General features: G+C 41.2%; 10 protein-coding genes across 17 annotated transcripts; 2 read left to right on the forward strand and 8 right to left on the reverse strand.

Moving 5' to 3' along the window:
* Nucleotides 1-2,415: 2,415 nt before the first annotated feature.
* dynll2a (dynein, light chain, LC8-type 2a) lies at nucleotides 2,416-5,513 on the reverse strand. Its single transcript, XM_029517334.1, has 3 exons — nucleotides 5,390-5,513; nucleotides 4,774-4,943; nucleotides 2,416-4,190 (listed from the first exon to the last, which is right to left on the reverse strand). Exons 2-3 carry the CDS (start codon nucleotides 4,903-4,905, stop codon nucleotides 4,053-4,055), a joined length of 270 nt encoding a protein of 89 aa, XP_029373194.1. The 5' UTR covers nucleotides 4,906-4,943; nucleotides 5,390-5,513; the 3' UTR covers nucleotides 2,416-4,052.
* Nucleotides 5,514-5,883: 370 nt separating this feature from the next.
* Nucleotides 5,884-9,477, reverse strand: srsf1a (serine and arginine rich splicing factor 1a). Of its 2 annotated transcripts, XR_003841400.1 has the most exons (5): nucleotides 9,060-9,477; nucleotides 8,341-8,519; nucleotides 7,675-7,847; nucleotides 6,733-7,501; nucleotides 5,884-6,305 (listed from the first exon to the last, which is right to left on the reverse strand). XR_003841400.1 is itself a non-coding variant. In XM_029517251.1 (4 exons), the coding sequence occupies exons 1-4, from the start codon at nucleotides 9,245-9,247 to the stop codon at nucleotides 7,304-7,306; spliced, it is 738 nt and encodes a 245-aa protein (XP_029373111.1). In that variant the 5' UTR covers nucleotides 9,248-9,477; the 3' UTR covers nucleotides 5,884-7,303. The 2 variants fall into 2 exon arrangements, 1 of the variants encoding a protein (XP_029373111.1); XM_029517251.1 differs by having other exon boundaries at nucleotides 5,884-7,501.
* A 2,334-nt stretch (nucleotides 9,478-11,811) lies between these two features.
* On the reverse strand, nucleotides 11,812-14,256 carry LOC115052703 (fructose-bisphosphate aldolase C-like). Its single transcript, XM_029516980.1, has 8 exons — nucleotides 14,145-14,256; nucleotides 13,756-13,967; nucleotides 13,524-13,578; nucleotides 13,258-13,418; nucleotides 13,091-13,174; nucleotides 12,800-12,974; nucleotides 12,500-12,699; nucleotides 11,812-11,904 (listed from the first exon to the last, which is right to left on the reverse strand). The coding sequence occupies exons 1-8, from the start codon at nucleotides 14,254-14,256 to the stop codon at nucleotides 11,812-11,814; spliced, it is 1,092 nt and encodes a 363-aa protein (XP_029372840.1).
* Nucleotides 14,257-16,688: 2,432 nt separating this feature from the next.
* Nucleotides 16,689-22,451, reverse strand: LOC115053445 (ribosomal protein S6 kinase-related protein-like). The gene is made up of 12 exons (XM_029518161.1): nucleotides 22,221-22,451; nucleotides 21,016-21,258; nucleotides 20,826-20,909; nucleotides 20,669-20,737; nucleotides 19,175-19,244; nucleotides 18,575-18,682; nucleotides 18,419-18,459; nucleotides 18,296-18,323; nucleotides 17,997-18,086; nucleotides 17,600-17,688; nucleotides 17,408-17,518; nucleotides 16,689-17,301 (listed from the first exon to the last, which is right to left on the reverse strand). Exons 1-12 carry the CDS (start codon nucleotides 22,401-22,403, stop codon nucleotides 17,029-17,031), a joined length of 1,389 nt encoding a protein of 462 aa, XP_029374021.1. The 5' UTR covers nucleotides 22,404-22,451; the 3' UTR covers nucleotides 16,689-17,028.
* A 135-nt stretch (nucleotides 22,452-22,586) lies between these two features.
* On the reverse strand, nucleotides 22,587-41,528 carry LOC115052972 (protein KIAA0100). Of its 3 annotated transcripts, none has more exons than XM_029517479.1 (40): nucleotides 41,401-41,528; nucleotides 40,697-40,826; nucleotides 40,427-40,553; nucleotides 40,236-40,285; nucleotides 39,980-40,121; nucleotides 39,782-39,900; nucleotides 39,589-39,649; nucleotides 39,317-39,515; nucleotides 37,997-38,120; nucleotides 37,758-37,882; nucleotides 37,572-37,639; nucleotides 37,341-37,477; nucleotides 36,986-37,104; nucleotides 36,367-36,560; nucleotides 35,211-35,508; nucleotides 34,618-34,823; nucleotides 33,479-34,538; nucleotides 33,183-33,374; nucleotides 32,593-32,795; nucleotides 32,277-32,395; nucleotides 31,957-32,180; nucleotides 31,321-31,511; nucleotides 31,043-31,142; nucleotides 30,716-30,915; nucleotides 30,325-30,622; nucleotides 30,092-30,249; nucleotides 29,614-29,820; nucleotides 29,194-29,293; nucleotides 28,759-28,941; nucleotides 28,480-28,601; nucleotides 28,248-28,403; nucleotides 26,922-27,043; nucleotides 26,659-26,839; nucleotides 26,381-26,467; nucleotides 25,488-25,598; nucleotides 25,253-25,388; nucleotides 24,818-24,942; nucleotides 24,508-24,609; nucleotides 24,134-24,268; nucleotides 22,587-23,895 (listed from the first exon to the last, which is right to left on the reverse strand). In XM_029517479.1, exons 2-40 carry the CDS (start codon nucleotides 40,762-40,764, stop codon nucleotides 23,710-23,712), a joined length of 6,735 nt encoding a protein of 2,244 aa, XP_029373339.1. In that variant the 5' UTR covers nucleotides 40,765-40,826; nucleotides 41,401-41,528; the 3' UTR covers nucleotides 22,587-23,709. The 3 variants fall into 3 exon arrangements, with proteins under 3 accessions (XP_029373339.1, XP_029373338.1, XP_029373340.1); XM_029517478.1 differs by having other exon boundaries at nucleotides 40,697-40,939; XM_029517480.1 differs by having other exon boundaries at nucleotides 40,697-40,823; nucleotides 41,401-41,525.
* Nucleotides 41,529-41,783: 255 nt separating this feature from the next.
* On the reverse strand, nucleotides 41,784-44,561 carry glod4 (glyoxalase domain containing 4). The gene is made up of 9 exons (XM_029517871.1): nucleotides 44,423-44,561; nucleotides 44,197-44,246; nucleotides 43,960-44,080; nucleotides 43,717-43,861; nucleotides 43,057-43,193; nucleotides 42,794-42,880; nucleotides 42,580-42,693; nucleotides 42,410-42,496; nucleotides 41,784-42,311 (listed from the first exon to the last, which is right to left on the reverse strand). The coding sequence occupies exons 1-9, from the start codon at nucleotides 44,510-44,512 to the stop codon at nucleotides 42,246-42,248; spliced, it is 897 nt and encodes a 298-aa protein (XP_029373731.1). The 5' UTR covers nucleotides 44,513-44,561; the 3' UTR covers nucleotides 41,784-42,245.
* Nucleotides 44,562-46,288: 1,727 nt separating this feature from the next.
* mrm3a (mitochondrial rRNA methyltransferase 3a) lies at nucleotides 46,289-49,107 on the forward strand. Of its 3 annotated transcripts, none has more exons than XM_029518006.1 (5): nucleotides 46,296-46,659; nucleotides 47,411-47,655; nucleotides 47,738-47,899; nucleotides 47,997-48,134; nucleotides 48,213-49,107. In XM_029518006.1, exons 1-5 carry the CDS (start codon nucleotides 46,301-46,303, stop codon nucleotides 48,575-48,577), a joined length of 1,269 nt encoding a protein of 422 aa, XP_029373866.1. In that variant the 5' UTR covers nucleotides 46,296-46,300; the 3' UTR covers nucleotides 48,578-49,107. The 3 variants fall into 3 exon arrangements, with proteins under 3 accessions (XP_029373864.1, XP_029373866.1, XP_029373865.1); XM_029518005.1 differs by having other exon boundaries at nucleotides 46,296-46,523; nucleotides 46,560-46,659; nucleotides 47,997-49,107; XM_029518004.1 differs by having other exon boundaries at nucleotides 46,289-46,659; nucleotides 47,997-49,107.
* Nucleotides 49,108-49,513: 406 nt separating this feature from the next.
* nxn (nucleoredoxin) lies at nucleotides 49,514-102,216 on the reverse strand. Its single transcript, XM_029518480.1, has 8 exons — nucleotides 101,723-102,216; nucleotides 62,647-62,764; nucleotides 60,114-60,247; nucleotides 57,398-57,498; nucleotides 57,143-57,249; nucleotides 56,178-56,357; nucleotides 55,492-55,616; nucleotides 49,514-50,382 (listed from the first exon to the last, which is right to left on the reverse strand). Exons 1-8 carry the CDS (start codon nucleotides 102,029-102,031, stop codon nucleotides 50,200-50,202), a joined length of 1,257 nt encoding a protein of 418 aa, XP_029374340.1. The 5' UTR covers nucleotides 102,032-102,216; the 3' UTR covers nucleotides 49,514-50,199.
* Nucleotides 102,217-103,583: 1,367 nt separating this feature from the next.
* On the reverse strand, nucleotides 103,584-106,000 carry txndc17 (thioredoxin domain containing 17). The gene is made up of 4 exons (XM_029517865.1): nucleotides 105,744-106,000; nucleotides 105,455-105,536; nucleotides 104,126-104,201; nucleotides 103,584-103,948 (listed from the first exon to the last, which is right to left on the reverse strand). The coding sequence occupies exons 1-4, from the start codon at nucleotides 105,886-105,888 to the stop codon at nucleotides 103,880-103,882; spliced, it is 372 nt and encodes a 123-aa protein (XP_029373725.1). The 5' UTR covers nucleotides 105,889-106,000; the 3' UTR covers nucleotides 103,584-103,879.
* Nucleotides 106,001-106,968: 968 nt separating this feature from the next.
* kiaa0753 (KIAA0753 ortholog) lies at nucleotides 106,969-119,664 on the forward strand. 3 transcript variants are annotated; one of them, XM_029517811.1, is made up of 17 exons: nucleotides 106,969-107,386; nucleotides 108,113-108,406; nucleotides 108,549-108,807; nucleotides 108,895-109,004; nucleotides 109,098-109,160; nucleotides 109,369-109,590; nucleotides 109,800-109,977; nucleotides 110,630-110,820; nucleotides 110,977-111,107; nucleotides 111,507-111,659; nucleotides 112,500-112,589; nucleotides 114,506-114,593; nucleotides 114,704-114,874; nucleotides 115,090-115,168; nucleotides 115,404-115,524; nucleotides 117,624-117,851; nucleotides 119,515-119,664. In XM_029517811.1, the coding sequence occupies exons 1-17, from the start codon at nucleotides 107,276-107,278 to the stop codon at nucleotides 119,645-119,647; spliced, it is 2,622 nt and encodes an 873-aa protein (XP_029373671.1). In that variant the 5' UTR covers nucleotides 106,969-107,275; the 3' UTR covers nucleotides 119,648-119,664. The 3 variants fall into 3 exon arrangements, with proteins under 3 accessions (XP_029373671.1, XP_029373672.1, XP_029373673.1); XM_029517812.1 differs by having other exon boundaries at nucleotides 108,197-108,406; XM_029517813.1 differs by lacking the exon at nucleotides 112,500-112,589.
* Nucleotides 119,665-123,339: the final 3,675 nt, after the last annotated feature.

The following is a 123,339-nucleotide window of genomic DNA, read 5'->3' on the forward strand; positions in this document are numbered from 1 at the left end:
AGCTTACTTAATCTCAAACTGGAATATACTGTATGGCACGATAAGGGAAATCAACCCTGTGTTTCTGATAACTCACAGTAACATCCAATGTATGTGAGGTAACTGTGATAGTGTTATTATGGAAAACAACTTTTTCACTTACAGGAATGAAACCAAACTAAAACTACACCCTAAATGCCACATTAGGCCTACTGGTGGCCTTTGCATTTTAAACAAGCAAGAGACAAGGAGATGTACGATATGCAACCAGGGAGCTATGGCTGCAGTAATGTGTGTGGCAATTATGGAAATTGTTAATCTTAGTGCATGATGTCTAGTCTTACCACTGCTAAGCTCCAGCTATCGTCTTAACATAAGCAAAAGCTGCTGTGTTATGTTGTCTATGGGGTGTCAACATTTAGCAGGAAGACACATGGAATGAGGAGACAGTACAGGCAGATACAGAAGGGACATGTTCATTTATATGGATTGCTAATTTCATACTGAGAGTTATAATGTCACATTAAAATTTACATTTTTGTCTGAAACGTTCTTGGAAAAAACTGATTATGAATCCATTTCATGGGTTTTCGTACAACACTTGTTGTCATTAACATAATAGTATGCTACTTTTTCCTCGCTCTTTTTTTTATTAATTGAAAGAAGTGTTTGAGTCTGACTCATTTGCCTCCTTGTCATGCCAGTGTTGAATCCACCCACTGGTCATCTCACAGTCTATGAGGCATCAGCAGAGCACAAACATTCACCATATCAATGAGAAACATGCTCCAAACAAAGCAGGAGGGTATTTTCAGCCTGAGCCAAAACAACATACTCTTTGGTACAATTCAGCTTATTCAACAAGAGCCTTTTAAGAGTGAATGGACAAAAATACATCTCAATAAAAAGATCTTTTTAAAATCCATCATAGATCAGTATTTGAATGATTCGTGTCTCAATATGATGAAAAGGGAAAAGGCTGAGACAGAGTGGGGTTTGAAACTGCTTTTACCCTCCAGAAAAGAATCTGCTATCAAAGATTTAGGGAAAAAAATATAAGCATCTAGGAGTTTGGAATTTTTAATTCCACAGTTCTGACATGTAAACAGAATTGTTATCGTGCACATGAATACATTTAATGAAAGTATCTTTAATTTCAAAGCAGCATAGACTAGTTTCACCATCCAGTCAATTAACTGTGTAGTCTCTATGTGAATGTGCTGACCATGAATTACAGCTCTGTGTGGGACGATAGATGAAGGCAAGCTAGAGGCGATGAAAGAGAGAGCAGGTATATGGAGGGGACGCTGATGGAAAAATGTTGAGTGGAAAACATCACTGAATATTTTGTGAGAAAGGAAACAAGCCCCTAACAGACAGTGACTCAATTAATATGTAAGATGACTATTGTGGCTTTTCTTGAACATTATTTGTGATTCTTTTTTTATTTCACTTATTCTGGCTTTCTAACTCACTAGGGAGAGCTGCATATGAATCCCAACACATGAAAGGATTCAAATGAATTTTCAACTGTCAAATGTGGTGAGAGGTGAGGGTTGTATTCAAATATTGAGGCAGTGTCCCAGTCAACAGTGTCTTATTTCACGTACTTTGACATCAGTCTGTCTCTAGAAATTATTCATTAATTACTTGTCATTCAATTTGTCTGCTCCAACTTTGCATGCGGTTGTTTCAACAGATTTCAGAAGAAAATTCGGTTAACCTTTAAAAAAAAAAAAAAAACAACACTCAGTAAAATAAAACACTTTTTATGTTTCATGTTAATTTAAATAAAAAACAAAAATTTAAGAATTGAGCTGCACATTCCTTCGATGTAATGAAGAAACCAAGTAGCACACTTAGTAAACTGATACATTTTGAAAAATGATGTATACATGTATGAAAGGCCTGAGGGCGTACCTCAGTGGTAGAGCTGCATGCTTTGCATAGAGAGGCCCCGGGTTCAAACCCCAGCCACAAGGCAAAGCAGTGGTACGCTTCTGTCAGTCCTAACTCTGGAGAAATGCGGAGGGTTACGGCAGGAAGGGCATTGAACGTAAAAACTGTGTCCAAATCAATTTTGCAAGTCACAGAGGTGACTGGCTGGCTGTTACTCCAAATAGGGAAAAGCTGAAAGAGAAAATAAAATGTATACATACGTTATTAGAAACACCAATCCAGTCCTGACAGTGCACCTCTGGGTACTGCAGGAACATCCGACACGGTTGGCAGATTTTAGCTGTGTTTGTTAACGTCACTGTAGAGCACGTTTGAAGCTCCTAACCAACCAGCAAGCCAACTAACTTTTTAGTTGGTTAAATATTTCAAGTCCAAAATGTAAAAAAAACAAAAACAAAAACAAAACAAAGGCCACAGTGTAATAAGTCAACAATTAATGTTTATTTTATCGAGTTTATACGATTTTGGTTCTGTAGCAACCTACTGTGTAATTCTAATGAAGTGCAATTGTACTCAAGCCGGTTACAGTTGAGAGCAATGACAGGCACACGTTTTGTGCAAATTTAACAGCATTGGAACGGTTCCTACATATACACAGCAAAGATACATGCCAGAGGAAAACAATATTAAATCAGGTTACATTAACAATAGTTAGGAAGACATCCCTCAAAAACAATCCAATCTAATGCTCGTGAGAGATACACATTTCGCGCTAAACTGGAATATGGGAACAAACAACCGACTTGGCGCACAGAAAAGAAATGTTTGCTGTCACCTAATTCCTTGGACTAAATCTTCTCTCCCAATATACACATTTCATCAACTTCCAAACATTGTGCATTGCCATTTCAAGCTAAGTATACTGGCACAACAAAACATTAACCCCAAATCAGTGTGCTAGACAAGAGTTACACTAGCATGTAGTTGCTTTAAGCCCCAACAGCAGATTCCCTGTCCTTCCTGGATGTCTGGCAGTACACTGGCAAAGGAAAAACAAAGGCTGGGGATAATGCAACTTGAAAGAATCACAAGCCACATAGGACGACACAACCATCTGAAACGCGCGGGTGTTGGAAGCCTTGATAGTTGACTACAGATGTTTATATCTAAATCACCTTCCTTTTGCTGCTTTATAGCAATTATTGGGACAAGACACACATCAGCTCAGTCCAACAACTACATACTTAAAAGTGAAAGGTAAATAATGCAAATGATTTTAGCCCCAAGATGAGATTTTATTTGTGTCTGACTGTTAAATAAATTACAGTTATTGTCTTCCAAACATGCAGAAACAGAATCAGACTGAAATCTATGCAGATGAGTTGGGGGAGATTTTGGTGACCTGTCTGTATGTTATTACTCCAACAAAAACAAGCTAAGGTCTGCGTATGAGAGCTTCATTTGCTCTGTCGTTCTTCACAGTGAAAGTTTAAGTACTGACAAGCTAAACATCCCTGGAAATGCTTACACTGGCTCGTGTTGGTTCCAAAACAACAAGTGTGTTGGATGTTGTGACATCTTTTCTGAAAGTGGCTGCTAAAATTTCACTTCTGTTGGGGTTTTTCCAATTCAAATTGAAAATGATCATTTCTATACGCATGGCTAGACAACATAATTCTTTTAAACTGGTAATAGAATATTAAGACTTAACTCATGCTGTCAGATTACATTATGTTCTCAGAGGTAACTCATCATGAGAACAGAGCAAGACAACTTCTCTTCATGATCAGATGAATTGTTAAACTGGTGCACACAGTATGACTTCACCCTCTAAACTGATAGACTGAGTCTGGCAGAGCCATTTGTGAAGGAAAGCACCACTACATTCTACAGCTTTCCTTTTTTTGAACAATCAAGGGCCACATTGAACTCTTTTATGACCTATAATTTAACAGCATGAACAAAAACGATTTCAGTTGCATTCAAATGGCAACTATCAAAAAGTAAACTTACTGTAACATACATATTAAATAGTGTATAGTCCATGCAATTGCGCACGGCCGGTTTTGCATCATTATGGTATGTCGTTATTAGTGTATGGGAGACATCAGCCACCGGTGCATTTCCGATTTAGGTTCAGGAGGAAAGACTCCTCAACAACCATCAGAAAGTTTTCAGCCAGACTTGAAGAGCAAGATGGCCACTTGGCCCAAGTAGAAGTAAATGAAATGCTTTGTCTCATGCGTGACGTAACTGCCGAAGTTCCTCCCGACGATGCAGTGCCAGGTTGGGTTGTACTTCTTGTCAAACTCCTACAAAAAAAAATAAAATAAATAAAATAATAATTATAATAATATTAAAACTAAAAAGAATTAATCTATATCGAAGAGAAATTCACTGCCTTAAAAGGTTACTTGAGGTGCTGATAACTAATCTTCATCACCAATAAATCTGCCAATTATTTTCACAATTAATCTATTCATTCATTTATTTTCTGTGAACCTTTCAAAAAAAAAAAAAAGAAGAAAAAAAGCCAACAGTCAAACTGGCAAACTGGGTTCTGATCTAACTAAACTGATCATTTATGTGGTAGCCCATTTTATTCTCAATATGCTCTGAGTTGAGTACAATTAAACATAGAAGATGAATAATTTGAGACTTCCGTTTGTTGTGTCTGGTCTAAATGTTTGTGCATGGTGGTGCTTTGGGGAGGGGGACTTGTGGGCTCATTAACCAACAAAAAAATCCTGGCTACAGCCCTGATACCAGAGCCTCTCTCCACTCTGACCAAAAATAGATGTGAGGATAAAAATTAAATGAAAAAAAAAAAAAAAAAAAGTGCAGATCATGTGCCACTGATGTAAGCTCACAGAGCTCCACTTGGATCCAACTCACCTTTTTGATGTAAGCTGCAATGTCCTTCTCGATGTTGTACTTCTCCATGGCCTGGGTGGCACAGTCCACGGCGTCCTGCTGCATGTCCTCGGACATGTCCGCGTTCTTGATCACAGCTTTCCTGTCAGTCATGGTTAGGGGGGGGTTGATGATGATGATGGTGGTGTCTGCTGAGGGAAGAAGGCGCACGTTCACTGAAAATGAAAACCGCACGTGGGCCGGGGACTGTTTAGGCCACCCGGATCAGCGCGAACATCGGGCACAGGCAGGAGGTTTGGCCCTTCGGCCGACCCGTCTCCATCGCTCGCATTGACACATTTGCAGAGTATTCAGCTGGTGTGTTTTTCTCTTTATGACCAGAGCGAAACTTGATACAGGTGGAGTTAAATTACCCAGCTCAAATCACTTTCCCATAATAAAAAATAAACAGCTCCCGCTTCTGCATCGGAAGCAAAAGTATATCTAGTTTATCACCTCCTCGGGCGAAAACGCCGACAGCCCGAGCTGCACAGATGAATCAAGTCTCAGCCGGAGCTCGGCATCGGGAGGCAAACTCAAATCGGAAATATGTCCGACCATTAAAGTCTCTTTCAGATCATCGAAACGTGTAACTCACCTTGCCTCGGTGAACTCTTCCTCGGAGCAGTGTGTGTGTGTGTGTGTGCAGGTTTGAGATGCTGCTGCGGCTAATTGCTTTTTAAAGAATCACACAATAAGCATGTAGGCAGGTTGTGTGTGCGCGCTGCGCTCTCTCCCAGCTCCCCGCCCCTCTGCCGCGTGCTGCCCGCCGCCATTGGCTGGGCCGCAGCCTCCACGCGCGGTGCGGGCGTTTTTCTCCAGCTTCTCTCTGCCGGCATCTTATTTCATCCCACAATGCATCATTCGCGGTGTACACCAGCAGAGCCTGCGGGCTGCAGGCAGGTATCACTGCTGAGAGCAGCCCTTAGTCGTCGCTGGAGGTCTGAATAATGAATATGTTGGGCTTCATGTCATTTGTATTAATGATTTCATGTATTCTTTTTAGCCAGATCACAGAAAGATACTTGTGCACAGGCACCAAGATCATGGATGAAGTGATGGTTCGCGTTTCAAATAATGACAAAGTAAAAATGTGTTTCTTTTAAAGTGTTTTATTGAAAATGCTAAGAGAAAAAAAGATTAAGCAAAATCAAACCATACAAACTACTCCCACATGAAACCCCTTCCCAACCGCCCCAATTTTTAATTAATTGCTTCATACCAGGCATCTACGATTCCATCCTTTGATCCAACTTCCTGGTCCTCAGTTTCGTTTTCTTGTAAAATAAAGCCATTATCACTGAAAAACTTTAAAGATAGGCAGGGAGAGGGCCTAATAGGAAAAAAAAAAGTTGCTCTGGGACTCCCCGCTTTTTAGTTCTGTAATCAACTCATTTGAATCCTGGAAAACTGATCCCGTTCCGAGCATCCATCCTTGCCTATCCCTTTCCTAATCGATCCACTCATCCAGCTCCAAGGATTGGGATCCACTGAGCCACTCCTCCAATCAAAACCTTGAAATACCAGGAAGAAAATCAGAGGCAGACCGTTAGAATAAAATGTCAAGATTTTTGGGCCTAATTTTTCCATGTTGAGCACTCATGTCAGATCAAGAAAAAAAAATGCCACAAAAACTATCACTCCCTGAAGTCAAAACATTTGAAAACATTTAAGTTAGAAGTGGGACGCTTTTGCAACAAAGTAGTGATTCAGAATTTTACAATTTGACAGCAAAGATGTTACACTTACATCACAACACTTGATCTAGGACTGCCTATCTGTCACAGGTCAGAGTAGCATGTTCAAAATTTTATATATATATATATATATAAATGTGTATATATGTATATATAACAAATTACAGCACATATGGCTTTGTTAAATGACATGCATGATATGGCAACCGATCAAAACGTTCAATTTATGGAATATGAAGCGTACCATTGCCTCGACCTGATTGCTCCTCAATTAGATGTCCTATCCTGACCATACAAATGAAATGTGCTCCACAATGGTTTTATTCCAAATCACTTTAATCCTTCTCTTCAGATGTCTAAAGGAAGACACAAGGGTAAAATACAGTTAAACAACGGGCTACCCAGTCAAATGGCCCACCCCGCATATCCAATAAGAAGCTCATTAACAGAAAAAAAGAAGAAAAATAAAATAGACAAAAAACAAAAACCCCAAAACTCAATTTTCAACACTTGCAAAAACATTGAGTGCAATCTATACCGACTCAACATTTTTGAAGTTCAACACAGCACAATTTCTACTGTTGCAAAAATTGAGGACAGGAAGAAGAGAGGGAGAAAACAAGAGGACGAAGCCGCTGGAGAAGGTGGGGAAGGGGTGAAGGAAAGGGGTACACCTACATACCAAGATCATCCACAAGGACATCGGGACATGAAATGCAAAAATTAAAAATCAATAGCTGACATCTGGAGGAACTCATAAGAGGTAAAAACAAGAGGTATACATCAAAAGGGCAAAGCATCGGTGGTAGAAAGGTTTAAGAACGGGAACGAGAGCGGCTGTGACGAGGTGAGTAGCGGGGCGATCCTCTGCCACGGCCACGGGAATTGCTGCGGCTGCGGCTGGCGCTGCGACTGCGGCTCCTGCTCCGACTGCCACGGCTGCGGGAGCGTGATCTTCCGTAACTTGGGCTGCGGGGACCGTCTAATTTCACACGAATGTAAGCAGTCTCTCCCTGGCAGACACAAGAGAACTTGACATTGAAAAGACAACATTCCTGCCTGTGATGTAAATAGTTGGAAATGACGGCCAGTTGTGCATCAAAACATGTGGCATTGCCTCAAAGTACTCACCTCAACACAGCATAGAAACATTATCCATGACAGTTAATCAAATCAGCAAACATACCTCATGCGAGCGGAATTTGGTGTTGTCCAGCTTTCGAACGGCATAGGTCATGTCCTCTTTGCGCACAAATTCTACAACCCCAGTTCCGTCTCTGAAAACATCAGCGTAACACACATCGCCTGCCTCGCGCATGTGGTCCTTCAGGTCCTGCCAACTGCCACTCTGAGGGAGCCCTGAAAGACGAGACAAAAATTATGTTATATGACACATTGTATCTGCAGAAACAGACACTACAGTAAATTCTATGTTTTTGGGTTGGTCGACCATAATAATTATGACCACCTTTGTACATTTTTTGTAAACTGATACAACTAACTTATTCAGTGGAAGCTGCAAACCTACAATTTTGCATATTCAGTACATAATGAATAAAACAACTTTCTCTTTCCAAAATGTTCAGCTATGCCACCAGGATTTCACAACAGCAATTCCTTACTGCATCACCTCCCAGCTAAACAACACTTAAAAGCTAGCAACTGCATTTAATTCTATTTTCTTGACCCAACCTTTTGTAAATTGGATCCTTTGCTCTAGAAGTTACACTTCAAAGAAGGAGTAGATTATCAAAAAAGTAAAACATTACCTGCACTTCATGGCGCAATCCCCCTACAATAAAAACAACTTTCTTGTGCGATAGCCAAATGGGTGACTGTATGGTGTACCTACCCGACACAATGACCCTGTACTCGGAGCGTCTGGATGGAGGCCCGTATCTGCCTCTTGGAGCACCGCCGATCCCTCCAAATCCGCCCCTGGAGCCCCTGCCGCTCCGAGGAAACTCCACACGCAATCTGTAGCCGTCGTAATCATAACCATCACGTCCGTAGACGGCATCGTCGGCGTCCCTGTTAGTAAAACAATACAGTTTAAACATTAACACACGGGGGGCTGCAGAGTTCAGAAAACACATGCAGAGAAAATGCGGACACGGACCGTGTCAGCCATGTTGGCTGCTAGCTTCATCTAGTCTCCTAAAATCGCCTTTACAGGCGCACAAGAGACTTCACGTATTCGTCTTTAAACCAGTTTATGATAAGCCACCACAAGCATCGGGTCCCTCTGTGGGTGCATACAAGCTCATCGGCCCAGACCAAATGTAGCCAACCAAGCGGTAAATGGAGAGCCTTAAGAGAAACAAAGCGAAACGAGTGTCCGGCTAAACATTTACATGCACGGGGCAGTGTTTAAAAGCAACGGTGTAAACTATGTATTTTTCTTACTCTCCACTTATAAGCCAAATACAGAGATAAACCAGGAAACCCGTGCAGACCCGCGAAAACAAGCTGCAGGATGTCCATGCTATAGTCTGAGCCCGGCTCTAATGTGTTAGCACACGCGTTGGTTAGCCACACAATGGCGTTGCCCCGGCCTAGCTAGCTGCTCACCTCGGGTCCTCGAACTCAATGAAGGCGAACGGCGGCCCCCCTCTCCGGTTCTTCAGGTCGATATCTCGGATCGTCCCGTATTTGTAGAACACGTCCTCCACGTCCTTTGTGCGGATATCAGGTGGGAGGTTTCCCACGTAAATCCGACAGTCGTTGTTCCCGGCTGGGCCTCGCACGACACCCGACATCTCTGCTAACGGACAGCTCGCGTGCTGAGGCTAAAGGTTGGTTTGTTGCTAAGGAGATTTCTCGGCGGCCGTCGGAGCCACAGTGAGGTCGGTGACCGGACGGCTACAAGTGGTCGAGCACGACGGATAAAATCGATAGAAAAACGGCGATCTGCCAGATATTCCCCCCTCTTTCTGCGGACAACCCTCCGGACGCGGAGCCCGCTACTCCTATTTTTCTTCAGGCAGCGCGCTGCTTCGCCAAGGCGCTCATGAACACCGGAAACGCTGCGGCCACAACAGAAACGTCCGCCACAACAAATAGTCCGCCAGTTCACCGGTTGCAATGACAGCAATTAATAATTTTTAGATTTTTTTTTTTTGCTAAAAATATGGAATCAAATGAGAATATTGTTCTACTAATAATTTTAATATTGTGAACAACATTTAAACCCGAGGCTGATCTCCAATTAACCTCCTCGGGTAATTGGAGACAGCAGATTGTGTCAATGTGATATTATCGTAAAAAAGGTGAATTATTATTATATTTACACGAGAATCCAAACGTGGCTCATTTAGTCTTAGACAGCAATGATGTGTCGTTCGTGAACGATTCGTTCATTTTGAAATAATCTTTCGTATAACACTGGAGTAACAAGTCTCAAGCATGATGAACGCTAAAAAAACGACCGTGACCGTAGACTCAGTGTTTTGTTTTGTTTGTTTGTTAGAATGAGCCGATCGTTATGGAGAAATAATCCCAGGTAGGATGATTATTATCGTAGCCATACTCTTACCTGCAACACGCACAGAGAAAAAAAAAAGTAACGAGTAACGAGAGCATCCATATAAATGTAGTGGAGTAAAAAGTACAATATTTGTCCTTCAAATGTAGTAAAGTGAAAGTAAAAGTATGCCCCCAAAATAATACCAAAGTAAAGTGCAGATACACAAAAACTGCACTTAAGTAAAAGTAAATGTACTTCGTTACTGTCCACCCCCGCTGATTGGCTGATGTTAGTTTGCTTGCCGCTGATTGGCTGATGTTAGTTTGCTTGAGAGGGAAAGCTGTTACTCTCATTCTGTTGACAGGCGACATCAACTGACTGCTCCAACCGGACAATATCCGATCAGATCAACAGGTTTGTTTTTTAATGTTGATCTTTTTGTAATCGCAGTCCAACCATGCTCCTGCCTGCAGTGCATCTAGGCTGTCTGATTCAGACAGCAAGCATTAAATCCCGGATGCTGTGTGAAGCCCTGCGCTTGGAGCGACTTTCTCCACTAAGGCCCAGGAGCCATCTACCTCCCTGCAGCACATGCTCTGCAGTAGTACAGCTACACCTCATAGTGTTGACGGATATTACAAGTATGAGACACTTCATCAAGATCATTAATTTTGATTATTTGCAAGAATCAATACTCCTGCCTGTAATCGATGACCATGAATAATTTTGCGATGGCCATCTGCGCAATATTATGACGTGAACACAATATTACGGAAGCTAACACCACCTGCCAGCTCTCCACTGACAGCTCTATCTCTCTCCTCTGACCATTTCCTCTCCCCTTGGTCTCTCCCTGTTCTCTGTGGCGCGTTGTCCAGTGTGTAATGGTACACATTTGACGTTTCTTCTATGCCAAAACTGAGATTGGGGTCCATTGCCCAGGTTCACTGATCGCCCTCTGCCTACGTCACTTCCGCTGTAGCTTTTTGGATGCGGAAGTAAAAATTTCCCACAAATCGACTCTAGAAGCCCAATTAATGTATTTACCGATATATTTAGAAGAAAAAACAGGTCCTACATTATTTTTGTAAACATCGATTCAAAGTGGTCTTTAACCTGCAATATGCAACAAAATACCATATCCACACCAGATTTTACCTGAACACTGTTTTATTGTTTGAAAGCTTACATTTGGACACAGAGAATACTGAGAATGACACACAAAAAATGGCACTGAATTGTATTTAATTACTACGTGAAGTGTGCTTCTTTCAAAAGAGACCACAGATGAAAACTAGCTTGGTGCTTCTCTTGTTCAATATTTCTAACTGCATTGTCATTGCTAAATAAATAGTTAAACTACATTAGACAAATTATCCTGCTCACATACACATAGAAAGGCTCCGCACAAATTGTATACTTCTACTTAATATGTGGGGGAAACTTCTTCAGAAATTCAGCTGTTATTACTATTTAATTAACTTAGCTGTGACATAGACTGATATTATTGTTCTGCGGTCAAAATGAAACTTCCATACAGCATATGGCAATTTAGTATTTGTGATACTTCATAGTTAATGCAAGATTTGAAAGCTTAAGTTGCGGCACTGTCACAGTTAAGGGCATATTGTACCATAACATACCATAACAGACGCAAAGCAAGCATCTTTCATTCAATACATCTATTACAGATATCCAAGGCTGTATTCTGATTGTCCTCATTTGTCAAGACAAGAAAACAATCGTTATGAGTGTCAATACTCTGAAACACTGTCGATATAACAAGTATTTTCTAATACGTCTTGGTATGATGATGGAAGGACACAATACTAATTGAAATATGGTTTCTCCTTCTGTTCAGTATGCATGGTAGGATCCATAAATACGCTGGTTAACCTCACCATGGTTATCTCCACCAGTGTACTTCCCCAGACATGCCAGACTGTTCACCTGTGGACAAAGAAAACAACCTCTTATCAGCCTTGGGGTCAATTTGACCCCTGAGTGAGAGTGAGGAACAAACTCATGAACAAACTCTGCACATCCTGTCTAGAGTAGTGCAGACTAAAAGCTTGACTGTGCCTGTGCCCAAAAAGGAAAATATGATGTTCACAGTTAGATTTCTCTCACACACACGTGCACATTATAAGTAAAAACATTTTCATGTTCTGACCAATGTTCATGTTTTAACTTAACTCCTACTAAGAATTTGAAAATGCGTTTGTTTTACTGGGGCAATTTTGACTCCGGACATGTTAGATAGAGATAAGAGGAAGGGCGAGTGAGACTTTATGGTGACTGACCACAAATATGTTGCTAAAAATTTAGATCAAAACAATAGAAATGAGTAAATGAAAGGTCATGTGGTCACCAAAACCAACAGAGGTCATCCTTTTGTGTTCAAATGGATCCCCAAGGATCAAATGTGCTGTTATATTTGAGGACAATGAGGGTTAAACAAGCAAGAGAATACAAAACAGACAACATACTCCGATTTTGGTGAAAGGTTCAAATCACATAATTAACCAGCGGTAAATGAAAGTACCTCTGCTCTCTTGATGAACTGCTCAGTGGCGACTTTCTCATTTTCTTTATGGCCTCTCCAGGCCCTGAGTGCGGACGCCTGCAGGGCTCGGCCAAAGGAGAATGTCAGGACCCAGGGTTTGGCCAGAGGGCAGTTGTTGATGGCATTGAGGTGGACAGAGGCCTCTTCTTCACTCTGACCGCCTGAGAGAAAAGCCACGCCTGCAGGGAAAAAGAAAATACAATAAATCCTGCTACATTTATGCAGACTTCATATCTTTCTTGAGTTCAGTCGCCTCTAACTTAGATTGTTTTGGTTTACCCGTGACTGCTGGGGGAACAGTACGCCGCAAAACGGTCAGAGTTGCCATAGCAACCTCTTCTGGGCTGTATTTGGTGGGGCAGCTGTGTCCAGGCGTCACCATGTTGGGTTTGAGGAGGGTGCCCTCCAGGTACACATGGTGGTCCGACATGGCTTTGTACACTGCAGCCAGGACCTGCACGCCACACATTGGTCCAATCAGACAGAAGATTTCTTTTGTCCTCACTGTCTGTCTCACGTCTTATTCTTATCGTAAGAACTTCACATACCCATGAGAAAAGAGAAACCCACCTTCTCAGTGACGTACTGGCAGCGTTTCAGGTCATGATCACCGTCAGGCAAAATCTCGGGCTCAATGATGGGCACAATACCGTGCTGTTCAACAACGTAAAGATCAGATAAATGTGGAACCAGAACATCTAAAAGACATGAGAAATAATATAATACTGACTCCTGACCTGCTGGCAGATACTAGAGTAGCGTGCAAGAACATTTGCGTTTTCTGTAATAGCCAGTTTAGAGGGATTGGTGTCACTCATTTTGAGCACGCAGCGCCACTTTGCAAAGGAGGCTCCATCCTTTTTATACTGTGCACAGCGCTCTGACAGTCCATCCAGACCTGTGGAAGAGGTTACAATGATTTCTAAAGTGTCTTGTAATATGAATTTCTGTGTGTTCAAAATACAGTAAGGAGCTCACTAAACCAAAGTTGTTTTTGTCTCACCCTGTGTGGTTGTTTCTCCACAGGTCCCTGCAAGGGGGACGACACCCTTGTCAACCTGAGTGATGAGACAGAGAAATAATAATGTTAAGTTGTTATATACAGAAGCAATTCATAATTAATTCTGAATTTATTAAAAATTATGATTCTGCTAATAAAAAAAAATATATAGTTGTTTTAATAAAAACTGTTCCAGTTTAATTCACCTCTTTTATTTGACTCTGAACTGCCTCACCTTGATCCCAACCAGGATTCCCTTGTCCCTGATCATTTTGACAAAGGGAATGCCGTTATCAGAGTGCTGGTACAGCGTCTCATGGAAGAAGATGACCCCTCCAATGCAGTTGTTGATGCGATCATCTGCACTGAAGAGAATCTGCCGATACTGTCTGCGGTTCTCCTCTGTGTTCTCCACCCCGACCTGGGCCAGCCGCTTAGCCATGCTGCCTGCAGTCACCATATTGGAGGTGATGTGCACATGAAATTAGCATCTGTACTGTCCTCTTCCTTGGGTCAAGATAATCATAATCATTGACAGGAGTGCCTGATGACTATGTCTGTTTTGGTACAGAATTTATGGCATGCACTTGTAAAGCATGAAAGGAAGAAACTGGAGCTACAGACCCACAGACTCATCTGCAGCCAGGATGCCCTTCCCTGGAGAAACTATGCGTAAAGCAGTCTCATGTAGCTCCCTCTTCTGTGATTCAGAGAGCGTGGGGAACTGATGTGTCATCCCGAATATCCGATCCACTCTCCAGGAGCTTTTTGTAAAAGATGGGACCTCATGATTGTAGCATTTACACATTAAAGTAAAAAACATTATGCTAGATATGAAGTTTCCTGAGATAGAAAATGTCATGTTTTTCTCTTTCTTTCTCACTTTTCCCACTTCTTTAACATTAAAGGAGTCTATTCTCACCAGGTTAAGCAACCAGAATTATGCTTAAACTAGTAAAGTATCATCTCCTGCACAACTTTGTAAAATTGTGCAGTCACAATGAAAATAACAAGCCCAACACGTTCAAATATGAAGACATCCTCTCCTCACATTCACAAAAGCAGCTGAAACTGACTGAAGGAGCAGAAAACAGGCAGAGGAGCGGAATAAAGCTAAGTCAAACATTCTCATGCAGTAAAAGTTGACACAATGATTGTTTAAGTGACATAAAATTTGATATTATCTAAAACTGAAGTTGGACTAAATATTTAATATGCTTTAAATACTAAAAACAAAAGGGTTTTTCGTAGTTGTCTCCATCACCTTTTATACAATAAAAGTCGGTTCACAGTCAGTAGCTTGTTGCAGGTGCACTAAGTTCACCCAAAAGTCGGTGAAACAACTCTAAATTTAAAGAAGCCAAACCAGTTAAAGCTACAACAGCAGTGAAAGATCTTACCTGACGGAAAATGAAATCAAATGTGTTCGTCTGCTGATGTGATGAACACTGACAGAGCATCCCAGTCAGCTCTAGTTTGTATCCAGCCCATAAGCCAACACCCCTGGGCGGGGCTTGCACGCCCACTTTCGCCCCATATAAATCAGAAAATGTTGATGATTCATTGTTCTATTTAAATTGAGAATTTTTTTGTGGTGCAGTTGCTTCTTTTTCACCCTGAAATGGCGTTTTGTTTTTTTTTTTTCATTCTTTGAGTCACTTTGCAACAACAATCTCAATCTAAGCATGCATTGTTGGAACCAAATGGAAAATTTGATTTGCGTTTTAACCCCACATAAGTCCACATTCAGGCTGATTGTGAAATGGTGATGATGTATTCTGTCCGAACCCTCCCTATAGCAACCTAATTTAAGCATTTAACCCTCCCCTGTGGCGTACTATTTTTATTTTAATTAGTAAAAATGTGCCCTAAGGAAGGTTTCAAGTCTCCTGATAATTTGGTCTTCACCCTCTGAGACTCCAACAGGGTTGTTGGAGTCTCTGAGCAATTCATGCACTCAGTGGCTTCTTTTGTGAGCTTTAAACTGTAAAGAAAATGATGTAATGTGACAGAAATAGACATAATTTCCAGGTTCCAATCAATGTAAACGTTAAATATTATGGCCCAGATTGGATCAAAGTGAGACCGACTAAAAAGAGAATTTCATGTCCATGTTGCATTAGCTTTTAAGAACACAGGCCACACTAAACAGGAGTTCACCTTCGTGTCAAAATATTCACAGAGTTTATGAGTTTAGTTGTGAGTTTCTGACAAAATTAATGAAGTTGCCCTGCATCATAGCAGCACAAGCTATGTTCAGGAACATGTGTTTGTCCTGTCTGTTTTGTTATGTAATGCCATTATTTGGTTAGACACTGTAGGTTCATTTCTAGGGACTCCTGTCTTCACTTTTGTGTGTCAGTGTGCCTCTCAAACTAGATATGGGTCACTGGACTGCCTGCCAGTATACACCCACAACACAGACATGGTGGACCTGTCTAAGACAGGGGCCTGAGAGGGAATTCAATGTCAGGAGGCAGTGTGAGGAGGAGTTGGTGCATTCCCATTCAAGCAATACAGTTTTAAATAGGTACAATGCTTCAGGAAGCACAGCAGTTATAAATGGCTGCCTCCTGCGGGACTCTGGATTTTTTTCTCTGTTACCTAATTAAAAAGCATTTAATCACGATACTCAATCTGGCCCTCAATTTTCTGTCCTATTAAGGATGTCCTCGATGGGTTTGTGAGTGCTCCTCTAAATAGGTCAACCCAAGGATGAAAGTTGGCCATAATATATCCAGGTGCAATATCTGTACGATAACTGATGTGAATTGACAGTAGGCCTACTCTCCTTAATACTGGTGATTAAACTTTAGCAGATGTGAGAGAGTTGTCAGGGTTTTGACTTTCCATTCATTGCCCACGGTTAATTCGGCCGATTCCTGACCTCCAGCACTGACAGTGAGTGGACCCTACAACCAAACTGTTACCACCACTCATGGATGATGATTCAGTGACTGCATTTAATGAAGATGAACTGGAAATATTTGAGCATTGTTTCACTTGGTAACGGAACAATGAGGTATAAAAGAAAAAGAAAAAATAAATGAAAGCATTTCAATTTCAAATAATGGTAAAAACAATGATTGATATTAACTATAATGATGGGAGTATAACTAAATGAAAACTTCCTTCAGTAAAAAAAAAAAAAAAAACTGCTTTCCTGAATTGTTTTTGACTTACCATCAGTTGTGGACAAATTTTAGTCAGTCATTAGGCAGCACAGCCTGCATGCTGTCTGAGGCTGAGGAAAAAAGGGTTCATGAAGCCTCTGCTCTACCAGCTGCTGCTCCTTCAGCTCATTGTTCTGGTCACAAAGCAATAAGAGAAGCTGACTCATCCATCTATACAGGAGCAGTTGGACTCTGTGAGGTCAGTGTTCAGGGAAAACTTCAGAAAGAAAATCTAATTTTGTACATCATCTGAGTTTCTCATGTCTAGTCAGAGTTTCTGTGTTGAGCCACAGAAACAAAGATCTGACTTAGGCCTTACGATACTACTCTGTTGCTCAGCTCAAGTCCATGTTGGCTAAAAGAGAAGGCAGTTCGGAGGGAGTTGGAGGAGAATTAAGGATTTTTTCCCAGTTGAAGTTATCAAAGTAGTCCAAGGAAAGGCCTCGCATCGCTTTGGCTGTCCAATCTGGATGAGTCCTGAGTTCAAGGATGAATTTAACAGGCGTCTTCTGGAGGATGTGAGAGTCAAATGATGCGCCACGAAAGAAGGCCTGCATCTTGAAACACTCCAAGTTACGGAGGCGGTTCACTGGATTCTTGCACAAAAGCTGCATCAATGAAATGGGAAGCAGGTAAGACTCTACCTAGAAGTACATTTCATTCAAAAAGTGTCTGATTGCATAACTGAGAGTGAGGAGAATCATATGTACAAACCTCTGTGAGCAGCAAGAGCAGAGAGGAGCTGAAGGTGCTGGGCAGGACATAATGAAATGTTCTGACCTTCGACAACATGGTGCTGTGGTCGGGTTCTGCAGGCACTGGAAACTAACCACATACAGAAATGCGTCAGCAAACCAAAGTGACCAATAATTGTCACATCAACAGCTGATAAAAACTGATACTCACCTCTCCGGTCACCAGTGAGAACAGCATAATGCCAAGAGACCACCAGTCGGCTGCATGGTTGTATGGACCCCCACTCAAAACTTCAGGAGCTGCTCACACAAAACAGGGGAAACCAAGATAATAAAAAACCTAAAGAGAGAGGGATGCATAACACAGAAACCCAAAGAAGTTCAATGAAATGAGCAGCTGCATCATATTCACAACTGGGTCAACGGAATCCATCGGGAGCAGAAAACAGGTGGGGCTGCAGCTGTAAACAAGGACTGAACTTTGACAAAGCCCACGCAATAAGACAATTTACACAATACTGGAGCTCAAACTGGCACAAATGTTCATTTCTGTCAAATGAGTATATTCTCCAGAGAAATATAATTAATTTATTAGACCAAAATCTCACCCATGTATTGGATTGTCCCACATATTGTAAATGCCCGTCCTCCTCGTTTCAGGCGACGTGAGAGTCCAAAATCAGATAATCTGAGGTGACCTGGATAATGGGACATAAACACATGTTGAAATGACTGCTATTTAATATTGGGTTCATATTTATGGAATAAAGCAACAAATCTGGAGACTCGTGGCTCCTGGTCTGCATGTGCCAGAGGATGACACAAATTAAAGCGAGTCATGTTAAATTTAAAAGTCTTGCACTGTTCTTTTTTTTTCTTCTTCTATAAACACATAGACACACGTTACCTTGATCACTTAAAAGAATGTTCTCCATCTTAAAAAACAGAAAAATGATCAACATGAAAGGTCATAAATACATGATATAAAGACATTTTATCAGGCAAAATGCACGACATATAAAATCCATACCTTTATATCTCTATGTATGATCCCCAAGTCATGTAGGAAACCTAAAAAAAGGAAACAAAAGACGGTACCACACATGATAAGAAGATACCACACATGTAGCCACAGATTTCAAATCACTATTGACGTCAGTATAACGAACACCTCATTGACACAAACCCAGTGCACTGCCCAGCTCCGCAGCAAAGAGCCGAACCTCATCTTCCTCAAACCGGCCCCTCAGCAACCAGCAAGTATACAAGTCTCCAATGCTGCAATAGTCACACACTGCAGCGGACGACAAACAGATGGCACTGACTGAATGCATGCCTGCTTTGTGTTTAATAAGCTCTCTGAAATTAGAAAATCAAAAAGAAGACAAAGAAAAACAAAACTTCAAAGAATAAAGATTTGCTCATCACACTGTTGCTGGGGGGTTAAGTTATAAATTCACATGCATTTGTCCTACAGAATGACATTTTCTCTGACCACTTTGGCTCTCTGTCAATAATCTTAATCTGAAATAATGATTGGTGGATAGATATGGATTTGTGATTCTGGCAGGTATGGCAGCTGCAGCCACACTCAGTGGAGCATGTGAGCTTTACCCAGCACTTTCATTAGATGGCAGTGCACTTCAGTATCCAGCAGTACTGAACCTGAACTTCAGAATGCACAGTTGTACAACAGAATACTTTATGTGACCACAGGACCAGGGTGGAGGGCACTAAGGGGAGGGGGTTGGACTGTGCCATCAGTTATTATGATCTTTTAACTCACTAATGAAGAGGTTGCGCTGCGTCTGCCAGCAGTCCTGCAGATTGTGGATGAATGGATGTTTGAGCTGCCGCTGCAATGCAACAGTCAACACACACACACAGATATACAGAGTGAGAGTGAATATAATGGTGAAAGATGGACAGGGAACTTTCTCAGATTTCAGATGGCAACATTTAAAAGTATGATGTTCGTGGAGAAAGCTGTCATTTATCTCTGTTTTCATTGTTGGCTACTGATCTCTTTCCCTCACATGTACTGGATATACTGTACACTACTGGTGTGTCATTCGTGAACGACTCGTTCATTTTGAACTAATCTTATGTATGACTCTGGGTTAAGAAGTCATCTCAGTCGGGTCTGAGTCTCTCGTTCACTTGTCTCAGTGCAGAAATGAGTGGTTTGTTCACGACTCATAACTACGGGTCTTCGGTTCTTATCAGTCAGTTCAACTTCAGTAGGCTGTGGCCCAAAAAGGGTGCTCAATAGTTTAACAAATGCAAATTTGTGTATTATATGCCAAGTGACGCAAACCATGTTGCTCTTCAATATTTGAAAGCCGAGCTTTTTCAGTCATTACTCAAATGACAGCTACAGGGCCACGCTGGTTCTGACGAACGAAATGAAAAAAAGATTTGTTCATTTCACTGAATGAGAGTAAAAGACCTGAGTCAGTAAAAAGATCCAAACTTCCCATCACTACTGTGCAGTCATTTCTATCTCACAGGGCTCACAGGGCACTAAATTGAAAACACCATCCTAATGCTGAGTAGTTCCTCCTCAAATTCCCCCAGCTTCAATTCTTTGCAGCTCGGACTTCACACAATGTTGGGATTATTACAATGATTATATTTCTGCAGATATTTCAACTGCACATTCAGACTGCCCATCTCCCATTTCACCTCAACCCAAAGGTGCTCTACCGGATTCCAATTAGGTAACTGGTGAGGCCACTGAAGTTCACCATGCTTACTGTCCTGTTCATGAGTAATTAGAATCTGGTATATAGTGGCAATAAAGGGCCTGGTTAACTGGTATAATTGGCTAAAATGGCTTCATTAGCAGTATGACACTACATCACCAGCATGGACTGTTGACACAAGGCAAGTTAAATCCTTGGATTCATCTTGTATGCTAATAGGATTAATTTTTCCACTCTTCAACTGTCCGGTCTGGTCCTCTGCAGCGTCAGGTTTCTGTCCATCACTGTCAGGAGAACAACATGAAATGGTCTTCTGCTGTCGTAGCTTTCTCATCAATAAAATGTTCCTCTCCAGCTTTTCATTTCACTCTGGGGAATCTGTACATTGCTACGCGTAAAGTCATGTTTCAACATTACAAAACAGAAGTTGATGATCATAATAGTGGATTAATTTGAATTAGGTAATTATTGAAGCTCTTATCAATAAGAATGTACAAGAGCAGTCAAATGATGGCCCCTCTAACTAAAGGTACCTTTTTCCACATTTGAGAATTTTACTCTTTTCGGGGAGATACCTGAATGATGACTTCCTCTTTTGACTGCTCCAGCATTCGATTCTTCAAGATTTCTGATTTAGTCAGAATCTGCACATCAACGAAAATCATGACACAAAACATATTTCACATGTACAGTGTATAATGTTGTAGTAGTGAATATTACAGCTGAACTAACCTTTACAGCGTAGGTCTTCTCACTTAAGACGTTCTTCACCTTAATGATGGGTCCACACGATCCTTTGGCTATGAAGCCCAGGACCTGTGAACACAGATCAACAGTTCAAACAGTTCGCTCCCTGCTAATCCGGAACATCTGCACTACAGATCAGCTCCGTTGAACGATCTCCTGCTGCTGTCCAGAGTACCTGCCAATGATCTTCTCCAGGAAATTTGTGGTGTGGGAACTCAGGCAGAAAGACAGAGATGAAAGGCGGAGGAGTTCTCTCTGTGTCTCCTGGAGGCAGAATTGGCCTGGGGACAGGCAGTCTGTCGTCCACTTCCACGGGCCGAGAAAATACAGCTAAGTGTCCGAGTCTCTGAGCCTTGGAGACCCCCATGTTTGAGAGGAAACCGTGGCTGAGACGACACGGGGCAGGTAAGCCAGCTCTCTAGATGAAGTAGGAAACAAGATAGTAAAGAAATGAAAGCTTATTATCCGGGGTATAATACAAAAATGTAATATGAGCCTTTCAAAGGACTGAGGAGGCCAGTATGGCCCTGAGGGACTGTTTTGACACCACTGACTGAGGACTGCTCTGTGTCTCACACAAGGGTCGTCCTTGTTCTGCAATTTTACTTGCATAAGCTTGTACTTGTTTCATCACCTCCTTAATAAGAGAAAGAATCATTTCATGTGGTGCATCCTTGTTGAGTTGAAGATTATAATTTTTAATTTATCAGTCTTATTATAATATGATGCAATTATCATGAATTGAAATGTTAATAATTCATTAATAAAGGTTCTACACTAGCTCACTAAGCCTGTGGTTGTGAAGTGTAGTGTAGTATTTTTGGACTTGCAGTACTTTTACAGACCAGTTCAGCATAAGACCTACAAAAACACAATTTGTCTGACTGGAAGAGGGTTTTACACAACGTGGAAAATATTATCCACATTCCACAACTTGTCTCTATAAGATTTTTTTTTTTTTTTTTACTACAAATAGCTTCTTGGGAGAGAGCAACCTACACCTTTTCCATTCTTAAACCTAACTCGATAATATTTTTTCAGTCAGTTCTTCGTGGTGCTCCCAGTGCGCTGTATTTATAATTTATAATATATATTTATATTATATTATTTATGATGTTCTGATGACCTGAGTTGACCCCACAAAGGTCAGTTGCTGCCTTTGAAGTGGCTGATGGGAATCCAAATACAAACATACACGTCAATGTTCACACGTGATCGCTGAGCCATGAAAACACACAAGCTTCGTCTTTTGCGTGTGATGAAATGATGTAGGTGCTTTGATAACGGAGGAGCCGTCAAAGCTGCACAAACATCCACTGAGCAACGATCAAACTCCCGGATTCACGAAGCTCCCACGATGAGTCCAGCTGACGGACTCACCTTACTGATGCCGCTGCCCATCTCATCCTCCGCCGTAAACAGACTCCACGCTTCAGTCCGGTGGGTGGAAAAAGTCGCCTTCAGTTTCCTCTCCTGAGCCGAACTGGCGCGGTCCGGTCCGGTCGCATCCACGTGTCGGCGAGTTTGAGTCCCGAGAACTGAGAAATGTTTGCAGAGACTCATCCGGAGCGGGAAGAGCTCGATTCCGCTCTAGTTCAAGCTGTCAGGTCAATGATCGATCAGACTGTGCTGCTCAGTCCTGCCCACCCACCCACCCACCCACCCACACACACACCCACCCACCCACACACACACACACACCCACACACACACACACACACACACACACACACACACACACACAGCTGAGACTCCGACGCTTTTATTGACAGATAAACAGGAAGCCACACACTTTTGTGATATCATCATTTGAATTCAACAACTCAGGGCAGTTCTTCTTGATGCAATTGTGACAGAAATAACAGGCTTCAGCAGCACAGTTATACAAGACATTTAACAGAAAACAATCATAATTACAAAAATATCAAAATACTTTGCATAAAAAGTGCTTTAGTATTAAAGTTACAAAACTCACACTCAGCAAATAGCTGCAACACATTTCTTGTTGCCACAATACTATCAAGCCCATTGCCACATCATACAAGACATGAAATGTTTCTCCTGCTCTGTCCTTGATATTATATATATTTATAGCACTGAGGTGAGGTACAGTAAAACAGCTAGCTTAAAGATGCAGGTAAAATAAAATAACATTTTTAGTGTGAAAGGCCTTCCCGTCATTGACAGTCATACAGCCACAAACAACTTCTATAGGCTTTCATTAATAAAACATACTCATATATTTATTTATGGCATTTGAAAATCTATTTTTTATAACTGACTGTGTTAAAGGTGCTTTGAATCAAGTCCTATTTCTTCCTCTCTTTTTTTTTTTTTCCACATACAGTGTGTTCCTGGGCCAGCAGGACAAGTTGTTCTGAGTCTTGCGTTTCAAGAAGCAGAGGAAAGTTTAACAGTGAAGTGATAGCTACACAGTATGGATCTTCCTTGCTACATTCAATGCAACGTAAGTGGTCACTACTTTCAAAGTTGCAGAGTGTATGAAATGTAGAGCGACATTTTAATAGCAAACAAATAAAGAAGATATGATTTATTTGGTCAATATGGCACCCTGGTAATTCTGGAGTTTTTTTCCCTACAGGTTTCAATCTGACACACCAGGAGTCAAAACATAACCTCCAGAATGTTTTTTTGAGTTCAGCAGGCTAATATATGGTAAACAACCTCCCCCAACTATTTGAAATGCTCCTCCATCTCTCTTTTCATGATGATTCACCTAGCCAGTGGGATATTGTGACCCTCACACAGCCAGCTTTTTCTCTGATTCCAGTACTGAGGGAGTTTCAGTGGATTGTGGTGGATCAACCAGTCAGTCTCAGGTTGGAGTGAAATGTGAGTGTTTGTCGTGTCACTTGCGCCGACTGAAGATGCTCTTCTTGCTCGAACTCTTGTCTGCAGTGCTGAGGCCGATGAGGAGCCGTGCCTTCTCATCTTCCTCCTGCTGCTGCAGGCCGTTGTCTGACTTCCCCTCAGACGTTTTCCCTCGCAGATCTGAGCCTGAAGCCGGCTTTAGACGCAGCTTCTCTTTGATCATCTAAGCAGCAATGAGTAAAAACACCAACTTCATCAGTATAAAACTCAACATTGTAGTGCAAAGTGCCTCTTCCTCCTCCTTGCAAAGTCTGCAATTAAGGACTTTAAATTGCAGAAAAAACCCAACATGTAAGAGAGCAAATAAGGTAAGATGGTGGTGATGTAATCCTGTACAACATACCACGTCGTCACCTCAGATTTTAAACCAACACAGGAATCCAAAATTCAGTTTTGCATACCTGTGCTACAAGTGCTTTCCGACTGTCCCTTTTCACTGCCATGGCAAAGTCGAGCCAGGTCCAGGTGTTGTTGTGGTATTCCAAACAAGGCAGAACCAGGTTCAGGTCCTTCCAGTCAACGCTGCTCTTTTCTCCCTGAGGACAGACATTTCACACGACGAGGAGGATGAGCAGGAGGCAGATAAAAACCTTTGAATCTTGCAACATAATATATGTGAGTTTAAATGCTCATGTAATTGCTGCAGAGCCATAAAGGTCCAAAACTATGACTGCGAAAAAAATCAAGTAAAGTTAAGCCAAATTCTTTGGTTCATTATCCACCACGAGGAAGGGAGACTAAATCATAGAACGAGAGTAAATGCACAGTAACTCACCTTATAACTGACACAGAGGGGCACTTGAGGAATCTTGATGTAGATGAAAGAGTTGTTCATAGCAGCTCTCTCCTTCATTTTATCGATGTCATCGACAGGGTGCTGGTCGGAGGAAAGTGCATGAAATGTTTCAACTTTAAGGAAGTATAAAATAATCAGAAAGTTCTCTTCTTTATTGTTATACATTGTCCCTGGTGACATGGTGTTGTCCCTTTATTTGTTTATTTTGCTACTATAACAATAAGCATTCCATTGGAAAATCCTTTTCTGTTCTTATTCTGGAAACACTCAATCAAAAAAGCATGAATACCTCTGGAGCTTTCCTGAATGACCTCCTGACCCCAGCTGTACGGTTCAGTCCCTGGCTGACACCTTTGCTTGGGCCCATAGCACCCATACTGTCCTCTGATGACTGCCGAGGCTTGACAGGGATACCTGTGACATAGACCAGATTAATCACTTTGGCCTTTGGGTGACTCTGCCACCTACACTTTATACTCCCTCTGAGTCTCTCACACACAATTCAAGGTCATATCCTAAATGACAGAGGCTTTCAATAGCTTAGAGGGATGACATAACACAGTAATGGGTAATTCAACACCACACACGGACGCCTGCAAGGGAACATGGAGACTATTATTGATCCCCCAGTTGGTAGGTTGCACACTTGTGATCACAGAGGGTTTAGGATCTAAGTGCTGCTCAGTTTACTGCTGTTATATGTCTACTGTTGATAAAACCATACCGGTTGTAACCAATCTGAATTTGTCTTCCTCATCGGTGACCTCCTCTTCCTCAACATTTCTTCCTGGGAAAAAAAATCCCATCATTCTTTTGAAGAACTGATACATTAGCTGGATGGTGAGAGGCACCACGTTGACCTGATTAAAATGAAAAAAAAAAAAAAATCATTATTAGAAAGAAAAATCTCTAATAAAAATATAGTTCATGTGTCAGAGAGTGCATGCTAAATATCTCACCTCAAAATGCTCTTTCACAGAGATTCCTCCCACTGGGGGGCGCACTTTACTGAAGATGCGCAAAGCAAACTGGCGTCCTGACTGACAGGTACTCTGAGGACGAAGTACGACCTATAAAACAACAGGGTTCATTTTATTTTAAGAAACATTCACAACTGGTCATACTGTATTCCGACATTACTTTGAAAACATGTTAGACAGTGAAATTAATGACATGAGCACAGAATGTAAAGCACAATGATGATTAAAGTGCAGTAGTAAGTCTTCATTTCCACGCACATTAATGGATTTTTAACTCTGCATGCAACACTGAATGTGAAATTCTGAAGAGCCACTGAGTGAGCCCATCTGGACAAACATGATGGAGTCATCACAGACGTCAATGTCTTGTCTCTGTACCAAAACGTACATACCCTCACACGCTGCACAGAGGAAATCAGGCAGAGTTTCATAAACATGAGTGCAACACTGCATTTTCAGTGACATTTATACACACATTCATCACTTTATAAAAAAAGTGCAACAAAATTGAATGCAATGCAGAACAACACCTCTGACCATTCTGCTTCTGAGTTGACTGAACAGTGTCAGACTGTACATCATTATCTTAAATAAATAAATAATAAATAAAAAAAACTTAATGGCTGTGCTGCTGAATTGGATATTGACAGTTTTCGGATGGTTTTGAAAAAGATGTTTCTGAAAGGTGTTACTGAGTTTGGCTCAGAAGAACAGGTGTCTTATGTTTGTTGAGTGGCGTAGAGCCAATTTCAAGTTTTGTTTACAACTGGGGCTAAATCAAACTACAGTTAAATTAAAAGAATATCACTTTTTGTTTTGTTAACTGAAAAGAATCTCAATAACCACAATAATAATCAGAGTAAGTAATTTACCTTGTATGCTGCATTGGGCAGCAGGTTATTCATTGTAAACCACCCAAGTTCCAAAAGATGCTCTGCAGTATCATCAGACTTGTTCAGCTGTTGAAAAAAAAAAAGATTAGATTGTTTGCATTTAACTCATTAAATCTGATTCAAAATATTACAATACAGATAAAGACTTAAAGTCAAGTAATTTATGAGTACAGATGGAGACGGCACAACTGTTTTCTGAGCTTGGGTGAAGAACCACCAAAAGCCAGCTGGCTAAAACTCAACATAACTGTGCCTACCTTGCTGTACATGAATCTCTGCAGCTCTAGCTCTGCAATACCAAGTTGGCCATCCTCTTCAGTCAAACACCAGCGGGCTTGGGCAAAGTAGATCTCTGTTCTCCTCGCCACGCTCACATCCTCTGGTGGCTTGCGCAGCTCCAGCTTGTTTGCTCGCTGCAGCTTGAAGTCCTTAAAACACCTGGAGGAAAGAGAATATATTTTTATCTGTGTGTCAGGTACGCCTTCACACTAGTGAAGGTGTAGGCCTGTGGATGTCACACCTGATAAGAATGTTGAGCTCTTCACTCTTCATCTGCATGTCATTCTTCTCCTGGTTCAGCTGGTTCTGCAGCCTTGTGTTGATCTCCATCAGTTCATCACCACTCAGTTCCTCAGGTTGTGCCTAGAAGATGAGGAAGAATCCAAAAAGAAAAAGCACGTTTGATGATTTAAGTACAGTACAAGTTAAAGTTGACTAAGTGTAGACTACCTGTACATACACTAGGGGTGGGAATCTTTTACCACCCCCCACCCCCCTAAGACTAGAGACCAGGCCCTGGTCTTTTTTTTTTGGGAATAAAAAGGAACCTATCTGTCGGGAAAATTGTCACAGGGGGTCACTAATAATGCATGCCCCCCCACCAGTCTAGTGGCCGTCTGAGTGCTAGGTCAAATGAGAGTCACTCACTGAGCGTAACACAAAGAGGTTGACTATCATGTACTTCAATGGAGATGTCAGTAATTGGTGGAAAACCAAAGAGCATGGGGATAGAAGCAACTAAAAAGTTCACAGTGGATTTCTACCAAAGTTGTGGAACTCCATGCTTTTGATTAAATGTGTGGAAGTATTGAAATTTTCAGTTATAACTGAAGGAATTGTTTCATTACTTAAAACACTATCAGGGTTGAATTTGTGTACAATGCTAAAAAAGGAAGACTCAAAAATTAAAAACTGGGAATTACGGAAAAAAAAAAAAACTAAAATGGGAAAAATTTAAGCAGAATTTTGGGAAAATATAAAACGGATTTTATAGGGCTCTAGCTAAAAATCTAAATTCATCCAAATCTTTGCCTTCAATGAGGACAGGGCCAGTTGAATCTCTCTTTCCTTCATTATTGTCATCTTTGTTTTGGTGCTTACCGCACATGCATATGTTCCAGAACCGGCTGTGTGTGACGTCAGGATGTCCCACATACAAAATGGAGGCAGACAGCCTGTGGATTTGTTTTAGTTATTTATTTATTTATTTTTATCGATTCTGAATTGTAGTAAATGAGTTTTTTGGCACACTCCGAACTTATACTATTTAAATAATACAAATTATCTGTCAATTTTGTATCTTTTTTTTTTTTTTTTTTTTTTTTTTACAGATTTTGTAGCATTTTGGGATGCTTGTTTGGATTTAAAAGCTTAGTAAATTTAGTTTAGCTTGATGCAACTTATTTGTCAGTTTAACCTGTAAACATCACATTATTTTTTCTTGAATTACTAATGTTATCATATTATGTTTAAACCAATCAGTTGTTCTTCAGCTACACCAAGAGCCTCAAGTTAAGTTTTAGTTTAGGTGGTGAATTACATTCTGGTACAGCAATGAGTGACTCACCCTGATGTTGGAGTATATCTGCTTCTCAAGGCGTCTTATCTGAGCCAGGTGCTGCCTGACTGCCTCTTGGAGATGCAGGATGCTGCTGCGCTGCTCCTCTGGGTTACTGGAAATTTCCAGCTGGAAACGCACTCGTTGCTTTTTCTCACTGTGTTCCTGGACACAAAAAATAAAGTATAAAGAATGTTGGAGAAACAACGAATAACTGAAATCTTCTGACAGTCCAGATTACCTTGCGTCTAGGCTCCACATGTAGCAACAGGTTGTTGACAATGTCAAGGATCATAGCATACTGAACAGGGTTGGTCGATATCTCGAGGTCGTGGTGAATGAGGGTGAAGGTGTCCACAGCCCCTGGAAGATTTTGGTGCATGGCAATACAAGTTAAAGGTCAGACCAAAAATACTTTCATGCTTGAATAATAAATGCAGGTCAGAAACCAGATGCATTCTTCCTAGACAGAGTGCAGATTGAAGGGCTACATTTAAGGTCTGCAGGGGAATGGACGTACCAGCCTGTTTTTTCAACAGGTCTTCTTTCTCATGGCTATTCCTCAGCTCTGGTGGTTTGATCTGTGTTGCCAGCTCTGGATTAATATCATGACTGTAACTGATGTAGTGCATCCGACAGCTACATCGAGAGATGATACGTTGAACTTGCTGAGCCTCGTTCACTTGAGCTGGCTGGTTCCAGTCTACGGTTATTGAAATACAAGTGGGGGGGGGGGGAAAAAGACTCAAAGTGAGAAAAATAAATGCAATTCTGTAAAGCAAAGAGTTTGATAATTTAGCCTTTTTTTTTTCCCCAAAACACAGGTTGCACAACTTCAATCATCTCTGGATTCAGGCCTTTATTTTTTACATCGAAGTATTCTGAAGTGCATATTATTTCAAAAAAAGTATTTGTAAGGAAGACCAGTACTAGATCTTGGTGAGTAATGTTGTACCTGTCGTGGTGCTAACCATTCCTCCCACAGCTTGGCCACTCTCCATCAGCTCCAGCACTGAGTCCAGGTTACGCTGCCTGTGCTCCTCTATGTTTTTCACCTAAACTCACCATCATCATCAGATAAAGATGCAATTCGGAGAACTATGTTAAATTGTTCTGCAAATTGGCTTATTTTCTTTCTATTATATCTAAACTTTAAAATCATTAAGAAACCATTTGTAGTCATTCAGGTAGTGAATTGCCATTCAGTATTTCTTATCATATTGTTTCTATTTAATATAAGTTAGAGGAAAAATGACACAACTCAACTCCACACTAGTGAAAAACTAACTGTAAACATTCCTCTGCTGACTGATCCCTGACAATCATCTTAGACATGTTCTTAAGCAACCTGAAACCAGGTGAGACTTGCACCTACCTCCAGCCACAATTGCTTGTCCTCATGCTCAGATGGGTTGGGCTCCATGGTGGCAAAGTACTGCATGCCATCCAGCAAACAGGTCCAGGTGGTCTTCTGCTTCAAGGTGTCATTGTACCAGGCAGGATGGTGCTCACACTGAAGCAGCTGAGCCTTTGCAGCAGACACCAACACACAGCCTGCTGTCTCTGTGCCTCGCAACATCACCTGGGTAATGAATAATAAAGCAGGATTACAACGCTAGACCTTTCAGATAATTGACCTCAGGGTTTTTTAAAACCAGGCTTGGGAGTGTCAGCTCCCAAAAGGAGAAATTTGTTTTAGAAAAATGTTTTAATTTTATTATTTAGGACAGAGTATCCCACATGCTGTTGCATAGTATGACTTGAACATGAAATTGAAAATTAAAGTATTAAAGTATTACTATGAAATAAAACTACTATTATTAATGTTGTTTATGTTGTATTAATGTTGTTACCTGACAGTTGACCAGCTCAATAAACCAGTTGCGGTTGTACACATCATCAGTTTGACAGGCTGCTATACCACAAAGCTGGTCACTGACGCCCGAGTCCTCCTCAGAAAATACCACAAACTTGTCTGTTTCCTCTATCAGTTTCTGGAGCATTGATGTTCCTACAGAATGATGTGGAAAAAGAACAGTTAGTGGACTTTAAATAACTTGGCTGATGTCTAAGTCAAGTCAGTCACCTTCATTTTGACTCTTTTCTGCTCGAATGACAGTGGGCACAACAGGTGTGGTTGGAGCTGTGGTGGGAGAGTAGTTGGAAGGAGAGCGTTTGAGCTTCTTAGTCTGGAGTTGTGTGTCGATCCTCAGGCCTTTCAAAGCTTCTGTTGAGAGATTTCGCTTTAGAACAGATGCCTTTTTGTAACCATCATACAGCCCGAAGGCTATGTTCCTGTTAGTAGTGGTCCATGAAGCACGCAGGTCCACCAGGCGCAGCTTGTGAGTGTAAGAGGCATTAGTCTCATCCTTTGAGTTCACCTCCTATTAGGGAAAAAAAAAATTTGAAAGATGTTTATTATGAATATAATTTACAGACAAGAACAGTTTTAAACTTACGCTGTCTCTTGGGCTTACCTCTTCCATGGGGTTGCTCTGCCGCTGGTAGCTCAGGGAGGAGAGGCTGAGTAGGTGAGTCTTCTTCACCTGTGCGTTGATCTGGTGGTCGGCTGTCTCATCCCAGGTGGAAGCCATCAGGTGAACTGTCACTTGTGAGAGCTCACTAACCATCTGAGTTACATTCCATTCCGAGATCAGCCTCCTCATCACCGTGCCAGCTAAGATACCGAAACAGACACAAATGCATTTTCAATAATACACAAACCACTTCATGTTCTGCTCAGTGTGCATGAGTCATCTACAAGTCTTAACACATTAATCTTAATGAATCATATCATGCTTTACCCTGAGGGATTAGTCTCTGTGCCCCTCGAGTGAAGACATGGCCCTTGTTGCACTCCACTTGGATACCCCTTTGCTGAGCAAAGGAGGCCCAGTAATGCACCTGAAAAATACATCATATGTAGAACAATATACTAGGGGTAAACAAAGATGAACTAATAGAGAACACCGTTAAAAGGTCAAAGCACATACTGTACTCTGCATGTCATTCATGGTACAATCCAAATTATAGTGAAATGCTGGAGGCAGCTTAAACCCCCCCCCCCCCTAAAGACACTTACTTGTAGTTGTGGGAAGGCAGCTGTGTAGGACATCTGTTTATAGTGCTGACCCAGCTTCTTGCGGATCGGCCTGAGGCTGTGGAAGAGCTTTCCTCTGCAGATTGGTCTAGATACACTTGTCCAAGTGGCCCAGAAGTTTTGCATCCAGCGCAGAGTGCTGCTGTACAGCAGGATTCTGGGCTGACAGGGCTCTACAAAATATAATGTATGCATAATACTCTATAGAGCCATATAATACATTTTATGAGCAGCAAGCTTTACACAGCGTCACTGAATATCTAACCAGTTCCTTATACACTGTTAGTCAAGTTAAATGTAAGGCTTTTAAAGACCCATCAAAACCAGAGAATGGAAGCTAAGCCTTTTTACTTGGTCATACTAGCGGAAAAAAATATGGAAAGCCTGCAACAATGAAAAGGTCTACAGTTGTTTGTGATCTGTTTCTGATTATTGACATTGAGGATCCATAGAGCAGCCATTTGGCACTTGTCTTTGTGTTAACAGGCAAAAATAACCAGAAAATCAAGACTGTTTTGTGACTTTTTCATTTCATCATCTTTATGAATAACCTGAATGAAATGATTTAAAAGACTTTTGATGTCCTGGAAGTACCCTTTCTTACAGAGTTGAATGTACCTGTGGCACAGTGCTGGTTAAGGTCCATGGTGATGGACAGGTTGAGGTTCTCAGAGCGAAAGGCTCTGTAGGAGTCATGAGGTTGTCCTGAGGCCACATCTGCAATGTTCTCTGCACAGCAGAGCATTACAGCGTGGTGGTCATGGGGGTTGCCATGACATAGCCATTGGAGGTCAAGGGTCATACACAGGTTGGGTAGACGCATAAAGCAGATATCATCATACCTAGTATAGAAAAAGTCCCCTTATTAATCAACACTTCTCTTACAGAGTTTAAATTTGCATTTAAAAACTGATTTAACCTTTCATGCTTCCACTTACTTTGAAGCTGTCCTGACATTTACATCCAAGTCTCCTTTGAAAACAAACTGTCCAGGGTTCCAGTCAAATTTCAGCTTATTCCATTCCCAGTGCAGGTTTTCTGTAGTGTTATAAGGGTCCTGGAAAAGTGCAAGTCACCTCAAGATTAATGTTGTGCACTCTGTTGCATAAGTCACTTTGATTATTGCACGCAACAATGGCATTTGTTTCTATTTATTTTTTCATAAACTGCAAAATCATCTGCTGCATATATCTATTTGTGTTAACAAAACAGCTATGATGTAGGTTATGATATGTTAGGTGCAAAGTGTTTTACCTCAGTAGCTAGCTGATGGAGATTGGCCTGATCAATGTCCATAACCCAGTGCCCATGCAGCAGGAGACGACTTTTGTCCCACCAGGCTAGAGGATGTGAGGGATCAACTGTGGGTTTGGTCAGTAGGTCAACTGACTGTCCAATCAAGGTCCACGCAGGGTCCCAACATGGCCCCCACACGATTGTGTATAGAGAGATGTTTGCTGTAAAAAGTTCAAAACATTTACTTTAAATGTTTGAAAGAATGGGTGCAAAGATGGAGAACATCAAATCACTCTTATGATTCTTTACGCATGTTTTCACTGATTCACCAACATATTAATGTGTGTGTAATAATGTTAAACATTATGTTAAAAAAAAAAAAAAAAAAAAAAATCAAAATGCTGATTTTTTGGGAATTATTTTTGTTAAGCAACTACAACAGATACAATCTTTATATGGGCTCCAATATTAGGCAGATACATTTCTCTTCTATTGGTGTTACCACCTTTGTTTTAACATAGAAAGATAGATATATCCCTCTGTACTTAATTCCACCAATCAAGAAGAGATTGTGGATCATGCTGAAAACATTAAAAGTCATTACTCACATTTGAAATCATAGTAGAACTTGAGTGGTGGCATATTTCTTTGAACCGTCACATCTCCCCATGGTGGGCCGAGTGGAACAATCTCTTTGCGATGAGCTCTTGCCTGTCCATCCTGCTCTGTCCCAATCAGGCGCCCTGAAAGCTCCCAATCCCTGATCTCAAACAGGTAGCGAGGGTAGTCGCGAATTCTCACTAGCACAAAGCAATCACAGTAAAAAGATAAATAATTTTGCATGAAATTAAATGCCTAAATAATTGGGGCTATAATTACATTTTTCTCCATGCAGATTTCTTACCCAAAAATGCAGCCAGCTTGAATTTGACAGCACGGCACCACTGGACCACCAGAGGAAGGCCTTCCTTGGGGAAAGGACTGATAGCATCAATGTCTCTCAGTTGCTCTCTCACCATTTCCGGGCCATGAAGGGACTGATCAGCCAGGATTATTAGCTCCAAGTCTGACATAGTCCACGTCAGCAGGGACTTCCTCATGGGTGTGTTTGCATAGAGGCGGCGGGAGCGCTGGATGTAGATTTCTATGTGCTTTTTCTCCAGTGAACTATACAGCTCTTCTATTTTTCTAGCAGGCAAAAGTTCGCCATGCTGTTTGCGCAGATCTGCCACCTTTTTATCCAGCAGCTGCAGGCGCTTTGCACTTTCCTTGCTCTCATCTTTCATCAGCTCATAGTTGTCTCTCAGCTTGATTTCAAAGACATCATCCAGGAAGATGAATGAGAACTGGCTGATTTTGAACACCAAATCAGGGGGCAGGCATTGGACAGAGGGGGCCCAGTTTTGGGAGCGATGGAGAGTCTTCAACCACTTCTGCACGCTAATGGCCTTGTCAAAGGTGTTTGAGAAATTGTATTGGTAGGGGAACTCAACACACAAGGAAGAACAAGTGAGAACCCAGCCACGGTTGTGAGGAGTGATGAGGAAAGGGAAAGTGTCTCTGTCCAGCTGTCTCTCAGTCAGTTCTGCGTGTGTCTCCACATCTAGTCCTTTAAATGAGGCAATGTTGTTGCCATCAAAGTTGAAGATCACTAAAGGGGAGCGTATGTGCATGGAGGAAGCATGTTTGGAGACTGAGAGGGCTTCTGTGTGCAGGAGAATGTAGTTCTGCTCACTAACATGGGCTGTTAAACTAATATAGCCCAGTTCAACACGAATACACAACCCTCTATTCTGGCTTGTTACATCTTCACTCTTTGTAGGTTTGACTGGAGTTGATTGGGTCCTCTTCCCTTCATCTCCACAAAGCATTCGCCAACAAGCCTCAGCTTCAGTCATGTGCTGATATAAGACCATATGTTCAGGGGTTGCCCATTCAACACTGAACTCTTCCTCACTTTGAACCTGATTGGGACATGACAACAAAAAATATGAATATTGAATTCTTTTCAGTCCAAAGGCATAAAGTCAAACATCTGATTACCTGTAAAGTGTTGATGGTGAGGTGGTAGCTGAAGGCAATTGTGGTAAGTTTTAACACAGGGTTAGGGGTTTGGGAGGCTGGGAAACAATTTTCCATGTTCTCTGTGACATTCTTGACAACAGACAAACTCAAACCCTGTAGAGACACCGTGGAGCTCTCTGCAGAGCACAGAACTCCTACAGTGTCCATCCGCAAAGACACAGCTCCTAAAGAAAAATACAAGTTAAGAGAAGAAATGATTAATTGAGGTGATGACAGACTATCAAAACAAAAAATAAAGATAATGAAACCACAGTGGAACATTTTTAAGAAGAAAGGCATATTGCCGTGCATCATTGTTAAAGATGCATGACAACACAGCATAAGTCAAGTGGTGTGAGCCCTAAAGAGGTCGTCAACTTTTTGAAAGGTGGGTAAACCCACTAGAAAAAGGGATAGACTGTTTTTACAATGCCAGCTGAGCTTGCCTGAAAAGATATAGATAGAACATAGAGCACACACATATACACTGATCTAAGAGCATCAAAGTACTGTAATGGTACACCACAGACAAAGAACAAAACACAGAACAACATGAGTAATCAACTTCTTACCTGCCACATTAGAGAGTGTGAAGACATTAACATCCTCTAGGCTGCAGTCAAGTTTAAAAAGCAGGTTTGGTTGTGAGGCGTGGATGGGGTGTCCAATTTTGTCACTAGTGGGAGATAACGCGGCCACATTCATGGGCTGTGCCCTTGGATTGCTAGGAACACAAATGAGAGACAGCAGGCGAGATAGACACAGTGCACAGGTCTCTGAAAGTTCCATTTGAAGCCCTTTGAGACTGGACTCTATGTTCAGACTTGGTAAGCTGCTCCCTGACTCCATGTGAGATCGGTTGAAACTCCCCTGAAAAAAAAAAAAATAAATAAATAAATAAAAGAAATAAAAGAGATTAAATAGTACATGAACATTAGCAATCCATAATGTCCAAAAATATGGTAACTAACTCATTGACTTCAAAACTATTTTCGGTCAGAGCAGATTGTATCTGCTGTGGAGACTCTTTAGGAGTGCAGGGGGCACTCCTGAATACCTTTTTTAACAGTGCGATGGCATGCTGTGGGAACAACACTCAGCAGCTGGCAGGACAGACTGGACAAACTGCTCAGGAAAGCCAGCTCTGTACTGAGATGGCCCCTGGAGTCAGTGGAGGCAGTGGGTGGGAGGAGGATGACGGCTGCACTGTCATGCATTGTGTAAAAAAAAGACCCCCATCCCCTCCAGGTCTGCAGAGCTATTTCAGCACTATGCTACTCTACCCAGTTTGTGAATGAGTGCTACTGTAGATCTTTGCTTCCTGCAGCTGTAAGATTGTGAAACCAGTGCTAAACCTAACCTCTATTACGAATTTATTAAAAATTTTACTAACTTTTTTCCCCCCTTTTATACATTATGTCATATTTTTGTTTTGCTTTTCATATGATGCTGCCGCAACTTTGCAAACTCCAACTATCAGATAAACTCAGGAATTTGAACTAAGCTTGAAATTGTTTTATGCATTATCTTTCATCTAATTTGCAGTCAAAAACGCCATTAAAAAAAATACAAAGAAAGTAAGAGGGGGTTAGAGTAACCTGTTGTGCAGCAGCTGTGTAAATATGTTTGGTTATGTATTAAACAAAAAATGTGTGTAAAAAGTAATATAAAACATCTTTATACATACAATAAAAAGTTCTTAAATGTATGTAAGTATTTGTTTCCTACCTGAAGACTGAGTGAGTCTAAAACAAGTGCTTCTCCCCACACATGTTTACCAGGAGGGTGGGGTGCCTGTTGGATATGAGACCCCTGACCCACTCTCCACCAGAAATTGTCCAGGCACAGTGAGGCACGCTGATGCACATTTTGGGAGTCAAGGCTCTCTTTGCCAACTATAATGTCAAGAAGATGCTGCACTTCTACAGACACAGAGATGATACAGTAATATTACAAAATTATTTTGAGGAAGATTTTTTTTAAGTTTTAAGTTTTTAAATCATTCTGGGTGAAAGCTCTGAAAGGTCAACAGGGAAAAAAGGAGAAAAAGTTAATGTATAACATTTGGGCCTCTAAAGAAAGACCTTGTCCAATCAAGTGTGGTGTGTTGGCCCACAAGTTGTTTTCTGAACAATACCCATAAAGACTTATTGCAGGAAATCCATTGTAATAACAGCAAGGGACTTGCGTATGATATGATAACATTAAGTGTTATTGCTCAAAATTATTTTGAGGTGAAATGTAACAATGACCCAATTAGGCAATGCAGCAATAACATCAAATGGTGTTCACCTGCCTTTCTCCATGTCTATGTATAAGCGTGCAGCGTATGAAAGAGTGACAGCACCTGCAGTGGCTGACAGGAAGCCGAGAGCAAACGGTGTTGTGTCTCCCAGCTGAACAGACACATTAACATTGGACACAGAAGAAGTGATCATCACAGGAGCATCCACGTGAGGGAAACGCCTGAGGAAAAGGAAGTTGGGCAAATAATCTAATGGACTTCACAACACAATGAGGTTATGGAAAAACAAAACAGAAAGAGTGATTCACACACACAGAAAAACACATGGATGACAAAGAGAAATAGCAAAATGTACCAGAATATTATTATCATTGACTTGGTAGACTTAAACAAATTGTTGGCAGAGTACAGGGTCAATAAACTGTCAGCATGTATAACTATTGCTTTCACAACTTGCCTTTTTTTATGTGCTGCTTTCCTGTGGATCAGCTGTTCCCATGGAAACAGATTTAGCCAATGGGAAAATTCTTGGTGACGGTAGTGGATGATGCAGGTGCTGACGATGAATGACCCTGTGATGTCAATTGATGTAACCTTAAGTCACAAAAACATGAAGAAATAAAGTCAAAATTATGAGTCATACAGTTAAGATTTGACCAGAGAATATGACGTCAAGTAACTTCCTTGCCTGCAAGGACATCTTCAGAGTGTTCACGCAAAGGATTCTTTGCCTGCTTTGAGAGAGGAGAAGCCCATCTACAGAAAAAAGAAGAAGAAGAAAAAAAAAAAAAAAGACAAGAACATGTTATTTGCTGCTTTTTTGCCTTCATTCAACCCGCTTTGCATTGTGTCTGGTGCCAAGCTGTCCACTAACCCTCTAGTAGGAGCTCCAGGCTGCTCTGGGGAAAGCTCAGCTCAGGAGTGAAGCTTTTAAGAGGAAGCTGCTCATCATCACGTTTATAGGAGACCTTTAGAGACTTCAGAGTCCAATTCAGGTGTCTGTACAGATGGGCAAAGTGTCAAAAAATACTTTTAGTCAATATCCCATTCAACAGGGAATCAATCCACAGAAAACAATAACTTTGGGCTGGTAAAAGTAAAGCAGTGACTCACCTTTTCTGGCTGTGCATGGACAAGGTTATATTTGTGTTGTCAAACTCCACATCGACTTTGTCAGGAATCAGGTGATGAAAATGTTCCACAGTCTCTGTCTGGATGTATTCTGTGCTTTCACACCCTGAAAGGAAGCAGTATTTATAACATCAAATCACAATGTTATATATTTCACCATGCAATATTGTCTGAATGTGCGTCTTAGGCAACTGATCATTTAAAAAAAAAATCATTTAAATAATTGATATGCAAGTGGATGATCTAGAGACAGTAAACTTAATTTGTTTAGCATAGCAGCTGTCAAACAACAGAATAAATAAGCCAGATTTTGTTTGCTGCAAGTTTGCATATAAATATATAGTATCTTGGTCATTGAGGACAAATTTTCTTCGGAGTAGCAGTGTTTTACAAGTTGGGTTTTCATTATCTTAAAACTACTAACGCCAGGAAATACCTGAGTGACCTTATATGCAATTTCCTTGTGATTTTTAGTCTGTATGGAAAGAACTGCTGACCTTGACTATGTCTGTGTTACTGGTATCCAAACATAAACAAATATAATCATTTAATCTCCTAACTTATGGTTTAGAGGCCCAAAAGACATGCAGGTACATAAAAAATACATTCCTAAAACGTCAACATTTCAATTTTACATTTTTCAAACTCACTGACTGTTTCTTATGGTGTAAATAATTGTATATCTTTTGCTTTATGTGACTGGGGAGGTTAAACTTTATCACTGAGCATGTAGACATTTCAAGAACAAACAAGCAGGTGTGTGATATGACTTTGTCCTAATTTTTTAGTTGGCCAATGGAACAGCTAAAAATATCACAGACATCCAGGCATTTTAGAATAAAGCAAACAATCTGATGTAAAGACAGTAAGAGGGTACGTTGCCATTACTGTCATCATTCAGAATAATTAGCGTGAGTATAATTTAGCAAATCAAAAAAAGAGGGGATTGTAATTGTAATTAAGCTGCGGTAATTAAACGGCCAACAGTCAACTATGATTTATAAATGTTTATACAGACTGACATGGCCCAAATCACACACACCTACAGCCCAGCAACATCTAGATTTTATGTTATGGAATTGTACTACTTGGTAGATGCTTTGGTAGGTAGAAAAGAGCAAAGTATAATATCCTATAGTCTTTACAAGCACTTTATATTCTGTGCGGTGCTTAAATTGTAATATGTCTCACACAAAAAAGATTAATCTACAGTTAAAGGTTTATGGTGGGATTGTGAGAGGTTTAGTACCATCTGAATTTCTTATCTAATTCAAATAATGTTTTTGACATTTCAGAGTGTACCATGCACTTGCTCATCAGCTGTGCCATTTACACTCTTGGCAGGAGACTGGGGTAGCAGGAGTTGGCTTAGGAACAGTCCTTCATGAAGCTCTGCGGTAAGCGTCCTCACTCTCAGGGACAGACAACCCGGCTTCATGTCTGCTAGGCTCACATCTCCAGAAAGCAGGAGGCTCAGGGCCACTTCAGCCAAACATGTATCCTACAATGGAGAGAAGCTTAGTCACACATGTTCAATCACAAGTTTCTATTTCAGTGGTAGGGACAGAACTCACCAACTCACTACTTTTAAGCACTTTACTGGTTAACTGCCCAACAGAAAAGTCCCACGCCAACCTGCATAAAAAAAAAGAAGAAAAAAAGAGAAAATTCCTTTGCAAACAATTCTTTCAAATATGTTTAATTTAAACAAACAGTGCATTCTAATCAGTGGTCAAGAGACACAACAAAAATGAATAACATGTTTACCTTTTACTCTGGTGGTCAAGTAACAAGGTGATGCCTTTTATAGTCATGTGCCATAGAGACTCTGACAGTGCTAGGTTCAGTACCATCACATTGATCGAGCTGACGCGGAGTGACAGCAACTGAGAGCAAAAGACAGGACATGAAATGTTGTCTGCTGATCAGTTTAGAGCAGGACTGGCCTGTATTAGGACTCCATACTTGTGAGAGAAAGCGAAGTGTTGTGGGGCTGACAGAAATCTTCCCTGACTTTTTTCCATGGCTCTTCTTCATCAAAGGTCTCACTGGTGCTTGCAAGTCAAACCTTACTCGAGTTTCACCAACACACAATACCAGGTATCTCCTTAAAAACACATACATGCAGTTAATTATCCTAAACAGTTAAAAGCTCTGAAAAGTGTTTATTCAAAATCACAAGCTGATTTCCAAGATTTTATCCAAAAATCATAAAACTTACGGTAAATCCGGGTTTAGAAGTTTACTTGAAATCCATATTCTGTCAATTTCCTGTCATAAAGAGAGTCACTGTTACAGCCCACTGAATTATTGATGTGTCACGGGAAAGTGCACGAACATGTCACCCTGACAGGGGATTGGTTGCAATGAATTAGCTCAGGGCAGTCATGTCATGTAAACAGTGTGTCTTACCAGAGTATGCTGGGGGTGAAACTGGATACTAACTCCCCAGACTGAAAACAGCCCTACTGACTTGATCTTAAGCTCAGCATTTAGCGCCGTCTGGAAGAATCGCACAGCCAGGGTGCATATGAGCCACCTGCAAGCCCAAGTCAAATGGTCTTAGATCTTGTGCAAACATTTGGATAAAGCCTGCTCACGATGCGAGGTTAACGTGAATCAGCATTGCTTTAAGTATCAGAGGAAATCATAGACACACTATAAGAATTATGAAATCCATACCTGAAAATGACCCATGACACAACCCCAAGCAGCAGGATTATTACGAGGGCGATCAGCAGGAGAGACATTGCGTCCCAAGTTGTTCACACCCAAATCTTGGACATGAGTCTGGCTGCTTCTCTGTCAGCTGCTGTCAGGAGTGAGAGACTCAGCTGGTCCAGCTTTGCACAGTTTCCTCATACAGGGTGCTAACCTCGGCTTTATGGCTGCCAGGTCGCTCATAAACATCAGCCAATAACAGGTCTGTCGTGGTGACGCGGAGAGACAAAACATTTGCCGTGCAAATTCATGAATGTTAGTTATTTTAACTGCATTTTACGGCCGAATGGTAACAGCTAGCCTGTCAGTGCTAACATTGCTATTTAATTACAGTGTAGTTACAGACCGAACATGAAACACCACGTAGCTCAACTTTATGCCCCGACAGCGTCTGAAAACTTCACCTTAACTTACTCCATGTCAGCTGGCCATCAGTGTTAAATCGCGGGCTTGCAGGAAATGCTTTCTTGCCCCAGACCAAAATAACCAAACACGAAATAGTTAAATATATTTGCCGCCGCGTCACTCCAAAAAATCTGTAGCAAATCTGTGTGGCAGCTTCGTAGCATGCTAACGCTACAGCTAGCTTAGCATTTTTTTTCCCCGGGGAAGTGTCGGACACTGTCTACAGCTTCAGCTTTCGGCTAAACGTCAAAATCACTTACCCCGACATGTTGAGAACCGAAAGTCTTCGTTTCACAGGACGGAGCAGTTTCAGCCGCCTGTGAGCTCCGAGCTCCGAGGAAACACTCCGGCTCTGCTCCCGGTCCGTCTGACTCTGAGCCGGAACAGCTCCGCCAAGAGCGGCTGAGCAAACACACATTTAAAGCACATCACTGACAGTCCACACACATCCACAGCAAGTGATCAGCTAACACACCAAACTCAAGTACAAAGCTGATTAATTTAACTGTAAAAAGGAACCAGTGTCAGTGTATTATAGTCAATCTTTTGCACATATAATATGAAGGATGATGACCAAACTTCTTCAAGTCTCAGCTTCACAGCATACAATTTATTTGATTAGCTTCAAATACATTGACTTTGCAAAGATTATAATCTGACCCTTGGGTTGAATAGTTCATATTTCTAGAACAATCTTTTAATCGAATCACAACACACAAACTGGTGCACAAACAATTTAATATCCAGCTGCTATTACTCCAGGTATTTTGAGTTACAAGGGGTGCACACAAAGACCCAGAAGGATTTCACTCCTACATCATTTTGATACTTTTCTTACACAGAAAAGTTGCATGAAATAAATGTCCTATCCCATCACTCATCTTCACTGATAGTCATAATATTTATTGGGAAAATGTCCATCAAGTTGAATAAGTGCTGACAGTGGGGCTCACGCTGTTCCTGGAATGTATCAAGGGGAAAATACATCTCACACTGCCAGCTTGAGTTTACATTATAAATCATTTAGTCTACAAGTGCCTTGTGAACATCGTACAGCATCATCATATAAACTGATGAAGAATGGGAAAGCATGACGTCCTTCATTTCATGCAGCAGCTTTCTGTTTGTTGTGCTTGGCAAACCACTCGTCACTTTTATCTTCAGCCATAGCCTGAAAAGAAGTTTAAAGGCACAAAGAACACAGGCAGAGTGAATATATATCCACATGCTATGTCATAACAAAAGTAAAATGGATGGAGCAACACTGACCTTATCCAGTAAGTCATTTCCTTTGGGATCCACCATAGAAAGCTGCCTAAATGCTTCGTCTCCCACAAAGCAAATCTCATGGCCATCCTAAAACAAACACTGTGCAGTCAACAATTTTACTGACACTCCCTTCACATGATGATAGCATCTTTTTGAAGTTGTACACTTACAGGATCAGCCAAAATAACCACCTCTACTGTGGCTTTCCCAGGGGTGTCCAGGCTGACTAATGGTGTGAGAATTTTCTGATTTTCCTTTTTCATCAAGGCTTCCAGAGCAGGCAGCTGAAGAATGTAAGTAAAATGTAATATGAATGATGATGATTAGTGATTATGTGTCTCAAATACGAACACATACTAGGATTTATCCATGAAGTTAGTTTACCTGCTCCCTTGGGCATGAAAATGCTATCCTCCCAAACGCTGTTCCATGATCTACTGTCCCACCGATATCATGAAGCTCCAGTTTGCACTACACAAATGATATATATGTATGATGAGCACATCGAGTAAAATACATTCTCTAGTTGATAAAATATTCTATACAAAAAATAAAACTTCACTATCTCTAAATTCTGTTGGGTTAAATGTCATAAATCATAAAAAAAATGCAGACATTAATGTTTTTTGCTGTTTCTTTTGACTCACTTGTGTGTCTGTGAATCCCATCAGCACTGTTTTCTTTTCCTCATTCTTCTCCATCACTTTCATTCCCAAAAGTGTAGACCAGTAGTATGTCGATCTTTGTAGGTCTGACACTCCAAGGCAAACCTTCTGCACTGGGTCTGGAGGAAAATTATAAAAAGTTACTGACTGGGTTGACAAAATCTGCTGAATGTTAATACATTTTTGTTCTGCTCTCTCTATCTCTCTCTCTCTCTGTCTTTATATATATATATATATATATATATATATATATACACAATAATATTGTTTTAGAATGATGTTTTTCATTTGAAATTCTATTTGAAATGCACATTTATTTATATAAAAGGATATTTGATTAAACATATTTGCTGCAACAAATTTCAATTACTTTAACAAGAAAATTCTTATAAAAATAATCAATTGCTCATTTATTCCTTTACTGACAAATGCCCATCACGGCTTAATGAAATTAAATGAAGTTGATATACAATAAATACATATATCAAGGTGTGAAAGCAATAAATTTTTTGCAGTAAAGAACTCATGTTTGCGTGATTTTAGTTGATAAATGTAATTGGGCTCTGTTCACCACAGACCAAAATACAATGACAGCCACTTGTCATGCAGTAATGAGTCACAGAGAAGGCCATTGTCACTCACCATTAGGTGGCTGCTCTTTGTCCAGCAGGTAGAAATGATACCCTCCTGGAGCCTGGGTCAGATACAGGCCCTCTCCTACCTCAGTGAGAGGCCATCCCAAGTGTTTAGCATTACTGACAGCTTGGCTTGACTGCAAGGTGAGGCCCTATTGCCAATACATGAACAACGATGGCCTTTTTAGAGCTCTTGTAACATGCATGACCTGGGGACCTCTGTGCAGTGTCGAAATGAACTCTCACCCACCAAGAAGTCATTGCCAAGCTGATATTCTCCAACCCCATAATTATATGTCAGTTCAGCAACAAAGTGGTCATCTTCGGGCCCAAAGCCAACCATTGTCTTGCTCCACTTCCCATCATAGGGCCTGTGTGGAAATATGATCGGCACAGACATATTAGGACATTAATTATTTTTATATAAGACAGTATTACACAGTTCTGTCTGCACAAACTTCCATCAGCTTCAGGCGTTTCATTTTACCCGTTGCAAGTTGCTTTGCATCCTTCAGCAAATTCTTCATGGCGTAAAATCTAAAACGGATAAGGAGATTTAAAAATAAATAAATAAGCATTTAGCGTGAGGGAAACATTTAGAAAACAGCAGTCACATGGCAGCAGGAATTAGCAGCTACATTGTGCAACACTGGGGAAGTTTATCAGTGGCTTCAGTCTTCTCCGTTTATTGAAAGCAGCCCAGAAAAAAGTACCTTCATGCCCAAAACGTCTCGGTAAAATGTGGCTGTTTTATTCCTGTCGCCAACTTTGAAAACAAAATGCAGCGCCCGTCTCAAAGACATGTTTCGATCAGATATTATTATGTCTGCGTTGCTGATCGAGGGTTAGCTGTGCAGTAAGTGATTAAACTTCCTTATTGATCGATTTATCTGTCGCCTGTGGGCGTTAGTAAAAATGACAAGCAGCAGCCATTGACAGCTGCAAATGCAGCTGCTGGATATGATGCCGAGTGATCACAATCAAAGCGACATTGAATATAATTAAGTAAAATATTAACAAAGAGAAACGCAGCCAGTTTAGGAAAAATAAAAGGGCAGTCAAACAAAACTCGCCACCCCTAGCCATTCGGGGTAATGGTATCATCCATTGTACAATTTCACATTCTCTCGCGAGGTTACAGTTCAGCGAAGCTTTCTTAAAGCAGCCAATCTGAAAAATCATGGAATGCCGAAAGGCGCTGTTTGTTAAATTGCTGTCGACATTTCCCACAAAAGTTGATTAGTTTTAGATGTGTCGAGGGTAGTAACAGCTACTGTACAACAGGTGGCGCGCACCAGTGATGGGAAGTTCGGGTCTTTTTACTGACTCAGGTCTTTTAATCTCGTTCAGTAGTAGCAGATGTGGCCAGAAGAGATTTTTTTTTTTGTATTTAGAATCAGAATGAAACAGTTTACTGTTCCACTGTAACTGCTAACAAATTATTTTGTTTAAATTGTCTTTTACTGAAATGGTTGCTAATCGAATAATTGATATAAATGATTATATATCAAAATAGTATAATATTGCACCTGCATGAACTGGGATGTATATGAAAAATACAGATGAAGGTTTCTGATCTACCAGTTTTCTGCCATGTACCCTGAACAGCACGGTGGAATAGTGGTTAGTGCCAAAGCGGACCTCCAGGTCCTAGACCAGACTAGACCAAAACTCTCCAGAGACTGAACCAGACCAGACCAAAGATGGGCCCCCAACCCCAGAGACTAGAGACTAGACCAGAATAGAGCAGAGACACAATAAGATGGTCGCGGTTCGATTCAAGGTCAGAACATGTCTAGGTTAATTGGTTAATTGGTGATGAGCAAGGGACAGCTCCCCACAGACTGAACTCTTCCAGAGACTAGACAGGACTCCCCCCCTCCACAGAGACTGGACTTCCCCACAGACTAAAGACAACATTGGTTATGTTACTGCGTGAACAATGAACGAAAGACTTAAAGACCCATAGTTATGTGAATGAATCACTCATTTCTACACCGAGCCAGCACAGTGGCTATGAGACAAGTGAATGAGACACTCAGGACCTGAACACCCTATTTTATGAGTCGTGAAATAATCAGTCATTCCTATACAGAGAATACGCGGCAGAAAGACCCATTCGTGAATGAATCTGAGCCTGTGGCACGCACAGACCAGGAAAGAAAGCTCGAATCACCCACTGAGATGACTCGTTACTCACGATACATACAAAAGATTAATTCAAAATGAACGAATCGTTCACATCACTAGCGCTCACTCCAACAAGAGAAAAAGTGGGCAAAGCTTTCAAATTGAAAGCTAATTTATGAGATAGACTGGCTGATATTTTGTGTGCATTGCCACTAAAAAAATCCAAAAATGGTGACAATGTTTTTACAGTTTAAGCTTCTTCGGATAAAGTAAAAAAAAAATGCAGGGTTTAATTTCGACCTTTTACGGCGTAGTCTGGATGAAAATAAACGCCAATTGCGTAAATAAAATAAAATAAAACAAAACAAAACCTCTTCACTTAAATGAAATTTCCCTTAACGTTCTCTTAAACCGGTGACAGGAAGGCGAACTTCCGGTAGTGGGAAAACATGGCGGCCTACATGAGCAGCATGATATGTCTCGCTTCCAGAGAGCATCGAGCTTTTTTAATACGGGGAAACGATGTCGTCGTGGCGTCAAAACGGTACGTGCGCGGGCTGAGGAGGAAACCTGTCAATGTGTTGATTCCCGAGGACAAGGCGGAGCAGGTCGTCCGGAAGGAGAGGAAGAAGAAGAAGAAGGGGGAGGATGATGAGGCAGAGGCGGCAGCAGCAGCAGCGGAGCGTCCGAAACACGGTGGCTTCGTCAAGGGGAAGACAGAAGAGCAGCCTACGGCTAAACACGCTCACCTGTCGGCCGGGAGGGATCAGGTGGACGGGCTGCGCTTTGAAAGGGCTTTTCCTGGAGATAAGAGACTGGCGTAAGTGACACGGCATCAGGCTGCAGAGTCTGTCAATACTGTGCCAGCCGAAACACTCTGACTTCAGATTCAGAACTAATTAGTGTTCATGTCAGTCTTATTTAGCCTGTAAAGTTTTGATGTTGTTATTAGAAGTTAAACAACTCGACAGGATACATGCATGAAAATCCTTCTGACACATTCGTGCGCCACTGATAGTTATCCGCTATTATAATATTATGTGTTCATAGATTAGTGAACACTTCACAGCACTAAAAGCTGACGTCCAAGGTATGGCTTTATTTATCATCCTGTTGACTCACATAGTGCTATATTTGTCAGAAGTCAGTTCTTTGAAGATTAATTGTGTCTTAACCTTTGGCATTTTATGCTGAATGTAGAAAAATTGTAATTGTATATTGCTTCCATCAGGCAGATGACCTCTTTGGGATTGTATTTAAAATTTGCAGATAACAGCAACTGCCTGATCCTTAAAATGTTTAATCCAGGGGTTAAACATAGTTTTCAATTCTGGTAATAGTAGTTTCTCTTGTGTAAATGGTCTGAATACTGTTATTATGGGTAGTTACAATTTGTTTTGAGCCATTTTTCTCAGTTGACAGTTGTAAATGGTGTAGGGATTCTTGTAATTGACTATGTTTGGAAAATGGTCATTACAATTTGAATAATTATCCTTATTCACACAGCATTCGGTCCTTCTCACTAATCTTTCTCTCCCTCTCTCTCCCTCCTTCCCTCCTCTATGCTGCAGGAGGTTAGTGAGCATTTCTCGTTCAAGGACATTTCGGGAGCACCAGGGTAAAATCCTCCTGGAGGGCAGGCGTTTGATCTGTGATGCCCTGGTTGCGGGTGCAAACCCACAGATGGTGTTCTTCAGTACTGTGGATCGGCTCAGGGAGCTACCTCTAGACAAGCTGAGAAGGGCAACGCTAGTCAAAGTCAAGTTTGAAGACATCAAGCTCTGGTCTGATGTTGTGGCTCCACAGGGAGTGATTGGTAAGAATCCAATTTTGGTTGTGGTGCATTATTAAACACAGATTCTTGGAGTCATTGCTCACTTCTATCTCCTCTGTTGCAGCTATTTTTTCTCGTCCAGACTCATCGCGGTTAAACTTTGCAAACACAGGTCATTCAGTGCCATTGTCCCTAATATGCGACAATGTCCGAGACCCTGGTAACCTTGGGACTATCCTTCGATGTGCAGCTGCTGCCGGATGCAACAACGTCCTGCTCACTAAAGGTAGGTTAGAACCGGTTCTCGCTATACCTCACCCTTAGAAAATGGCTTTTCTTCTTTGGAGGTCTTTCATCGTGTTTCTGTATTTTTCCATCATCAGGCTGTGTTGATACTTGGGAGCCAAAAGTTCTTCGTGCTGCAATGGGTGCCCATTTCCGCCTTCCCATCTACCCAAACCTGGACTGGGATGTAATCGAAAATCATCTCCCTAAATCTGTGACTGTGCATGTGGCTGACAGCAGCTGTGGTCCTGACAGAAATCGACAAACAGAAGATTTGCAAGTTAACAGGTCCCACACACCCTTCAAAGCAGGAGACTATGGCTGGATCAGTACCAGCCATAGTCAGAGTAATGTGTGTTATGAGGACTATGACTCAGACTCTGACTGTGAGGCTGAAGGACTTTCACTCCCCAGAGTGGACGCAAAGCTGTACCATGAGAGCTGGGCCCAGAGTCCCACTGCTCTTGTGATAGGTGGAGAGACACATGGTCTCAGTATAGAATCGGTCCAGTTGGCTGAGAAAACCGCCGGGCACAGACTTTTTATTCCTGTCGTTCCTGGAGTGGACAGCTTGAATTCAGCAATGGCTGCCAGTATTCTTTTGTTTGAGGGCAGGAAACAGCTGTTGAGATTAAGGCAAAGCAGGAAATGGAACTCTGCTGAGGGGCAGTTTTCATAATTTCTCTCAAACATGAGTTTGACTTACAGCTTGTTCCCCTAATAGTTGCATGTGATTGAGGGAGGAGGGGAAAAAGAGAGACACAGGGCAGGATCACCTCAATCACATGCATTTCACATGCAACAAAACGGTTGTGTATATAACATTAACGGCAGGTATGTGTTAAATATTAAGCCTGAATCCGGCAGGGAATGTCTGACAGTGCAACTTACGGTTTCATTATTTGTTCATCTTACTTTGCTTCTGCTGCAATTTTTGCATTAGTACCTTTACTGTGTAGTGATGCCAAAGGTTGTATGTCTGAGAGAGGCAAGCAGGACTGTGCTGCTTTAATGTATATTTTAGATCTGTTTTTAATAAAGCAACTTGCAAAAGAAAGCTATAAATCCCCTCTACTGTCTGTTCCTAACCCTCCCCTGAACACAGACGTCTTTTCTCCAGAGCCTGAAATGTATTCATGCACTTAGATTTAGTCTTGAAAGGCTCAGACTCAGTGCCAGTCAAATATGCAGAGCTTGCTAAACTTGTGAGATCAGAAGTCTCCCATCCAACTGCAATTTGTACATGAATAAAATCATCATCCATTCTGTCTCAGACCATAAATAATGCAACATTTTTTTCCATTAAGGTTTTGTAATTTCAATACTAAAAAAATGAAGGTGAATCATTTCAGTTTGTGTGTTTTCCATATTCAAGAGCTAACTTTATTGGCAGAACTTATGAGGAACAGATCTTTGTGCTTGCCAGTGAATTTTTAATAGGTGTGAAAAGCCATGACTGATGTAACAGAATATAGGGATTTATACATTCAACACTTTTCAAATGCCATTTTTGTGCCTCCAGGACTAATCCGGCCTTTTCATTAGAGGACCTTCACAGAAAGTCCTCCTAATGACTAAGAGATGAGAACCGCCGCAACAACTGGCTAGAGATGACTTTCACTCACATCATAACACACATCACAAGACAGGGTTTTTTTTTTTGTTTGTTTGTTTTTTTTTAACATCAGTCATTGTCCTGTTACAAGCAAGTATAATGTGACCTTTACTGCATGTGCTCCTTTTGTACTGATTTTGCTTACAGCTACATCCAACTGAGGTTTACCACATTTGCACCAAGTATACATGTGAATCAGAACTGTAAAAATGCATTTTATTCTTCCTCAACATCATTCGGAAACCAAAAAGTAACAAGAATCTTGCAGACAAGACACAAAGAAAGCAAAGAGTCAGCTGAGTAAGTAGCAGGTCCATTGGGTAATTCTCTGGTTTTCTCTAGAATTCAGAAATGCTATTGTGTGTGTGGGAGGGGGGACTAGGCAAAAAAAAAAAAAAACTTGAGGCCAAAAAACCAACAGGATTTCCATATATATTACTGTAGGGACTATAGTCAATGCAAGGCACCACAGGAGAAAGAGAGGAATCCATGAAAAGAGGAACATGTCTAAAAAAATGTTAAAATGTCAGTAAAAAGTGTGATCTCTCTTACAGTCTGACAATGCCAGGAGGAGAGGTGAGAGAGATGGTGGAGACTGAGAAGGATGGAGGTGTAGCAACAGGTCAGGGGTTGATGATGAAATGAGTCCCAATATTGTATATCCGGTTTATATTTGGACGTCCTCTTTAGATGGGCTCTGGTTTGAGCTTTTCAGCCAGGAAGTCGCTGACAAATTGCTCAACTACAGCCGGCGTGATCTCTTCAACGTCACGGACGTACTTGGCGCGGGCCGACATGTCCAGGATTGTGAGCAGAGGTGCTGCTTCTGGGAGGTTGGTGTAATCTCGCAGAGAATCGCTCATGTCATCCTGTGGTGAAACAGAAAATTAGAGGTATTGGAGTGATATAACTTCAAGTTGCATGAGGGAAGTTCCACAAAAAAGTTTGAAAGATATTTCCATCTGCCAACTCTTTACTTCCTCCGTACCAAAGACTGCATCAAAATTAGCAAAGCATGGAAAACATCTTTCAGTTAAACAAGATGATGGATTTCCTTAAATATTAAGCTTTTATATAATACTAAGTATAGTTCCTCAACAAATTAAGTTTCTTAAAAATTTGGTGTTTTCTATGTATTAGTTTCTTTACAAATTTGACCTTTTGAATAAATTCTACATTTTACCTCTTCAAAAGAGGTAAAAGGTCATATGTCACAAGTGTAAATATAAATGATAAGCACTTGAGATAACCTGTTGACAAATGCAACATTAGAAACCTCCAAAAAAAAAAAAAAGGTCAGGAACTGCTCATCAGTGTCAAAGATCTTTAATTGTGAGCAAAACAACTGTGAGGGGAGCGGTTCTCTAAGTGTGAAGGGGTTTCTTGATGAGAGAGGAACGACACTCCTGGGTATTAATAACAGTTAGGCGCAGAATGCTTTTTCACAGCGTCTCCAAGTGACACCTTTTCTGTCGCTCATCAACTCAGACTTCCTTTTGGCAAAGAATACAAGTAGAGCAGCCTTTGCTTGAGTGATCCAAATTTGGATTTACCTCACAAAAATTGAGAAGTAGCTGGCACAGACTTTATTAAGGCAAACTTCTTGAAAGACAATATGAAAACTTCCTTCTGCCCCCTTGCAGGCAGCCTGCCCAGAGAGAGTAGAGTGTCAGAGCTTAGTCACACATCCTGCTGTTTGGATTGACAGGTGGCGGGGCAAGACGTCCCTACCTTGTTTCAAAAGCTCACTATGTTCAGATAAGAGCCTCATCACAGCATTTGAATAGCATGTGGGCAGGAGAGAGAGCAGTGCACAGGACTTGTGATGGAATGTGTTAAATATAGATTGCTGTTGGGCTGATGGGAAGTAATGTTTTATTTCTCAGCAGGCATTTTAAAAAAGGCTTCATCTGTGTTTTGCCTGAGGCTTGATGGCACCTTTCACCCTTTAACAAGTCAGGATTACAACCCCTGTAGCCATAGGTAACAGAAATGAATCACTAGCAGACAGGCAGCAGCTTCCGAACAACCTCGAAAGAGCCATTAATTATTGAGAGTGAATAAGAAATCACACCGTTTCATAACTGGGCTTTACTTCCACTCAGGAGAGCCACTGTTTAACAGAGCTCCATCATTCTTTCACTACAGGTCAAATGGATTTCACGTGTTGCTTTTAGTAGGCTCACAAAATTCACATGTTAAAAACACATACTGCTACTACAATGCGAGGCATTTTCTCTTTCTCTTGACAGCATGGATTACCCCTCAGCTCAGTCTTCTAGCTCAGAGGGAGACTCAACAATACAAGATCATTTTCATATGGAAAAGATAATCATGAAAAGGCAGAAGTAACAAACAACAGCCAGAGGGTGGCACTGCAACAAAGAGCTGAGTTTCTCTGGAGAGGCAGTGACTCTGATGTGAACACCATCAGCTATTGATTTATGTGCCAGTGTGAGTTTTGGCAAAACAAAGTAAAAGATAGCACTGCTTTGGATGGATTTCCAACTACATGTGACGTTCAATCATTTTCTCTTTTTCAGATCTCGCCGGTGCATCTCACAAGTTATCTGAAAACGTGCAGCTATTCTTGATAAATGGATCAAACCACACAATCAGCTCTCAGACTTTTCATTGAATAGCTTGGCTGTACCACTGCCTAAAAAGGATAAGTATGCCAAGATTAAGTCTGTGACCTCTACTTTGCAAAAGTGCTAACAGATGGAACAGATGAGTTGCAGTGTGGTATTTTTATTGCAGGCAGCTAACTTCCTCTGAATGGTACCCATTTTATTATGCTTCAAATCACCATACATTGACTACTTAATGCCCTCAGAAGTAAGCTGTCACTGAGGTCAACATCATTACGATTAGAATACTGCTTTATTCCCCCCACTGCAAGCGAAAGCCTTTGCTTTGCATGGTCGCTTGTAGCGACACTGAGCGTAGATGATAGATCATATTGAGCACACAGTGTAAAGAAACCACAAAGAGACAAATTCCACATCTGTCACCATGAACCATCCAGCCTCTCCGATATGAGAAGATGTAATCTCTGCGTCAGATTTCACCTCAGTAGGAAGTCAGGCGTCTTCTTTTGTGCGACTTCTCTGCTTGTGTAAACTGCTTCTCGGGAGGTGTTGCCATTCCAGAGCCGCCGCCGCTGCCTGCCCTCCATCCCCTCCCACCCTTTGCAGCTGAGCTCAGAACAAAAAAGACAAAGGGCCTATCCGCTGTGTAGCCTGCTCTCACAGCTGTGATAAGGCTCAGTGTGTGTTTACCGTGTGGAACCTGCTGGGCCTCGTCAGCCTTGTGCCTATTATTGATGCACTGTGGCATTTCACAGGAGATGACTATCTGATAAGGCCAAAACTGATGACGATTAACAAACCTCCCCACTAGCCTCTTAGCTGGGGCTGTAGCCCCCTCACTGGCCAATTCTGATGCCTGTAGAACAAGTCACCAGTTTACATTGTTGGCGCTTCAACATTAAATTAGGTCAATGAGATAACGTAGGATTAACAGACATAATTTTTTTTAAAGAAACAGAGGAACACCTACTGAGTCACAGTTTTTTTTTTTTTCAGTTTAAACATGTTTAAAATATAGATACATATCTGTATATTATATAGCTATATATAAGATATATATATAGATTAGAATCTTGTTTCAATGCGTTTATAATAACAATACTACAGCCATTATATTATGTTGTCATCTGAGGCTGTGCTAGAATTTGAGCGAAATGCTTCGATAAACTCATGACATCATCAGTTTTGTAGATATTTCATTCTTAAAGAGGTGAAGAACCTAAAAGCACCTCGCTCAAATGTGAACAGGGCTAAGACTGTATTCATCAATTAAATAATCTATCTATTATTTCCCCACAACATCAGAAAAATTAATTAGTTTGGCCTGTATAACATCCAAATATAATTGGCAAATGTCAGCCTAATAGCCCACATCTCGAGTTGAAATCCAGTGTCTCAGATGAACAACAGTTAAAAACCACAAATAAATTAAATTACACTTGTGTTCGTGGCTCCGGCTCAAAGGGAAAAATATTTCCTGCTTTTTGTGGTCTTACAAAATGCTTCAATTCCAAATGTCCATCAACGTCAAAAGTCATTAGCATTCCTTCTCTGGAAACCTTGAAAGTCTGTACGACTGTACATTCATCAGTGTGAACCAAAGATTTGAGTAAACACACAGAAGAAGGAAGAAACCTGCAATATGCTTTGAGTCATGCTTGAAAGACAGTCCTGGAGTGCCATCCAAAGTCTTGCAATCATTCTGTTGAGGGAAACACACACGCGTGCGCGCACACACAAAAATCGAGAAGGGGAAAACAATGCTTTGAAGACTAACATTGCAGTCAACAGCCACTGCTGCCTGCCACAAAATCAGTTAAATTCTTCTATGAGTGGATAATACCACCAGGGTTCAATTTGCATGTAACAGCCATTACACAATAGAAATGAAAGAACAAAAGATCTTTCATACGGCATTTATAAACTGGTGTACTACTCTGAGCGTGTGGTTTTTCAAGAGGGTAAGAAGATCCTGTGTCACTCTGCTCAGTCTGGCCTCCCCCTGAGAGGCTGCCAACATACTGCTGTCTCATGGACACAGAAAACCCCAGCAGCTGCCCTGGCAAGGAGCGTGCGACTACCAGGGCTTACCCGGGTGAGAGTGCAGCAGTCTGGACCCAGATCCTGAAACGGGAAGTGATATCTGACCGTGAACTCATTCTGGATATGGAAGCTGATGATTTCATAGCCAGTTGAACTCAAGTCAGGAAATTGTACCTGTGCTCCATGGATGTAAAAAAATATCTGGCTTTGCATGTGTGCCCCAAGGGAAACAAAGCAAACACGGGCTGCAGTTTTAACACACAAAGCTTCTGAATCCCTGCAAGCCCCAGTGCAACAACGTTTCTTTGTGTTGGGTCAAACAAATCCTGGCACACTGACAATGAACACACAAAACAGTATCATGTCAACTCTCATCTTTCTGAAAACCATAGCTGTTCTTGGGCTGTATATGTATGTCAGTTACATTTCGAGGCCGGCGTCGAGGTTGGAGCGGCCTTGGACAGATGCACAGGGTCAGAGTAGCACATGTGCATTCCCACAGCTGAAAACTGAGCCTGAGCCTTTGGTGTGTGACACTTTTAATTATGTCTGCTGCTGCTGTTAACTCCACCGGTTTTGGAAAGGTCAAGACTGAACAACATGCGATAACAAGAGTTATGAAAACTCCACGGTCCATTCCACACAGGCAAGATGGGGGAGGAGATAAAGCAAGACATGGGGGGATGAGGCAGAGGGAGTACAGAGAAAAGAAAATCTCCTGCTCTGGTCCTACTGATGACAGAGCCTCACACTGTATGCTGGGTACAGATACAAACCAGGCACTTGGAGTGTTTCATTATTAGGTCAAATAAAGATACGATGGTATAGTACTGCCTAAAGCATCAAGAAACAAGCAGCTACATTTGAAAAAACTAAAAATGGTTTGCAGGACTAAGATTAATCAGAAAGGGGTCACTAGTACTCACACTCCTGCAAATAATGATCACCAAATGTTGCAGTTCCACTGAGCTCATTTTTTAGCTCTCTGGACTGCAACCCACTGTGCCCCACCTGCTCACCACCAAACAGCAACATTAGCAAGCTAATTTCCTCCAGAGGTGGGGAGACCAAAAAGGAATGTTGTGTTTATATCTATGCAGATAAGCTATGCATATTTTAAGAGGAAAACCTTCCTGGAAACACCATGTCATAGTTTTGGGGCCATTTAAAGCCATGTCAATTGTTAATATCAAATATCAGGTCTGCCTGATACTATGTACATTCACAGCAATGGAAAGGAAACAAAAAAGGCTTGCAGATGAGCTGTTGAATATGATGTCCCAATTTCAGCAATGCAAGTTGAAATGGCATTTTACTAGAGTGGCTGAGAGTGGCTTATCTCACCTCTCCAGCCACAAAGAACAGCAGTGGCGTCTCCTCCTCCTTGGCTTTGTACTTTGCCATGAGCTTCTCTGCGATTGGTTGAATGAGCTCCTTGGCCGGCTCCAACTCTCCCTCCTCCTCAGCATCTAAACGAAGGAGGGAAGAGACCCAGAAAGATGTTAAAAGTATGAAAAGCAGCCACCTGGGAGAGGAAAAAATGCGTGGATGAGATGGGAGGCAAGAAAAGGAGAGATGACTGGTGGTCAACTGAGTGATGAAATAAAAGTGACTGTACAGATGGTCTCCATCGAGTTTTGCAATCTGGTTTTGACCTCAGGAGACGCCAGGGTGGTCTCAAATTTTGAGGGCCATCAGTATGCATCCACTTTCCTGATACTGTAGTGCTATTGTCCTGCATTCTAGTGTCCTAACAACTGTGCTCCATTCATGTCTGCTGAATCATTTCCCAAGGGTATTCGCACACTTACTCTGTTCTACCTATTTGATCCTTCTGTACATATAAATAGCAAAATAAATACTAGAAATATTTCCTAAAGACCTCTACACCTCTCAACAGGAAGAATATTCCACACAGTCTGACATTCAATATGTTCAGCATAAATGCCACATCATTTAAGCACAAGGAGCTGAGGGCAGGGCCTCATGCGGAGCTGCGAAAGCTGCATCTTAAATGCCCTTATACTCACCTACAAACAGGACGAGGCAGGGCCCCTCGTGGAGCTGCACAGCGTTTGACTCACTGAGCTCGAGCACAGGCCGAGGATGCCAGGGAAAGAGCCGGCACTCCGGGTCGTTCAGCACCTCTACGCGGCCCTGTCGCGTGATCATGTGACCTTCAGTGTCCAGCAGAATCAGGGTGGGAATACCTAGAGAGGGAGAGAAGAGAGGTGAGGATGGTGTGAGAGGAAGACAAAAGGAGGAGTGGAGGAAATGAGCAACAGTGTGGGAGATAATTTAGGTCATTTCCTTTAATTATGACAGCCTGGTTCCCTCTCCTGCAGCGATTTTCTTTGTTGTGTGGGTCTAGTTGGCCTTTGATATGACCAGTTTTTTCCTCTCTTGTGGCCTACACCTCTTGATGTGAAACTTTTGACCATTTTCACTGGTTCTCATCTCGCCTCTGATTACAGTATCCTCGCCTTTTTTAACAGCCTTATCGGAAAAAGACACCATGAGGCACCAGGAGCAAACCCAGTGCATGAGTCAGTGTGTTCCTTTCTGCGCATGTGGATTCAAGTCAACAGAGGTGGGGGCCATTATGAGCTGCAGGGTTCTGAATGCGAGAAGGGGGCAGTGTTGACTCGTCCTCCGTGCATTCCTCACATTCTTTGCAGGAGTGGCCGAGAGCCAGCTCGGGGAGGGGGGGGGGGCAATCAGGGGAAAAGAGCAGGGCACAGAGGGAGAGGCGTAGCACTTCTGCAGCAAGCAAGACAGTAAACTTGATAACTGGCCCAAGTTCCTCAGGCTGCAGGGCAATCTGTGTTGCTTTTGGCTTGCCCAGCACAGAGGTGTCAGCCATTATGCCAGTTTTTCACTGCATGACATAATAAGCTTGTTTAAAAAATAAATAAATAAATAAATAAAAAGACACTCCTCTTCACTTGAATATCTAAAACAATATTTCTAAAAGCAGGAAGTGACTGTGAAGTACCTTGTATTCCATAAAGTCTGTTGAGTCGTGAGCGCCGAGCCTCATCTGAATATGGCACTGCTAACCATGGCATCTCACTGAAGTACTGCTTAAAGGACTCCTCTGACCTGGAGAAGTTGGAAAGCACCATACAATATCAGTAGATGCTGACTTGGTGATCAACATTAACAACTGAACAGTGTGTCAGTGACAGGCAGAGACAGATGTGCTCCAATAAATATGATATTGCTTATGTTGTGGTGCAGCGACTCTCACCTGTCTGCGCTGACAAACACAATCTCAAACTTCTGACCCATCTCTTTAACAATTCGATACGATTCCACCAAGACCCGGGTCAGACTGCGACATGGCGGACACTAATGGAGAGAGGAAAAGGAAAAGAGAGACTGTAAAAAGGAGGTGAACATACTGGGCTCACCGTTACAAATTACAGGTTGCTGCAGCTGACTCTCTTCCTCTATGTCACCAAATACCTTTCCACAAACTAGTAATTCTGTCTTGTTTTGTATCCAGCTTCTTTCAAATTCAGCCCACAATCTTAAAACACTAATCCTGCTGTAAGCTTGAGAGTGTTAGCTAAGCCCACACGATACCCAGGCAGACGGGTGCGGTGGTAGGGCTGCCCTGAACATGACATCAGGGTGCAATGGTAGCAGAAAAGAAAATAAACCTGACTATCTCATGCTCACTGTGCTCTCTCTCTTTCTCTCAGTATTTAAAATCTTTATTCTTTTATTTTCCTTCGAGGGAATACACTGGAAACACAAATATTCCCCATTTATACCAGATAATAGTCTATTATTGCAACTATGTTTGGGATAATTTTGGTGGTGAAATTTTTTTAAAATTTGCACGAGGTAATTCTCATTCTGTCTGTGATGAGCTTGACTGGAAGAGCTCTTCTTGCTGTGTTAATGGGATATTGCAGGAGTTTATGCCAACATGATGACAACAATTTGCTTCGAAATTGTCATGTTGCAGTCAGGATGGCCACATGATAGTCATTGGATTCAATTTTCAGCTGAATGCTATCATGAACAACACAATTTTGGAAATCATATCTGCATTTTAAATTCTCTAGGTTGCAAAATGATCTCGGTAAGTATTTGGCCAAACATCAGCTCTATTATTATCATGAAGCTCTACAATGATAAATACATGATGCACTTGCCAGTTGGGGGCAGCAGAAATGATCTATGAACACTTGATATGTCCATATTGTGCTTCTGATCACCCCTAAAATGCTTTTCAGGGATTTAGAGCTTTGTTTTGGTCTCTACCAACTCCTGAGGGACCTAACCAGTTCTTTAGGTGTTAGAGGCTTCAGTATGTGCACCAGCTGTTGGCTAACCTCAACTAAATGAGATTCTTCTAAATGAAATAAATCTTAAGTAAATCCTCTCACGATTCTCATTTATCAACTGGATGCAGACAAAATTTCATTAGCATTCAAACTGATGACAGCGGATACAGGATGTCCAGCACGTTTATTGATCTGAGCCACGCACACTCATCATAGTAAGGCAAAAGCACAGTGGGAGTGAGAGCATGAAGCACAAAGCCTTAAATCGATACACTGCTCATTAATTGATATCTTTCCAGGCTGCTCATGGATGTAAACACTACTGCAAATTCATTATAGTCCAGAGAGCAGCTGTAAGCTGTAGCATCATTAAGCTGCTTTACTGTAGCTAAAGTTTTAGTGTAATGAGCTATTTTATAAGAAACATTCATCCTGAAAAAAAACCTATGAAATATAGGTCACATTTCACTGCCACAGGCTCTTTCAGGATCCTTGAATGCAAAATCTATAATTTTCTTTTTCTAAGTGGATGCTAAAGCCAGGTACTGGCATTTAATGCGTGTAAAATGACTTTAATGGTGGATGAATTCACACTGGTGGAATGTGGTGAAAAAAACAAAACAAACAAACAAACAAATAAAAATTAAAAAAACACCGTAAATAGAGTCCTATAATGGCTTTTGTGACTTTGCAGTTTTGAATTCAAGCCAGACTCCAGGCGTTGCCGTTCTGAGGAACTGGTCTCTGAGGCTGCAGATCTGGCAGCAGTGGTGCTGACTGGCCTCAGCAGCCTTCGTCGCAGCTCATCAGAAACAGTCCACAGATAATATACCGCCTTTAATGCATCACAGTCATGGCCTTCGCTGGCTGTGAGCAGGTCCAGCACAGAAACAGGAAGGAAAATAGACCAGACTATCTCACGCTCAATGTGTTCTCTCTCCTTCTCTCAGTGTTTTTAAATCTTTATTCTTTTTTTTTTTATCTGGGAATGCATAGTAGACACAAATATTAACCATTTATACCAAATACGTATAAATGATGGGAGATCATATCTACATTTTTAATTGCAAAATGTCTACCAGAAACACAGTAATCATTTGTAAAATACTGAGAAAACGATCTAGGTAAGTATTTGATTCAAGCCAGACTCCAGGCGTCACTGTTCTGAGGAAATCTGAGGCTGCAGATATAGGTGGCGGTGGTGCTGACTGGCCTCAGCAGCCTGCGTCGCAGCTCACCAGGAAGAGTCCACAGATAACATACCGCCTTTAAGTCATGGCCTTCACCGGCTGTGAGCAGGTCCAGCACAGAAAGAGATAGCAGCAATGATGTCATTGGGGTGTGGTGACCAATGCCAGTTTAAATAAAAAAACAAGAGGAGGTGGCGAAAGAGGTGACAGGGCTATATAAGCGCGGATAATGTAAACACGCAAACACAATGGAGTCACCTCCACCCTCCCTCCTGCCCCTTTCTCTTTTGACTAACCGCTCTACCTCTTCCTGCTCTACTGCTGCTTTCTTTCTACTCTTCGTTGTCAGTGTTTTGACAGAGATATGGGGGCTGCAATGTAAAAGTAGATGAAGAAGAAGGGGGAAAAAAAAAGAAAAAAAAAAGAAAAAAAAAAGTGATGGTTGTTTCTGTCCTTGTTCTCAGTTCGCCACACTCACCCAGTGTGCTGAAAAGTACACTCCCACGTAGTGTCCCTCCAGAGAGTTGCTGTCTGTTGTCTGCCTGTTGTTCCTGAGCAGGGGCCCTGCCACCACCTCTGCAAATGGTTTTGGCCCCCAGGGAAACTCCAGGCCTGGGAGAGGGGGGGGGCAATGAAAAGGGTAAAAAATAAAGGTAAGGAAAACAAAGAAGAAGCTGTAGCTCTAAAGCCGTTCATCAACACAACAGCGCTTTGAGCTGAATGTTAATGTTGGCACACTATCAGGCTGTGTTTACTAAGAATTTGAAGCCCAATTAAAGCTAATAGAAATTTGTTCTGTAATTATTAGCCATCAATAAAAAGTAATAGATGTATGTGTCCAGACTACATTTCATAATCATCCCTGCCAGCTGTGGAGAAAATAAAGGACAAACCTGAGAAATGTACTGTATTGTGTATCAGAGGACGAGTCAGGCTGATTTCATCTCAAAAAGTGATGTGCACTTGTCATGACCACTTTACTCACAGGCTTTTGCAACCACACACCAGATGCAAAATGGGATTTTAATGATGACTGAAAACTGTGCCTCTCAAGCAAATGAAGCCTGCCTCCATCATATTCACACTTTTCTTTCAATTTTCAAGGTGTCTCCATTTTTATAGTCAGGCTCTGCAGAGATGTATTTGGTGGAGCTGAATTAAAAAGGGGTTTCTCATAAAGAAAACCTTGAATGGCTGTTTCCTAATGGCGTCTTTATGCAAGCGTGGTTGTTTAGGGCTTCATTAGGCAGGAGTGACACGTCTGCACTGCGCTGCCATGGCCTTTTATTGTGGAACTGATTGTAAAAGTGCACTCCATCTTTATGCTGCAGGCTAGTCTGCCACCACTCAAGTCAGGCCTTTCATCGGGAGTGAAAGGCGGAGTGTCCTGAATTGTTCACCTGCCCCTCCCAGTTTTGATGTATGTCAAACTTTTACTGCCCTTTCCCTCTTCTAAGCAAAGCTGCTGTAGCTGAATTGATTCATCTTGTCTGCTTCTTTCAGTTTCCCTAAAAAAAAACAAAAAAAAACTGAGGGAGACATACGATACAACAAAAACCAAAAATATGTGCGTCGCTGTTAGAAAGCAGCGTCCTCTCCAGTCACATGTAGTTTGGAAGAAGACTTAACGAATCAGAGATGATACTGCAAGCTTGGGTTGGTTTTCCTTAGGCAGACAGTGAAATCTGTTACTGTCCCTATAGAAAATCCATCTGCTTCATTACTATTCTACAATGGAGCCTCTATACTCCCCGCTCACATGACAAATGGCATCCTTTTTTTTTTTTTTTCTCTTCAAGATGACCAGACAGTCAGCGTGTGATTTTGAAATATTGGGATCTTTTGAACCACAGAGGATGTCCTCTACAGGGAAGGAATGCAACCTCACTCTTGTTAATTCTCTGTTTCCACTTCAAAGTGCAGGAATCAGAGGGTTTACAGATGAGGGAGTGAGACATGTGCATGCTGTAGTATTCATGCAGCACCATAATTAAGGCACCATCAACATAAATTGGGGCGCTATGGCACAATGTTTTATCCAAACATTGAGTGATGTGGCAGTGTGATATTGCCATGGGGAACACAGACCAGGAATTTGGTAAACATCATTACAGAAAGTGTGTGTGTGTGTATTCAGTTGTAACCTTAGTTAAAGCACCCGTTACATTTTGGTTGACTATGTTCTCGATTTCATCTTGCTCATTCGTAGTGCGTCACTAAGCTGCATAGATAATTTTTAGGTAGAATAATGGCACTATATTATCTGCTTGATCTTATTTAATCAAACATTGCACTATAACATTAAGGGTATTTCTGTCCACCTGCTTTATACATGTTTTAAGTTGGCACAACACGAAACCTGCAGAAATGGCAAAAATGTAAAGAAAACTACACTTAGCTGCAAAGGGAATGCGCAATGGTATTAAAAAGAACTACAATTTTGTGGGTGTTTGGGTTCAGTTATGTTACAAATGAATTTGCAACATATGGCCAAAAATGTGGTACATGAATTCTTAAGTTTGACCTTTGACCTTTCACCACTAAATTCGAATCAGTTCATTTTGGATTCCAACTGAATGTTTGTGCCAAATCTTAAATCTCTTAAATCTCAGAAGCTGGACAAAACAAGGCAAGGCCAAAACTGTTTTGTGTTCACGTTCACGTTCAAGTTTGGTGGCACCTGGGACAGTTAGCACCACCAGCTGCACAGTGGAAACACAGAGGGGTATTTTCTTCTACCAGTCATTTCTCTGCACTTCAACGGAAAACTGTGTTTTAAATTGTACAGCTTACCGTGAACTTGCCTCAGGTCCTCAGAGTAATGCAGGAATGTAACGCACCAAGAATGTGGGGTTATTTGTGTGAAAAATTGGTCTATATTATTCTGTCCTTTTGACCTCCAGATGACTTTTAATGACCTCATTAAAAAGTGATGTTTTGGGTTGAATGGATGGCAGTCAGGGTTTACAGCTTGAGGTTAGGGAATAAGAATAAATCAGTGAAGAGCTCACCTTTAGGGTCATCCCTGACCACCAGGAGACCATTTCGACACACGACTTTCCCCGTGACCGCATCCACAAACACCAGTGATGGGATGCTGGTTACCTTGTATTTGTTCCACAGTTTCATCTGTTCAGAGAAAAGAATAAGGGGAAAAAAAAAAAAAACTGAATGAAAAGACTGACTAGCACATCCCAATGCATTGCAATTTCAGTTCTGGGAAAAATCTGAAACAATGGCTTCACTTCACCTGAAATACACAATAAAAAAGAGAAATAGCAGCAGAGCGCCATTTATATTGTACAGACCAAATACCATGTCCGTTGTTTAAAAGAGCCTCGCGAGAGACGAGAAGGTGGAATAAAAATAGGAGTGTGGTCAGCCCTGAGGTGATTTAGCAGAGGGTGAGTAGCACACTGCTGCAGGGCCAATCTAACTTTAAAGAGGCTGTGTTAGAGCACTCTTATGCCATCTTTGCTGTGTCATGAGTAAAACTATAAGCTGGAAAAAAGGAATCTCTTTGGCTCTGCAGTAAAATAATGATATATTAAAAAAAATTTATATATTTTTTGACCCATTTGTAAGTGTTAAGCACTATGACATACTGGAGGTTTTTGGATTTACGATTAATACTTTCACAGGTATTTATGAGCAGCTAGTGGCCTTAAATGTAGTTCTTATAACTCCTATATGATTAGTTGATACTAATACAGCCCCGTAAAGCCATAAAAGACGCTTTACAGCCAGAAATCTCTGCACGGATTGGAGCAATTTATGGAGTTTGGCGACCAGTGTAGTCCGTAACATCAAAGAGCAGATCAGGCATTTCACATATCTGAGACCAATTTTCCATATCAGAGAGGAGAGTCCTAGACTGTGAATAGGAAACAGCTCTTATAAAGAGCAGTGACTGGCACTGTGTAACAGTGTTGCTTTAGCAGCTACAAAAGAAGAGGAGGAAAAAGGCCCCCTGTATGAAATCATGAAACCAGCTCAGACAAGAGAGAAATACCATCTGTAGAAGGTCAGGGCACCATACCATCCTTTATTCAATATTTATCTTTCAGCTTTCAATCATGACTTTGCAGGAAACTGGAAATGGAAGTAGTTAATAAGGAGTAGCGACTTCATATCTGATAAATAAATAAATTTTTTCTACAGCCTTTAACTCTATTTGCTTCTATACAAGGCCAAACAATTCACTAACTGTATATCTAAATGATTTGTGTTGCCTGTGTCCTGCAGAGGCTTTTAGCCAAAAGAAGTTTCTTTACAGCTCAGCGAAGGGAGCCAGGTTGATGAAAGCCTTTTGTTGCTCCTTAGGTAAAATCAGCAACTTTCCTGCAGGAGTGTAGAGACTCTGCAAGCAGTTCTCCCTCTGATTCAGTTTGCACACCACAGAGCCTTTTGCTCATCTTGCATCCGAGTTGCTTTGACACGCATGACAACATGTGTGGCTTCGGCAGAGGCTGACCACAGGCCCTTTCTGACAGCAGAGGTCAGACGCTCTGTCCCATGGACAAGACGACCCGGAGCCTCCAGACTATGTCGGTCTGGAAATCCCTCAAAAGCAAACTTCAGTGTCTGCCACAGTCAACAGTTTTACCACACGCTCCACGCTGCTCTGGAAACTCAATCTCTCTGCACAAATTGACGGGGTTAGGGGCATTAACTGTGACTCTCCAAAAGCAGGATATGCATCCGTGTAAAAACTCTGCAGCCATATTTTTGGCCTGCTGTCATCCAGGCAGATGATGAGATTGAGAGTAGGATTTAGATGAGGAAGTCAGAGCAGGACAAAAAGGAAAAAAACTAAACAAAACAGTATGATAGAGTGATTGGTTTTGTGCTAACAATGAATGTATTCCATGTCAAGGCCCAGATGTCCCCCACGCACACATACACACACATATGTATCACTGTATCACCGGGCCAATATAATTGTGAAAGCAGACAGAGGTTCACAGCAGCCCCCCCTCAAAAAAAAAAAAATAAAAATATTGGCACTGTAAACACATTCCCTATTAAGGATTGGAGGGATTGTGTGCAGTAGTTGCTAAACCCTGTGACGCCAAGTCGTGCTGTTATTTTTAGCCACGTAAATAAAATCAGCTTTAAGTAAGTAGGACTCATCTTCTGTGAGTCATAAATCAATACACAATTTCATTTTGCGATATTTTAGTCTGACCCGACACTTATACAAACCACCATGAGGCCACAAATTAATGTCCACCAGCATGGTTTGACTGGGATCTGGAAAGGAGTGGCCGTGTCCACTTCTCACATGCTGCAGCCACAAGACAGCAGGTGAGAGATTTATGCATCGACCTCAAAGGCAGAACCAATTCCTCCTCTTTGTTTCACCGCTAATTTACTGCATCCTTGAATCATGTCATCACGGTTTGGCTGCAGATCAGAGACGCCCGTGGATGCTGAATCCTTCGAGGGCTTAGATCTGCCTTTAGAATAAAAAGAGCTGTTATGATTTCAGGGAGAATGAATGACCTTGTAACTACAAAAGCTACACGCCCTGATGACAGTCGCAAAACAAAAAATAGACGTCAAATGGATTCAAGCACCTTGAGAAGCAAAAAGAAATTCATCGTGCACAGGTGGGGTAGAGGAGCCTCTCGCAGCTGAGTGTTTAGTTTTTGTTGCTGCGTATTTGTAAATTGCAAATCTTTCTCCCAAAAATACAGAAGACAATAGCTTTAACAATGACAGTGTACCCTCCCTCTGTCCTCCTCATGAATAGAAAACATGAGGATCACATGCCACAGTGATCCATTTCCCCCAAAACACTGCTACACTGTTGAGCGCTGCAGGCCATCTGTTATAGCTGAGAAAATAAACACTTAATGTGACATGATACGGTGTGCTGTACTAAAAAACACACACATAAATCATGCTGCCCTCATGCTTCTGTCTTGTAGAGAGAGCGTTGAATATAGTTTTACCATCTTGCCAGGTTTTATTTATCTGTAACAGAATTCACGAGATTAAAATGTTTCTCATGTGCTGCTGTGTGCGAATGAAATAGTTTGTCAGTTTGGGGAGTGAGCATTGACTTTATTGCAGACAGTTACAGGGGAAGATTGATACCACTCACATGTGTGTATGAGGAGCATAAAGCTTACAGCCAAGAGCAGCACGACCGGTTCTGTCTGACGATAACAAAGCACAGCCGTGAAAATTCAGTCTGCGTGTTCACACATTTACTTTTAATGCTTCTCAATCAAAAACATATTTCTCAGTATTGTTAATGCCATTTAAAACCAACACTGTCACAAACAACATACACTTTATTTAGACGACGATTCATTTGTAGAAATACACAAGTTATTAGTCCAGCAGAAGCAGTGTAGCATAAGCTAATTTGCATGTGAACTTGCTGGCTGTATTCACTGCATCACGATTGTGTGTTGTCCCTCTCTAGCTCCGAGGGGTCTTCTCTTCATTATCAATATCAACAGAGTGTATAACTGCATGGTTAAGCAGGAGGCTTGGCTATTTAGTTATACACGCTGGTTTAGTTTTGCCAGCAGCCCCGGTGGAGAGCCCACCGACTGTTAAGACACTAGAGAAAGATGGAAATCCATACTAACAATCTATTTATTCTCCCAGACATGCAGCCATTAGCCTCACACTACACCCAGTGCTCATCATACTAATTGGTTCACGGATGGCTACGGATCCATATCCAGAAGGAGAGCAAATCAGCCCAGTGTCAGGTCCGCAGAGCATTGTGCATGGACACATCAGGGTAAATGTTACTGTCCCAAAGGTCAAAGAAAATACAGAGTTTCTTTTTTTAAAATGTAAAGCTAAAGCGATTTAGTGGAATCAATGACTAGATTCATTTGCAACTTGTACTCACTTATTGGCTGTGAAAGAGCATGAAGAAGAAGAAGAAGAAGAAAAAAAGACGGGGGGGGGGTGGCTAACCCAATCCCAAGGTATTAACATTCCCATGTTCGATGTCATGCATGGCGATCACTTTCACGCCTCTTTGCACCGTTGAACTTTATGGCAACATTCTGTATTTTAAAGGAGAGCTAGCATAGGTGGAGAACCCCCAACTCCTCGTGCTCTGTAGCGCGATAGTCAACACACATCTGCTTCAATTTTGGCTCAGTCCCTTTTGAAACCCCCACTTTGTAGCCTTGTCCTGCAGTGAAATCCGGCCTCCGTCAGTCACTGACGGGCCTCTAAAGTGGCTGTGTTGGTGTGGGTGTCACCCTGTTGAGAGAACTGGAGTGGAAGAAATTTCATCACTCAACGTGCCCAATTCACCAATGATTGTTCGAGCTCTATCTCCTCCCAAATCTGCTTTCACTGAGCCGGTCAGGCCCGAGGCATCTGCCAGACGCTCCCATTGCTGCTTCATTACAACAGTGCAACTACAAAGGAAAGTCAAGCCTTTACAACAGAGGACATGAGAGGCACCCCACTGTGACGCTGATAGCAGCTCAGTCGTTCATCTCTGCCATCTACAAATGAGAGAAATCGTGATAATCTACTCTTTGCCAAGTCTTTCATTCTATTTCTTCCAGATAAGAGAAGAAACTTACAGATTTCACAATTCACAAGATTCCTTGTATTTAATTTAACCCTCTCAGGAATTCCCATTGGCAGTCATGATTAAAACAAGCTGTCCACATAATCTCGTCATTAATGTCAAGAGGAATTTATTTGCACATTTTATTGCCCAGATGTGAAAAAACAAAGAATGTTTTTTTTACATTATTGAGGGAGGACACAAATAAAATTGTGATAGTTTGATTTCTCAAGAGAGGAGAGTTTTTCCAAAAGTAAAACCATATATCTCAACTCCCATTTGTCTCAGCAGAATGAGCTCTCCTGTGCAGATGAGATAACAGTCAGGTGATCGGTGGCTGAAGCCATAAGTTGGAAAATGAGAGGTTGCCTCATAGACATAATCCCAGCAACAAATGTTTTTGCTGACCGTTTTATTGAAAGTTCCTGCAGGCGGTGTGATCTCTGACCGTAAAGATTTACTGACAGAGAAGGTTGGACTGGCTCTTGGATTTGGCTCTTGGCAGTGACTTCCTCACAAATCAGCTGTGCAATATGAATAACTTTATCTGTAAATGGATTCAAACTAACATGTTGGTGCAGAGCTGCATCAATAGTCCATTCATTATGTGTCAGGAAGCTTTCTGGTTAAAATCAAAAACATTCTACATTATTCCTCTCAGTTCTGAGGCTGAAGACAGATGAGAAGCAAACTTCTCCTGCTCACTCATTACTGGCTCTCTACATCTCCTGACAACACCACTGTAGCTCCCTTTAGGCTGGGCCCCTGCAGCTTTGACTCAAATTCCTCCACTCCGCACCCCGCCTCTGCTCAATCTGCTCCTGAGGCTCTCAGTAACTGCCTGTATCCACTTCAAAACGCTGTTGCTGCTCTTCATGGCTACAAAGGGAGCTCTCCACGCCCCCACAACCTCTCAGCCAGACTTCAGCCCACACTACCTCGGCTAGTGTGCGTTACTCTGCGCTTCCATCTGTGTCGCTTTGACCCAACTATCACTTTACCTCGGTCAAGAGTCTTTGCCGCCACAGCTCCTCCGGTGATGAAATACAAGCCTTGAAGGCTGTGACAGCTGCACAGTCGCCGCCCTTTCTGGGTGATGATGTATCTCTTCATATGATTCAACTTCATTGCCTTTTTCATGTAAGTTTGTCTTACAAAAACTACCACAAGAGCATTGTTTTCCTCTTGGGTTCACAGCCATTTCCATTTTGGATTGGCTCAAGAGCTCCAAACTATCTTAATGTCTTAAAGTGTGATTGTAACAAAGTATGAGCCCATTCAAAGTATTTTTCTTTATACAGCTGGTGCTGATGAATGACAAACACCTTAATAGTTCAGTTCAGGCAATAGTTCATTTGTACGTGATGAGGGATTTAAAAGACTCTGGATTGAAGACTTGATTTAGTTTTTATAAAGCCTCATCAAACCCAAACCTGAATCGCTGTTACCACGATTTAGAACATTTGAATCAAAATTTTCCGTTTTCCACATCATCCCTTTCCTCAAGTGTCAGCTATATTCCTAAAATATAGAAAGCCACTGACTTCATCCTCTTCCACTGTGCTCATTAGAGGCTCCTCCTGCACTACACTGCTACAGGTAAATGCACTCCCTCTAAAATCGCCTGGATGAGAACGCACATTCAACCACAAATTCAATCCAAAAAGGTTGCTCTCCATTTCATGTATTTTATCAATCCAATAACATTCTCCAGCCAAGTAATTTTGGTGGTGGATCCTATAGACGCAGACACTAAACACTGGCCAAAATAGCTTTTTCAGTTGCCATGCCAAACCCCCCACACACACACACATACACACACACCTTCTGCCTGCCCCTCCACAAAGTCAGGACATGTCACTGACTGCCAGACACATTGTGGGCTCTTAGTTAATAATTCAGTGATAAATGAACGGTTTTGTGAGGAAAACAGGTGCCAGAATGTCAGAGGGCTTAGGGGACATAACCCAGAAAAAAAAAAAAAAGAGCGAACGAGGGAGAGAGAAAGAGAGGTGTGGGTGTGTGTGGTTTCCCCCCTCTAGCCTTGTGTTGAGGCACAAAAGCGACCCCCTGAATACAGCCCCTAAATCCAAACTTGGACCCTGCATGGTGAGAAGTTTTTATATTGTAAAAAAAAAAAAGCAGGGGGGATTGTAAAAGAGTAAAAAGCCAGGCCTCAATACGTATCTGCAGCATTGTCTCTCTTCAGACGTGGGCTGCCCCTGAGGCCTACATTCGGCAAGGTCAAAGGTCAGTACAGCAGGGGGTGCATTCTTCACTCCCAGTGGTGTTAAGACTAGTCTGTCCGCCTCCCTGGCCCTCCCTTCCCCTAAACTCCCTGCTCTTTATTCCTCTATGCCCCTCAAGCTCCGTTCTCTTTATGAAACTTACAAAGAGCAAGGTGTAAACCTATTACACACACACACACACACACACACACACACACACACACACCATTTTTTAATTGCATCCTTACTGTATTTGCCTTCCACTTATGCTAAACAGATATGTTCAGCCACTAAACGCTAGCTTTTTGAAGATCCATAGAGAATAACATTAGAATACTACACACTGATGTGCGATTATCATGCAGTTTGAGGCATCTGAGTGTCATGTGATCCATATTTATTACACTGAGTTATTGGGCTTCATTATTGCACACATATCTTTTTCTTTCTTTTCTTTTTTTTTTTAATGAGTTGCTGATGGAAACCAGCCCACAAGTTTACCACGCCTCAGGTATCACTACCAGTCAAGAAAGCTGCTCTGTGTGGAAATCCAAATTACATGGCTTTACGCAAACAGTCGCTCATACTGTGTGTGAGATGTGTGAATTCAATGTGATATTATTATTCAGGTCAGTCTCTGCCGGTCAATCATTACATGTCGCTGCAAGTCCAACTGAAGTGTGCAGTAATGATTTACCCCTGCATGAGATGACAGCAGCTCATTGTGTGAACATTGTGTCAAGACTTCTCAGGTGGTTGTAATTCATGCTTTCTCCATCAGCCAGCATTTCATCAAGTCAAGGCCTGTAGAGTCTTAGATATGATATAAAGCTGGTTTGGCTCTAGACCAGCTCTATCAGTTACCTGAGTGTGACCCTCTAAGAAGGACATTTTACATTAGCTGGGATCGGCCAAATCATGACTTGGAAGGACTTGCGCATTTTTAGAGTTTGATGTGTGCCAAAAAGAAACACAACACACTCCCTCCCTCAGCTGTAATCTGATACAGAGCATGGTGGTTGTGCTGTTCATTTAAAAAAAATAAATAAATAAAAAAATAAAACACAACACAAACTCAAAACATTAGCAAAACATTTTGTCTAGCTTCATTAAGTCAGGCAATTACATATTAATAATCAGACAAAACACACGTTAAAATAAAAGCCTTGATTTTATGCATGTGCTTTTGCTGCTCAATTAGTTACACTCGGCAAACAGACCCACAGCAGCCATGCATTAATTTTACCCATAAGACTCCACATTACTGTCTCTCTGGTACCCCAGTTTCCTGGAGTGCCAGGGGTGTGTGGGGGTTGGGGTGATGTCAGATTTACACAGCTTCCCGCTTGTGACCTCTGTTTGACCCCGCATTTGACTCCCTCCACTCCTTCTCCTCCTCCTCCTCCTCCTCATGTGGGAGCCAAGGGAAGTCTGCTGAAGCTGCAGCCCAGGTCCCTGATCCCATCACAACACATTAATATTCATGGAAATTTGAAAGGAACATTACAGACACATTATCTGTGTCTTATGCATAATCAGGGCAGCTCCAAATTTTATATGCTACAATCTATGTTGCACATCTTCACATTTGGGTGGCCGGTTAGCACATTTAAACCAATCTGCAGTGAGCAAACAAGCAGCATGGAGTCAATTCCAGTATGAAACAGCTTCATAATGATATTCAAATGGGCAGAGTGTCACTGCATCCTGAAGCTGTTTTCACAAAGATTTTGTAGACTGGTCTCTCTGCCTTTATAACCTTAATTTACCCAGAACCCATAGTCTTTTTAAGGCTTAAGATGTTGTGTTATGCAAGAACACAACACTATGCAGTCAATGAATTTATCTACATGCATCTGAAGCCATTCAAAGTTTATCTTTGTGAAACCAACCCCCTGGAATTACTGAACAGGGGCCAGCCAGACCGACGGCATGCAAAACACAGACAACATGTCAAAATAAAAACGCCACCAGACCTTACAATAGGAGTCTTACAAGTTCACTGCACGCCACTCTGCAGAATCTCAACCTCATGTTGTGAATATGTATTGCCAGTGAACAAGCTTTGTCCAAAGCACTGGGCTCTTCAACTCATTGAAAAGCCTCAGACATGAAGGATGGCTGAGACACTGGGATTTAGAGGTTGCGATATGTATATTGGATTTCATGTCATAATTCTGACCGTTCTGTTAGTCAGTCAACACAAGATGTAGCAGCTGTCACATTGTGGGATTTGAAGCCTACATTTCTAACATTGTCAAAAGTTTGGTGTAGACAGTTTTTGGTCACATTGCCAAAAAAAAAAAAAAAAAAAAAAAAAAAAAAAAAAAGGAAAAAGAAAAAAAAAAAGAATAAAGGATAAGGGAAGAAGAAAATATAAAAAAAATAAAAATGCTCTTAACAGATCCAATAAAACTTTATGTTTACAATAAGTGGCATGATGTCATGACACTATGCACTTGGCAGGGTACTGAATATTTTTGGTCCAATAGTGCCCTCACTAACAGTGACGAGCTTCATAAATCACAGTGACACCCTACGTCTGCTCTGGCTCATAAAACAACAGACTTCCAACATAGGGAGCACAGCAAGGCCTCAGTATGTGGATGTACGTACACACACACACACACCTTACAACCACCTTCTGTCTCAGGAAACCTAGTCCATATACTCAAATCGCACAAATCTATCATCCGCTACTATGGGCTATGATGAACAATGACAAGCTGCCACATCAACAATGGTACCAATTTCCAGAGAGAAAAGGTGTTCTCGCTCTTTCTGCCCATGAACTGAGCTCCATTCTGCTCTGCAGGGACATTTGGTTAGAATGGTGACACTTCATGTCCATCCATTAACCTGCTTTCCTCTAGCATTTCGCTCATTAAAGGTCAGATCTGTTTGTTTGCTGCTGCAGACCACCCCCATGCATCTAGACCCCTCTCACATACAGTGTCTGACAAAACAAGATGAAAAACACAGAAAAAGGCGGCGACAAAAAGAAACAGTGACAAAAAGAAAAAAGTAATAATTTCATTAAAAAAAAATGCTTTGGGTTTGAGAAGAGGTTTAAAAGATGCTACTGATCTAGCTTGTCTCAGCCCTGGCATTGTGTTGCCAGACATCAGGAGGCTCGACAGCAAAGACCGGGCCACCTTTTGTTCTGAGCAGACAGAGTCCTTGGAACAACCTGCAGCTCTCTGCCAGAGGACCTCAGGCAGCGCTCCTGCTCGTAAGTAGTTATAAAAAGGTCTGATATGTTGTTCAGAGCCATACCCCTGCTGGTGCTCAAAATAAACATCCATCAATTTGCCAGATACTTAAGAGCAGGACTGTAGTGGCAGCGCAGCAAGCAAGGCATCTTTCCCCCCGTTACTACCTCTCCTGGATCACTCAGTGAAGGCTAGGGGAGATAAAGCCTTCGCTGCACATGGAAGAATCCGCGCCACTCACTGTAACCACAATCTAACGTCATATTTGTCCTGTATCCATTGTGCCCCTTGACAACAGTCAGATCAGCGAAACCCAGAATTTATTTTGCCATTGAAACTGTTGCGTTGTTTGTTTTGTTTGCCCATTAACTACCAAAAGCAGAATCTTGACTAAATTGGAGGGCTGCAACTAATGATTAATGATTAATGACATTTTCTAGAAATCATTCTATGAAATGAAAGAAAACTGTTTTCCTCAGAGCCCAAATCAACATTCTGAAATTGAATTATTACCATAAGACAATATGAAAACCAGCTCGTATTCACATCGGCGCAGCCTGAAACAATGAATTCCTGCCACTTTCCATCAGAAAAGTCCAAATTATTCATCACTTCTCAAGAGTTGACATTAATTTTCCTTTGGTTATACTGTATGATTAATTAACTGACAGTGTCCACTATAATATAATGCAGTCCGCTTTCAGAAGTGGATCATATGTACAGTAGTGCATTTTCAAAAGTTTCTTTCATGGAGACTTCAGTGACTCAGAATTCATCAGCAGGAGCCAAAATGTCAAAGGCAACAAATTCTAAACTCCCAACCAGAGGTCTATTTAGTGGCTGTTCTTGAAATTTACAGCATATCACAGACAGAATTTGCTGAGTTGTATTGGAAATGGTGCATTTTGAGATTTCAACTATCTTATAAATAATGGGCTAAAGGTTCCTTCTTCACCTAAAAAACAAAAAACAAAAAAAAAAAAAAAAGAAAAAACAACAACAGCAAAAACAAAACAAAAAAAACAACAACATACAACCGTACAACCAAAAGGTCAATAGCTTTTTTCAATGTTATCTTAAATGAAGATGGATGTCATGAAAAGAATGACAGGTATCTTATTTCTTACACAACAATATTGCTGTTCAACACTAAAATCTCGGTTGTGGGGCATCCTTGAACATCGTCCAAGACTTTTCAAAACAGTCCATGCCCTCACACAAAATTACAGAAAACAATATAAGCAACAGCAAAAGATAGGGGTATTTAGAGTTTGATCATGATGGAAATCAAGTTTCATGTCTCTGCAAGTGGAGTGTCTGAATTTTTTACCTGCAGATAAGACATCAGTCAGTTAAAATATTTGGGCCAATATATGGGCACAGATCCTTCATGGTCCTTCAGTGAAAGTCAAGGTCTGTTGCTCCTTTTGGGAAATTTATTTGTAGCCAGGTTTCACAAAAAACACATACAAGAATACACACCCTCAGACTGTTCATTATAATGATGAACCTGCACAGGCAAACTGATGGTAACCTCTGAAAGAGGGGGAAGTGGAGTTTTGGACCTCCTGGTATGTAAGCTGGACCCGAGTCCTTTCTGAACTCTTACCAGTAACTTTGATGACGGAAATGACCCATTTTACTCTCAGCTATGGTTCAAATTGCCCTACTAACAATGCAAAAAAACAAATAAACAAAAGAAAAGAGCAGCCTGTAAGAGAAGCCTAAGAAAAAAGGTAGTTTGTTGTCAAAGGTTAAATTGTGAAAGCAGCAATTTGTTACTAAGCATTTTTAATTTTAAACCAGCTCACTGTTAGCAGCTCTGCAACACATTTACTTAAATAAAAAAATAATCAACCACAGGATGCCCCCCCTCCCCAAGGAGACTTAGAAACTGCAGAAGTGGAAGTTTATAGCAGTAATCTCTTTTTAACCCAAGTGCTGAGTGATAATCCAACCCTCTTTCCAGCAGAGTCTGACAGTACAGTTATAGGACAGGAGTCACTTTGCTTTGAAGAGCAGGGACGATAAAAAAAAAAAAAAAAACACTTGTTGTTAGAATAGGTGTGGTCTCATGAGCCAAAAACTAAAAAAAGCTGCTTATTCTAAGACATAACTATTAAAACTACTAATCTCATTTAAGCTCTGTTGAGTCCTTTCCTGTTACCTGCTGCAAAAATGTTGTGTTTAAAAGGTAACACAAAAGGTGGCACAAGAGTTTTAAAACTGTAAACAAACTGACAAGTGAGAGTGTGCGAAGAGCAGAAACAGACAGAGAGACACACGGACAGATGGAAGAGGGTTGGAGACACAAGAGTCAATTTTCAAGGTCATGTCAGCCTGGTTGAAAGGGCAGAGCATAGGTTCAAAGTACAACCCTTTAATAGTTGCGTTGGAAGAGCACAGCCTTCATGTAAGAACCGCCTGTATGCCACCGCCACAGCTTTTCAATAAAACTCCAACAGGGAAAGAGTCTTCTTAAATAAACATTCAGTAATCTCCCCACTCACCACCTTCCCATCTTGTACACCTGAGGGCCTCTTTTAGTGGGATTTGTCTTGTACACACCTATGAAGTCTCTTAGAAGTAAACGTGGCCAAGAATAGAACAATAGCAAAGGGCTTTTTTCTTTTATGTCTTATTTGTTTTTCTGAGGGTTTCCCATTGACAGAGCTAAAGCAAGCTGTCCGGCATCTGTGCGTGAATCCTCCACTGCATCAAAAACATGATCATCAAAGACTAAAAGTGTGTGCTCAGTGGTGTGCTTATAATTCAGCTCCACAACTCTGAAAGCACAGATCTGAGGCCTCCCACGGATGCAGGCAGAGGTCACCGGCCCTCACTAACTCCTGGCTTCCTACAGACTCCTCTGATATCTTATTTCAGCAGGTCAAGGGGCTTTTAGGTGAGATGAAGTAATCCTCAGGTACAAATCCCCCACCCCGACCAACACAGACCCATTACTCACGCACCTTCTTAAAGTTTAAAGGCAATTAAACTGGCAATTAAAATAAAAATACTGCGCCCGTGTCATAATGTGTGGTTGAAAATAGCCTGTTTGCTGCTGAGGCAGGAAATTAGGAACAATGTGGAGAAGATGACTGGACTGAAGTGGATTTAATGCGTCTTTGAAGGAACCTTCATGATGAATCTGATCTTTGGTCTCGAACATACTTCACCATTTAAACTGTAGAGGAGAGGACAATCTGATTCTGTGCTGCGTTTACTTGTTAGAACATGTTTGTTTGTAGCTGTTGACTTTGGAAGACTTCTAGAGATATTTGCAGACATTGCTATGAGTACGGTACATGAGCACATCATCTTCACAGTATCACCATACACAGAAGCAAGCAATAAATTAGAAAACTAATACAGACGGAATAATAGGCAGACTTTACATTAAATAATTAAATAATTAAATACATTAAAAAAAAAAAAAAGAGTATGCGAGTATTGTCTGTTTTTGTAGCTGTATCTTCAGCAGCCAGTATAACTACTAGATGGTTGAATAGCGCCTTTTCAGACCCTGGATTGGGGAAGGAGGCTTCTGATTATTTGTTTAACTGAATCTGACGTTAACAGCCGCTGCACGCTGCAACCAGATGTGCAGAGGTCAGCGAGGAGCCACGGTTTGAACTTCTGCTCTCTCTCTACCTTTCATGTGATCAATAGAGACCAGCACTACAGGAGAGACAGCCTGCAGATGAAAACAACAGCATGTCTTCTGCTCACTCTTTCTGTAGCATTACGTTGCACCTTCCAGTGTGGCCTACCCACTACCTTTGTGATAGAAGCTCTTTTCCATGGCCACCCAGTAAAAACTTACTTCCCACTTTACCTGAATGCTACATTGACTGAGACAACCATTTCAGCAGCAACTTAGCAACTTTTAGGGGACAGTTCACTTGGCTACATTGTTGCCTCAGAACCACAATTAGAAAATGAATTTATTACTGAAAACATGGCAGTTGGTGTAGACATTATACTGATAATCAGGATCAAACTATTCAGCTGGTTTAAACAGAATCCTGGATCTCTCTGGCCACAAATGGAGCTTTGATCTCAGTCCCACAACAATGTGTTGTATAGTCAGGTTCAAGTGAAACAGACTTTTCGGCAGGTCTATAAAATAATGAATTCATTGGTAGAGATGGCAGGTGGTGTCTCTCTGTGTAATTATGGGTTATTTCCAAACATATCAGGCTGCACAGCAGAACAAAGTGGACATTGGTTTGTGAGAACTTCACAGTGATTTGTAATCAGGCTTTACATTTAAAAAGGGGGACAATCCGTTTAAAGCCAGTCAATAATCAGATAGGTAGAGAGAGAGAGAGAGAGAGAGAGAGAGAGGAAGAGAGAAAAACATTAGGTGTTGTGCTTCAAAGATTTCTCAATATGAGCAGTGCAGTGCAGCATCTGCTCTTTATCTGTATGTATGCGGCCAACGTCATCACATGCATCATTTGGAGAGCTAAATGTAATCAAACCAACAAGTCCAGAAGTGAAATTGATGACATCTCTTTTTATATTAAGCATTTGGGACTATTCATGTGACCTTTGTAGTGAGTAGAAAATGAAGCACGGTTCAATGGTTCAAAGGGTGGGGAGGGGTTGTCCTTTAGTTTTTGTACTTTCTCCACAAGCTTGCAGAACTCAGCTACAGCAAACCTGCGCAAAACTACAGCCTGAACAAAATGGAAAAGGAAGAGGAAGAATGGCAAACATCAAATGAAGCAGCTTGTGAATCAAAAAAAAAAAAAAAAAAAAGCGGACTGTATATTCTATATCGTCAGTTAATAAGAATCTAGCAAAGGAAACACGAGTAAACCAAATTTCCTGAGAGAACGTTCCTGCGTCAAAGATAAAGCAAATATGGCGCCTTGCTAATGAGAAAACCCTGAAAGCATTATTGTCCCGAGTCGGTTTCGAAAAGCTGCCCAGGGAAATGTGATTAATGTTTTCCACAAACTCGGAGAAGGAAGCCTCTGGAGATTTGGACAGAAACCGAGCGAGAGAGAGAGAAAGAGAGTTGCACTTCTCAAAGTAGTCAAGTTCAGTAACAGGCGAACATTAAACTGGGGAATCCATTGCCAAGGAAGGAGGCCCTTTCATTAATATGAGTCATGGAAGACCACAAGCAGCGGTTATAAAGACGCAGCAGCATATTAAATGTCAAAACAAGAAAAAAAAGGGAGGGGCTGGAACAGATTTGCTGTCACCTAGTGATTGGGAATAAAACTTAATCACCATCTTTTCCTTTTTTTTTTTTTTTGTCTTCATGAGACCAGATGTGAACAGCACAGAGCAACGTCATCCCCAATCGAGAAACGCAAGGAGACAAAGAGGACACACATGGGCAAGGTGCAGCTCTCCCTCCGTCTGTGGCAGCCTGGAATGTGCCCTGGGTTTACAGGGTTTCTAAATAACCGTCAGAAACAGGCAGACACAAAAGGCACTGCTGTTCTAAAACTGGACCACTCTTGCAGACCAACCTCTCCGCCCTCCTGGTTACTACCAGCGTCTCACCGGAAGAGTTAGCGCCAGCGCCTGACCCACCCAGCCTGTCTGCCTGCGCGTACGCCTGCAGCTCCTGCATCACCAGCCCTTCCAGGTCTGAACAGAGAAAAGAACAGTCAAAGCAACCTTTCGGAGCAGTGTGTGTGTGTGTGTGTAGGTTAAGAAATGATTAGGATATAAACTGAAATCTGTCTGTAGATTTATCAACACTAATTATTAAATAAAAGCAGATATTGCTCCAGTATTTTTCATACAGATGATGCATTTATTGTTTGGGTCAGGTTGGCCTTTTACTACCACCACGTTTGGTGACTGTGGCAACTTTCCTCCTACCAGTACCAGAACTGACTCGATTTACCTCAGCCAGTGAGTGTGCTTGCTTCTGAGCAGCTACTTGTTCAGGGAAAGCTCAAAACAACTGTAAGGGCAGTTATTGCCAGTCCAGCTGGTTGGGGTGCTAGCTTCAGTCGAAGAAAAGGTGCAGCAGAGACACAGTGCTCACTGGAAACAGCTCTTGGCAGGGAATGGAATAGGAAGCTTGATGCCAAAATCGCAACATTTCTTCTAAAATAAAGTAAACGACTTCTGCAGCAATAGCATCACTTACTTGCTTAGCTTTCATGTGCTGTGGAGGTAATAGTACAATGGTTTGAAAGATCATATGCCTATTTGTTTTTCTTTAGGAAGACAGACGACATTAACTAAGTTGGAGGTCAAGATGACCAAATCAGCTTTTTGAGCAGGTCTCTGAGGTCAATTACCTCAGCTTCATGTTGGACTCTCACTTAAAATTTGACATAAATAAATATAAATATATATATATATATATATATATATATATATATATATATATATATATATATATATATACACACACACATATATACATATATACACATATATACATATATATATATATATACACACACACACACACACACACACACACACACAATGACTTTTTTTTCCTCCACTATGATTATTGTGTTACCTCATAGTCACAGGTAGGTATATTGTTTTATTTTTTTTATATTACTGGAGAGATTATACAAACAAACAATAGAAATCTTGAGTAAAAAGCCTATTACATCACATCATTGTCACGCCTTGAGATATCTGAACGTGGTCAGTTTTGACAACTATGTTGCATTTGCCAATCTTATTTGGAAGTGTTTGCACGGAGAGGTTCCTCGCGCTCGCTGTAGTATGGTGCAATACGACAGGCTGGTGGATTGTCCACCAGAAAGATAACTGCAGAATATCGCACAGGACAATCTCTTTTGGCCAGACCTTATTTTCAATGAAGGAAGCAAAGACGTGGAACGAGCTGAACATTATTATCAGCAATTTTAGATCAAACTGAAGAAATTTTTAAAAGATGTTTCAATATGTACATGTTTTTGAAAACCCTTGGAGGGATGGGCATTGAAAATTAGCAATAGTTATTACTGCTGTGATGCATTTGAAAAATGCATGAAAATCTGCCGATTCTTTTCTGTCCCGAACAAATAAATACGGAATTAATGAATATTCACAATTTCAAGATGTGCTTACAGGTGTTATTGCTTGTTTGCTATTCTTTCCAATCAGATTGTCTCACGTGAAATGCCCCCTGGGGTACAGAGAAACACCCAATCTGCCTGGGACCAAACTGCAAGACAACATATCAGCTCCAAAGGAATAAGGCAGTTTTGGAAATAATGAGACAATGTGGCTGCAGGGATCTGGCAGCATAGCAAAATGTCATAAAAAGTGGCAGCCAGTCTCTTCGAAAAGCATGCTCATGTACAAAACTGTGCGCTGCACTAGGGCTGATAGGAGCAGATTTAGATGAGAATCAATCCGTGCTGCTGAGAATCAAGCCGTTACAGCCAACATCCCGTTTCTCCTGGTTGCTGGGGAGCTGGATCCTGCCTGTGCTTGGAACTTGGCTAAGATAGAAATCAGGCTGGTTTTTTATCTTTCAGTCCTCTGGTCACCTTTCCAGTTCTCTTTTCATCCTATCCCTCCCCCTCCTCCCTAAATGAAGGACTCTAATGGTACGCGCTAAGCGTGCTAGAAAGGCAGGGATGAGGGAGGTGGGGTGAAAAGGTGCTGGGCTGCACAATAGCCAGTCACAGGGCATTAAAATGCTTTTCTCCACCACACAGTAAAAATGGAAAGTGAGGAGGACTGGACAATGTGTGCTTATGTATATCCTGTTCTTCACACTGTGGAAAATTGGATTGCAATGCCCATCCTGCTCTCCACTGTGATCAGTGACACAATTTTCTTGCAAAAAAAACCACAAAGAAAATATGCCATCTAAACCCGCCCCATTTCGGTGGCCAAGGTGCAAGGTTCCTCTCCTTTTAGGGCAATAACGCAGAGCAAACACAGGGTTGATGCCACATGGAGTGAAAATGGATGTGTCTGAGGCAAATTTATCATGTCTGTTAACACCTGAAAACCTGCCTCCTTGAACCTAAATATATTCCACAGCGAGGAGCCACCAGCTGATATTTACAATCATTCAGCTCTCAGTAACAAGCCTTTGGTGAACGTTCAACAAAAATTACTGATACAACCCATTACAAGCCCCCTTAAAAGTCAATAATATAACATTAATTCCTGACATGTAGCCATTTTTGTTTTTAGAAGACAGAGCTTTCAGGTTTCTACACTGGCTGGATGAGACAATATTCTTAAGGCAATGTGTGTTTGATGGGAAGCTTTCCAGGCGGAGAATATCCATTTCTTCCTGTGGGTGTGATGTGATTGACAGCGAGCACAGTACAGCTGCGTTGCGCATGCACTGATGTGAAAATAGTCAAACTGGGTAAAATAACAGTACAGTGAGAGAACTATGAACAAACCAAAGACAAACCTCAACGTTTGATGTGATGGATTATCTATCTCTGGCAATCTTTATTTTTGCGGTGGCTTGTTTTTATACAGTCAAGTTGACGGTTTCCTCTGAAGGCAGGAAAATAATATTGCCATCGTATGCTTAAACAAAACTATGCATAATTAAATCTGATGGAACAATAAAAAAAGAAATGTATAAACAGCAATTTTATGAGTCAAATGTTTTTGCGTGGACAAAACAATCGATTATGAGAATTCCTGATTGCATTTTTTTTCCCTATATTTCCCAACAACTCAGACAAATCTATTTCCCCAGGGGGTACAAAATCAGTACACAAAAACTGAAATCAAATGTTTGTCATTTGCTTCAGTCATCGTGTGGCTCCTGTAGCCCTCTTTTTTTCCCCAAACACGTGCTTTCAGAGCGATCAATGTCTTAACCTCAGCATTTAGTGATGTGCAGAATGTTGTTACTTGGCTGAGACAGATGCAGCTGCTCGATGTTGAGCGAATCTAATTAAATGCTGTTCCACATTAACAGGATTGAGCAAACCTACAGATTTCTCCTTGCTCCCTCCGGCCGTGAGTGGCACTCAGTGTAATGCATGGGAGCAGGAAGCGGACAAGAACATACACACGTCCTGTCAGACACAAGCGAAACGGACATCCGCACATGCAGATGACCAGTACGCATTGTGCCTTGGGGTGGTGCAACATGGCGGCGTTGCATGGTAGCGTTACAGTCGCACAATAGGCAAGTGAAGAGATCGTCACAGTGAAGCTGATTTTCAAGGCTTAGGGTGTTTTTGTCGCCCTGGGCGATATCTAGAGGTGGAACCAGTAATGTCAATCTCAGTCTTACTCTAATTACAGGTTCAGCTTGACCTCACTCATCTGGATTGAACGTAATATATTCAGTCTGCCTGCAGTCATTTTGTTGTCACTGGGCTTTAGGGCTTTGGATCAAAACCCATGTAGCTTGTATTCTGCTCTGTGTGCTGCCAAATACCAACCAGGAAACTGTGGTCTGTCAAACACACGGTGTATGTGGTGGCCTGCAGAGCACAGTTTTTGCATCCCCCAACACAAACTACTGGCTAAATCTGAGAGCTGACGGTGGGTTGCTCGTATCGGTGTGAGAACAGACAATGCTAAAGCTACATGCTTTTTAACAAAGACCATGTGTGTGAAATTATTTCTTCTTCACTCAGAACAAACCTTGTAGAGAAGCGTCTAGTTATGGCACTGACTTCATTGTCCACAGAACTAAACAGTTGAAATAGACAAAGCAAAAAGTATGATGATATCCGAGCTGAGAGCCTTGAGATGTAAACAGTCAGCCAGTGTTCTTGCAAATGGGGAGCCTGCAGGAGTACTGGCTCTATTTTCTCTCTGTTTATGAGCTCACTCACATTTGTTGAGACAACAGAACAACTAGTCAAGATCTTGGCAGCCACTGCTCAGCATGAGCGACTGCAGTGACCAGGCAAGAGACGTGTTTTCGCAAATAATATTTACAATTTCTGACAGATAATCAACCACAAGAAGACTGCACAGCCTGCGCTCGAGGCTGCTGCATGTCAATCTCTCTCACCTTTGAGCTTTATGGATCTGAAACATTCCCTGCCATTTCATTTACAACACCACCATAACAGCCCACTTTAAAACAGCTTGAATTCAATCCACCTCCCTGGGGTGACACGAACAAGAAATGGCCCCAAGGTCCTGAGATTAATAGTTTTTACTGTACTGCTGTAATAACTGTAATGTGTGCCACATGGCACACCTGAAGCAAAATCATGAATGCACACAATAAAAAATGTAAAAAAACAAAACCCAAGCAGATTTTTTTTTTTTTTTTTTTTTTTAAACCACCTCCTCTATTAGAGAACTGGATGAAACTAATAATTTAAATTAGCCCAACGGTGGCCCATGGTGTCTCCAATAAACAGATAATAACTAACAATATTCTTTCTAGTAGCACAAAAATACTTAATTTGCTATGTTTACTGTCTCACAAGTAGTAGGTACAAACTATAGGCTAAAGTTATGCCAACCAAACAAATCACAACACATTTCCATCAGCATCTGCACTTTGGGAGGAAAAGCACAACACAAAAAGAGAGATAAAAAAAAAAAAAAAAAAAAAAAAAAAACTTGACATTCCATCATGGCAGTTTTGCATCGACTCTTATGCTGCAAAGCTTTGACTCACATCCTGAAGTGAGGGAACAAATATTGCCTTTGAGATTTCTTGTGTATGCTCATGTCATTTTGGGCTGAAAGACGCTCAACGTCGAAAGCAGGGGAGTCATCGAAAATGAAAAGTTTCACTCTCTGGAGATAAGGAATATAGTAGCCAGGGTTTATCTTCATCTACTCATCAGACTGGTATTGCTTTATGGGGGCAAAATGTTGGGGCAGATAGTGACTGGAGGTCGACAGTATGACATTCATTTGTCTGGGGATCATGAACATAGACAAAAAAAAAAAAAAAAAAAACAAACAAACAAACAAACAAACAAAAAAAAAAACATTTCAAGTGGCTTTAACACCAGGAGAACTACAGCAACACTTTTTTGGGTATTAGGTATCTGGATCCTGTGTTCAGCATTCTGTTGATGAGTCCCTTTGTCTCAGACAAGAAACAAATCTGGAGAGCAGCTCTGCATCATGATCTTTTTTCCCAGAGGAATACAATGTTCACTTGTTTAGCCCACCAGATCAGCCTGGGTGGTCTGGCCAAGTGAGCAGCAAAATGGACCAGCCTGGACTAGTTCAGCCCAGACTGGACTTCTGTATAGGACACTTTCTTTTTCTCTCCAGCTCATTCCTCTGTGGTGACATGACAGACCTGACAATGCCACCATTTTTCCCCCCACCATGTTTAATGAGCCTACAAGCATCCTGAATTGCCTTACTGTTTCCACAAAGGGACTCAGTCAGCAATTTTCATACATCACACAACAAAAACAAACAATCAAATCCCCCCACACCATCCTCCGTGGAATTACCGTTGAATGTGAAGACAAGAGGGACATGATGCAATGCTGATTTTATAATTGATTTTCTTCCACAGTCCATTCCATAATAGTCCGCAGAAATCCAATACCCACTAATTGCTCCTCCAAACATGAGTGCTTGGCTTGTAATGACTCCCTGTCTTTGACACGCTGTCAATTTTTTTTCTTACATCTCTATAACTACAGCTCATCTCATGCTTCAACCATGTAAAGAAGTCACAGAGCAGTGCCCCTCCCGCCTTATGATCTTAATGATTAAGTGAAGTAATTGCCAAAGATTGCCCAGGGTGCACTTGCCCATTAGGAACACGCCAGTCTGGTCCCTTAGCAACACAGATCTACAGCCTGAAGACGATTTCCTGAGTCACTCAAATGGCAACCACAGAGTTTTAGCCGGTTTGAGACCATCCATCCTCTAGAGCAGCAGCACTCCAACACTTTGTCTTGGCAGTATTTCGTCTGTTGAAAATCAGGAGCAGTTTCTGTGATGCTTTACGGACAAAATGCTGCTTACTGATATCTGTACCTTTACCTACAGCACTTTCAGACAAATCTCTCAGCACACCTGCACAGCAGAAAAAAGAAAGGCATTTATCAGATTAAAAGCACTGTCTATTTTCCTAATTGGAAGAACCTAAATGCTCAATAAATGGAAAAACATCCATCTCCTTTCTCCGGTTCCACTGGGAAATCCTAACATCTAAGAAAAAAGGCTTCGGGAGTTTTATTTGATTAATTCCAACCAGCGGCTTAATGTCTGCAGTGCCATCTTCCATTAGGCCATGATGAGCAGCAAAGAGATGGACTTTAGAGGAGTGTAAAATTTAGCAGATATCCTGGTCAAAGATCCCTTTCACTGTCTCTAATGATATCTTACTTTAAAAGTTCCTAGTGGAGGAAACAATGCTTTGACGTGAGTGCAAAAAGAAGATGAACTAGATTTTGTATAAATACCATTATAAATAGCATAGCATAGCATCACATATAAATGTATATATGATGTTATGCTTATCATAATAATAATAATAATCCTGAATGGAAAAATGTCTGCCTGATAACACATGGAGCAAAAACAATGCTATATTCAATTTAAACTTGAATTTATAAAAAAAAAAAAATTGCACGGCAGCATAGCAGTTAGCGCTGTTGCCCCACAATAAGAAGGTTGTAGGTTCGGTACCCGGCCTGGGGTCTTTCTACACAGAGTCTGCATGTTCTCCCCATACCTGCATGGGTTTCCTCCCATCATGTTTGGGTTAACTAGTGGTCTGAGAGTGAGTGGTTGTTGGTCTCTGTCTGTCTCTGTGTGTTGGCCCTGTGATGGACTGGCGACCTGTCCAGGGTGACCCCGCCCTCACCCAGAGTGAGCTGGGATTGGTTCCAGCACCCCCACGACCCGGAAAAGGATAAGTGGTTGAAAATGAATGAATGAATGGTTTACTTTTAGTTTCTGGACACAACAGCCTGAGTGCCATCCACTCTCTATCTGCAGCTGATGCCAGAGCGCTACAAATGCATATCTAATTACGATAAAGATCTTTCTCAGTAAATCTGGCACTTTAGTAATGTCAGTAATGGCCCATATTGCAATAAATCTCTGGAGTAAGAGTGTGTTGTTGATGCTTAACAAGCCCAGTGGAGAAACGGCAGCACTGTGGGAGCTTATGAGGTACCGCTCCAGTACCCTGCAAGAACAGGGTTCCCATACACACACACACACACGTGCACAAGCTTGTAGTCACTCTTACATGCACCGCCGGAAAAGGCAAAATAGCTTTGAGTTGCACCCTTATTATTAATACGCTTTCAACAGTAAGTCTGCTAATAGGTATACTAATAAAACCCCATTAGCACTGTGTATCAGGGTGCTCCAATTGTTTGTTTGAAGTGGATTTCTTCAATGTCACTACCTTTTGCCCCCACCTCCTCTCCAGTGCTGGCGCTTACTCAAGTTGAGTGACAACAGTGCTTACTGCAGCCCAGGCAGAGGGCAGGAATCACTCAGCAAGGGCTGAAATGAAAAGAGCAGCCCTTGTACGGTTGGCACGGGGGGCACGGTGCACAAGCTGCTGCAGGGGGTGACTTCATAAGCAAGTCGTGCTTTAGTTCCCCAGCACATCAGTGGTCCAGAGCAGCCAACCGCCAAAGCCTGAAACGGAGCGCCAGCCAGCCCCCGCCCCCAAGCAGGGCGACTCCCCAGCGCCCAGCCTTGATCTACAATTACCACCCGTCACTTGGCATTCCACTGAAGAAAAAAGGCTGTTTAATACTTAAAAGGGATAAATGGGTGAATAATTACTTTTTTAATCAAGCTGAAAGAATTTCTTCAACAATAAAAAAGGGAGGGCTACATTGGAAGGAGAGATCTGCTTATTTGGGATTGATGAAGAAAAGATCCAAGCCCCACCCCCACTGTGATAAGACGCTTCGACTATATTGAGATGTTTAACCTTAAGTCCTTCTCAGTTGCCAATGAATATCCATGTTAGAGTATCTGTTGAGTCCTGCAAATCCACAGAATGACAGCAGCGAGACAAAGCTTTTCCCATCAACTCAGTACTTTTGCTTCAAGATTGCATGTTAAACAGAGAACGATATCAAAGCACGATGTACGATGAACACACTGCAACCTGGGGTGCAACTCTAGTGTCTCGTGACATCTGAAAGAAGTGGAGCTATAATTCTGATCTTACTCAGCTATTACATTTTATGGCTGTCATCAAAAATAAAATAATATGGACAAAAAAAATTGGCTCAATCTGCACAGTGCAACTGGGGAAAAAAAAGCTTGTATCTATACTTCAGCTTCCTCCGGTTTTAGTCAAATTTATGAAGATTTCAAGGTCAAAACATTTTACTGCCACATCAGGGGTTTTGTAGTATTTCCACAAAGTTAAACTTGCAGGAACTCTCAGCAGGACTGGTTGATGTTGACAACACAGCAGGGTGCCTGGCCTACGGAGGAAAGAAGTTTGGGAGAGGGGGAGGCAGTAAAGAGGATTATGAAGGGGCCTGCGATGAGGGAGGCTATTGTTGGGGCCTGAGAAAGTGTGTGTGAAGAGTGGCACACAGTGTGGAAATGAACCTGAAACTTTGGCCCTTTTCTGATTAAGCGCCTGCACAATAACACACTCCTCAGTCATTAGCGCTGAAATTACATTCATGTACATGCCAATTTCTGCCCACATGAGAATTTATGCCTCGATTGGCAATCTACTGAATATGTGGGACATAAAAAAATAATAAATAAAAATTATACCTACATACAATGCATATCATGGGAGCAATTCAGCATTCGAATGAACGGCCTGTTCAGCATTTGACAAAAGCTGCTGCTGGTTGGAGTGTTTCCATTTTACAGGGGCTGCATTTGGCAGGCTGCATTGACAGAGCGCTGCTCATCTGGGAAATAGCTGGGCAAGAGGATGTTGCTGAGAGGCAAAACCCACCATGTCTGTAAATGCAATTATCAAAATGACTTTGAGTTGGGGCCATGAATGATGAATATGTGCTGCTATTAAGCCACTACAAATTTGTGACAGAACAGAACCCACTGCTATTAATATGCAGCATTTTCAAAACTCCCTGAAAACACATTTTGTCAATCTTGTCACTATGACAGATGGTGCCCTCATGGAAGAACACCCTTTTCTGCCAGAGTTATAAAGCTTTCGGTTAATTCACGTCTTGTTGGTTTTAGGTGGGCGGGGTCAGTTGGGAAAAAAGCGGATGCAACACACTTTTGTGGATCTGAATTTAAATATGATGACAGCAGAGGGGCTGTTGACCATATTACCAGGCCTTTCTTAATTCGAACACACATCTTGAAGCAGCTTAGTGATGGTAACAGTCACTTTCGGGTCATAATGTTAAGGGCCTGGTTTTGGTTTTGATGAATATACTAATAATAATAATATATGTATAAGTAAACTTTACTTTTAAGGTAGCAACTTTGAGTGCCATTGAGCTTTTAATATCAAGTGATGACTGAAGATGTCTCCTCAGAGGTGCAGAAAGACTATTACTACTTAAATGGGAAACAGTATATACAGGGGTCTCTTAAAAGCTGCTCTGGGAGCTGTATCCATTTCTGCACTTCATACAAAAGAAATGTAAAAAAAAAAAAAAAAAAAACAAGACAACTTGTGTTGTGAGTGTATCAAGAGGAGGAAATACAGACATGGCAGAAATGGAAGGAAACTTAGCCCCATTTGTTTTTCCTGCTCTCTTTTGTGTTGGTGGGGGGAGGACACTGCTGCAGGGGTGGTGTTGTAAAAAAAAAAAAAAAAGAAAAGAAAAGAAAACAATGTCGCACAATGGGGTGATTGCACAGTGGATGTCTCCTATGCTTTACTTCAGTGTCTGCTCCCACTATGTCACAGCCTCTGACTATTAAAATATATCCAGGTAGCTTAGGGGGGAAAAAAAAAAAAAAAATCTTGGAGCTCCATTACATCCTCTGAAAGTCTTTCAACAGCAAAGGAAACAGCTGCAGTTGTATGGTGTTGACTAAGCTAACATACTGCAGTAATTATTTCAGTCCTCGTGCTGGCATCCTACAGCTGCTCGCACTTCACCACTGGTAAACACAAAAGCAGGCCCCGCAGTCGTGGTTGAAACCTTGCTCTTGTTTCTTGTCTCTCAATCTGTTAACTTTGTGCCAAGTACACAAATTGTACTAACCGTTGCCTACGCCACTAAACCCCAAAACCACCAGCATATTTTCCTCTGGCATCTTTTTAAACAGGCTGTGACGGGAATGCATTTTCATCATCAAGATAAAGACGTGCTATCTGTGTGTTTGCCTAATGAGAAGCAGCAGTAAATGTTATCGTATGGTAGAAATGCTGCACAAAATCAAGAATTTTGTTTACATTCACAGTAAGGGACTATCAAAGCCGACTGTGAATGAACATGAGAAGCATTACAATCTGAAGAATTTTACCTGGGATATTATGACACTGAATGGCAGCAATTTGAAGATCAAAGATGGTGCAGATCATTGAAAATGCACCGTTTCCTTCCTTCCTTCCTTCTTAAGATTTCTGTCTACTGAGAAACACATGGACAAGAGAAATGGATGCAGGTTTGCCTTCAACTCCTTTGGCCTGTTCTCATGTCCTGTTGGAGGAGGGGGATGGCCTAATTAAAAGATGACTCTCGGTTTGGCTTACAAGGCCAAAATAACACATGGGTCTCAAAGCTGAATGGATAAAATAAGAGTGAATAAAGACCACCCTCAACAGGAGGCTGGAAACAAAACATACTAGAGTTAAAAGCTAGTCAACTGAGACGCAGTGAAACAAGACTAAGCAGCAGAAAGCCCTTGCAAAATCTAGTGTTTTTCCATTTCGAAACAAAAGCACTTGAAATATTTAGCTTATTCCTTCACCAGCATGGATCTGGTTTCATTTTACAATCTCAGATTCATGGCACATCTATGATGCTTGGAGACTCACACTCGAGAAATCCAAATGTATTATTACCTAAAATTCCTGGGCAATGTGCGGTACACCCATTTCTCAAAAGTGGCAACTAACTGCCCACAAACGACATGCAATCTGTTATCTCTATCCACGAACTTATATAAACCTCCCCAATTTCTGGGGAAGCATTTGAAGCTTTGAGGCTATGCCAAATATTTAACTTGGCTCCAATCTTAGTTTCTGAGAATCAAAGTACAAACATGTTAAAAGGAGCCCTAGAAAATTCAAAGGAGAGATACAATTCTTTTCTTACACCTTGTTTAGTACCTCCAGCTGTTAAATGTGGGAAAATCTGAAACAATAAAGATTGCAGGGATTTCCAAAAATAGCCTTCCAGCACAAGGGCAAACGCCACCTTGATAATTTGTGGCTACACCCAGACACCAGGGATTAGAGACAGTAAATATAGTAAACATGATAAACATCTCCACCCCACTGACAAGTCCCTGTGAAAGCGTGTTTCTCTCAGCACAACAAAGAAGATTCTTTGCACTTTGCACCAACTGAGGAAAAGCAGTTTCATAAAGCACCTGAGAGAATTCAGATAGCTTTGCACAGAGGTCTGGCAAAAACATTTCTATAGAAACCCCCTCCCCTGTCTGCCACCGCCAATCTTCTGGATAGGGTTTCTATCTGTAGTCCATCTCCTCTGCTCTGACAGCGAACACCTGGAGCAAAAAAGAAGGTGAGGGAAGCGATGGAGTGATGAAGATGTCTTTGTTTCTCGAGGGGTTCGGCCACACAACGAACTCTGCAGATGGGGGGGGGAATGATTCCACATGTAGGCCTTTCAGATACAATGACCTACTCTTTGCACTCGCAGAGAGAAGCAGACATCAAATTGTGCCTTGTGGTGTGGGTCTCACCTTTTTCTCAGAGGCAGAGAAACCTACAGCCATGTTTTTATTTGCTACAGTAACTCTTACTTTTATTCCGCCATCTTAAGTTTAAAAACATAGCACATACCTCTGGCTCTTGTTATGGACCATAATTATATGATAGATGGAGAGAGAGAATGGGAATAGGTATATGGGACTTGGCAGTTATGTTTACATTCCTTCCTCAAACTGCAGTTCATCAGCTTTGCTACTTTCTATGGGGGATTGTGTGAATACAGTTTGTTAATGATGCAGCTACTCAAAAAGTGCTTAATGATCTCAGTGTAGTCCATTCTTCACTTTTTAGAAGAAGCAGGGTCGCTGACCACATCACAGGTTGAGGGCTGTCACAGCACAACCTGCTACCTCAGGATTTAAAGAGCACACCTGCTGCTTCTAAAACCACCGGTGCTGTCAAATGAGCAGGTGGCGAGTGACACACTGGTGAGCTGTGAAGCGGAGGCAGGGTTAAAGTATTTTCGCTTGTGTTTACACACTCCCTATGCTCGCACAGCCTTCACACTCAATATAACTCCTCACAGGCTGTCAGTCACACCAGTTAACTTCAACTTTGTGCGTTTTCTGCAAAATTCATTCCCTCCAGCGAAAGACATTAAATCCTGTTCACATCTGGGACAGGAAAAACAAACTAGAATAAGTACAATATTGTCATCACTAAATTGTTTTCCCACAGTTCTGAAGTCTATAATTTAGTGTTGCTTCCACTGACATTCGTATGGTCCAGCCATTTCCCTTTGATAAAACAGCGCCAAACAAGTGTCTCAGCACCGAGTGAACAATGTGCAGGACAAGAAAGAAGTCTGCCACTGCTTGGTGTGGCAGTAATCTCTCTTTGAGGCCCCCAGTCTCCCTAATTGCCTGGACACTTGTGTCCGAGGGCCGCTCTCATTCCTCAGTGAAAAGATGAGACCTCTCGTGCTCCTTACAACAGGCTTAAGCTGATAAACCCTTTCATTCAACGTGGCCGTGGGATCGGTGCTCTGCGCAAACAGATTGGGTGAAAAAAAGACTAATCAAAACAGCGATTAGCCCCCAACACAGAGGCAGAGCTAGGCGACAGCACAGCCTCCGCAGGGGGTCCATTTCCTCACCAACTCAAAAATGTCTGATGATTTGTGTGAGTCTTTCCTGACTAACGCATTCCTTGTTGTGAGTACATGGGCGGTAATATGTGAGGAATGCAATGTGGTGGGCTTTTTATTGAACAAAGACGTAGCATGGCTGATTTCAAAATGGGTTGTGACAGCCGAAGAAATGAACACACAGGCGAGCCTCAGAAAATGCTCCAGGACCAACTTGCAGGCCCAATTCAAGGCTGATGCTTCACTTAGAGGGCGAGAGAATCCCCCTCCCTCACAAAAGTGGCACCTCCCATAACACCTTCACTTTCTGTCATGGTTATTGTTCCCCTGCCTTCCTGGCGCTAACTCTAACACCCCTCGACGCCCCCTTGCAGCTAACAGATTTGCCAGTACCTCCATATGGGATGCCATCAGTACATCATCTGGGGTATTGCTGTACATTATACAGAATCCATGTGTTTCCCAGCAGCAAGGTCAAGTTCTCAGCTTGTTTACACACAGCTGAAATGAAGAAACAAAACCTCCCTGCATTCTGTATTGTAAAAAAAACAAAACAAAACAAAACGCAGCTTTAGTCAAGAGTTGGTTGTGATTACACAAGCTCACAGTTATTTTTCGATAAGTGTGTTCTGCTTCAGCTGTTGGTGGAGAAAAAAATTGATTAAAAAAGGGAAATGGATGTTAATGCATTTTTTTTAAACACAGCTAGACACACAAAGTTAACACTGGTATAAATCAGTGTGCCCTGGATGCACAACAGTTTGTCAATAAGTTTTCCTCAGTAAAAATGTGCCAATTCTACACATAGTAGCTTTAATAATTACATACACTGAAATCAGTGGTTACCACATAATGTAACTCACACCAACAAGTAAAATATTGTAGACATACGCAAGCCATTGAAGACACTGATTTTCATCACAAGCTCACAATATTTGGCAGACAGCTGAAGAATCTGGACGACTTCATTCTCTTAATGTAACCGCCAGAATGGATCAATTTATGAGCAACACTGTAGCACTTTAGCTTTTTGTTTCCCGGATTAGCTTTCCTACCGCTGACCTTGACAGACACACACACACACACACACACACACACACACACACTTTGCCCAAGTAAATATGATGTGGCGGGTGTGTTGTTTCAGTGGTGTTAAATAACACAAGTACTGTAACCTCAGTCAATGTGCATGCAGGCGGTTTTAATATTCAGATTAATAATCCAGACAGAAATGCATTAAATTATCCAAATTCAAGGGTGCATGTTTGTGTGCAAGCCTCTGGAGCCGGCTGCACCTGGAAATGATTCCAAGTGACTCTCCAGTTATTACTAAAATAATGAGCAAACTCCAGGCCATGAGATTCAGTGAGGCATCCCTTACATTTTCTTTCACTTTTTCCTTAATGCAACGTGCCAGTTTTGCAAAGACAGTGTTTAAATTAGCTACACTGCTCTAAGAGTTGAGTTGAGTTGCTGAGTTCTGACAAAAAGTATGTTTGAAGTTGCTTACTTTTATTTCTTCGTTCTTTCTGCAACTATTATAACTCTTAACTTGCTAGCATGCTATGCAATGAGTGACTGAAAGAGCTGATTCGTTATTATGGAAAAGATTTTCCTGGGAAGCTGTCTGCAGTGGCATCTGACCTTACTAGACATATGATATATCCTCAGCTGCCTCATTATCCAGGGATTAGCACCTCAGTAAATGTACCATGTGCCTGGCAGTAACGTGAGCATCAACCTTCAGTTAGAGACAACTAATCTGAATTATGTGAGGTCAGCAATGTCAAAAGATTAGTTTTTCATGTACTTGAAGTCACTGACAAGCAGTGAGGGGGGAAAAAAAAAAAGTAAAGTAAGAGAAGATTTGGGCTTCTCCACTGATCCCTGGAAACATGGTGTGGGAGTGCAAGCTTCATTTAGCTGTCGAAAAAAAAAAAAAAAAAACTGTGACAAAGTGCTATTCCAGGATTTCAATATCTTTCCCTTTTCTGTGGTGCTCTGTGAACGTCTTCCATCTGTCTGTTGCTGGCTGACTGAGGGTTGGGGGTGGGTGAGCAGGTACAGATGCAGGCAGCATCTGTACCTGCATATAGGGCGTCACTTTGTGGCACATTGGATGTTTTGTCCCTTACAGCACTGAATCAATATTTCCATTACGTGCGGCATCGACTTATTTGCTTTCTTCTCGAGAGTTAAATTAACAGATGATTATCTATCCAGTTCAGCATGGCAGCATAGTGGTTAGTGCTGTTGCCCCACAACACAAAGGTCGTGCTCGGTTCCCGGCCTGGGGCCTCTCTGTATGGAGTTTGCATGTTCTTCTCGTGCCTGTGTGAGTTTCCTCCCACCGTCCAAAGACATCATGTTTGGGTTAACTGGTGACTCTAAATTGTCCGTAGGTCTGAGTGTGAGTGTGAGTGGTTGTTGGTCTCTGTGTGTTGGCCCTGTGATGGACTGCTGACCTGTCCAGGGTGTATCCCGCCCTCACCCAGAGTGAGCTGGGACTGGCTCCAGTACCCCCCACGGCCCAGAAACGGATAAGCAGAAACAGATTGATAGATGAATGAATATCTATCCGGTTAAAATGTCACATAACGACCTGTGAAAACTACAACCTGTCATTTTTACAGATGACACAAACTAAATAACATGTTGACGGATGAGTTGATATTGTTAGAGTTAACCCTAACCCTTACTGGGGAAGTTTCTTACCCAAGCAGACAAGTTTGTGGCAAACTTTAGCAACTAGGCATATTTATCATACTCTTCAACTCTTCAGCCGCATCCAATAAACAGTTTAAAACTTTATTATTCCATAGCCTTGCTTGTAAAAAAAAAAAAAAAAAAAAAGGCACAAACGATCGTTATCCTTATCCAGGACATTATGATTAAAATGCTTAGCTGTGGGGGGGGGGGGGGGGGGGGGGTCATAAGTGAAATCGATCCACAATATTAAAATCCCACAATTTGATTACACTGACATACAATAAATAAGATACTCTGAACAGGCCAAGTGGCTAATACTATGGCAGACTTTTTAAATCCCTGTCTTGCAGTGTGGAGGCTTACAGGGCTCAGCAGAAGCAGAGCGTTTTTTCCATCTGCACAGTCACACAAAGTGACTCCCATCTCTGCCTCTTGTCTTTACAGAGCACAACCTCACACCACAGCGCAGCTGTTTGCACATATCAGTGTTTCCCAGTTCCCAGTCTTTGTCTCTTGTACTCTGCACATCCCTGTCAAGTTCTCCATCATTCACGCTACCTGTTGTGATCCAAATGTCTTCATTTCAACTGACTTTAGAGTGGATGCTGAGAAACACAGCAGTGAAATGTTAAAACGATTCTGACAATACAACTGCACCTCAAATATTCATTAATTCATGCATTCACACACTGGCTATATGAGCCATGTTTTCTGCCTTCAGTTATTTTTAATTCAGCCGGTTTCAACTGTTTCATCAGTGCAACAATTTGTGATTCTCTTGTTTAATTTAATTTTAAAAGATATGTGAATGTTTTTTCTTTTTCTAAAATTCCCAGCCCTATTTCTTTCTTTATTTGCTGATTCCTTCTGCTTAAAAAGACAGATAGCAGCTTGACACACTGACAAAATGAGAGAACGTCACGTCAGTTGCTAGATTAAAAAAAAAAATAAAATAAAAAAAAAATCCCTTCGCCACATGCAACAACTAGACTGTAAGGAAGACAGCAGGGCTGGTGCCGGTGTGCCATGCTACACACTGAGACAGTGGGTCTCTTTGTATGGCGAGCTTCTTTTCAGACAGGAACAGGAGCAGGAGCTGCAGGAGCACTTACACTTGGATGAAAACACCACAGTGAGGGCTGGAGGTGGGGGGGGTTACAGCTTGCATATACACAACACTGCCTCCGCCCCGTTAGTAGGGTGGTGGTCATATGGAAGGGAAGGGGTTATCGTCCAAGGGGAAACTTGTCACGGGAGAAATTTCATACTATGAATAAATTTACATCAAATCAACACTGCCACTCACTGATGGAGCTGATATCCTGACAGAGATGGGCTGCATCGAGTGCCAGCGGTAAGACGTGAAAATCTGAGAATGCTGCCCATCCGGAGCATGTATCCATCATTGTGTCATTTTCATTTAGCTTAGAAATGTGATCAGTGGTGATGATGAGGGGGGAAACTGAGCAATCACAAAAAGCCAACATTCAATCTAGGGAGGGATAATAAACGGAGGACGAAAGACAGCCCTGGATGGCAGGATGCCCCTGGGGCGGCTATGCTGTTATTATGTTGGAGAGGGCTGCTGAGCTGTGGTGTGGGGCAATTAGAGACCAGAGAATTGACTGGGGGAGGGTCCAGGGACAATAAGCCATGCTTGAAGTGAAAAGGAGGAGTAAACTCAAACACAGCAGCAAGCTATAGCGCCAAAAAAAGAAAGGAGGGGGAGAGAAAAAAAAAAAAAAAAAAGGACAGGCAACGAGGGCGATTTTATGAATTGAAATAACATCCATCTGCTTATTTCCAAGGAAAGAGGCTCAGTCTAAGCTGATTTCCTGTCATCAGTGGACTCCAAATTTAATATCCAGGGATTGCATGTCGAACTTTACGCTCCACTGGTTTGGATGATTTGGCTGGTAACTATGTGAGAACTGGGCAGGTTTGGGATAACCTACACAAGCAAATGAATCGGCTGTTGTTCTCGTTGAGAGCTACTGCAGACGCTGTGGTGAACACATTAGCCGTGTCTATTATCTTTACGTCACTCCGCTTTGGAAAGTCCTGACTAAAAAGAAAACCACAGAGACTCCAGGAGCTGTCCAGCTGGAAAACACAGGGGCAACGAGGAAAAGTCAGTCCCAGAGTATCCTTTCAGTGGTTAGTGAACCACAGACAGGTCACAGCCTCACAGCTATTATGTGTTGTCGTTTAACATGTAGATAACAAAAGTAAAAACAGATCCAGTTGTAGGAGGGAAGTTTTTTTACGAGACACACAGTGCGACTGTTCTAAACTCTCACTTGGGTAACTTAAACCTCTAAGTGTCACCTCGAACAACATCTCCATTGTCACCTCTGATAATATTACAGATCTCCCAGTGAAGAGCACACAATGGGCAGTGAAAGAAAACAGTAACACAAGCCTGGTGGTGTGAGATGTTAGCTGTTGGCATTGCTTACTATTCTCACAAATGCACACTGTTTCCATGCCCTCTGGTCCCGAGCAGCCTCAGTGGAGCAGGTGTCTGCAGACATTTTTTTTTTTTTTTTTAAACATAAGCGCTTGTCAAACATGGCGCACAGCAACAAGGCCTCACAGCTGCAAGACAATGGAGTCACGCTTAACCACAGCAACGGAGCCATGCCTGCCCACTTCCAGTCCGAGTCAGTTTCTACAAGGTCGGCTGAACCAAAACAGACGTGTCAGCAAACACAAAACCAAATGCTGACAGCGGGAATGCAAAAAACGTCATAACAACAAAAGGCTCAGTGCATTTAAATGACTATACTTTATCTATGGGCTTATGCCACACCTCTTTTCATCAGTTTATTAAGAGGACACAATGTGATATACTGTTACTAAAACAAGCCACACTCACAGCTGTAGTGCCAACACTGGTGAGCTGACACAAACCAAAACACTGCAAACATCCAATTAGCTATTCAACAATAATCAACTCGCATAATCATTCCTGAAGCGTAAAATTCAAACACGTTAGTGACTCATCAATATTTCAAGCTAACCCTGTAGTTTCTAAGTGCAATGAAAAAAAAAACAAACAAAAAAAACAGAGAGATAGAGAATATATTAATATACTACAACATTTATTACAACATGCAGCCAACCTCCTCATTATTTTCTTACTGGGCCCTGTTGAGAGAGGCTATGAGCTCCTAGTGTCACAAGCCATGTGTTTTGTACACAAATCTAAAATTCTGTGTTGTTGAGTTTAGAAATAAGAATTTAGAAAAATCTTTATAAACGTCTGTATTTATCTGGATAAAAAGGACACAAATACAAAAAGAGAAAACAATCACGTGAAGTTTAACTGTCATTCTGGGGTTTTACCAGTCAATTAATCTGCCAGGGTCATTCCTTGAAATAGGGATCAGCTCATTTTCTGTTTACTACCACAGCCAACTTTGCGTTAAGCTACTTGCTAAACCCTCTGTACTTTGATCGGAGTCAGGAATCTAAAAGAGAGTGCCGCAATATAAGATTCAAGGCTCTGGAGAAAGCCATGTCAGGCCACGCTTGGAAACATTCTCATATTTGTTCCCTCTGTCATGGAATTTTTCTTTTAGCTTTCTCCTTCACGCATAAACTTTTACTGACGACAAGTCCCCGTCTTCAGCTCTCACATTAATATGAATGTCACACATTTAATATGGCAGATGGCAATCTTAAGTAACTAAGTACGACCCCCTGATACCATACATTAGGTTTGTTCCCATGAGCTGCAGCAGAAGGCAGGCTGAGCTCAAACTGGTGATGAATACATCCTCTGTCAATCCTACAATTAACTCTAAAGCTCTTAATTAGATGTTCCACATCACAAGAAGCCTCAAAAATGTGACCGTCTGTAGACATTATTAGCCCCACTGTGTGAGCTAACACAACAAAAGGAGGAAGCATCCAGCAACAAATTTCCACAAAAACTAAACGTGACCCTGACAGATCAACATCAGAGAATTAGCACCTGCAGATAAAACAGTTCAGGCTCTTTTCAAGCCACTTCTAGTGTCGCAGACCAAGGAGGGTTGGGATGCATGATGGGCTGGTCATATTGATGAAAGGCATCCTTGGCCCCTCTCTGAAGCCCCTTACACCCTTAGACCCTGGCTGTGGGCCAAGTGAGCGGCTGTCCTGCCTCTGGGGTCCGGCTATTGAGCAGAGCAGCACTGAGCAGGAGGACTTGAACAAGAGGCCCTTCTCTCACTGCGATGCGATCCTCCCCCTTTCCCACTCATGAAGGGACAGCTCTGGCAGCATCTTGGCTTGTGCTCTCGCTCTGGTCAGGTTGGCTTTTCGCATCACATTGGCAAAGACTGACTGATTTACATGGAGCTCTCACACTCCTGATACACAAGTCCATGTATGGCACTGCCGGCAAGCTAAGACATCCAGACAGCTGGTTGTCCCTGAACAACAAGCAGATGTCTACTCACTGAGAATGAGCTATTTGAGGGTCCCTGATGACACAATGGTGGGATATATATATAAATAAAAAATGTTCTTAATCTTAAAAGGGAAAGATACAGGCTATTATCAGTAACAGTTTTTTCTGTACCTGGGAAAAGTCAGGCATGCACAAGGAGAAGTAACTTCAGACATAAAGGGTAGTTCCATTTTTTACTCCGTGTTTTGATTACAAAACCACAGGACGACAACATTTTCAAAATTTTCACAGAGAGATTAAATAAATATTGGCTTGGACTTTAAGTTAACAGCAGCAGACTTCCCCCTTCATTCTGTATTTAATCAAGAATATTATCCCTTCTTGATTAAATAACAAACATTTCCTGCAGCGGGAAGGCCTGGATAACCCCTGAGTAAAAAAGAAGAGGGGGAGAAGGGGGGAGGAAGTACGGTCAGAGAACCTCACGGTGGGCGCAAAGCTCTCAAAGACAGCGTGGATGAAAACTGCATTCTTCGCCGTGAGATGAGTTCTACTTTGCTTGCACTTAGTCATAAAGATACTGAGTGGTGGTGTGAGGGTCTCTTCCCAGCACATCAACAGAGCCCTCCAGTGGGTCACCCATCAGGCCTGTCTTTAGCACATGTACTGGAGATCCTCACTACACAGCTACACATCATGAACAGTCTCTCTTCCTCCCTTACTCACAGCCAGTTTTGTCACCATGCAGCTAACGTCACACTTTCTGACCTGCTAAATAGTCTCCCATTTTAATGAAACGCATCTGATTAGAAACCGGGGCTGGGGGGGGAGAAAGAAATCATGGAAAGTGTGCGCATTTTTGTAATCACAAATCCCCATGCAATATGCAACTAATTAAACTAGCAATACACAGGAGGAGAAAAAGGGCAGGAGTTACCTGAATTACAAATTAAAAATGTGTTCCTGAAGGAAATACACATCATATCCAGTCTTCCTGCAATAAGCTCTGACCATTTGGACAGGAGACAGTGTAAATGAAGGAGCAGGTCACAGAACACACAGTTGTACTGCTATAATAAAATTTACATGCCAGCATGCATAAACTATAAATTAATTAGAGGTCGATGAGGGTTGACAACATGCTCTGCATGCTTCTGGAGATACCACTATTATAATCTACAGATCGTAGGCTAAAGCTGCTGACCGAACCAGGAATTTATTTTCATGGCTGTGCTATAATGGTGAGAGAGAATAGGCCAAAGGCTGGAAAAAAGCCCAGGCTGAACCCAAACTGCAGGCCTGTGCAAAACAAAGACGCATGACTGCATTGCTCTTTTCTCATAAAGGCCAAGGTAGCCAACAGACTACCAACGAGAGCGTGCACAGCGCTTGTGTAGACTCCAAATATTTTCCACATGCAGTTAGAACACAATAACACCATGGAGATGGATCTGCTCTGCCCCAGACAACAAGACCCCCACCCCCCCACACCCCTCAACCCTCTGCCTTTATTCACGCCTGGACTTCATTATGGACTGTTACCGAATCATCATTGGCAATCAGACAGAATTTGCAAGACAATAATTCAGTCCAAGTAAAGCCTCACCTAGAAGAGGAAGGACCAGGATTTAACCGGCAACATGAGGAAGACTGGAAAAGGTCCTGTTCGATAAAATATAGACAATGCTTAGCATGTAATCTATGAAACATTATAGGCCACCGTGCGCTTCTGCACACCTTGCATGGCATGATAGACTGAAATGCATCTGTTGTTGTTTATTTTCCAATTCACATCAGGCCTTGTTTTACAGAAAGCAAAGTGTAAACATTCCCTTTATCTAAAAATCTGCCTTCACTGTATTCACATCAGACATGCATGTGAATAAAACTCAGCATAGTATGTGTTTACGCCTCATCAGCACGCAAATTTATAGCTGAGGTCCTTTGTCACACACAATGCATACAACATCATTCTCACAGTTTGAAAAGACTTAGCTTCACGTTTATGAATATAAATATCACCTGAACAGGTAAGCATAATTTTTATTTAGCGTAAACAATAACAATTTAGATGTGAGCTGTTTGAGTATTTTTTCAAATGAATCTGAAAAAATAAAATGAAAATATTTATCTGTGATATTAAAACTTACTCAAGAAAACATCCTAAAATTAATATACATTTCAAAATGTCTGTTCCCATTGACAAGTAAGTGTTTAAACCTAATTTTCCATATATTCCTCACAAAAAAATGAATCCTTACACTTCAGGATTTATAAAAACTGGACTTTTTTATTTGTATTTTTTTTTTTTTTTCTAGAAAAAGGTCTTAAGTGAGATAAACCAAAGCAAGGAACTAGAAATCCTTTTTTTGTGCTGCTTTGTTGACAGCATCAGGAAATCAGATGATGTCAAAATAAAAGGCCTTTACTGGGCGGGCTGCATATGTAGCAGTGTGGATAATATTTGAGGTGTAATATAATAACATACCTGAGTAATGCTCATCTGAGCTGTTATGTTTTAGAAGAATTCCCTGAATTAAAATGATCGGTCTGAGTGTGCGGGAAGTGAAAAGACTAAATGTGGCAGGCCACATCTAGATTATTAGACATCTTGAAGTCAGAGGACAAATAGTTCCCTCGCTGACTGCAAATGTTATTATAGAGTGGCTGAAATATGATTTTAATAGTGAATTTCTCATTAAATTCCAAATCTGTCTCTTTTTCACCCCATCTGACATTTCAGGGTTATATGCATGTTTATTTTAAAGGTTTAATGCCAATTAAATTATTTGGCTGTCTTTCTGAACCACCAAGAAACCTGAATTAATGCATCATCTGTAAATGTGTAGATGCCTTGCCACTGACTGGTTTGTCATTGGGGACAGATGATTATTGATCAGTGTGAGAGAATTTCACTACAGGGAGATTAGAAAACAGAAGGGAACCGATCCCATGACCCAAATTAAGGCAAGTACACCTGTGCACAGACAGAGGAAGCAGAAATGATGGCCTGCGGTGGTTTTCGCTGAGATTTCTTGTCCGCTTTAAGAAAAAAAAAACAAAAAATAAAAGAAGGAAACCCCCCCCTCAGAGACTGAACAGGGATTTGGCAGTCGACCCATCTTACCTTTTTGTGTCTGTCTTTGAAAGGTAAAGCAGGCCACGGCATCTCCTGCAAAAAGTCTTGCCAGTGTTTCTGGTCCTGATCCGACGAGATGAAGACGATTTCCAATTTGTCCTTGTGCTCAGACGTCTTTTTGAACCTGCTGTAAAACTCGCACAGGCTGCCGTTGAACTGCTTGCACGGGGCGTTCAGGCTGCATCCGAAGAAGAGCCCGATCAGGGACAGCTTGGCGCCCAGCGACTGCACGTCCAGCTCGGCTTTCTCGCTGTTGACGAGCCGCTCCCCGAGCAGACCCACCAGAAACTCCGACATCGCGGCGTCCAGTGCTCGAACACACAACGTTGCCCCTCAGCCGAGACTGCTGCACATGTAACCGCCGCTTCGGTGGCGACACCCAGCACTGGTTTTTTCCCCGCGGGTCTGCCGGCTCCTGAGAGGCGGTGTGGGGCTGTGGGCCGTGTCTGTCCGCCGCTCCTCCGCCTCTCTGAGCGCTGTGCAGGAATGCGCTCCGCTTAAATCGCCCTGACTGCAACAGCGGTTGCGCTCTTTTTCCCAGAAAGCGCTTCACTTTGATGGGCACGTCCGCCGCCTTCGGCCGGACAGACGGCACTTTAACTCTGAGTTATGAGGGGATTTGTTAGCCTGTTACGAACAGAAGATGCCGTAAAAATGTTTAATGGCCGAGTTTACACATTTTTATAAGGGCAAACAATCCGCATTTTCAGATTAAAAGCATGCGGGTTTTGGACACCACCTCGATTTTTGCAAAACTCTTAATTATAAGCGTCTGTTTTTGTTACTTTTAATCAGGTTAGTGAGACAACTCAAATTGAAATTGTGCAAAATTCAAAATGATTTAGCCTGAGGTTAGACCACACTCCGTTCTAATGGACATGCTGCCATCTAGTTTTCACAGGTGGGAAATACCTGTTGAAGCAGGGCAGGCATTTCTGGGACAGTCTCGGCTTCAATTTAAGGAGCACACTACTGACATTGCTTCAGTTTTCCATTCATTCATTCATCTTCTGTCACTTATCCGTTTCCAGGCTGGGGGGCTGCTGGAGCCAGTCCCAGCTCACTCTGGGTGAGGGGCGGGGTCACCCTGGACAGGTCACCAGTCCATCACAGGGCCAACACACAGAGACAGACAGAGACCAACAACCACACTCAGACCTACAGACAATTTAAAGTCGCCAATTAACCCAAACATGATGTATTTGGACGGTGGGAGGAAACCGGAGTACCCAGAAGAAACCAAAGCAGGCACAAGGAGAACATGCAAACTCCACAGAGAAAGGCCCCAGGCCTGAGAAACAAACCCGCAACCTTTTAGTTGTGGTGCAACAGCCAACCACTGTGACAGCTTAATTTTTATGCTTCTTTATACTTCTACTTCACTACAGAGGTAAATAAAAAGTGACTGGCTGGAACCACCGTCATAACTCACCACATTGTTAGTGGTTAGACTGATCTGCCCTATAATCTGTAGTTAAATTTAAATAACTGTATTATGCAAAAATAAAACATTAGACTCCCCCACCACCACCACCCTCAAAAAAAAATAAAAAAAAAAATCTGACCTTTCTTTCCCATAAATAATTTCTCAACCCGTCATCTTTATTCTGTGGCCCTGAACTAAACTGGGCTGTTTAGAAAGTAGTTCAAACTTGTATTACCTCAAGATTCTGCAACACTGCATCAGTCTTAATCATACAATAATGTTGCATATATCATGGTGTGTATTAGCACATAACAAGTAGAACTTTAAAATTTCAACTTTTAGCTACCACGATAATCATAACAGCATATTTCACAAGTTCTTTTCTGCCACAAATGTTAAAGGTCAAGAGTTACTTTATTCAAATCCTATTGCAGGACAGACAAAAACACATGAAAATGGTCACAATAAAAAAAAAAAAAAATAATAAAAGATGAGTCATTGCACGTAAAATTACATTTCTGATTTACATCCATACCAGTAATTCCAGTATAGAATTCATTGAACAGATGCGTGTTTCAAACGATGCCGGGGACAGTTGTAAATGTGCATCTTTTGAATGGTTATCGTTATTAAATAAACCAGTAGCGTCGTAAATGAATGTGATCAAACCAAACTGGCTGTTTTACTGGTTTATGTGTGATGTGAGCAGCAGGGATCCCTCAGTCCTCAGTGAACATCATCTTCACCAGATCTGCTTTAAAGCATTCCTCCTCTACCAGCTTCTGAGGCTGAAACAGACATTTCATTGTTAGCTTTTAATATTGTTGTATAATACAAAGTTTTGATTGCCCAAAAGCAATAGTAAAAGGAGTGTACTTTAATATTCAGTCTTATTTTCTAATTAATTTAAAAGGAACTTTCTGTGAAATATTCAAGATTTATCTGTTGTAATACGATAGTCTTACTGTGCCATATCTAAGTAGGGTGGGAACTCCACTCAACTTCAGAGTTTTCTTGAAGTCATTATTTGGATTCTTCCAACTGTCAAATGAAAAACACATTATTAAGCATTTGATGTGACATACCATGAGAGATACAAGCATGAAAAAGAGGCTGCCCCTTGAAGCTGCCCTAAATCTAACTGTATCTGAGAAAGGTAAATGATTTCTCTCTCTCAAAAAAACAAACAAACAAAAATCTCCTCCATTGCTTTGGCTTGCACACATCATTATTCTGTTGAAACCAGGGATGTCGGTCGAAAAATCTCAGTGTTATGACAAAGAAACACATATCACCGCTGGGAAAATAATGTGATTAATAACAAAACTGCTGACATTTACACCACAAAAGTTCAGTATCAACCATGTCAGGTACTCCTCTACTGTTTGCAGCCTGGTCTTGTAAAGGAAAATTGAGCCAAAATCTAGTTACTAAGTATCTAGTGAATATTCTGTTTTAATTCATTACACCCTTTTGCTTTGAAGTGTTTTTTTAAAATGTGACAATTCTTCATGTCTATTGAAAAAAATAATATACAGAAAACATTCAGAGTAATGTCACAATTATTTTTTTTACTATTAATACAGCTGTCTATGTTTTAATACACATCAACTTTCAAGTTTACAGAATGCCACAAAATGTTCATTTCTCCCCGAAGCCCAAGACAACATATTCAATTTTCAGATTTTATCTGACAATCAAATCCCCAAAGATGTTTATGTACTTTCATAATGAAATTGAGAAAAGAAATAAACCCTCATATTTGAGAAGCTGGTAACAATACATTCTAAGAATCACTGCAGCATCAAATTAGTTTACAAAATTTTCAATCAAACAATTATTTAATCTCTATAGTACTGGTTGGCTGCTTAAGAAACCAGTAGAACTTTAATTTAAAGTGGGGTTAATGGAGGCCCAATAACGAATATATATGCCAGAATCCCAAAAGAAGTAAATAATGCCATGTTAGTTATTAATGAAGGTACTATTTAGCGACTTTACCAGTACAAAGAATTATTTGTATTTTTGGTACAATATATTATTTGGATTGTTTTTTGTTGTTGTTGTTTTTTTTTTTCGTTTGTTTGTTTTTATTTGCATTAACAATTTTAATAATGTTTATTACGCAACATTGAGCTCTCATCATTGGGTTTATTTTTGAAATACTTTTCATTGTTTTTCATGATACTATGGTGTGCTCTTCTTGTGAGTCAGCACATGTGTGACTCAAGAATATAAAAAAAAAAAAAAACAGAATCATTAATAATACACCAAAGAAAAAGAGAAGTACTGACTAAGCTCTTTCTCCAACTTGGCAGTAAATGAAGACAGATCCTTCTGGAAGATGAGCCATCTCTCCTCTTACGACTGGCTCAGCTGAAAGGGAAGAAGGCATAAAAAGAGGAAAACATAAAAAGGGAAATGCACTCTATTTATTTAACACCAGTATCAAGCTCTCTACATGCAAAACAGTACCCAACTTAATGTTGCTGCAATGGAAATCACCAAATGTGTCAATCATGTTGACTAAAAATGTAATTCAATACAATCTAACAGAGAGTATAGTAAAGTAGGTTATCTTACCTTTCACGCAGTCTGGACACCAGCTCTTCCCTTGGTCGTCTTTATCACCAGAGAAATAAGCAAAAATATCCTTTCCTTTCCTCTCAGACACAGCCTGGCAGAATTCATCATAACCACGCACACTGACTTCCTCGTACTTTGCCATCGTTAAGGCCGGCTAAGAATAAAAGGCACAAAGTTAAAAACTGAACTACAACAAACTAACAAGTGTTAACCTAAATACTGTTACTCTGCACACACCGGAGCTGGTAGAAATACTGAAGACTTAAGCATAAGCACTTCCGGTCTGTACAAAGGTTGTTAAAGGGACAGTGTATATGGTTAGGGCTGTTCAAAGAGCGTTTAAAATAATCCTTAAAATTATATATTAAATGGCTTGAGTGATGTGATCTCTTAGTTTTTCACATATTCAAAGCTCATTGCAAACAGATTTTAGTTGGGGGGGGGGGGGGGGGGGGGGGGGGGGGGGGTTGAATACGACTTAATTGTAGCTACTTTTACTTGACTGAAACAATTTACTCAACAGGTTAGAGGGAGGTAAAATCAGTGAAAGAAACATCTATTAAAGCGACATGTGACAGAAATATTAATCAAAAGACATCAAATAATCACGCAGGCCGACAGGAAACAGCCATGTACATAATGAACGGTTTAATTCTACCCCACTTGCTGATGAGAAGCATTGAGATGTACTTTCCTGCTTCATTAGACACGTTGGTGATGCGACTGTGTTAACCCTAACCCTAAACCCTAACCCCTTTGGTTGTTGTTGTTTTTTTTTTAGATGGCTTTGAGATCCATATTTTTAAACCCAGAACCCAACCTTTGAGCTGGTTCCAGGGTTGATATTTTAATTGAGAGTACAGAGTGTTTTCACTGGACATTCACTCTAATGCCCCACGAATATTTTCTCCACTGCTATTTAAATCTAATTCAACATGTCATTACAAATTGAGCCCATTTTTGCCTTTTTGGTAGCTTTTTCTTTTATGCATCCAATTTTTGTTACAGTTGATACAGTTTTTTAGATTTGGTTTTGGTGGTGTTTTTTTTTTTTTTACGAATACGGATTTAGTCGGTATCAGAAATTCCAGATATCTCCTATGATGTATTACTAATGGGGATTAGTATGAATTTGCATTTTCCCTACCCGGCTAGTTTAATTTACGCGATTTACTTGAATGCATCTTACAGATTACTTCCGTCTTTTCCGTTCGTTGTTGTCATGGCGGCTGTTCAAATTGTTGTTAAGCTTGAGCTGAAATTTAAAATGTTAATTGTGCGCTATATATTTATCAGTTTGCATTTAGCAGCACTGTGTCTATAGTGAATTTATAATCCCGGAACAAAGTGGAGGTTCTTGTGAGCGAAGTCGAAATGGTGGGATGGAGGATTTTGGGATTAACTTGATGTTAGCAAAATTCTATTCAAAAACCGTTCTAGCTCGCTCATGCTAATTTTCACTGTCTGCTAAAGATTGTTTTGTTCGTCAGTTGTTCATCCGGCGGAACTCCGCAAGTGTTTTTAAAGCAATGAAAGCACAGTTGTTGAGGAATGGACAGCAAAGTCCAGGGAGAGACTGGGTGGTTTTAGATTCAACCCGAAATCGCAGCTATGTACCCACCGGATTGTCCCGAACTAAGGTAAACTGCAAAAGAAAAAGTTTCTACTCCCTGTTAATAGTAAAGTGCATTTTTAATAAAATGTTTCGTGCTAATCGATGAAAATATAAATTATACAGTCATTTTTCACTGTATTTGGTGAATGAATTAGATGCTGAGGCTTCAGCAATAGGTCCCATATCATTGTCATAAAGTGACCTTCATGTTAACTGGGCTGACGTGTGTATTGGTGTGAGTGTATTAGAAACAGCACCCTATACAGCACAGAAGCAGCCTGGCCAAACACTATCGTCCCAAAATGAGCAGACAAAATAAAGTTTAACCAAGGTGGAATCCCTATCCCTGACCCTAATGAAACTGGGATTTATGCTCAAGCTTTTGGCATTAGCTTGCATTGGATGTATCCAACTCTATCACAGGAAACTCAAATGAAGAGAACAACAGTAGAGCTGCTGCTAAAATGTTTATCATTGAACACCAGAAATAATTAGCTATTTTTAAATGGTAGATAGCTAGAACGCTCCCAGTTTTGAGAATATGCTGCTATTCTTGGTCATATTTCTCCGTTACTTTAATTTAAACTAAATATTCTATGTTTTGGGGTGAAACATGAGATTTAAAGGCTTGCCTTAGGATATCCGGCTCTAAATGAGAAAGTGGTCTGAAAAATCATGATTGGATGTCACAGTGGCTGTTGATTGCACATACATGACTGGTAAAGACTGATTATTGTCTTACGTTTCATAGCTGCTATTCAATGATGCCATCCCTGCAAGTGTCAATAACCGTGCCACCCATGTTCTTCCACCGGCCCCCATTGTGATTGAAAAGCTGCTGCCACTGACAGAGGAGTGTGAGAATATGAAGAGCACCAGAAGCTCCATCAGCTTCACTGTGCTCTCCGAAGAAAGGCTTCAGGAGGCTGTAGAGCTCGCCAAGCGGGATCTGAGACGGAGGCGCTTTCAGTCACTTATTAGATCCCCTGTCAAACCTTCTCAGGAAGCCTTCTTTCTCGAAACAAGTGACATAGAATTGCTCCAGGTAATTTATGTAGATCAGTGGTTAATAGATTAGAATAATTAAACTAGCTCTGAGACAATAGTTTGTAAAATTAAAATCTACTCAACAAACCATTGCCTGTTTATTCAATCACAGGCAGAAATGACTCTTACTCTCTCTGTAGGAGCATGCAGTGGCTCCAAATAAAGGCAAATTTAAGGCATCCAGTCCAAAAGAGAATAGGACCCGTCCTGGAGCTAAACAAACATCCCAGAAACATCCCATTCATCCAATGCTTCAGACTGGCCAGTCTCCCCCAACCAGGGGCCCTGGCCCAAGACAGGTGGAAGAAAACAAACAGGGTCCTCTAAGCCAGGAAATCCACAAGCTGCAAAATGAGCTGGAAGTGTATATTCAGAAAGTCGAAGAGCTGGCTAAAAGAGGTAAGCTACAAAAAAAACAAACAAACAACTGAGTACACGTTTCAAATTATTGATAAGTCAGAATTGATGTTGGATTTTAAATAACAGGGGAAAAAATAGAGGAGCCACTGGAGCCTGAAGAGCTAAATAAATTGGAGATACTTAGACAGAAGCAGGCTGCCCGCACAGCTCGTACTATCTATGTTCTCCAACAACAGGCATGTAAAGCTGCAGCAAACATATCTGAACAACAGACTTTATAACTTTCTATGCATCTGTAAACACTGTGTAACTAAACTGTCCATGAATAGGTTAAAGCTATACAAGATGATATAGAGAAACTGCACAGCCAGAAAATGTGGGATACCAAAAAGGTATGTTATTAGTATCTTCCCACATGTACCTTTATTGACTGCTGAGATAATATGAATGAAAGTATAATGTTCCAATATTGTTTTTGGCTAAAATTAGTAAAAACTCATAGCCATAATGTGAAAATTACAGTTAACATTGTGCAAGGAAGACTCAATGCAATATCTGTTTTACTACAGCAAACTGATTTCCTATCTACCCTTCTTTCAGTCCACTGCAATTAACAGGCTTGCAGCTGCCCACCGCGGGGCAGTAAGGGCCTTACAGGTGGTTATCCACCAACTTTCGGATTTAACTCATAGCAAGGTACCTCCTCACTATAAAGAGCTGGTTCAGTTGATTCGTCAGCTCTCTTTGTGCTCAGCTAAGATCAAGCTGGACCAGGGTTCAGCTGTCCCTGAGACGGCACTTCACATCTTGCAGAAACTAGAGGTGAGGATAGTAAAATACAAGTAGTATTGTATTTCTTTAGGTTCTTGCAATAATAATTTGATACAGATGTAAATATAGTTAAAGCTGAGATTATACTTTGACTGCACTACATGGGACTCTTACTTCATTTGTCTACATGTACAAATTATTTCATGTGCAGACACAGTTTTTCTTATGTAAATAAAACAAGTTCACTCTGTTCCTCTTAGACCTTGGATTCTGCACTGAGTAAACAAGTGGCACTGGAAAAAATGCAGGCCCAGGCATGTCCTCCATACAGGAAGTCCCCTTATCGCAGAACATCACCTACTGGTGTTCCCAAGGGCCCCGGCATCTCAACTGTTCGAGAAACTAGCAAACCTGCAAATCCCAAAAGAGGTGTCCATGGTGAGCTCTGAGCAACATTAACTATTAATATAATTAATGATTTCATGAATACAATATAAACTTAGGCTTTTCCTTCAAAATTTCTTGGTTAAGGTGATGGTCTATTTGATGAAATCTGCACAGGTTTGAATGAATGCCCTTTAATGAAGAACAAACCCAAACAGTGTATCTGGAAGTCACCCAACAGCTCTTATGCAGTTCTTAAATGGCTTCACACTGGCTTAAAAACTGATAAGGAGCCACGAGGACGTGATTTAAATAAACAGCAAATGAAGTGCAGAACCTTCCATCCCCCACTGCTAGTATTATGAGCAGAAAACTCTTGCTGGCATCAGACAGAGATGCATCCTGTGGAACAGATGACACAAACACCCACAATGAGCTTTGGTTTCCCTGGAAACAAATGTCTTTGTTGTATTACTTAAGGCCCCCATGCTACGTATCTGGTATCAGTAGGGATATAAGTGGATGTCAGACTTACTCACTAATTGTCTTAATTGGTGTTGTTGTGTTGGTGCATAATTCTCTCTAGTTTCCACACTGGTTTATATAAGGAAGAAAATGTGCATACTTTCTCCCTTCAGCTATTGTCAAACTTCATGATTCAATAAGCCAAGATCATTACATTTAAATATTTTGTTTGTGGCAACAGGTAGAAGAATGATCTCACATAAACCCAAAACTACATCCCACCAGCCTATGACCAGGAGAGTGGTGCTGAGGGCCAGCCTGGAGAGCCTCAACCAGCAGAAGGGGCTGACAGAGCTGCATGGAAAATCTCAGGCAAACACCAGCAGCAGAAAAGGCAGACACTCTGAGAGAAGAAAAGCTGATATAAGGAAGGTCATAAATTGACTTCTATTAAATTCAACACTTCCGTTCATATGTTAAAACACAAAAGAACTGCCTTATATTTAAATTCATTGAAAAGTTGTGTACCATAGGTGAAAACCAAATAACCATGTAAAAAAAAAAAAGTACGTAATTTTATCTTTACAGCATAATCAGAGGGGAAATGCTGGCTTCCAGCAACCTACAGTGTCTTCTCGACTCAGAGTGAGTGAGCTCCCACAAAGAGAGTGCTCTGTGCCCTGGATACCAACATCGCCTCACTCCCCTCCACCACATCAGTGAGTGTTTTGTCTCTCTGTACAGGTGATTAGGTCATCCCTAGTATTGTTCACCAATGCTTTATGTGTAAATTATTAGTGTCATTCTATAATAAAAGTTATATTGTTATATCTAAAACTCAGCTTATCAATTTGAATCCATTGTGAGTTAATTTTTATTCATGTTCTTATTAATATATAGTGAAATAATTTTGATAATTGTAGACACAATTAAATTTAATTAAATGAAAAAGACAGAATACGCTGCAACATGCTGGTTCCTAGTGTAAAAACTGCTCTTTCTCTTTACTTTTCCATGAGTCGTCTTCTCAACATTCCTCCAGTGCGACTCCCCCACCATGTCCTCTGACTCTGAATCAAGTGTGTTTCTGCCTGAGCCTGTGTTTACTATTCTCTCAGATCCCCTCAAAGAGGGAGACCAGAGCCACGCTGTCTCTTTTCTCCAGTGAAGCCGTCACCTAGCTCTCCCAAACTGATGATAGCTGGTGGTGTTGGAGAACAGCCGGTCCTGAGCTCAGAAAAGAAGAAACAAGCTCACAATGAAGCATTAAGGTAAAGCACACCGTATTTTCATTCGTCATATACCGCTTATCAGTTTCCGCTTATGGGGTTGTTGGAGCCAATCCCAGCTCACATTGTGAGAGGGCAAGGTACACCCTGGACAGGTCAAGGTCCATCACAACGCCGACAGACAGAGACGACCAACCAATCACACTCACACTCAGACCTACGGGCAATTTAAAGTCACCAATTAACCTAAGCATGATGTCTTTGGACGGTGGGAGGAAACCCACACAAACACGGGGAAAACATGCAAACTCAGCACAGAAATACCCCAGGCTGGGAACCAAGCCTGCGACATTCTTATTGTGGGGCAACAGCACTAACCACGATGCTGCCATGCTGCCCCACCCTAGATTTTAATCTTTTCTATTTATATATTTCAGAATCACACACAGAGAATGACAGTTTCTCATAGTAGCTGTAGTTGGACTTGTATTTGTATTGCTATACCCTTAGATAATCTGTTTTAGAAAATATGAAATGTTAGCAAAAAGGTTATTCCGAACCTCTATGCCAGACCCCACTCACTAAAGCCAAGGTTTATAATTTCATTCCAATGAAAATTGTATCACTTTCAGTAAACTCATCTAGGTACTTCTAGATTGAGGCCTCTTGTGAGTGATACTGTTTTCAGTGATTGTAAGCACCACATGGATTGAGTATTCCATGTATGTCTCTGTTTAATCAAATCTTAATTACTACTGTTTTGCTTTCCAATTAATCAGTGACAAACAACACAGCTTTAAAGATGATGATAGAAATTATTTAAGTAAAATGCTTAATAGAGTTTACATTTTGCTTCATTTAATGACTACTGGTTTGGTACAGACAAGCCTGGCTGGATAAGATGACAATGCAGAGGCTCAAAGAGCTCAACCAGCTAAGTAAAGAAGAGGCTGAACGCATTCAGAGACTGAGGTACAGTAATAATACCAGAGACTTAAAGCAAATAGGCATTTAGTTTTCTAAAATCTGAGAAGACTGAAAAGAAGTCATGCATGATATATCTGCTTCCTGAAGAAGCCAAATCTAATGATTGCTTTGGACACGATAGAAATGTTGGCATAAGGGCACAGAATTTTCTTTGCAGACATATAATCACTTAATTCTAAATTTTAACATTGATCACAACAATAAATACACACACATGCATTTATATGAACAATTATTTACTTTTAAGGTTACATACGCAGGAGGAAACTTTCATAATACTGTTGCCATAAAAAAAAACAAAAAACAAAAAAAACTGCACACATTGATCGTGTTGCCAAGTCTCAGTGATAATCCCTATAGTAATCTACTGTATAGCTCAATGTGGCTGTGCTCACAAAACAGCTTCAATGGGAATGACATCAATGTAATTGGCTACAAACACTAGAACAAAAAATAATGCAGGCTGTAATTGCAGCAATGTCCCCCCAGCAACAAAAAGACCACATTATATTGATCGCCACACATTTCATAATTAGTTGTTGGATAGTTCAGTTCTGCACGGCTAGCAGCAAACTGCTGCTTGAGCAGAGCATAGATTCCAGTTAACATGTAACTTATAACATTGTAAATGCAGCAGCGGTTTGTGCTCCTGGTTCCATGCACTTACGTACAACCTATGAACTGGACTTGTGTTTTGCTTATTTTACTCACCTGGAGAACTGTTCAACATGTAGCTTTGCAAGTTTGATTGGCCTGATATCGCTGAGCACCATTAGTGAGACCCTTTGTGTTTAATTATTCCAGTGTCCCAGTACCCCAGTTTTTTTTACTTGAACTGGGTGTTTCTTGTTGCTTCACAAGGTGAAACGTGCCATTAAAAAGCTCTGCTCTACCTGTATGTTTTTCTTTCTGCCCCATTTGCCAAAGACAAATTGACTCCATTAACAATGATTTCAAGATCCTAAGATACCAATCCATCATCATAAAATATCAAAGCCATTAAAAGAAATACCAGGAGAGATGCTTGTCATTTTTGTAGGCTTTTAAATTGTACATATTTTTTTGTATATTTGCTATATCTGAGCTTTCTTAAGGAATGAAAAAAATGCACAAAACGTTTTTAGGTAAAGCTGAAACAGAGTTATTAATGTATTTGGAGGCATGTGGCCTGTTGTTCGACCTGCTTCCCCTGCTAACAAGTGTTACTGTATGAAGTGCTCAAGTCACATTCATCAAGTAAATGTCTTTGGAGTTAGGTCTTAATGTCATTTAAGGAGTTTTTGTTAGTAACTTCAGGCTTTACACTGTAGCTCATTATAGGCCTGAATGAAATGAAATGCGCGTCCAAGTTGGAATATGAATTTTAAAGTAAATTTCTTAAGAACATTTTAAAAAATATTTTTGGGGCTTTTTTATTTTTTTTAATTTTTGGATTAGTATTAGTATTTGTCAGCAAGGACAACAGGAAACAAAGCGAGAGAAGAGCGATAACATGCAGCAAAGGTCCTGAGCTAGAATCAAACCCAGGATGTTTACATGATAACCACTCACCCACAAGAACTACCTATAGTTCTCAATCTTAAATAATATCATTCTATGACAATACAAAGAAGACATCTCAATGTCGCACTATACAAATGAAGAGCCAACATATACCAAAAATGTGAGCTGTCATCTTGTGCTGGTGTTGTTATTTGTACTCTGATCAGTCATAATCAGCTGGTGTTGCTGCCATACTTAGGTCGCACCCATAAACCCATCCAACTCAATCATGACTCTTCAAATCCTCATGCCCCTTTTTATAGCATCAAATCTCTATATGCAATCAGTGGTGTTGTCAGGGAATAAAATAAATATTTGTTTAAGTGAAATGTATCATCCTCTGAATTTCTCCTGTGAAGGTCTGATGTAATCTCGCCAACTCAGTGGGCCGAGAGAGCTGAGCATAAGGCCAGAGAGAGAATTCAGCCCTTGCTGGATAAAGTACAGGTAAGAAGATTCAGTTTAGCACGGTCTGGATAGTGTTATTTTCCTTACTTTTTCTTTCTTTTCATATCACCCAAAGAAGAGGGATAAGTCTATTTTCATGTCCTCTACAGTTAACAGAGACTGCCAAGCAGCCGAGCAAGGCTCTGTTGGGCGGTCAATTGGAAGACAGTGCACAGGCAGCGTGGGTAGCTGAGACGGACAGACAGTTGGAGGGCATGGCCCAGTGTAGGCTGCAGGCCCCCACCGTAGAGAGTATGCTGCTTCGTATGGAAGAGATACAGGTGAGAGTTGCCCTGCAGAAACTGAAGGTTCTTTAGGACGCTGCTCTACAGCCCAAAAGGTCAACAGAGATCCATTTGCTACTTATACTGAGCTGTTATGACAGCTCTAGTCTGGGGTTGCATCTTGATTGGGCTCAGTATTGGCAGAGGGGGAATGTGTTTATAAAATATGTTTCTCTGTGTGTCTGCATGCGCACATGTGCTTGTCTGAGCAGAGGGATCAGGAGGAAGTTAGAAGAAGATTTGCTTCCATCACCTATTCAGACCCACTTTACTGCGACCAACCAGAAGCAGGTAAATGATATATACACCATCAACAACCTCATGTTTATCTTCTTTAACTGCATGTAAAGAAATTACATCCCTGTAGGGGGAGACAGTGTGACAGTAAAAATTAGTTTATGCTTGGAGTAATGATTGTGTGGTTCTCATTTTATTTTCCACCTGCACTGTGGATCCATTTCTTCCCATGCTTCCCTTATCAGTACATATGATAATTTCTCATTCATATCTTCTGTTCTCTTCCCAGGACCCAAGTGCCATGATCTGGGCTTCAGGCCAGCCTCTCCCCAGCCATTTAGGCTTACCAGGCCAGTGCTGAAGCAGAGCTCTGCAGCTGATATTGTCCTAGAAAAACCTGTGGATACTGGGTGGGTTATAATGTCCTTCACCGTTTTTTACACTCAGATAATTTCTTTTACCTTCGCTGATGGCCCCAGTCCATTGCTTTTTTTATTCATCTTAAAAGGGATGTAGAGAAATTGTTGGTGGCTCTCCAAAATATAAAGTGCACTATCAAGGATTGACCTGTTTCTTTTACTTCATTTAGCTGAAATTGAAGTTCTTATTTTCATCATCAGGCATTATAGCTCTGGCTAGGTTATTAAAGATGCATATTATCATGATATAAGCATCTTAGGTAAGTATGCACATGTAAAAAAACTGTGAATTTTAATTATTTGGAAAGCCTGATGGCACTTTAATAATAAACAAAGAAATATAGTTGAAGGATAAGTAATTAAAGACTTCCTCCATTTGTACTCTGTCACTAAGAACAACAGCATAATCATCCACAGGAAGTCATTCACTGCTAGTTTAATTAGACCTCTGGGCTCGATGAAAAGTAAAGTGGTTAATGTTTTTTCACTGAAGCGCACTTAGTGTTTTTTCCACATGACATGTCATTGCCCTGGAATCGCTCTCCCACTGGGAGGCCTTACTCATCCAACAATATTTACTTGGTGGCCACCTTACCCAGAGCAGTCTCTATTCTTGACTCTTGCAGTAGACACTACAGAAAGGTCCTTCACTGCCCAGGGCTTTGGGTGGAGCTGCTTTACTGCTTAACTTCACTGGGAATTTGGAAAGAAGAGAAAAGAGTGGAAGGGGTTCAAAGTTGTTGACAGAGAAACCAGCATGGGTTTTTCATAACTTGTTTCTCAGCAAAATTAAGCCTTTCTACATTTGTTAGGAGCAAAGTCTGGATCAATTTTATATTCGGTCAAAATTATACTACAAGCAAGTGTATTTCATTTTCAATATTAACATTGTTATGGTTTTGCACACGCATATGCTTTTTACTGGAAGTGGTTGATGTTTTAACAAGTTGAGCTAATATTTTTTAGCCATGGTTAATGTAATGGGCATTAGTTCCTCAGTTTCATTAGTGAACAAAGACTTTTACTAATTGCTGATGTTGACAGACAGAATCACTTTGCCACCAGATGCTCCTCAGCATCCACAACAATAATACGATGGTTAGATTGGGGAAACTGTTAAAGATTCCCACTCAAGAACATGAGAGCACAACTTTGTTTGCACTGATGAAGGTTACATATAAGAATCATTCCTGTGTTATATGTTGTGGTCTTAAGGTTTCCAGCAGTGCATCAAATGTATTCAACCTCATACATTCTTTCTAATACACGAGTCACTTTTTCCCCAATCTAAAGGAAAACCTAGAAAAATCACTTGATGTAATTACAGATTTTTGTAGCCGAATGTAATATGCAAGTGGAAATGGGAGTTGCTCTGGGATTTTTGCACATCAAAAGGGCTCTGTGTGAAAGATAATGTGAATGAATGTTACACTTTTCATTTCATCTCAAACAAACCTGAGAGCTATTTTTGTTCTGATCAGCACATGGATGTTATACTGGCTTTAAAAATGGGCAGTTTGCATTGTTTGCATTGTATTGTTGCTTTCAAAACATTGGCCCTCAGATGTCCATCAGACAAAAAATCGACATATTTTGAAACTGGAAACGAACCCGACTATGGTACTTTGATATTTATTTCCGCGCAGTTTGAAGTCTCCATAGTCAAAACAGAAATAAGTTCATCTGAGGCCAGAAAGCACAATAGAGAGGCACTTTGCTTTGGGAAATGCTGCATCACTAAATATAGCACAAGAGCACCGTCGCAAGAGTCAGGCAGATTTGTTCGAGCACAGAGGATTATAAAGCCAGCCCATGGCAATGCCCAGCTGAGCCCCAACACATGCTGAGCAACGGAGAGGCGATAAAGCCAGCTTGCGCTGACACCTCCTAAATTCCTCATCCTTGGCCCCGCATCCTCAGCAAGTGTCTTTGGTCAATCACAGCACTCCACTCCATTTTGGCTCCCTCATCTGTAAAAAAAAAAAGTTAGCTTTTTCTCCGCAGCCATAGCCCTCAGAAGCCCTTTACCCACAGCTGAAGTAATAAAGATGTGTCATAAAAAAATCTACCATAATTTTTTCACACAACAGGTTTCTGTCCGAGAGTAGTCTGACAGAGGAGGCATCTCAAAACGAGCAACAGCCCAGAAAAGGTGTTGTGTTCCCAAGCCCAGGGGAAAAGAACAGAGCAACTTGTATCTCTGTGCCAGGCAGCATGCTGAGAAGCATCCGGCAGTACCGGGAAGACTATGAGTCCTACCTGCACACTGTGGCTCATAAGGCCGTTGGCAGTTTCAACCCCTGGGCCATTACAAACAGGTAAGAGTGATATCAAAGGCTTTAGTTAGAGGCTTTTTAACACTCCTCTGATGGTCTGAAGTTCTAGTTAAACTGTATTAATTAATGGTAATTCTTGTATGTTTGTTTCCTAAAAAATACTTAAACCAGCAACATTTCATGCTCAGACTTTTGTAACCAGAGCCAAGTATCAGCCCAATGTGTCCTCCCTGTTCTCTGTTGTATCTCTGAGAGGATCATTCAGAGTTTATGGTTTGCATAGTGTTTCTCTGAAGTTCACCGTGGTTCTTCTCTCCCACTCACAAATTTGCATATTTGACAGAATTCTTAAATTGGTGCAATGCAGAATACAGAAGACTCTCATTTCTGTAAACCTACTGGCTGTGGGGATTTTTCTATATTGGTCCAAACCTCTGTAAGATGCAACTGGTTTGCAAATAGCTTAAAAAAATAAAAAATTCTTTAAGACCTGAAAAAAAATGCTGCCTGTGAGTTTTGATTATGTGTCTCACAGGTTCCTCATCAGTGTCTCTCTGATAAATTGGTAAACCAAAGTTTTCAAGAGATAGATCTATAATTTGCTGAATTTGGAAAGAAAGGGAATGACTATCATATGAGAAGACATCCAATTCTCTCAGTATTTTTGGTGGGAGAGAACACACATAGGCTGCTGTTTTGACAGCCCAGAGAGACCTGTCTATGTGATGAGATGGTAATGAGCAGCCCAGTGTCACTGTGAAGGATGAGACTGTGAGGATCTCATTCATTCTATCTGCATTTAAAACATCAAAATATCAGCTTTGCCAAAATCCCAAAAGCTTCCAAACTCAGTGGTTGGATGGATTTGGTCTTTTCATATGTTAATATCAAGCTAGTGTGGTACAATTAGTTGTGTATATTAACTGATTGCTGATTTAGTTGATGTTTGTGGTGAGATTTGGATAGGATTTGAGCATGTAACATTTTGTGGAGGGTCTTTCAGTAGAGCTAACACATATTTTTGTGTATTAGAGTTATTTCCGAATGTTTGTTCCAGTCCATGTTGGGAGATTCTTGTCTCTGCTTTATCCTGTATGCAGTGTTGAGAACAAAGTCTTCTATTGACTCGTCAAAGGTGCAGGTTGTCACAGAGAGATGAATTGCTCTAATTGCTATGTTTTATCAACAAGCTAATGATTTCATATATAGGAGGCTCTCTAAGACTCATCTCCTCTCTGTGTAAGTGTGTATGTGCTGACCCTGATAATGATCAAAACACTGAAATCTAGCTCAGTGTCACACCTAACTCCCCCAGTATTTTCGCTTATTTTCCTTCATTTTATGCCTCACAAGGCAAGGCACAAGTTTTTTGTTTTTCATGTCCACCACTGGTCAGGAGAAATCTTCTTGAATCTAACTTTTGGGATTTTTGCAGTTTGTGACAGAAGACTAATAATTCATCTTTGTTTGAAAACTGTAGAGTTTTTTTTTTTTCAAACTGATATACACCTATTGTATCCCTTCATAAGTTATATTGAAGGGTCTTATTGCAGATCTGTTAGCAAGAAAATGTAATAAAAACACTCAGGGCTATCAATATTGATTTTTGCATTTTTCTGAAAGTTTTATAATTCAAAGTTTTTGCATGATGGTTCTGAAAAAATTGTTTTGGTCTGTAATGTCTGCCTTCCCTGTTGTGACACAGCATGGCCGAGGAGTTGCTGTCAGAGGCCCTGGCTGACGTGGCAGCAGAGTTTCAGGACGTTGTGGAGGAGTATGCCGAGGCCGTCTACACCTCAGAGTTTCTCCAGCCAGCCCAGTCACCTTTAGCCTCTTAGAAACATCATGGATTTAGCAGTTTTGTTTTTTTTTTTTTTTTTGTTGTTGTTGTTTTTTTTTTACCTATAATATGTATTTATTTTGATGAAGAATCTCTATTTTAAGCTCAGGTACATTGTCTTGACTAAGAGCTGTGGTTAACTAAAGTTTTTCAACAGCAGATGCTTCAATATGGAAACATCTGAATTATGTTGACACCTCTTTTGACATGACAAGAAATTGCTTTGTATTTTAGTATTTTTAATGATGTTGCAACAGCTGAGATTGTTGAATTGCCCACTAAGCATTTCTCACATGGCTCTTGTTGTTCCATCTGTTTCTGTGATTGAATTCCTCTGGGAAAGTTAGTTTAGTTTATATGAGCTCAGAGAGGCCATCATGACATTATAGAGGATTATAAGATTACCGCCCCCCCGCTGTCCGTGGTTTAAATCTCCCTGAGGATCACTCACACTTTCTATTTTTCATGTTGGAATACAGAAATAAATTAATTACTTATGGTCTCCATCAAATATTCAGGATAAGATCATGTGTTTGATCTCTTTTAACTTAATCTCCCCCAGTCCATTAAGATCTAAATAAAGTGTATAAACACAGAAAAGGGCTTTATTTGAACTCACTGCTTATTTTGATATCCAAGTAAATTAAGTCTGCTGGGACAAGAGAAGTGACACAATTTTTTTTTTTAATTGGTTTAGCACTACTTCAAAATTATGCTAGTCACCATTTTCTTCAATGTGTTCATTTTTTTTATATGGAGACAAATAAAATATTGCACCTCATTTATATAGTGTTCAATCTGACCAAATAAATTCTGCATAATTATGTGGGGAAAAATGTAAATTCTGGATGGAAAATAAACATGGCAGGTTTAGCTGACCAGGAAAATGCCTGAGTCTCTTGAGAGCAACATGACAGCCATGCAGACAGAGCAAAGGGGGACAGATCCAGATGTTGCACTGGCCTGTGGGGACCAGCCATTGACAGCGGACATACAGTGACTGAATGAATTAGCTCACATTGAATCAGCTGCCCCTATTTTCTCTCAGGCTGTCTTTTGCGTAGGCGTCTGATTATGTGCAGGCCTTCACAAGCTCCAGCAAATTTTCTTCTTCTCAATCAAGGACAAACAGAAATTGGCAGGCTCAAAGCAGGGGTGCTGAGCTGTCTTTACACCAAAATTGTTCTGACGTTGTCACTTGCATTGATTTTTGTCCGGGTTAAAGCTGTAACCATCACCTGGCCAACTAACGTTAATGTGAAAAGACCAGAATTAGTGCAGTACTGTACATTATTAGAATTTCCAATGATCAGAGAGGTTCAGCCTTGCCCTCACCCAGCACTGACATAATCAGATGTAATTTTAGAATGGGTAAGGACACAGACAACTGCCATATATTAATGATACACTGAGAGAGAGTATTTGGTCGTGCAGGTACATCAAGGTGGCTTTGCGACATGCGGCTAATGCTCAGCACACACGCCAGATGGATATTAAATCTCTTGCTGTTATTCAAAAGAGATACTGTCAAAGGAATGATTTCTGCTTCTGCAATTACTTGCATTTTTTACCAGTCCCATTGTAGGTTCCTTTTATCCAAATTCCACTAAGGCTTTTTTTTGTTGTTGTTGTTGTGTCTCATAAAACACCAATGACCGAAGGGCAGGTTTTCATCAGTACAGCTGTATTGTTTGAAAGCTGCTGCTGAAGATATGGTTTACAGTAAGGCAAGTGGAGTCTCAGCAAAAAAATTAATAAATAAATAAATTCAAACTGACTGGTTATGAGAGGAACAAGATGGCCCGACAGCTGCTGAGCAGATGAGAGCCTGTAGTCTAGTAGATGCAAAGAAGTTGCACAGAGCATGAAAGAATGAAAATCAGCATTGCTTGCATATTGAATAGAAATGGAATCAAGGGAGATCTCTAAAAGTGTTTGATATGTTTGAACTGACTTTGAGAAAAATATTTGTGTCCTTGAGGGAGTTGTAATAAGCAATGTGAAAGTTGAACATTTAAATATCAAAAAAAAATTTGAGGAGAATCTAAAGAAGATCAAAATAGATTAAAATACAGCCTGTTGAAAAACAAGGAAAGAAATGTAAAGCATAAAAACTGCAGATTAATTGTGGCATAAAGTGCAAAGAATTGGCTGAAAGCAAGGTGCAAGATCAGGCTTGGGCCATGCTGTGGTCAAGTGGCTTCTTTCATTGCACCTGTTCACCGACACTGTCTAGATCAAAACTTACACGTTGAATGCAAAGATGAAGAAGGTCACAGCAAGACAACACTGGGGTTTTTCAACCAGAGGAGGTCGAAATGCCAGTCGAATGATGCTCTGACACATACTGTTGGCTGAGGAATAGTAGTATATTACTGTATATAGTATATAGTTTAAATCACTTTTTAAAGAGATGAAATCACGGCGTCCTGAGTTTCTTTTCCATGCATAAGTTACTAAATCATGTCCTGAGACAGGAGACTACAACAACTCTACACCTTCGGTGCTTAGCTCTTGCCAGAGTGCCAAGTGTGGTCTGTTGTGGCTCTTAGATTGTGTTAGAGTGTTTCCTTCATTTTCCAAAAGCCCCACATTGTATATCAACCACCAGAAACATCTTTAAACAGGATTGAGGTTCTGTGAGCCTTATTTCATTTTTTCAAAGGTCAGTATGAATCTGAGCTGCCTTCATCTTTTCTTTTTCATCATAATTAATTTTACAATCAAATCAGTTGTGTGGGAACTTAACAAGCGCTTGATGTTGATATGTTAGACCACTCTGTGCCTCTGTGAGGTGCTACAAATTCTTGTATCCTCAAAGTCATTTGAGGGTGAGTCATTCTTACAAAAGAAATTCCCCTAACTTAATTGGGCTTACAGCCATTTGCTGTGATCAGTGCTGTCTGTTTTTCTGACTTCCTGGCTTTAAGTCTTTTCCCTTTTAAGTTTTCTTCATGGGAGTTGTGAGCCAGACGATACCGTCTTTGGCTTTCATGATGAACACAAATTGGCTGTATGTGTTCCTTGTGGAGTTCGGTAATGTAGCCTCTCTGGTTCTCAGATTCCCGAGCCATAGTTCAGCCACAGGCATTACCTTCTATCAATATTCATTTGTGCGAATGAGGCTGTCTAATGATGCTGCCACCAGACCGTCTTAATGAGGCTGTGAGACCTCATGTGTGGTCACATATGAGGGAGATGGAAATAAACACAGCAGGTGTCAACTCATAACTGCTTCATGGACTCAGAAGTGTAATGTAATGTGCCATTACCACACAGTGAGAGAACCTAAACTCACAACCATGTGGGTCAAGATAAGCTTAAATGGGTATTAGAGCCACCCATTAGGTGAAACATCTGGCACATCACACTGCATCTCACAACTGGGTTTAAAGGATTTCACTGAGCGAACATGAGTCATATTCTTTGTTTATTCATTCGCAGCCCTTGAAAGCCAAAGAGAGAAAGAAAAAAACGTGACGGGACTCATATAGACGCTTTATTTTGATGGGGTTGGTTTTTATTTTCAGGCACTTCTTGTCAAAGCCTAAAAAAACGTTCTTTTCTGCTTGGGTGACTAACCGTAAGAGACCGAGGTAACACCTGATGCTTCAGTGATGGGTGGTTGGCAGGGCTGATACTCTTCACCCTTTGAGAATCAGGCTGCAGTGACCTGGGGTCCTTCCATGA

The sequence above is a fragment of the Echeneis naucrates genome, chromosome 13, assembly GCF_900963305.1.
Source record: "Echeneis naucrates chromosome 13, fEcheNa1.1, whole genome shotgun sequence".
Taxonomy (NCBI): domain Eukaryota; kingdom Metazoa; phylum Chordata; class Actinopteri; order Carangiformes; family Echeneidae; genus Echeneis; species Echeneis naucrates.

Coding starts and splice junctions, on each gene's coding strand:
- nxn (XM_029518480.1), bottom strand. CDS start 102,031: ATGTCGGAGTTTCTGGTGGGTCTGCTCGGGGAGCGGCTCGTCAACAGC. Junction 56,358..57,142: donor CAGACTTTATGGAATACAAG/GTACTTCACAGT, acceptor CTCCCTCTCTAG/GTATTCCCACCCTGATTCTG. Junction 50,383..55,491: donor TGTTCTTTGTGGCTGGAGAG/GTGAGATAAGCC, acceptor GTTTCACCACAG/GATGACATGAGCGATTCTCT.
- dynll2a (XM_029517334.1), bottom strand. CDS start 4,905: ATGACTGACAGGAAAGCTGTGATCAAGAACGCGGACATGTCCGAGGAC. Junction 4,191..4,773: donor TTGCAGCTTACATCAAAAAG/GTGAGTTGGATC, acceptor TTTTTTTTGTAG/GAGTTTGACAAGAAGTACAA.
- LOC115052703 (XM_029516980.1), bottom strand. CDS start 14,256: ATGACACATCAGTTCCCCACGCTCTCTGAATCACAGAAGAGGGAGCTA. Junction 13,579..13,755: donor GAATCCTGGTTGGGATCAAG/GTGAGGCAGTTC, acceptor CTCATCACTCAG/GTTGACAAGGGTGTCGTCCC. Junction 13,175..13,257: donor ACTCTAGTATCTGCCAGCAG/GTCAGGAGTCAG, acceptor GTTGTTGAACAG/CACGGTATTGTGCCCATCAT.
- txndc17 (XM_029517865.1), bottom strand. CDS start 105,888: ATGGCAAAGTACGAGGAAGTCAGTGTGCGTGGTTATGATGAATTCTGC. Junction 104,202..105,454: donor CAAGTTGGAGAAAGAGCTTA/GTCAGTACTTCT, acceptor TTCATTTGACAG/TTGGAAGAATCCAAATAATG. Junction 103,949..104,125: donor CCCTACTTAGATATGGCACA/GTAAGACTATCG, acceptor TGTCTGTTTCAG/CCTCAGAAGCTGGTAGAGGA.
- srsf1a (XM_029517251.1), bottom strand. CDS start 9,247: ATGTCGGGTGTCGTGCGAGGCCCAGCCGGGAACAACGACTGTCGGATT. Junction 8,520..9,059: donor ATTGAGTTCGAGGACCCGAG/GTGAGCAGCTAG, acceptor TTTTACTAACAG/GGACGCCGACGATGCCGTCT. Junction 7,848..8,340: donor GTACAGGGTCATTGTGTCGG/GTAGGTACACCA, acceptor CTCGTCTTTCAG/GGCTCCCTCAGAGTGGCAGT.
- glod4 (XM_029517871.1), bottom strand. CDS start 44,512: ATGTCTTTGAGACGGGCGCTGCATTTTGTTTTCAAAGTTGGCGACAGG. Junction 43,862..43,959: donor AGCTTGGCAATGACTTCTTG/GTGGGTGAGAGT, acceptor TATTGGCAATAG/GGCCTCACCTTGCAGTCAAG. Junction 43,194..43,716: donor CAAAGAGCAGCCACCTAATG/GTGAGTGACAAT, acceptor ATTTTCCTCCAG/ACCCAGTGCAGAAGGTTTGC.
- mrm3a (XM_029518004.1), top strand. CDS start 46,289: ATGGCGGCCTACATGAGCAGCATGATATGTCTCGCTTCCAGAGAGCAT. Junction 46,660..47,410: donor CCTGGAGATAAGAGACTGGC/GTAAGTGACACG, acceptor TCTATGCTGCAG/GAGGTTAGTGAGCATTTCTC. Junction 47,656..47,737: donor GGCTCCACAGGGAGTGATTG/GTAAGAATCCAA, acceptor CCTCTGTTGCAG/CTATTTTTTCTCGTCCAGAC.
- kiaa0753 (XM_029517811.1), top strand. CDS start 107,276: ATGAAAGCACAGTTGTTGAGGAATGGACAGCAAAGTCCAGGGAGAGAC. Junction 107,387..108,112: donor CCGGATTGTCCCGAACTAAG/GTAAACTGCAAA, acceptor TACGTTTCATAG/CTGCTATTCAATGATGCCAT. Junction 109,161..109,368: donor AAATGTGGGATACCAAAAAG/GTATGTTATTAG, acceptor CCCTTCTTTCAG/TCCACTGCAATTAACAGGCT.
- LOC115052972 (XM_029517479.1), bottom strand. CDS start 40,764: ATGTCTCTCCTGCTGATCGCCCTCGTAATAATCCTGCTGCTTGGGGTT. Junction 30,250..30,324: donor AGAAAAGAGTCAAAATGAAG/GTGACTGACTTG, acceptor ATCATTCTGTAG/GAACATCAATGCTCCAGAAA. Junction 29,821..30,091: donor TTGAGCTGGTCAACTGTCAG/GTAACAACATTA, acceptor TTCATTACCCAG/GTGATGTTGCGAGGCACAGA.
- LOC115053445 (XM_029518161.1), bottom strand. CDS start 22,403: ATGAGTCTCTGCAAACATTTCTCAGTTCTCGGGACTCAAACTCGCCGA. Junction 17,689..17,996: donor TGGGACAATCCAATACATGG/GTGAGATTTTGG, acceptor TTGTGTGAGCAG/CTCCTGAAGTTTTGAGTGGG. Junction 17,302..17,407: donor TGCTCTTGCTGCTCACAGAG/GTTTGTACATAT, acceptor TCATTGATGCAG/CTTTTGTGCAAGAATCCAGT.